At 42.1% G+C, this 115,260-nt stretch overlaps 7 protein-coding genes and 1 long non-coding RNA gene across 12 annotated transcripts; 3 read left to right on the top strand and 5 right to left on the bottom strand.

The window, feature by feature from the left end:
* Nucleotides 1-39,070: 39,070 nt before the first annotated feature.
* On the top strand, nucleotides 39,071-45,018 carry LOC106601376 (uncharacterized). The gene is made up of 3 exons (XM_014193554.2): nucleotides 39,071-39,895; nucleotides 42,301-42,356; nucleotides 42,755-45,018. Exons 1-3 carry the CDS (start codon nucleotides 39,359-39,361, stop codon nucleotides 42,855-42,857), a joined length of 696 nt encoding a protein of 231 aa, XP_014049029.2. The 5' UTR covers nucleotides 39,071-39,358; the 3' UTR covers nucleotides 42,858-45,018.
* A 1,601-nt stretch (nucleotides 45,019-46,619) lies between these two features.
* Nucleotides 46,620-61,685, bottom strand: LOC106601354 (uncharacterized). Of its 4 annotated transcripts, none has more exons than XM_045717158.1 (7): nucleotides 61,412-61,685; nucleotides 60,108-60,183; nucleotides 49,182-49,248; nucleotides 48,858-48,927; nucleotides 48,644-48,751; nucleotides 48,441-48,530; nucleotides 46,620-47,787 (listed from the first exon to the last, which is right to left on the bottom strand). In XM_045717158.1, exons 3-7 carry the CDS (start codon nucleotides 49,188-49,190, stop codon nucleotides 46,895-46,897), a joined length of 1,170 nt encoding a protein of 389 aa, XP_045573114.1. In that variant the 5' UTR covers nucleotides 49,191-49,248; nucleotides 60,108-60,183; nucleotides 61,412-61,685; the 3' UTR covers nucleotides 46,620-46,894. The 4 variants fall into 4 exon arrangements, with proteins under 4 accessions (XP_045573114.1, XP_045573112.1, XP_045573104.1 ...); XM_045717156.1 differs by having other exon boundaries at nucleotides 49,104-49,248; XM_045717148.1 differs by lacking the exon at nucleotides 61,412-61,685 and adding an exon at nucleotides 58,001-58,148 and having other exon boundaries at nucleotides 49,104-49,248.
* LOC123742474 (uncharacterized) lies at nucleotides 53,851-58,263 on the top strand. The gene is made up of 2 exons (XR_006769650.1): nucleotides 53,851-54,244; nucleotides 58,010-58,263. It is a non-coding gene; the product is annotated as an uncharacterized lncRNA (long non-coding RNA).
* A 7,113-nt stretch (nucleotides 61,686-68,798) lies between the features above and the next one.
* Nucleotides 68,799-70,199, bottom strand: LOC106600848 (membrane progestin receptor beta-like). The gene is made up of 4 exons (XM_045694699.1): nucleotides 69,959-70,199; nucleotides 69,523-69,761; nucleotides 69,222-69,437; nucleotides 68,799-69,117 (listed from the first exon to the last, which is right to left on the bottom strand). Exons 1-4 carry the CDS (start codon nucleotides 70,197-70,199, stop codon nucleotides 68,806-68,808), a joined length of 1,008 nt encoding a protein of 335 aa, XP_045550655.1. The 3' UTR covers nucleotides 68,799-68,805.
* Nucleotides 70,200-71,343: 1,144 nt separating this feature from the next.
* On the bottom strand, nucleotides 71,344-72,978 carry LOC106601367 (interleukin-17A). Its single transcript, XM_014193546.2, has 3 exons — nucleotides 72,890-72,978; nucleotides 72,178-72,353; nucleotides 71,344-71,783 (listed from the first exon to the last, which is right to left on the bottom strand). Exons 1-3 carry the CDS (start codon nucleotides 72,920-72,922, stop codon nucleotides 71,561-71,563), a joined length of 432 nt encoding a protein of 143 aa, XP_014049021.1. The 5' UTR covers nucleotides 72,923-72,978; the 3' UTR covers nucleotides 71,344-71,560.
* An 18,695-nt stretch (nucleotides 72,979-91,673) lies between these two features.
* Nucleotides 91,674-93,376, top strand: il17a/f1 (interleukin 17a/f1). Its single transcript, XM_014192555.2, has 3 exons — nucleotides 91,674-91,944; nucleotides 92,240-92,478; nucleotides 92,821-93,376. Exons 1-3 carry the CDS (start codon nucleotides 91,912-91,914, stop codon nucleotides 93,059-93,061), a joined length of 513 nt encoding a protein of 170 aa, XP_014048030.2. The 5' UTR covers nucleotides 91,674-91,911; the 3' UTR covers nucleotides 93,062-93,376.
* LOC100196046 (stathmin-like 4) lies at nucleotides 93,372-98,399 on the bottom strand. 2 transcript variants are annotated; one of them, NM_001141075.1, is given in 7 exon segments: nucleotides 93,372-94,007; nucleotides 94,892-94,909; nucleotides 95,306-95,497; nucleotides 95,752-95,957; nucleotides 96,174-96,263; nucleotides 96,355-96,415; nucleotides 98,283-98,331. In NM_001141075.1, coding segments are annotated over 6 exon segments (528 nt in total). In that variant the 5' UTR covers nucleotides 96,368-96,415; nucleotides 98,283-98,331; the 3' UTR covers nucleotides 93,372-93,998.
* An 11,553-nt stretch (nucleotides 98,400-109,952) lies between these two features.
* gpn1 (GPN-loop GTPase 1) lies at nucleotides 109,953-113,947 on the bottom strand. Its single transcript, XM_014193502.2, has 13 exons — nucleotides 113,683-113,947; nucleotides 113,299-113,392; nucleotides 112,949-113,055; nucleotides 112,783-112,820; nucleotides 112,558-112,636; nucleotides 112,365-112,459; nucleotides 112,167-112,212; nucleotides 111,822-111,968; nucleotides 111,523-111,605; nucleotides 111,401-111,440; nucleotides 111,175-111,265; nucleotides 110,904-111,002; nucleotides 109,953-110,690 (listed from the first exon to the last, which is right to left on the bottom strand). Exons 1-13 carry the CDS (start codon nucleotides 113,860-113,862, stop codon nucleotides 110,599-110,601), a joined length of 1,191 nt encoding a protein of 396 aa, XP_014048977.1. The 5' UTR covers nucleotides 113,863-113,947; the 3' UTR covers nucleotides 109,953-110,598.
* Nucleotides 113,948-115,260: the final 1,313 nt, after the last annotated feature.

The raw sequence follows: 115,260 nt of genomic DNA on the forward strand, positions 1-115,260 counted from the left end.
AAAGACCTTCAAAAATGTGTGTTTACTGAATATTAAGATGCTATGTTTGCCACCTTTAAAAGAGGTTGGAAATAATTAAGCATCATATAAATGTAAATATTATCAAACATGATAAGCATTGCTAGTGATCTTGAAATCACTTAATCACATTTACATTTTATTCATTTAGCAGACGCTCTTATCCAGAGCGACTTACAGTTAATGCATCCATCTTGAAGTATCTAGTTGAAATAACCACGTATCACAGTCATAGTAAGCGCATGTTTCCTCAATAAAAAACGCCATCTATAAGGAAAGTATCTTCTCAAAATAGTCTTCATGGAGGATCTTAGAATAAGTAAAAAGGTTCATTAAAGGAAGCAGAAAACATTTGGGGATTTCCCAACATCACACCAAATAAGACATTATAGATTTTATATTTTCCTCAATTGTCATCATTGACTAAGATATCAGTTTACTGTCATGTATGACTGTGTGCATCCTAACCAAGGAAATAGGTTTTGACATGTTTTGAAAGACACAACAAACCATGACCGCTAAAATGCTACGAACTCATATGAAAGTTCAAATTATTGAAAAATTATTGAAAATTCTTATTGATTATTATTATCGTTATTATTATTGAAAATTATCATTACAAATTATTGAAGTTGAAGCCCCTTATGAACCACATATGTAGATGCATGTAGAGGTCAGTGATGGCCTGGAGGCTTTTTTCTCTCTCTGTACAAAAAGGGGGATTGGGTCAGGGAGGGCGGGTTATGACATGAATAATAAATGAGAGAATAAAAGTGAGGATGTGGGCTTCCTTCCTCTACAGTACTGCAGCCTTTTTCATTTTTTGCTTACTTTGATTTAATACTGTCTTGTAAGCACACCTAAATGTTAATAATTCCAGTGCTTACAGCTGCATTTCTATAGCGTCCACCTTCCTTTTCTTGCAGATGCGGAGGCCTTGGACTGTCAGTGTCTTCCCTTTCAAACGCCAATGTAGCAACTCTCTGATTCAGCAGCTTTGATAATCATCTGACCTCATCGGGTTTGGTCAGCTGGAATATTCAGAAATCCCAAATTTCACAGCAACCTCTAACATGTGAAAGATATCCTCACATATCCAGTCAGGTAGGCCAACACTATGTGTAACGGATTCAAGTACAATTAAACATCTTTTAAGTTCTTTTTCAATAATCTGAAAATTCACACTGGAAAAAAAAGCAGACCACTTGTATATTTTTTATTTTTAAGTTTGAGTGACCAACAAGCGTTGGCCATTTTTTTGTAAGTCAAAAGCTTTGCATGTTATTTTCTCAGTACATCAAGAATTATCTTAACATCTAATGTATTTTCTTATCACACTGTGTCCTTTAGATGAGCCAGCTACATCCTGGATTGAAGCCATCTTCTCCCACTGATCAATACAGGGGCTCCTGCATGGAGCATCGGTCCAAGGCACTGCATCTCAGTGCTAGAGGCATCACTACAGACACCCTGGTTTGTATCCAGGCTGTATCACAACCGGCCGGGATTGGGAGTCCCATAGGGCGGCGCACAATTGGCCCATTGTCGTCGGTTTAGCCGGTGTAGGCCGTCATTGTAAATAAGAATTTGTTCTTAACTGACTTGCCTAGTCAGTTAAAAAAAAGTACAGGCTAACAGAAAGAGTTGACAGTAATAGCAGCATGGCTTGACATGAGATGGCACCCTCCATTCCTTATGCCCTCCGATGAAGACCACCCTGCTCACAACAACATTAGAACAACACAAAAAAACATCACGTTGAAAATGTGTCACAGTGTGCTAACAATGGATATTTTGAGACAATGTATAAGTGTTTAAACATAATCCTCCAGGTCACATTGCCCATTATATTTATTTTGAATTATATGGAATTATCCATTCACCAGAACCTCCAGTTGAACACTACATGCTTTCACTCAGATGTACTTGTACTTGCCTATTCAACAAATTCAATTATGTCAAGAGAAATCTCTGTTGGCCCAACCCATTTCAATGGCCTCTCCTTTAGATACGTAGAAATGATGTAATGATTGTTAAGTCCTGATATATTTCTCTCTCAAAACTTCTTTAGAATTTATTTTGTTCTTTAGAATTTTTAAACAATCTTTACAGCTGGAGAGCCTATATGTTTTCTAATCTTTTACACACGTATTGTACCCTGAAACTCCTTGTCACATCTGTGTTTTATGTAACCCAGCTAAGAGCAGCCTGTAGCTGAAGGTTGTGCCACTTCATCACACCTCTGCTTTGTGTTTCAGCTCTCTTGGCCACCTGAGAGGATGGTTTAACATACAAAGATGTGAATGGGATTATGTAACTCGGTTGAGAGGAATATAACCTACAGGAGTCCAGTCCCAGCTAGCACGTTTTGTTCCTTGTAAGTTGTGGGTACGTTCAGGGAATGTTTATTTTTAGGTTGCAGGGAGGTTCTGAGAACATTTTACTCTGGTTCCTTGAAAGTTTTCCTGAGAGGTTTTATTAACGCTCTGAGAACAAAAAATGATATGTTATTTGGAGGTTTTAGAATAATTTCTTTAAAACATTCACTGAATGTTTAAAAATTACTTTTAATAACACTGCTATCTTATTTTGAGTTAACTTTTATGTAACTCCAAGCACAAGTAGGACACATGGAAATTCATTTTCTTAGGTATTAATCATGCATCGCAAACACATTTATTTTTTATTGTGAACGGGCATCAGTGAGATTCAAACCTATAATATTCTGTTCTTTATCCATGGAATTAGGCCACTGCACCACCCACTTGGAGCTAGCGTGCCAGGTTTTTTTACGCATACAAAATTGTTCATTCTAGTCTATTCAAACAGACCCCATTTCTAAGGAAACAAGCACTCATTAAGAACACACTTAACAAGATAATAGGATAGAGAAAGTTTTGTTGACACTGAGAACGGAATGTATATGTTTTAAAATAACATTCTTGGAACGTTCTCTGGATGTTATTAAAGTTTTCTTGTGGTTTTTATTGAAAGTTTTATTCACGTTCAACTAACAATTTGAGAACATGACATTACATAGAACCATGAGGAATCCTGTAGGAAATGTTATGCTGAAGTACTGAAATTCCCACTGAAGAATGTTGTTTATTAACATTCTCTGAACAATTTAAGAACATAACTTTAATCAGAACTACGAGGAAACCTGTAGGAAATGTTATGATTAAGTACTGAAATTAACCCCAGTCAATATAGCAATGACATTTTACTACTGTTTGTTTGGAGTGAGAATGTGCTGTTCGCATTCTCTTAAAAGCCAATGGTAAATTGTCATTCTATCATATAAGGAATATTTGTCAGATCAGTGGCCAAATTGTGGATATATATTATTTAAGTGATAATGCCAAAGAAACTGGTGTTTGAGACCATTATCATTTTTATACAACGGGTTGCCAACATATTCAAATAATGATTGACATATTTTCATTAAAAACTTTATTTTTATGAATTTATTCATACTATTTGATCCTTCCGCAAGATAAAGTCCCGACACAAATCCAGGGTTGCTACGCAAGCCGGCTGGTTATTCGTTCTATCAGTTCGGTTGCTAGAGACGCGACCCAGTTGTTCAGTCTTTTTGTTCTGTATCTATGGACGCGACCCAGTCGTTCAGTCTTTTTGTTCTGTATCTATGGACGCGACCCAGTTGTTCATTCTAAATGTTGCATTGCCGTACTGGCTGGCAACATTCTTATCCCTTGCTTCCTAGCTAGCTAACTACGGCTAACTTATGGTCACGTCAAATACCAGCAAAGTAGCTGCATTAGATGTAGATGCTACAGTAGATGCTTTTTATAGTGGAGATCAAGTTTAGAAATTGGATGGGCTGATGAGACAGTGGATTGTGCAGTCAGATGGAACAGAGTATAAATCAATTTTAACGTCATAGATTTAGCCTGTGGTAAATTGTGGAATAGACACCGGCAGGAATGCGGTTTTAACCAATCAGCATTCAGGATTAGATGCACATGTTGTATAAATAATGATAGATATATAATACTGTATGAAGAGATACTGCATCACATTTTGGGTTGGAGTATTCTGTATAGGTATGTTTAGTGTTGTTTTGGTACTGTACATCAGGTTGAATAAAGACACAAGGACAGGTGTCAACGTGGGATTGGGCCTGATGTCATTGACAGTTGCGATCACTATGGAAACACTTCCTGTCGCACCCCAGTGGGTGTCATTGCCATGGAGGTCCCTGGCAGGGTTCTGTGTACCTCAGTGCTACAGTATGGCAGCCTGACTGTTCCAGGCCACCACATTGTTTCAGCTATGATTAATTACTGTCCTGATGAAATGTAATGGCTCTGAAAATGTCACGGGATGACACAGGCTCATCAACGCGGGGTGGTAGGGAAGTGCATATCACACACAGACATCTGGAAGAAACCATCCGCTCGCTGCCTCTCAAAGGCACAGAGTCTCAACTGTATTTTTCTTCCGTTTAGAGTTTATTTCTATGACTCTTCTTTTCTATGACTCTTCTTTCAGCTTTATAATTCGTTTTATAAGCAAATGCCAACCTACGTAGTGATTCATTTCTACAGAATGAGCTGAGCTGAGAATCTATAGAAATCAGTATACTGTAGATACCCGGCTGGCCAGAGGTCAATAACTGCCGTAGGTAATTATGTGGCTGATTAATCTATCAGTGGCACATTGGTGTCACAAGTTCACAACTTGTCGGTACATGACATTACTATTATGTAAATATACATACTTCCCTTGGAAATAAGACAATAGAAAGTCAATCTAGTTAGATTGGAGGCCGCCTTAACAATGTGTCTGTTTTTCGTCCATCTGTATTTTTTATTTGGCCATTTCCTCTCTTGTACATAGGATTTATCAATGTCAATTCATCAATTTATCAAGTGTTCCATCCATTTGTGGTCATGAGAAAGCAGGGCAAGGTATCGCTTGATGAAAAACACAGACGACTCACTACATTTCCCTGATGAATTGGTCCATTTACTGAAATAAATTGAATTGATGTGAGAGATCCCAGAGGTACAGAAAATTGTCCAGTTAAAGAACTTACCTTACACTCAGCTTATTTATATTACACATAACACTTTTAAAGATGTGCTGACGACTTCTAGTTTCCGCACCTCTGTGATTCCCTTGGGTTCAAGTAAAACATTATAATTAAAAAACAATTGTCAATTAAAATATCTGATTTCTAAAATATGACCTTACTCATTTTTCTCAGAGTAATGCTTGCTTGGAAAATCAAAGGACAGAAGTGTGTTGTTCAGGAGAAATTCGAATTTAAGGATCCTCATACAGCACCTGTTTATTATTTCATTCCATATGTACAAGGTGAACCCCACACAGGAACACACGGTATCCTTATGCTAAAGCAGATTGGTATTCACTTTATAAGTAAGTAGCGGTGCATTCAATAGTCTTGATGATTGGGCAGCCATATCTTTTAGTTCAGGTAAGCCATATGTTCGTTTCAGCAAAGATGAGTCTGATTAGTGATGTCTTATTAATGTAAATGTAATATCAAGGATGTACAGTACTATTAATATACAGAGGAACTCCAACATCTAGGGAATAGGTCTACTTAGGCAACATATTGGAATGTTTTTGTTTGTATTTAAACAATCCTCCCATTAACAGTAGGCCAGGTTTTGTTTCAGTAGAAAGCATATGGCCCATATCTCCTCCTGATTATTTATATTGTGAGCAGATGTTATTGGTTGATTAAAGTCCAATTGATCTTAACTGATGACTGTCCATCAGAGCATTTCTTTGTTTGGCTTCTTAATTAGATGGGTGCTAATGTGGCACTTTCCCCTCTCCTCTGGCATTGTGGGTAATGTATAACTGGTTCCAGATCAGTGATGTCACCAGCACAGGGTTACACTTTATGGTGTGGGAAAGTTTAAACTACTTTTCATTTTCAATTAGTATGTTCTTAGTTCATGATGCTATGTCCAGTATTTCATCAACATTGTTGTGATTTTTGTAGAATTAAGACATTTGTAAAGTTTTTTTATATATGTTATTTGATATGTATATGTGTAATGTTATTACTCTTGTACAGTTTTTAGCCATGTCATTCAAATGGATTAAAATTTGTTTTCCATTCTGTATTTTTATTGTATTTAAATTTTCTTCCTTTTGATCATAGTCAGACTCTTGTAACCCATGGCCTATTTATGGAAAATTACAGAGAAGAGGTCATTGGAGATCACTTGCTGCTGTGGGTGAATAGATCAAAGACATTAACAAGCAATAGACTAACAAGCTCCCATCACGATCATTTAACTACAGATTTATTTCCTAATTTTCCAGTCTTGGTTACATCAAACGTCTTTGGTGGTATTGATCCAAGCAACTCACTGAGATGTCTTAATCATCTGTGGCTTTGGTCCCGTGTGGCTCAGTTGGTAGAGCGTGGTGTTTGCAACGCCAGGGTTGTGGGTTCGTTTCCCACGGGGGACCAGTACGGGAAAAAAGAAGGAAAAAAAAGTAGTATGAAATGTATGCATTCAGTACTGTAAGTCGCTCTGGATAAGAGCGTCTGCTAAATGACTAAAATGTAAATGTCGCTTGTAAGGACATAATATATGAATCACCATTAAAGCACATTAAGCTGTCTATTTGTCAAACCATTGATTTGCTATGCAGTCATCCAATATCTTCTATCAGACCACTTTATGAAACCACATCATTTATGTGGGAAAGTGTCTTACAAAAACCTTCCTTCAGTTTTGGCAGAATTAAAAGATTCTGCCTTTAATCGTGATCATTTCCAACCTTTTACCAACATCAAAGAGAGTGTAGGGGCAGAAGTCAGATAGTTAGCAGTATTCTCAAATTGAAAAGAGAGAAAATATCTGATTTAAGAAGAAGAATATTCGGGCAGAAGGAACATTTGCTATTTTGGCCTGGGATCGGGTGTGACCCCATGGCCCTCTGTTTTGAAATTCTCTTCTGATCAGTGGAGGTCATACAGTAAGCACAGAAGACTGTAGAAATGTTCCTAACACTCAGAAGACTATGCTGGCTCTCTGTTTGATCTCTTAATGAGGTGATACAGTTACTGTATATTTACATAGGACTGTAGCCTTCCTACTACAGGTGTTACTGGTACACAAGGTAGACCTGATATTGGCAGGTGGAATCAGCATACTCTATATCAATTGATTCCCTTTGTTTGAATAAATTATGGGGAAAATGGCCTTTCATTTTTGAGTCAATACGTGAACATCCTGTCTTTATTTTTTATAATATTTAAAACATGTACGTTACAGAGCATGAGTTCTTTAGTCGGAAATGTTTAAACAATTGGCAACTTGGTATTTGGGCTGCAAGGTGAACAAATCAATTTAGAGTGCATCTATGCTGTTACACTGACTTAATGGCTGCTGTCCCCCATGCGTGCATAGAGACATTCAAAACTAGCTGACACACTTCTGTCCTTGGCCATAGTATATGGTGGTAGAGGGAGGAAGGAGGGGTGGAGAGGAAGGGGGATGGCAAAGATTGTGAACGTGTCTTATGAGCTTTTTCATGTTCGTGACGACCATGAGAAAACAGAGGGTGCTGAACAGAACAGAACAGAACAGAACAGAACAGAACAGAACAGAACAGAACAGAACAGAGGTCTGCTGCCCTGGTGATTTGTGTTGAAGATCAATGATCATCCATCTTGGCTGAAGAGCTGGAGAGCCCCAATGGCAGTTTTTGGAAGGCAGGATTACTGACTAAAGGATAGGACATCTGTGATTTGACCAATAGGGGCTCTGTGTTTGGGCACCACAGCACTTCTTTCCTCTGATTTTGTCTGGAACAGTGCATATTATGGCGTGAGACTGAGTGTTTGGATACCAGGACTCAACACACACTTATAACAACTGCAGACAGACAGAGACCATTGTCCTCAATACCTTTTGTCGCTCATCTCAATACCTCAATACCTCATCTCCTTGCCGGAAACATGACACTCGAGCTGAGATAGGTTCACTATCATACTGTCTTCCGCATTTATTAAAATGTCTGAGAAACATGAATGCAGAAGTGTATAGAGTCTGTAAAAGTGAGTTTGTAGGGTCACACTAATCTTTCCCTCTCTCCAAGAGAGCTTGAATAAGTTATGTAAATGTCAGACAATATGCAGCAGTTATCATCCTCCACGAGGCCTCAGTGCTTTGTTTTCAGACAGAGTGTTTAACTGTTACCCAGAGTGAACCACAAACAGGCTCAGGTCTGCTTGACTGGATACAAGGGCACTTAGCAACATGATACTAATTGGGGGCGGCGTTGGGCTATAAAATATACAAACGCATTTAACACAGGAAGCATCACAGACCTAATAGGGCAAAGCAGTAACTCCTCACTTACCCATTTAAACTCGCTGCTGAAGAGTAGATTCTAGGGCTATGATTCCAGATGACAGTTTCTTTACATTCAGTTGCAGTAAATCTGTGGTTCTCAGTCCTCTCCTCTACCCTTTCATCCAATATGCTGAAAGATAGAAATAAAAGCAGAAGAAGATATACCATTTGGTAACTATTACAGCCACTATATGTCATCCGTTTTTTCGAAATGTATTAAAAGAAAGACAAGCAAGGTAATACATCCCTTTAATTAGCCTTGTCTTTTTTCCTTCCTCCAAAAAATAACAGTTATTGTCACGAGGGTGTGAGGATCCTCTTATGTGTAATTTTTTGGGGTCTCATTCACCATTTTTTACCAATGTCTATAAATACTGAGCAGGTTGTAGTTAAATACCCCTTTTCGTTTTATTTTAATGCTCAGGCAGATGGTGTGCCCTGCTCCAGAACAACGCTGACTTTATTGAAAATTGCTTTATAAAAAGCTGTGTGGAACTCACTAGCTATACATCCCTGTGGCAAACTTGTGAAAGGGAAACAGCTTTGATGTTTAGGGAGAAAAGAGACAGGTGCTTATTATGGAGTCAGCGTTTAATAGCACACCCGCTTCAAGCTAAAATCCTTAATTGAAACAATATCAAAGTGTATACCCCGTCTCTGTTTTGGTAAAAAGCTGAGTGATGGGCCTGGAAAAATGTAACCATTCTCAAATTCATAGACGGAGTTATGGATGCAACGATTGAACATACATGATATCAAAATTATAGTTTTAATAATGTTCTGAGGCTAAACAGTGTTTGTTTACGTTTACATTGTTCACAAACATTGTAGTAAAACAAACTTATATTTTGGGTTCTGATGCGGTACGACAGTTGAACGAAGGCATTTATCAGTCATATTCTTCAAGAATCAATGGGTATTCTGTATATCATTCATTTATAAATCCAACAATGTATATAGCAATTCAGGATTCTAGCTTTAAGTTAAAAAAAAAACAATTTGATTTTCATTGTTGGAAAATGTCAACTCTTGATATGCCAAGATGATATCAGTATTAGTCATGATTTTACTCTGGATCACCATTTCCAGAGTCAAATCAATTAATCCGTGTCATGTGTTTTAGACTAATCTGAGCACTTTTTCTAACAGATTGAGAGGTAATAAAATCACCAGATGGCTCCACCGAGTGTCCTAAAGGTCTGCACTGACCCAATGCCTGCAGTGTAACACTTCAGCTCCACTATACGAGTCGCGCTGTCTTGCCATCAGCATCGACTCAATTTGACTTTCCGCCTGCTACACAGAGCGCGTTGTTTTGAGAGCGGGTAGTAGCAGCAGGGAAGAGCGTCTTTATTCTATTTCCCCCTGCTGTACTGTACCATATTCAGCGATTATTCGTAAGTACAATAGGCTTTGGTCCAGATTTTCAAGAGTACTCATTAAATTGTTGCTAGTGGATGTACTAAATTATCCTCTAATTACACAAGTCGCTTTTGTTTACATTGTGAACATAATCCATAGTACATACTGTAGCTTCTTGACTTCATAAATCACCTTTGGTGCATAGTCGAGACCATATGCAACCAAAATCAAATGTATTTCTCATTCGTTTTATTCACAAGATAGAATGAACGTGCTCGTCAGCCATCGAAAATTGAACCTCGGTCATTCTTGAGCTTGAACGTGATGCAACGCAGGCGCAACATCAGTATAGCTACTCTCATTGATTTCAAAGGAAACATTCCCTCAATGGCTGATGGCTGATGGCAATGCTGGATGCCCAATGGCTGTAGCGTAGCAGGGCCATAACTATACTGAAACAGTTCACCCATAAGTAACTTTTCCTTTCCTTATGTCTTTATTTTAATGTTCAATTGATTCATGCATCTGGTCTCAGCTCAGACTGTGTAGAGAAGTTTCATTATGTATGATGAAACAAACGTCAGTTCCCTGGTGTGTTCCAGAGTGGTCCTCGGGATTCAGGAAGAGAGAGGCGAAATTACACTATTTCAATTCTCAGTGGTCCACTTATTCCAGACCTCTAGGAGCAAAATGAATGACAAAGAAATTAAACTTTTGTCTAAGACTATAGACTGAGAATATGTAAACAAGCTGTTGTTATTGCGTGACGAACATAGACGTTCCCCATGGCAGCGAGCGGCAGTCCTTAAATATGTATTAGTTCTCTGACACTCACAGGCAGACATGGCTGCAAAAGGTCCAGATCTTTTATTTATCAGGAATGATCCTCTTGGTAACTATGATGAATACTAGTTAACTACTACGCTATAAGCTACTTAGAAACAACTCTTGATAGTTTTGTCATGGGTGAAAGAAGGTAACTGTTCTTAGTCATATGGACATCCTCAGCTGGGCTACCCCACACTCCATATTCCATACCATGTGTGTCCATCCATATGTCCCATGTACTGCGGGCCAATGAGAGTGAAAGTTAGACCCAAACTCCAAGGTCAGACCAAGGCCAGCTCAGCCCAGGGAATCACTGTGGACCTCATCTGGTCCATGCTCTGGATGTAAGGAGGAACACAGCTGGACCAGCAGGATGCCAACATCATAATAAGAGTTGCATAAGCTCCATACAACAGGAATGCCCTATACCAACTCCTGTTAAGAAGGAAGTGTTATGGGGAAAGAGACTATGTGTGCGTACTGTGCGCATGTGCATGGACAAAGACCGCCAAGCAGATAAGTACATCTGGTCCCACGGGCACAGTCTTAGTTTTTTAGCGGCTGTTTAAGTTTACAGCATACTGTAAAAGAGAAACTGTTAGCAAATGATTCACGAACGGATCACTTATCTGCATCCTCTCATCCTGGAGGTTGTATGTATGATGACTCAAGCGTTCCCTAAAGAGGTGTGAATCCTATTAAGTTTTTAGGGGACCATTCCTTATGCTAATGCTTGTGTAATACTGCAGGCTTCAGCCCGCTATCTGACAGCCACAATTCCCTGTAATTAAGGCTGACGCTGGCCACCAGTAACGCCTCGCCGCAGGGATTCACTGTGACAGTACACTGAGGAATTTAGGCAGAATGAAACTTATTTAGCCGAATTCTAATGAGGAGCAATGGTCTCTTTTGATAGGTGAAACGTGTGCTTCGTCTTTACCAGGTAGATACAGTATGTGGGCCAATGAGAGTGAAAGTTAGAACTACTATAAAGTTAGGTGAAAGTTGGAAGAACATGTATCTCTATGATGACTTTCATTACAATCTGTCATCTACTTTGATAAACTGTTTAGTGCAATATTACAGCATCTTCTTAGGATCAACAGTTCCAAATTAAAAGATTGTCCTACTTAGTTTCTTCAAAGCAAGCTAAAATGATGGCTATCAGATCACAAGCTTGTGTCTTTTTCTGGGTAGATTGTTAAATATTAGAGAACTTCATAAGAGGGAGGAAAAAGTAAGCAGGTAAAGTAAATCAATCTTTTCTTTCACCAGTTCTGAAGATGAAAGCACCTGTCTTTTTGTTCGATGCAAGGAAGAGATTCTGACAGACAGTATTTTTTTGTATTGATAACTACAGGCAAGATATAAAAGATGAATCAGAGGTCCCTGTCGAGAATGAAATCAGTCAAGTCAGGTTAGAGTAAGGAGTAGATACTTTTGCTCTTTCTCCTCTCTCTCTTTCTCTTTCTCTCTATCATTATTACATGTTTATTTCATCGAGACAGAAAACTAGACATGGTCAATGGTAGACAAAGTGAGTTAAATAAATAATACCAAATTATGCCGAAAATTGGATTATGCAATCTAACATGCAACCAAATCTCTTCATAAAATGTGTGTTGGCCCATGAAGCGGTAGACATCGAAAGGTCAACCACAATAACCTGAGCAGCGTTCCACTAAAGGCTGTCGTGACCTTAAGAGAGCGCCATTCTGGGAAAGGGGGGGCCATTATGACATAACTTAATTGAAACGTAGCCTTTTGACCATTGTGATTACATGTTTTAATTGTTACTTCATGAAAAGGAAAAGGTCAGTGGATGATGACCTGCGGTTCGTTCATAATTATCTGTGATTTATATGGAATACTACCGCTTTTGTTTATGGTGATCCTGTTGTGGACCGAGAATCTCTGTTCCAGCACCATCTACAAAGCACAGCGCAGTGAGATATTATACTCCCGGGACTGACTCCTTTCCCTGCTCCCCTGAGTCTCGGAGTGCTCTCGAGTTCTGGAGCCACCGCAATCTGTACCTCCCATTCCGAACGAGATTCTACGCAAGCCCTGGAAAAGAGGAAGCCGTGGCGGGGTAAAAGCTAGGCTAAGGAGGCGTCCAAACAGACCACCTCTAACCTCAATAATCTTCTCAAATATGTAATCACTGTGGAATAAGATGGATGAACTTTAAGCAAAAGGACTGTATTCAGGGAAGCCTGTGTTATCGCTCTCTGTGAAACCTGGCTGGATGAGCGGTTCTCCAACCAGGCCATACACCTTGATGGCTTCAATGTGTTTCAAGCAGATAGAACTAAGGAGTCAGGAAAAGAGAGAAGAGGTGGTGTATGTATGTACATTAATACCCGGTGGTGTAATAACATTACATTGCATGAGCCCAACATCGAGCTGCTCACTCTATCTGTGCACCCATTCTATCTCCTACGCGAGTTTCCAGCTATCGTGTTCATGTGTAAAAGTCCCACCTAGGGGCAATGACAATACAGCTGCAGAGACCATAGCCAATATAACCCAGTCCATGATTCCCCTGCTCCAATCTTCAGTCAGGAGGAGGTGTATGGGATCAATATCATGCCAAATGTATTGTGAACACACAGCATGCATTTTGTATTTGTGTATCATGATCTGTACAAATAAGTACCAATCCACAAATGTAAATCACATTCCACAAATGTTAATCACTTTCCACAAATGTAAATCGCTTTTCACAAATGTAAATCACTTTCCACACATGTAAATCACTATCTACAAATGCAATTCACTATCCACAAAGAAACACCTTTTGATTTGTATTTGTAAATCGATATATTGCATTAGAATTTTTTTATAACTGCAGATATGCAGGTAAATCCCAAAGGCCTTAAGTAAAATGATTGCCATAAAGATTTGCACATAGGAGAGATATGGGCAAACATGACAGATATTGCAAACCTGCAACTCCATATTTGGAAAAGCTTAGGTCACCTAACTTTTGGGAGGGATTTGACAACAAGAAAAATGCAGCCTTTAAAGGCAGGCATCAACATGGCCGAACGAGAGGCTGCCAGCAATTTATAGAAATCGCTTTCTATGGGTACAAACCTTTTTTCTATGAATACAAATCACTTTCTGCGTGTGAGAACTTTTTGTATTTTTCTTGTCAAAATCCCTGCCAAAAGTCAGGTGACCTAAACGTTCCAAATATGGAGTTGCAGGTTTGCCATATCTGTCATGTTTGCGCATATCTCTCCTTATGTGAGAATATTTATGGCAGTAATTTTACTTAAGGCCCGTGGAAATTACCTGCATATCTGCAGTTATAAAAAAAATTCTAACGCAATATATCGATTTACAGATACAAATCAAAAGGTTTTGCTTGTGGATAGTGATTTACATTTGTGGAAAGTGATTTACATTTGTGACTCACGACCTGGTTTCAGTCTTATGTAGCAAACTTTGAATTTCTGTATTTTTACATTGGATAAAAGTTGAGACTCAGAGCTACAAAATGGTATATCATACACTGCATTTGAGGAAACAATGGGAAAGTAATTCTGCTTTGCAAGTTGATCAACTTGTAAACTCACTTTTGAGAAAACCGTCTTTCAATGTTTTGGTACTACTATTGGAGAGCCCTTCTTTGTCTACACCCATTTAGCATTGTTCATACCTTCTTAAGCCTTAGCCCAACCCATCTCTTTAAGGGTTGATCCAAGCGATCTGTACTAACTTGCCAGCTACTTCCAGATATCTAAGAGAGAGAACAGATCACTGAACATTACTCGCCCTAGCAGAGCTGGTTAGGCTGTTTTCATGTTATCCAGAGCATTGGTGGCTAACTGTGCTGCTGGCAACAATTGAATTATGCTTTGTTGCCAACGTTTACTGACACCGGACATACTCAACGGGTGTTGAGCATTCAAAAATGTATCAGTTATTCTGCGCTCTGGCACACTAAGACGAGAGTCTTTTGTTAAGAAATGTAGCTAGATAGCTAGTTAGGTAAACAATAAATCCCAACGCATGACGTAACATTAGTTAACGAAGTCAGCCAGCTAACGTTAGCTAGCTAGCTAACAGTACACTTTAACTTGAAATGAAAATACTTTGTCAAAATTAGAAATAAGTAATATCTGAAAATGTAGCTAGCTAGACTATCTTACCTGTGGTCTGAAATCGTAGTATATAGCCAGAGCAAATTTACCAGCTAGTACGTCTATCAACAGTTGCAGTGACATTCTATTGAAATGGATAATTGCATAGTGGAGTCTTTTGTTAGACATGTAGCTAGCTAGCTAAACAATGGACCATAATCACAACTCATGACGTTACTACCCTGCATGAATCTGCAGGTAGCTAACCAACCAGGTTCTATGGCTGTAACTAGTCAAGCAAATGTGTCTGAGATACGAAGAATTAGCCAGCTAACGTTAACTAGCTAACAGTATTCTTGAAATGAAAACAACTTTATGTCAAATTAGAAGCATGTAATATCGGAAAATGTAGCTAGCTAGACTATCTTATCCGTATACATCATGGTTGGACGTGTCTACTGTCTGATGCCATGCATGGTTGCCTTTATAAAGATGTAATCCTGACTGGTGTTTTCTCCATCTCCTTAGCTATCATACTCAAATTCCACTGATTTCAAAACTCGGTCCACCAGAAAGTGGAGAGCATACACATAATGTTAGCTAGCGAGCCAACCAGCTAACGTTAGCTAGTTAACAGTACACTTTAACTTGACAATAGGTTTCTGCAGTTTTACTACGCAATACATTTTTTAAAAAGCCGCGTACGACACGATTACCTAAACATACCGACCAGCTCCAATAGACAGACGCGTGCTATATGACAGACCATTCCAAACTCATCTCTTGGCATGTCCAACCCATTCATTATCTCAGCCAATCATGGCCAGTGGGAAGGTTGCACACTTTTTCTGTGGCTAAACCAACTAGGCTCGTAATTTAAAAACGTTATTCGTATTTACAGATGGCATACAAGTTTGATATAAAGGCACACAAGTTCACACAGCATTTCTGGCAAAAAACGCATTTTGATAAAAAAAATATTTTTTACGTTTAAACGGCTCTACGATTAAATCGTGACTTGCGACATACGCCTAATTTCCTGAATCGGGTCACATTTGTGGAATGTGATTTACATTTGTGGATTGGTACTTATTTGTACAGATCATGATACACGTCACCCAAATGCATGCTGTGTGTTCACAATACATTTGGCATGATATTGATCCCATACACCTCCTCCTGACTGAAGATTGGAGCAGGGGAATCCTGTTTGTGGATTTCATCTCTGCCACCATCCAACAGCACACTATGATCCAGAAGCCCAATAACTTGGACGTATCTCCCACCACCATCCGCTGGATCCACAACTGTTTAAGTGGCAGACCTCAGGCCGTGAGGACAGATAACACCCAGTCCTCTGTTCGCATCACCAACTCGGCACGCCACAGGGTTGCATTCTTAGTTCGTTCCTGCACACTCTGCATACAAATGACTGCCAAAATATGGACTACAATACACTCCTTTTCAAGTACTCTGATGACACAGCCATCCTGTCCCTCTTGAACGACGCCCCCCCCATCCCCTCCTTCCAGCAATATCAATCATCCGTTACTCAATTCAGTGAATGGTGTTGCAATAACTACCTGAACTCAACGTCTCCAAAACCAAATAAATGACAATGACGGCAATATCGTCATCTACAGAGAGGCCGTCGAAATGGTTCCTTCATTCAAATATAGACCAAAGACTCACCTTCGAACAACACACCACTGAAATAACTAAGAAATCACAGCAAAGTCTGTCTGTCATCAGGCATATGCGCAACCTGTCCGTCAAACACAATCCCCTTCTTCTACTGTACCGGAGCATAATTGAACCACTACTCCTCTACGGCAACATCTGTTACCACAATGCGCTCAGTCTCACGATGCAACAAACTTAAAGACCACAAAAATGGCATCAAAACTGATTGGCCTCCCCACTCCTCAACTCTCCCTTCTGAATAACCGCAAAGCCTGCCATATCATCTCCAGCCTGATCCATCCACTTCACCTTTGCTTTGATCTCCTCCCATTTGGTCGGAGATACCAGACAATTCTGTGATGCACTATGCGTTTTGGGAGGAGTTTCATTCCGGGGGCTATCACTATACTATTTATGCCCTGACTGTTGTTTGTTTCTTCTGTGTTTTCATATTTGTTTTATGTATTCATGTATGAGCTGTGCCAAGGTTTTCCTCTTGTAGGACAATGATTCTGATTAATCAAATAAAATAAAATGTTATTAGTCACATGCACAGAATACAACAGGTGTACCTTACAGTGAAATACTTACTTACAAGCCCCTAACCAACAATGCAGTTTAAAAAATACAAACAAGAATAAGAAATAAAAGTAACAAGTAGTTAAAGAGTAGCAGTAAAACAGCAATAGCGAGACTATATACAGGTGGTACCGGTACAGAGTCAATGTGCGGGGGCACCGGTTAGTCGAGGTAATTGAGGTAATATGTACATGTAGGTAGAATTATGAAAGTGACTATGCATAGATAATAACAGAGTAACAGTGGTGTAAAAGAGGGGGGCAATGCAAATAGTCTGGTTAGCCATTTGATTAGATGTTCAGGAGTCTTATGGCTTGGGGGTAGAAGCTGTTTAGAAGCCTCTTGGACCTAGACTTGGGGCTCCGGTACCGCTTGCCGTGTGGTAGCAGAGAGAACAGTCTACGGTGGCTGGAGTCTTTGACAATTTGTAGGGCCTTCCTCTGACACCACCTGGTATAGAGGTCCTGGATGGCAGGAAGCTTGGCCCCAGTGATGTACTGGGCCGTACGCACTACCCTCTATAGTGCATTGCGGTCGGAGGCCGAGTAGTTGCTATACCAGGCAGTGATGCAACCAGTCAGAATGCTCTCGATGGTGCACCCTGCTCCACTACAGCCCCATTGATGAGAATGGGGGCATGCTCGGTCTTTCTTTTCCTGTAGTCCACAATCACCTCCTGAGGTCAGGGTCACATACAATTGTTATTGTTCTCTGGCCACTAAACCCTATAGGGGTCACTTACTTGGAACAGACACCGTCATGAGATTGATCTCATTCTTTTTGTGTTGTACACTATTGTAGTAAAAAATATTAGCAGATCACCCTGACAACCTTAACTATTCATATAGTCCTAAATATGGGGCCGGTTTACTGGACCAAGATTAAGCCTCCTGCTGGACTAAAAAGCATGCTCAATTGAGAATCTAGGCATAATCTGGGTCCAGGAAACTGGCCAATGATGTTTATAATGGGATTCAAATGGTATATAAAGGCCCTCATCGTAAACAAAGTGTCTCCATGTAATCCTTGCCACATACAAATCAAAGGCTGTTTTTGTGGGGGAATAAAACGACAGCGAGGGGAGGCCTGCTCTATTGCTGCTGACACCCAGGGTAATTGCATTACTCCACAGCTGAAATGTCACGCATCCTTTTATCCCAGGTGGGTCATCCCATCAGCTAATAAATGTTATTCCCCAGACTCCCCCTCTCTCTCAGCTCCAAACACTGTTATATTATATAACAGCAAAAATAGAACTCTTAACTACTGTGTAAGATAATAAAATGTGAGGGGATTAACTGTAGGCTAAACATGGAAGGCTGTTTATATGTTCATTAGCTCTTGTAGTAAAACCATATTTTATGTTATGTAAGGACTGACAAGACCGTTAACTTCAACCTTTAGGAGCAAATCTATATTATATCACTGTTGCAAAACTGTGGCGGGATCTCCTACAATTTTACGCCGGTCTCCTTCATTTTAGGCTCAAAAGAAGAATGTAATCCTGTTACAAGCCACTGGTCCCTTTATATTCCCCAGTATTTTCATTTTTTTTTCTTCAGGTAATTTTCCCAGTACTTTCCTCAGATTTTTTTTTTTCAAGAGAAAGCAATTGCCATTATCCCACAGAATATATGGCAGTTTTTTGCTCTGGGATTGAGAATGATAGCGGCATATCCAGAGTCCCAAAAGTTAAACAGATACATTTCCTAGGAGGGGGAAATTGCATTGAATCAAATTAGTAATTTGATTATTGACTTGATTTATCGCCCGCAAGGGCGGGGTGCTGCTAGTAACTTTATATTTCCATGATGTACATATATTTCAGTAGGACATTTGTAATAAAGATACTCTACAGTATTATAACAATATGGCAACTAATGTCAGTTTCAAAACACCCCATGTGGCCTGTAGTAGAGGCAAGTTGTTTATTATATGTGTATATTCTATTTCATTAGTAGCTCCTTGTCAAGCTGGGAAGCCGTAACAATCCTCGGGGATCTAAAACCTGGTAAACACAAGGGCACAAAGGAATCTTATCCGAGAAAATTCAAGACACCGGCGTCTCCTTCCTGAGGGACAACTTTCTCCAATGCATGGCTATTTGGCTTTAATTTGCACCAGCAATTACCGAAGCCCTTATCTCATTTATATGGTAATAATGCCACTGATATCAGCTCAACTGGTGCAGATCGCAAGCTAATCAGGTTTGGCCTTTTGTGGCGAGGGCTTGCTCATTCTCTTGCCTGAATGCCCCTGACTATGAGGCAGTCAACCTGTAAGGGTCCTGTGTGTAGCTGGTGTAGAGAGTCAGGCGCAGAACAGCATATATGAGTAATCAACGTACTTTACTCAAAAAGACAAATTTACAAAGTAACATCACGAGCCCACAAAGATGGACCGAATACAATAAACAATCACTCACAAACACAACATGGGGAACAGAGGGTTAAATAATAAACAAGTAATTGGTTGAGTGAAGCCAGGTGTGTAAGACAAAGACAGAACAAATGGAAAATGAAAAGTGGATCGGCGGTGGCTAGAAAGCCGGTGACGTTGACCGCCGAACGCCGCATGAACAAGGAGAGGGACCGACTTCGGCGGAAGTCGTGACACAACCCTTGTTTAGTCTAACAGATGAGGGGATATCACTGTCTGTCAATGGCTTGAGATACAATGAAGAGCTGAGGTAAAGTTAAAAACAAGCCTTAACACAACAAAGGTTAGCTAGCTGACAAACTAATTAGCATGGGTAATATACATTTACATTTTAATAATTTAGCAGACCCTTTTATCCAAAGAGACTTACAGTTAGTACATCCATCTTAAGGTAGCTTGGTAAGAAAACCACATATCACAGTTATGGTATGTACAACTTTTCTACAATAAAGCAGCTATCAGCAAAGTCAGTGCTAGTAAAATTGAAGACAAGTGCAAGTGTAAGTGCAAGAAAGGCAAGAGTTCATTTTAAAAGTATTTTTTATTTTATACAATGTTCCATGACCTCAGTCAGAGTGGGTTATGTGACCATACAGAATTCAACAGATAACAACTAAATTGCTCTGAGAAACAAGCAATTGAAAACACATGGTAAAGGTAAATATGAACAGTCCTCAACACATCAGAGCAAACTGATACTCTGGGTAACAATTGCATACCTTACTGTGATTGTTTTCAATCAAAATGGTCAAAAAGAAACCAAAATAGCTTCTTAGCTAGAGCAATTTCTCAAGCAAGAATTTTGCTAGGACTGTCTGGGAGTGGTCTGAGTGCTTCCCACAATAAGTTGGGTGAATTTTGGCCCATTCCTCCTGACAGAGCTGGTGGAACTGAGTCAGGTTTGTAGGCCTCCTTGTTTACACACACTTTTTCAGTTCAGCCCACACATTTTCTATAGGATTGAGGTCAGGACTTTGTAATGGCCTCTCCAATACCTTGACTTTGTTGTCGTTAAGCCATTTTGCCACAACTTTGGAAGTATGCTTGGGGTCATTGTCCATTTGGAAGACCAATTTGCGACCAAGCTTTAACTTCTTGACTGATGTCTTGAGATGTTGCTTCAATATATCCACATAACTTTCCTACCTCATGATGCCATCTATTTTGTGAAGAGCACCAGTCCCTCCTGCAGCAAGGCACCCCAACAACATGATGCTGACACCCCCGTGCTTCACGGTTGGGATGGTGTTCTTCGGCTTGCAAGCCTCCCCAGTTTTCCTCCAAACAGAACTCCAAACAGAACGTTTTGGTCATATGGCCAAACAGTTCTATTTCTGTTTCATCAGACCAGAGGACATTTCTCCAAAAAGTATGATCTTTGTCCCCATGTGCAGTTGCAAACCATGGTCTGGCTTTTTTATGGCGGTTTTGGAGCAGTGGCTTCTTCCTTGCTGAGCGGCCTTTCAAGTTATGTCGATATAGGACTCATTTTACTGTGGATATAGACACTTTTGTACCCGTTTCCTCCAGCATCTTCACATGGTCCTTTGCTGTTGTTCTGGAATTGATTTGCACTTTTCTCACCAAAGTACGTTCATCTCTAGGAGACCGAATGCTTCTCCTTCCTGAGCTGTATGACAGCTGCATGGTCCCATGGTGTTTATACTTGCGTATTATTGATTGTACACATGAATGTGGTACCTTCAGGCGTTTGGAAATTGCTCTCAAGGATGAACCAGACTTGTGGAGGTCTACAATTTTTTTCTGAGGTCTTTGCTGATTTCTTTTGATTTTCCCATAATGTCAAGCAAAGAGTCACTGAGTTTGAAGGTAGGTCTTGAAATACATCCACAGGTACACCTCCAATTGACTCAAATTATGTCAATTAGCTTATCAAAAGCTTCTAAAGCCATGACATCATTTTCTGGAATTTTCCAAACTGTTTAAAAGCACAGTCAACTTATTTTATGTAAACTTCTGACCCACTGGAATTGTGATACAGTGAATTATAAGTGAAATAATCTGTCTGTAAACAATTGTTGGAAAATGCACAAAGTAGATGTCCTAACCGACTTGCCAAAACTATAGTTTGTTAACAAGAAATTTGTGGAGTGTTTGAAAAACGAGTTTTAATGACTCCAACCTAAGTGTATGTAAGTTTCCAACTTCAACTGTATATAAAACCACAGGAAAATCATGTTTTAGACTGCACTCGTCCAAATATCTTTGTTGCGTAATGTGTTCTTTTCACTGAAATAAATTTTTTGAGAAACTTGCCATGGTATACTTCGCAAAGTTGAGACGTGATCTGAATTTTGACCCAAACTGCAAAGATGTTAAAGCGATGCTACAGATGACTGAAATCGACCGTGTTTTTTTTTTTAAACCTCCCGTTTTGGACTCAATGTATAGTCCCGACATGCATTATATACCATAGTTATCTTCTAACATATAAATCCACAAAACTCCTTACGTTCAATTCTTACAAGATTTAGTGTTCCTTCATTTAGAGGTGTGTGCTCTGCTTGGAAACAGCAACAGTTATAACCAAAAGCAGACACAAGCCTATGCAACAACCAGCTAAATGAGAGTGAGAGTAAATCAAATACAAACAATTTCATGAATGCATCAGAAATTAGAAGCATTGTCACGGGTACTTAGGGCAGGAGGAAGGAGTCAAATGCAGGAGATATCGTCCAGTAGCTTGAAGTTTATTCACACCCAAACACTAGGTGATCAAAAGGCACTGGGAGTGCACAATACCCAAAAGGGAAACAGGTAATCCACAAAGGGAAAATCACGCACGAGGCGCAGCCCGGCGAGAAAATAAATCCTCCAATATAAAAACGATAGAGAAGACACGGCCACAGCGTAAACCCACTGACAAACAAACAATCCCGCACAACACACAACCCCAAAGGAACAAACTAAATACCCCCCCACTAATGACAGAAATGACAACAGGTGCAGACCTAGACAGACAAAACACAATAAACACAGAAACACAGATCGGCGGCAGCTAGTAGACCGGCGACGACAACCGCCGAGCGCCGCCCGGCCGAGGAGGGGCACCATTTTCTGTGGATACTGTGACAAGCATTACAAATTGGCAGATATAATATCTACAAGACCTCATTACTTGGTTAGTTTCATGTCTCTCTTTCAATGCATTTCACTGATAGTAATGAAAATAGTAATGGAAATACTTCTGGTGCTGGCAAAAAATAAATAAAAAAATCAAACAAATAAAATCATGGTCTACAGATGGAATTTCAGCTGAAAATAAATTACTAGATCAACCAGATCAAAACCATCTTGGTCACAATCGTATTTCTTAGATCTCTTAGCTATCTTGTTGAATTTGGGAACTATATTTCACATTACTTTCAACATACTTTCATAGAAACCCTGCTCGCCACACACACAACTTTTTATTATGTGAGTGTATTCTACAGCAGCAAATGGTTTTCACCCACTTATACCTAACTGTAATGTTTTTTTTTGGTCCTTTTTGTCTTGATAAACTCACAACATGTATTCCAATTATGAAATTATTTTTAGGATGTTTGCGGTCAGAAGTTCTCTGGTGGTTGTGCCATCTAGACTAATAAAAGAAGACATTTGAATAAATTATTATTATGTTTAGCCTATACTGTATGTGTCATCCTATGAAATTAAGATTTTATTTTATTTTGCCATAGTCTGATCTGAACATGCAACAAGTGTGGTAGCCCAGACAATCAATAGCCTACAACCGAACATGATGGACAATGTTGATTGGCAGGTGGAATCATGTCCAATGAGATTGCAAGGTTAAAGTGGGAGACGGAATCAAGTCGGCCCAGTATTGTCCAGTGAGGTAACGGGGTGGTCCCAAGCACATGCACACCACATGCACACCAGAGTTTTTTTTACTCTCTTTGTGCACACTCTGGCTCATGAACAACAACATGATACACATATGTGACGTTGTACTGAATTGTGACCATTTTTGGCTCTTGAGTGCTACTTTCAAAACTACTAGTGTAAAAGTATACAAAACGTCTTTAGCATCTCTTTAATGTCAGAGTTGTTACCTGCTAGTTGGGTGTCATGAATAGGTCAAAAGGGTCTGATAGACACAAAAATGTGATAATAATGAGACAAGAGGAAAGCTCTGTGCTCTGGCCTCGACTTGTCAAGTCTGACAACTTTTGGGTGGCAGGATTTCCACCATCTGTAATGGCAATTGCTAGCATAGAAGGGTCAAAGAGCTGGTGGTTGTCCATCTGTCTGTCTGTGAGTGAGTGAGTGAGTGAGTGAGTGAGTGAGTGAGTGAGTGAGTGAGTGAGTGAGTGAGTGAGTGAGTGAGTGAGTGAGTGAGTGAGTGAGTGAGTGAGTGAGTGAGTGAGTGAGTGAGTGAGTGAGTGAGTGAGTGAGTGAGTGAGTGAGTGAGTGAGTGAGTGAGTGAGTGAGTGAGTGGACACAGCCAGTTAACTATGGAGTCCATTCTCCAGCTAATTCCCAAACGGACATTGACCTTTCACAGGAATCATATCATTCTATGTCATCATCATCACGCAAAACAAGAGGATATTATTCTCTCTGATGATTTATGTATGCTGTAATGGCAACCAACCCTTTATGATCAGTTTTCACCCATGTTTTGAATTAGCAAGTTATCTGACAAAATGTATCGCTCTACTATAGTACAACTACACAAAACATGAATATGTTTTTAGTTCCACATTTTTTTAACGATTTCCGTTTGTCTGGCATGTTGAGAAAACCCTTTCTGTATCTTTTCTGTGAGTCGCCTGTCATCAACACAGAAGTACATATGAGTATGAGTACATTAATGAGAGGGACAGTTTTGATTTCCAATGAAAACATTCCATTGCTGTGTTGCATTTCCTTAACCGTGACTCCTTTTTCTTCTCAAGGTTGCCGGTGTAACCGGTTAGAAATGGTTAGATAGTTAGCGGTGTGCACTACAACGTTTCATCTATGATGTCACGCGCTCTGAGACCTTGAAGTAGTTGTCTAGGAGGATCACGGCCAGTTCAGTAGTAAGAGGTAGAGCTCATGGCTGAGATGAACTGGTGTTCTGTTTAACAAGGCGGAACGCCTCTCCTCTCCTCTCGCCATGGAGGCTGTATAAACAAACACACCTTCCAAAGGGGAAGCCAATGAGCCTTGTTTGATATCTGGAGATCTGCCACAATGACAGTAAGTAGTAAGTCTGTTTGTGCTTTTGAAACAGTCAAGTAGCCAAGCAGGTCAAGATTAAGTTTATTACAGCACCGTAAGAATAATAAACATTAAAACTACCATTAAACATGTGCTAAACCTGTAGTTGATTAATGTGATAATGTGATAGATGCATGATCTTACTGTTTTTCAAAGGATATCAATTACATTTTAACCTCTGCTATCGCAGCCAGAGGTCTGAACAAGGCTAGAGTGTTGCAGCAGTAGCCCTGCCTCTCTGGCTGTGAACTGGGCCCATGTAGAGGAGAGATGCTGCTGGCAGCCTGAATAATTCAAACGCTCCACTGAGCTCCGGCTGACAAGTATAACAACAGGGGTGCAGAACCTGCTGTAAGACGGTAAGAGAAGAGTGAAAATCACTCCACAATAGCAGAGAGGATGATCTCATGGATGGATTGAAAGGGTATTTTTTGTTTCTTAAATTCAGTGATAGCATGAAAAAAGAGAGCTATGAGCAGTGGGTAAATGGTGACAGTCAGGATTGTTCATTTTGGGTTTAACTACTGGCTCAGTGTCCAAAATGTTGTTGATCATACACTACTTCTCATACCACAAAGTTTGTAATACAAACACAATCTACAGTATGAGAAACTGTTGTACCCGACCCGCTTTCTATGTTCAGTGTCTTCAGAAAGTATTTACTTTTCCCACATTTTATTGTGTTACAAGGTGGGACTCAAATTGATTTACTTGTCATTTTTTGCCAACGATCTACACAAAATACTCTGTAACGTCAAAGTGGAAGAAATGTTCTATCATTTATAAAAAGAAAATGTGAAAAATTAAACACTAATATATCTTGATTACATAAGAGTTCAACCCCGAGTCAATACATGTTAGAATCCCCTTTGGCAGCGATTTCAGCTGTGAGTCTTTCTGGGTAAGTCTCTGAGAGCTTTGCACACCTGGATTGTACAATATTTGCACATTATTATTTAAAAAAATATATTCAAGCTCTGTCAAATTGGTTGTTGATCATAGCTAGACAGTCATTTTCAAGTCTTGCAATTTTCAAGCCAATTTTAGTCAAAACTGTAACTAGGCCACTCAGAAACAATCAATGTTGTCTTGGTAAGCACCTCCAGTGTATATTTGGCCTTGTGTTTTAGGTTATCGTTATTGTGAATTTGTCTCTCAGTGTCTGTTGGAAAGCAGACTGAACCAGGTTTTCCTCTAGGATTTTGCCTGTGCTTAGCTCTATTCCATTTCTTTTTATCAACAAAATGCTTGCCGATGACAAGCATACCCACAAAATGATGCAGCCACCACCATGCTTGTAAATATGATGGTACTCAGTGATGTGTTGTGTTGGATTTGCCCAAAACGTAACACTTTGTATTCAGGACATAAAGTTAATAGGTCAAATCAAATCAAATTGTATTGGTCACATACACATATTTAGAAGATGTTATTGCGGGTGTAGCAAAATGCTTGTGTTCCTAGATCCAACAGTGCAGTAATATCTAACAATTCACAACAATACACACAAATCTAAAGTAAAAGAATGGAGTTAAGAAAGTTACACTTAGGTTGGAGTCATTAAAAGTCGTCATTAAAACTCGGAGTCATTAAAACTCGTTTTTCAACCACTCCACAAATTTCTTGTTAACAAACTATAGTTTTGGCAAGTCGGTTAGGACATCTACTTTGTGCATTTTCCAACAATTGTTTACAGACAGATTATTTCACTTATAATTCACTGTATCCTAATTCCAGTGAGTCCAAGTCATGTGACTCGAGTCCACACTTCTGGCTTCCAGCGTCATAGCCAAGAAGACTCAAGGCTGGAATCGCTCCCAAAGGTGCTTCAACAAAGTACTGAGTATGGGGTCTGAATGCTTATGTAAATGTGATAATTCCGTTTATAATTTTGATCAAATTTGTATAACTTTCAAAAAAACGTTTTTTCCTTTGTTATTATGGGATATTGTGTGTAGATTGATGAGGGGGGCAAATGATTTAATCAATTTTAGAATAAGGGTGTAACCTAACAAAATGTGGAAAATGTCAAGGAATCTGAATATTTTCCGAATGCACTACACTGAGTATACCAAACATTAGGAACACCTTCCTAATATTGAGTAGCAATTCAATTATAAACAAAAACCTATTGAAAATGCATGCTTGCATTTTGTTTACTGCAAAGAAAATACCACCTTACATACCACCTGAACAATGTCATAAAGTCACATAAAGAAAATGCTGAAGTTATATAACCCGTAACATATGTTAGATTACCATAACACACATATGTTACAGATATGTAGTCACGCACAGGTTATTGACTTTTGCAATCATTCTGAACGACAGGAGAAGTGCACACGTCCTCACAATTTTGGGGGGGAAATCTATTGAGGTTCTTTCTGTCGTGGACTTTCTGCCTTGTCTGCCAGATCCAGCCAAATTAGGTATGGGTGCAGACGTGCACATAAATCTCACAAACACTGTGCTAACGCATTTTCAAGTTGCTTACCTTGTGTAATTTGTAAAAAAAGTCACAGTTACATACGGTTCTCTTTCTTTACACCCATCCTCCAAGGATAAAGCTCAAGTTTATATGCCATTATGTAGTACATACATTGGAAATCTTACTCATAGCTCAACCCATCACAGGGATATTAATGGTTAGTCACAACATTAGGTCCTTGGTGTAAAGTATCTAAGTGAGTTGTATGATTACAGTGGACTGCTTAGGGGCTTTGGGGCTCATCTTGGCTGATGGATGCCCTCAGGATTAGCGTTATGTGCTGCTAATTTTAAATGGCTGCATTTAAACTGTCAGTAAGCACTTCATTATTACAAACAGCAAGTATGAGTGTGAGGTAATGAAATATTATCGCACTTGACACACCTCTGTCCACATGCACATGGCCCATTATCTAGCCATGCATACGGTGGAAAACATTTGATTCGTCCCTGATGACTTTGGTTCAGGGATGAATCAGAATCGGTCATTAGTTCCCCTGTTGGCTGATGGGAAAGCGTAGTACACTTCCTTGTAAAGGGATCAACAAGGTTAAAATGTACAGTACCATTTAGGGCTTTTTCTAAAACAGAGAAACGCACGCACGCACGCACGCACACACGCACACACACACACACACACACACACACACACACACAAACACAGCTGGGTGCCGCTGCCGAGCTCTCATTAGGATGCTGGAACAGTGACAGAAACGTTGACCAGGAAAAGCCTTATGGAAGTGACAAATTTAAACTGAGTTCTAGGAGTAGACTTTAACTGCATGTTAATAAAGGAAAACATTTAGTCAATATTGCTGCTGTAATTATAGTGGAGTTGATTTAGTCTCTGGAGCATCAGCAGTATACTACACCACAGAACAAAACAGCATGTTGATTGCTAACTAATTACCTGAACACAGAGATGATGCAATTACCTATAAGAGTCATTAGAGGATATTGAAGAATGTGGTTTGAAGAAATGTAACATATTGCTTTTCATACCGTGTAGCAAGAAAAGGTGAGACTCGAGTGTAACAAACTTACATAAACCACAAACTTACCAGATATAAAAGACTGGGGAACTAGCATGCATACACCCACAGTCACTTCTCTTGTTTCTCAGAGCAGAGAAACAGCTAGTGATCCAATACCCTGTCCTTTCGTCAGTTACATAAATGCCACATTCTGTCAGAGTTTCAAACTGTATTTTTAGACTGGCAGGAACAGATAAGGATGCTTGCCAATTACTGCTCCATTACATAACAGGGGGCAATGTATGGCATACCCCCTATGCTTCAATGAGGTAAAGTGTCCCTTTAGTGTCCTCCTCTCTCTGCCACACTCTCAGAAACATCACAGAGAGAGAGAGAGGGTTGCCTTATTAGAACACAAATGCTACATTTGATTAGGATTACTTAGGGTGCTCCACAAGGTCCTTGGTAAACTGCTGTGTATACTACTACAGTACTGTGCTCATAGCGTTATCTTAGTAAAATGTTTTTATGACCTCTCTGCCTTTAGCCAACTGATTGAAAAGAAAAGCAATGCTGTTTGGGTTCCTGGTACTCTATCAGACAAAATTCCTCACACAAAGTGAAATATCAAAACGTTTCTAAACCCACTTTATTTAATGGTCCATAATACTGTATGTATTTACAGCCTCAAATGTTTGTTTTTGTCAAATATTTGTGATTCTGCATTACTAATTGGGACAGAAAAAGCAGTTTACACCTTCTGGTACCAGCTTTTGAAAAGAAAGTTAGCTGCACACAATACGGTCAACATCGACACATATAACGTGGACAACAATATCAAACTCTTCTTTCCTCCTTGTTCTTTGAGAGGCTATATTATATCTGCATGCTAGCTCCACCTGGTGGTTGTGAATATCAAAGGCATATCTGTCTAACTGGTTGAGTTGTGTGAAATAAATATATATTTTGAAGTAATGCTTTGTTTTTGCCTCAGAAGGACACTATTTGAATGTTGAGGGGTTTAAGCAGCACAGCAATTTTACAAAATGTAGAGTCTTAAAAAGGTCTGTATGTCTGCAATTAACATTATCCCAGGTCAAGATCAAGACGTATAACATGGACAACAATAACAAACTCTTCTTTCCTCCTTGTTCTTTGAGAGGCTATAGTCTGTCTGCATGCTAGCTCCATCTGGTGGTTGTGAATATCAAATGGGGTTTCAGCAGCACAGCCATTTCACAAAAAGTGGAGTATTAAAAAGGTCTGTGTGTCTGCAATAAACATTATCCCAACATCAAATACACTTTTGTGTTCAGTTTTCCTCACAAGGAATGCAAAGCCAACTTCCTCTTGGGACCCCTGTAGAGCCCATAATGTCCCAATGACATGAGTATCAACATTAGAATTACATCAATCGGGCCTCCCGAGTGGCGCAGCGGTCTAAGACACTGCATCACAGTGCTTGAGGTGTCACAACAGATCCGGGTTCAATCCCAGGCTGTGTCACAGCCAGCCGTGACCGGGAGACCCATGAGACGGTGCACAATTGGCCCAGTGTTGTCTGGGTTAGGGGAGCGTTTGGTAGGCCGGGATGTCCTTGCTCCATCGTGCTCTAGCGACTCCTTGTGGTGGGCTGGGTGCCTGCAAGGTCGCCAGTTGTATGGTGTTTCCTTTGACACATGGTGCGGCTGGCTTCAGGGTTAAGCGAGCAGTGTGTCAAGAAGCAGGGTCATGTTTCGGAGAATGCATTGTTCTTGAGCTTCGCCTCTCCCGAGTTTGTGCAGCGATGGGATAAGACTGTAACTACCAATTGGGATTAAAAGTACCACAAAAAAATGCTATTACATCAATCGCCCTCTAATTCACATAGCTGTAATGTAGGAAACTGGGGGAAAGGTCAGTGTCTCTCTTTCACCAAAGCTGCACTGAGAGGGAGGGGGGTTACCATAACAACCTTATATCATGTCAAGGGGATACAATATGTTTCAGGGCCTTGCGTTGCTCCTCCATTCAGCCAATTATGTGTTAAATGTATTGGAGGACTTTCACTGGGACTAAAACCTTTTTTCCCAACAAACTGTAACGTACATACTGTCCAAGCCAGGCCCATCTGTAAAATTAAGTCTATAGAATGTCACAAAGTTTGGCAGTGATGGTGATGGTCACAAAGTTTGACAGTGAAGTGTCCTACTTCTGTGTGGGCCATGAAGGGATTTCAGATAGAGTGCCTTCAGAGAGTATTCATACCCCTTAACTTACTCCACATTTTGTTATGTTACATTATGAATACAAAATGGATTAAATAGATGCTTTTCCTCACCCATCTACACACAATACCCCATAATGACAAAGTGAAAACATGTTTTAGAAATTATTGCAAATGTATTGAGGTGTGAATACTTTCTGAAGGCACTGTATGTCTGTTATCAAGGGTAGATCAACTGAACACGGAAAACACAGCAAAATTACAACTAAGAATACTGTAATTGATTAACATTGAACAACAGATCACATAGCTAGCAAATCTGATCCCAGTAGCAGATCGTTAACAGGCTGTTAGCCAGTATCAACAGCATGGCAGTTCTGCAGGCTGTTGCAGCTTCGTGTTTATCCTTCCTGTGTAATGAACTGTGAAGGGATGGCATTCACACATAAACATACTAAGGGAGAGACATATGGAGACTAGAGTTCAGGCAGGATGGGATAGAGATAAAGATGTCATGTGTAACATTGAATGGGTTTGTGTACCTGAGGAGCTTATGGTGAGAGAACAGGCCCTGTCATAGTTTTAATGGAATACCTGTCAGTGGGCAGCTGCCTTGTTAAAAATGGCCTCAGCAGTTTTGGTTCCATGTGTGAAACAGAAAGAATAAATAATTTATATTAAGACGATCCATCACAATTCCATTGTAATAACATCCTTGTTTGAGGCTGATATATCACAAAAATGGAAAGTAAACATTTGTTTGAATATTTGAGGACAATAATTCTCATTTTGGGGGGACTCTTATTCATATGAACTTGGAGGAGGAATGGGATATAGCATCAAACAAACCATAGAAGGGGCCTCCCGAGTGGCGCAGCAGTCTAAGCCACTGCATCGCAGTGCTTGAGGCGTCACTACAGAGCCGGGTTCGATCCCAGGCTGTTTAACAGCCGGCCGTGACCGGGAGACCCATGAGGCGGCGCACAACTGGCCCAACGTCGTCCGGGTTAGGGGAGGGTTTAGCCGGACAGAATTTCCTTGTTCCATTGCACTTTAGCGACTCCTTGTGGCAGGCCGGGCGCATGCAAGCTGACAGCGGTCGCCAGCTGGACAGTGTTTCCTACTGGCCTGCTTCCAGGTTAAGCGAGCAATGTGTCAAGAAGCAGTGCGGCTTGGCAGGGTCGTGGTTCGGAGGACGCATGGCTCTCAACCTTCGCCTCTCCCGAGTCCGTAGAGGAGTTGCAGCGATGGGACAAGACTGTAACAACCAATTGGATATCACAAAATTGGGGAGAAAAAGGGGTACAAAAAAATGATAATATAAAACTAAAGGATGAAGAAAACAGGAGTAGTTATTCAGAGTTGATAAAACACTGCTTGTCTGCTCCAAACCCTAAGACCCCTATAGCTAGTGTCTTCATGAAAGGGTTTATTTCTAGCACGGCCAGAGTGGAGTAGAGTAGGGAAAACCACAGTTCTGTAGCTGGTTTGTTTGTTCTGTGGACTCCACAGCTGCAGCAGTGCCTCCCCTCTCTCTCTCTCTTGTCTGGAAGCTGTTGAGCTGAGATTCAGATGTTCTCAACCCTTCTGGGACACATAAATGTAACAGTGAATAGCAGAGAGGGGTCTGCTCAAGAACACAAACACGGCTAGAACAGAACATTTAAGGATATAGGAGGAATGTAAAAAATCCCAATATGTAAAACATTTCCACTCAACATTCAATGGGCTTTTCATCCATATTTGACAACCATATGAATCCTTTCTGAAACTTTTGGGCCAGGTGAAGGTCTGAAAAGGATAACGTTTTGTCTCTCTTGTGATAATGCATCAATGTTCTTTAACATTCTCATGTAAAAAAAAAGTGGGGAAAAGGCCAACACGTTTTCTTTATTTTTATTCCAAGCAGATGAGAAGCCAGCAAAAAGACTCTAGGCCAGGTGTCTTTGACTTGGTAACTCTCCAGCAAGCTGCGGACCAAACAAAGGCTTATTGGGGAATCTCCGGGAAGCCTATGTTGTTGGAATGGAATGCCCCTCTATTGTATAGGTCAGCACTGGACATTTAATCACTCACCATAGGATCTCTGAGTCTGTTATTCACACTACTGTTCTGTGACAGGGTCTCACATCTGTCTTGTCTTGTCCTCACTTGCCTCAATAGAATCTATTAGTGGAACACAGACATGACAATGGCTCGGCCATTGTTGCTGTCTTGACTTGGCCAAGATATATCAAACTAATTGCTTCATTCTTTTTGTCACTAATCATCCTCATGTTCGTGCTCAGAGTCAGGAAAAGAGTCAGGCCAACTGGTGGGTACAGTAGCATGATCTGTTTGCACAGTAAAATAAGTGGTGTACATTTAACTCGGAAAGTATTAAATGTACACTATTTTCAGTGAACATATACATCCCACTGAACTGGTATTAAAATAACACTTTTAAAAGTGTTAGAGATTTAACTCTGTGGCAGTGTTTCCCATTCAATTCTTACAGTGTTCAAATTAACTTGATTGTGGTGTTTGCATAGCTCTACTGTAGAGTAATAGGCAACACCTGCAGTGTAAAACATAAAACTTGATTTAGAGTTAACTGAACAGTGGCTGATGCTGCTACACTTTCTCAGTGTACGGAATTAACACCTGTAGTGTTACTGTAAATCATTTTGGGTTTTGTTTTAACACTGTATGGTGTAAAGCCTAATTAGCATTTTCCCAGGGAGCCTTTTCTTGTTGAGTGAATTGTAGGGTTACCACCAATGACTGTTTGTTAGTGACAGAGACATGGTTATTGAATTATTTCATTTTAAAAGCCGGTGGCTTTCACAAAGTGAGTACCTAGGTGAATGCTATCATAAAAAATGTACTCTATGACAATACAATACTTATATCATTAGGCCTTACTTTGATGGCTTAGTTTTTAAACTCCTGGTTTAAAGGCCACATCAGCCCGCAAGTCACAATATGCTGAAATAACATAACAATAACAAGGCTATACACAGGGGGTACCGGTACCGAGTCAATGTGCGGGGGTACAGCTTAGTTGAGGTAATTTGTAAAGTGACTATGCATAGATAATAAACAGCGAGTAGCAGCAGGGTAAAAACAAATGGGGGGGGGGAGGGGGGGTCAATGTAAACAGTCCAGTTGTCAATTTGAATAATTGTTCTACAGTCTTATGGCTTGGGAGTAGAAGCTGTTAAGGAGCCTTTTGGTCCTAGACTTGGCGCAGCGGTATCACTTGTCGTGCTGTAGCAGAGAGAACAGTCTATGACTTTGGTGACTGGAGTCTTTGATAATTTTTGGGGACTTCCTCTGACACCGCCTGGTATAGATGTCCTGGATGGCAGGAAGATTGGCCACAGTGATGTACTGGACCGTATGCACTATCCTCTGTAGTGCCTTGTGGTCAGAGGCCAAGCAGCTGCCATACCAGGCGATGATGTAACCAGTCAGGATGCTCTCGATGGTGCAGCTGTATTACTTTTTGAGGATCTGAGTACTGCCAAATCATTTCAGTCTCCTGTCTTGGTGTTTTTGGCCCATGATAGTTTGTTGGTGATGTGGACACCAAGGAACTTGAAGCTTTCAATCTGCTCCACTACAGCCCTGTCGATGAGAATGGGGGCGTACTCTCTCCTCATTTTCCTGTAGTCCACAATCATCTCCTTTGTCTTGATCACTTTGAGGAAGAGGTTGTTATCCTGGCACCACATTACCAGGTCTCTGACCTCATCCCTATAGGCTGTCTCATCGTTGTCGGTGATCAGGCCTACCACTGTGTGTCGTCGGCAAACTTAATGATGGTGTTGGAGTCGTGCCTGGCCGTGCAGTCATGAGCGAACAGGGAGTACAGGAGGGTATTGAGCACGCACCCCTGAGGGGCCCCCGTGTTGAGGATCAGCATGGCAGATGTGTTGTTACCTACCCTTACCAGCTGGGGATGGCCCGTCAGGAAGTCCAGGATCCAGTTGCAGAGGGAGATGTTTAGTCCCAGGGTCCTTAGCTTAGTGATGAGCTTTGAGGGCACTATGGTGTTGAAAGCTGAGCTGTAGTCAATAAATAGCATTCTCACGTAGGTGTTCCTATTGTTCAGCTGGGAAAGGGCAGTGTGGAGTGCAATAGAGATTGCATCATCTGTGGATCTGTTGGGGTGGTATGGAAATTGGATTGGGTCTAGGGTTTATGGAATAATGGTGTTGATGTGAGCCATGACCAGCCTTTCAAAGCACTTCATGGCTACAGATGTGAGTGCTGCGGGTCTGTAGTCATTTAGACAGGTTACCTTGATGTTATTGGGCATCGGGACTATGGTGGTCTGCTTGAAACATGTAGGTATTACAGACTCGGTCAGGGACAGGTTGAAAATGTCAGTGAAGACACTTGCCAGTTGGACAGTGCATGCTCAGAGCACACGCCCTGGTTATCTGTCTGGCCCCACGGCCTTGTGAATGATGACCTGTTTAAAGGTCTTATTCACATCTGTTATGGAGAGCGTGATCACACAGTCGTCCGGAATAGCTTACGCTCTCACGCATTCTTTAGTATTGCTTGCCTCGAAGCAAGTGTTGAAGTTATTTAGCTCGTCTGGTATGCTCGTGTCACTGGGTATCTTGCGCCTGTTCTTCTCTTTGTAGTCCGTAATAGTTTGCAAGCCCTGCCACATCTGACGAACGTCGGAGCCAGTGTAGTACGATTCAATCTTAGTCCTATATTGACGCTTTACCTGTTTGATGGTTTGTCGGAGGGAAAAGCGGGATTTCTTATAAGCGTCCAGGTTAGAGTCTCGCTCCTTGAAAGCGGCAACTCTACCCTTTAGCTCAGTGCGGATGTTGACTGTAATCCATGGCTTCTGGTTTGGGTATGTACATATGGTCACTGTGGGGACTATGTCATCGATTCACTTATTGATGAAGCCAGTGACTGATGTGGTGTACTCCTCAAAGCCATCGGAATAATACCGGAACATATTCCAGTCTGTGTGAGCAAAACAGTCCTGTAGTTTATCATCTGCGTCATCTGACCACTTCCTTATTGAGCGAGTCACTGCTACTTCCTGCTTTAGTTTCAGCTTGTAAGCAGAAATCAGGAGGATAGAGTTATGGTCAGATTTGCCAAATGGAGAGCGATGGAGAGCTTTGTATGCTTCTCTGTGTGTGGAGTAAAGGTGGTCCATAGTTATTTTTCCTCTGGTTGCACATTTAACATGCTGATAGAAATGAGGTAAAACGGATTTAAGTTTCCCTGCATTAAAGTCCCCGGCCACTAGGAGCGCCGCCTCTGGATGAGCATTTTCTTGTTTGCTTATGGCCTTATACAGCTCTTTGAGGGCCGTCTTAGTGCCAGCATCAGTTTGTGGTGGTAAATAGACAGCTACAAAAAATATAGATGACATCTCTCTTGATAAATAGTGTGGTCTACAGCTTATCATGAGATACTCATTTACATTTACATTTAAGTCATTTAGCAGACGCTCTTATCCAGAGCGACTTACAAATTGGTGCATTCACCTTATGATATCCAGTGGAACAACCACTTTACAATAGTGCATCTAAATCTTTTAAGGGGGGGGTTTAGAAGGATTACTTTATCCTATCCTAGGTATTCCTTAAAGAGGTGGGGTTTCAGGTGTCTCCGGAAGGTGGTGATTGACTCCGCTGTCCTGGCGTCGTGAGGGAGCTTGTTCCACCATTGGGGTGCCAGAGCAGCGAACAGTTTTGACTGGGCTGAGCGGGAACTGTGCTTCCTCAGAGGTAGGGGGGCCAGCAGGCCAGAGGTGGATGAACGCAGTGCCCTTGTTTGGGTGTAGGGCCTGATCAGAGCCTGAAGGTATGGAGGTGCCGTTCCCTTCACAGCTCCGTAGGCAATCACCATGGTCTTGTAGCGGATGCGAGCTTCAACTGGAAGCCAGTGGAGAGAGCGGAGGAGCGGGGTGACGTGAGAGAACTTGGGAAGGTTGAACACCAGACGGGCTGCGGCGTTCTGGATGAGTTGTAGGGGTTTAATGGCACAGGCAGGGAGCCCAGCCAACAGCGAGTTGCAGTAATCCAGACGGGAGATGACAAGTGCCTGGATTAGGACCTGCGCCGCTTCCTGTGTGAGGCAGGGTCGTACTCTGCGAATGTTGTAGAGCATGAACCTACAGGATCGGGTCACCGCCTTGATGTTAGTGGAGAACGACAGGGTGTTGTCCAGGATCACGCCAAGGTTCTTAGCACTCTGGGAGGAGGACACAAGGGAGTTGTCAACCGTGATGGCGAGATCATGGAACGGGCAGTCCTTCCCCGGGAGGAAAAGCAGCTCCGTCTTGCCGAGATTCAGCTTGAGGTGGTGATCCGTCATCCACACTGATATGTCTGACAGACATGCAGAGATGCGATTCGCCGCCTGGTTATCAGAAGGGGGAAAGGAGAAGATTAATTGTGTGTCGTCTGCATAGCAATGATAGGAGAGACCATGTGAGGATATGACAGAGCCAAGTGACTTGGTGTATAGCGAGAATAGGAGAGGGCCTAGAACAGAGCCCTGGGGGACACCAGTGGTGAGAGCGCATGGTGCGGAGACAGATTCTCGCCACGCCACCTGGTAGGAGCGACCTGTCAGGTAGGACGCAATCCAAGCGTGGGCCGCGCCGGAGATGCCCAACTCGGAGAGGGTGGAGAGGAGGATCTGATGGTTCACAGTATCAAAGGCAGCAGATAGGTCTAGAAGGATGAGAGCAGAGGAGAGAGAGTTAGCTTTAGCAGTGCGGAGAGCCTCCGTGACACAGAGAAGAGCAGTCTCAGTTGAATGCCCAGTCTTGAAACCTGACTGATTAGGATCAAGAAGGTCATTCTGAGAGAGATAGCAGGAGAGCTGGCCAAGGACGGCACGTTCAAGAGTTTTGGAGAGAAAAGAAAGAAGGGATACTGGTCTGTAGTTGTTGACATCGGAGGGATCGAGTGTAGGTTTTTTCAGAAGGGGTGCAACTCTCGCTCTCTTGAAGACGGAAGGGACGTAGCCAGCGGTCAAAGATGAGTTGATGAGCGAGGTGAGGAAGGGGAGAAGGTCTCCGGAAATGGTCTGGAGAAGAGAGGAGGGTATAGGGTCAAGTGGGCAGGTTGTTGGGCGGCCGGCCGTCACAAGACGCGAGATTTCATCTGGAGAGAGAGGGGAGAAAGAGGTCAAAGCACAGGGTAGGGCAGTGTGAGCAGGACCAGCGGTGTCGTTTGACTTAGCAAACGAGGATCGGATATCGTCAACCTTCTTTTCAAAATGGTTGACGAAGTCATCCGCAGAGAGGGAGGGGGGGGAGGAGGATTCAGGAGGGAGGAGAAGGTACTCCACCTCAGGTGAGCAAAACCTTGAGACTTCCTTAATATTAGATTTTGTGCACTAGCTGTTATTTACAAATAGACACATACCACCACCCCGGTTTTCGATAAAAAAAATTGTAGACATTAAATGCACTATGCATTATGTGGGTTGAATGTTGTAACAACACAGAATAAAACAATTATTGAAAGTCCCATGATGGTAGTGACTTCCCATTACTGTGTGTCACTTATTAACCATAATTTATTCATATTACTTTACTTTAGTAAAATATTTAAGTTGTTGTGTATATATCTTACATTTGTTTTAGGCCTACTTTATGACTTTATTGTTTTATTCCAAGTCATAATCTCATCTCTATAGAGCTGCTGCCTATGCTGTCTGACAAAATCACTGTTTTAGTAGTTCTTCAAAGTAAATAAGGCATACTTTTATGACTGCGAATACCAACTATCAATAACTTATTTTCAGGTAGAGATACCTCACAAAGCAGCTGATCTCTATCCCTCTAGATTGGCTTTCTTCTGTCTCTTCTCTCCGGCTATGACTGCACCATAGAGATATATAGAGGACTCATCTTAATATCTGTGCCATTATAGCGTCTGTGACAGCATGGGCAGCGCCATTGAGGCTACAACCCAAAGGAATCCGCACCCAGTTGACTACTTTAAAATGGCAGAAGCATGGAGGAAGCCCTTAATGGGGCTACCAATGCTTAAATGGCCTTTTGGCCACCAGAGGCCTCTATCATTTCTATTGTCTGCACCACACAGACCAGACAAGTAGGCACGCAACGGATTATGGTCATTGTAACTAAGTTAATTACCAGGCTTTGGGCGCTAAACTATGTTGAATATTGGCCTGTTGGAAACTACAACTCTACTACATTGCACAGTTCCAGCTTGATCTGATTTATCTCTACAGAAACTGTGCATTGCGCTCACAATTTTTTTTCATGAAATGGGATTCAAATAATTTCACTTAGTTGCTTAGCACTAGGCCTCTTATGCGATGCAATGTCATCACACTAGATTAATGATCTACTAGTCGCACACATCTCAAAAAAAGTATACCAGACATTTTTACTGTGATTTTTTTGGACATAGGGGTCAATCAAAGTTTAAAATGTTGTGAGTGCTTGAGTGTGTGTGTCTACTGTATTTGTGTGCCGTGACTGTGAACACATTTTGCTTTCGCAATTTAACATTTGGCAAACAGCACCCTGGTAGGCTTCTGCAGCCTTTGCAGCCTCACTCTACCCATAATATCAAAGTCACTTTTGATAAGGCCGAAAATTAATAAAACGAATATTGAATAAATGTGCTTCAAACTGTTTGCTTGGAATAATTTGTACAGTACCTACTGTATCTCTCTACCTGACTGCGCATGAGAGCGCATCCGAATCAGTCAGGAAATACTTGATACCGTAAAGTGTTGTGTACTCGCGCACACAAATTCAGGAGGAGGCTGAAGCGCGGATGGCTTGACTGCGTTTTGCAAGCAACGGGTAGACGTCTAGATTGAATCAAATTATTCCACACTTTTTATTTGCGTTTGTATGATTCCATTGCGCCACAGACAGAAGGACCGCTTTCCCCACAGTGCGTAAGTGAACCAATTTTTTTCGTGATCTATTGAGTGAGGCAAATTAATTTTTGACCTAACTTCTGAGTTATTGGATTACTTGGTGGGGGGGCAACGGGAACTGGCAATGGGAGCGTGCCTTTGCTGTGCCTTGTACATTTTTACAGCCTGGTGCCAAGGGACAACAAAAACATGGGTAGCGGTAGTAGTCGAGGAAAGAAGGTTGCACCTGCGAGTGTCAACGAGATAAAAGCATTCAAAAGAGATGACAACACAGCCCATGTTTCGAAAGAGGAAAGTCACTTGTTCAAACTATTGAAGAAACCCAAATTGACGAACTTAAATCAGTCACGAAACATAACGCAACAACTAGACTGCCACAGTGAAGGACACGACTCGGAATTTTCAGCAGAGGACGATGACATTGATGTGGAACTGTACCGGGTTCTAGAGGAATATGACAATCGGGAATTGCGTTCCAAAAGGAAAACTTTTGCAAAGATGCTTTTAATCGGGTCAGACTCGAATGGATTCTGTCATTCCAGACGGGTCTACAATGAAAGCGATTTCAATTCAACCCCTCACTTGCAAAGTTCCGAGTTGTCGGAAGGGACGGGGGCACATTGTCCATATAACGGTTCTGTAGGAGTCATCAACAAGGACAAGAATGTCTTTCACCACTTTTCCAAAGATACACACATTCAGTTCCCAAGCGGCACTCAGGAAAATGTAAGAATATTATTTTAGTTCATTCTGATCAGTGGTGATGGACGAGCATAATGAAATTGACAGCATTTGATTTATTATTTTCTGTTATATAAAATGTTAAAATTACTTAAACAATGGCATTGGTAACCGATTAAATGTTTTTATTGTAAAGTTTTCTGCAAACCATATACAGTGCTTTCAGAAAGTATTCACACCCCTTGACAAATGTTGTTGTGTTACAAAGTGGGATTAAAATGGATTCAATTGTCATTTTTTGTGTGAATGATCTACAGAAAATTCTCTGTAATGTCAAAGTGGAAGAAATGTTTAAAAAAAAAATGTTATTAATTGAAAATATATATAATCGAATATATTTTGATTAGATAAGTATTCAACCCCCTGAGCCAATACATGTTACAATCATATTTGGCAGCGATTACAGCTGTGAGTCCTTCTGGGTAAATCTCGAAGAACTTTGCACACCTGGATTGAACAATATTGACAAATCTTTCTTTAAAAAATTTGTCAAGCTCTGTCAAGTTGGTTGTTGATCATTGCTAGACAGACATTTTTTGTAATTACTTCGCCACTATGGCCTATTTATTGCCTTACCTCCTTACTTCATTTGCACACACTGTATACAGATTTTCTATTGTGTTATTAACTGTACGTTTGTTTATCCCATGTGTAACTCTGTGTTGTTGTTTTTGTCGCACTGCTTTGCTTTATCTTGGCCAGGTCACAGTTGTAAATGAAAACTTGTTCTCAACTGGCCTACCTGGTTAAATAAAGGTGAAATAAACAAAACAATCGCGATATATATTTTTTTCAACTCTTGCCATAGATTTCCAAGCCGATTTAAGTCAAAACTGTAACTAGGCCATTCAAGAACATTCAATGTCGTCTTGGTAACAACTCCAGTGTATATTTGGCCTTGTATTTTAGGTTATTGTCCTACTGAACGGTGAATTTGTCTCCCAGTGTCTGTTGGAAAGCAGACTGAACCAGGTTTTCCTCTAAGATTTTGCCTGTGCTTAGCTTTATTCCGTTTCTTTTTATCCTAGAAACTCCGTAGTTCTTGCCGATGACAAGCATACTCATAACATGATGCAGGCACCACAATTCTTGAAAATATGAAGAGTGGTACTCAGTGATGTGTTGTGTTGGATTGGATTTGCCCCAAATATAACACTTTGTATTCAGGACAAAAAGTACATTTCTTTGCCAATTTTTTGCCTTATTGCAAACAGGATGCATGTTTCGGAATATTTGTATTATGTACAGGCTTCCTTCTTTTCACTCTGTAATTTATGTTAGTATTGTTGATGAACTACAATGTTGTTGATCCATCCTCAGTTATCTCCTATCACAGCCATTAAACTCTGTAACTGTTTTAAAATCGACATTGGCCTCATGGTGAAATCCCTGAGCGGTTTCCTTTCTCTTTAGGAAAGATTCCTGTATCTTTGCGGTGACTGGGTGTATGGATACACCATCCAAAGTGTAAAATTAATAACTGCATCATGCTGAAAGGGATATTCAAAGTGTGCTTTTTTTTACCCATCTACCAAGAAGGTGTTCTTCTTTGCGAACCATAAGAAAACCTTATTGGTCTTTGTGGTTGAATCTGTGCTTGAAATTCACCAGTCGACTTAGGGACATTACATATAATTGTATGTGTGGGGTACAGAGATGAGGTAGTCATTTAAAAATCATGTTAAACACTATTATTGCACACAGAGTGAGTCAATACAACTTATTATGTGACTTGTTAAAGCTGAAACGTAACTTTTTGGGCGACCTGACCAAATTCACATAGAAAGTGTGTTATAGATCTGTCATTCTCATTGAAAACAAGTTTATGAAGCGGTAGATCTGTTCTGTGTGTGCTATTTCTATTCTTCCCATTCTTAAGTTTCCTTTTTGCGTCTTTTACTTGCAGTTTTGTACACTAGCTGAAAATACAATATTTTTGATTATTGAAAACATATTTCACAGCAGTTTAGATGGCACAATGATTCTCTACACTATACATTGCTTGTTTTGTCACATAGACTGAAATTAGGCAAACTATTAGGATTTTAGCAACCAGGATATGGCAGAGCAATTTCTGCATATTGCACCTTTAAGCACATTTTTACTTCTGAACGTATCTAGCCTTGCCGTAACAAAAGGAGTGAATACTTAAAGACTCAAGACCTTTCAGCGATTCATTTTTTATTAATTTGTAAAAAAATGTAAGAACATAATTCCACTTTGCCATTATGGGGTATTGTGTGTAGATCAGTGAAACAAAATCTAAATGTTATCCATTTTAATTTGAGGCTGTAACACAACAAAATGTGGAAAAAGTCAAGGGGTGTGAATACTTTCTGAAGGAACTGTATGGTGTTCTCTGACAGCTCTATTGTCAAAACTCTCAACAGGACTTCTTGACAAAGGGGACTTGTGTGAAGTCAGTGCCTCGCACAGAATCAGACTCGTAAGTAACCGCCGATCGGGCAAGATCAAATTCATCTTGAGCATAACAAAATACCAAACTTTTGGGCAGATCAGATTAGTTACATGTCATAAACCACTTGCAAACAACTGCTTTATTGTGGCTAATTTATAAAGATACTTTTCAACATGAGAAAATGCTATATAAAAAGATGATGATTAAATATTGAATTACACTTTGAAGTTATTGTGAAATAGGCCTAGGCTGTATTGCCTCTATGGTGCACATTACACACTGACTGTATTCATTACGCATCACAATTTGGTCCAAAGTTTCATCTATAAAACTATTGCTTTAATCTAGGACCATTTCTGAAACCCTCTCTGCAAGTCAATTTCTTGTTCTAACAATTTTGGACATATCTCTCCGTTCCTTCCCAGAGTCCCTGACGATAGCCATGGCCCCTCTCTTTCCATGCCCGTCATCCTGTATGATGGATCAGAAGTGGACCTGATGGAGACCATAGAGAGAGAGTTTAGTTGACCCCACAGGAGAGACTGGTGGCAACCTGCTCACATTTCCTGCATTCACTTTTGGAGAAGCACATTGCTCATTTTAAAGATGTACTATGTTGCTAAAATTCTAATAGTTCGCCTAATTGCAGTTTATGTGTCAAAACAAGCAAGTTTAGTGTAAGGAATCATTGTACCATCTAAATCGCTGTGAAATATATTTTCCTTAACCACAAATATAGTATTTTCAGCTGTTTGAAGCTGTACAAAACCGCAAGTAAAAGACACGAAAACTAAACTAAAGAACGGGAAGCATAGAATTGGCGCAAATAGAACAGATCTACCACTCCTTAGACTTGCTTTCGATGACAATGACAGATCTATGACACAAATTTCTATGTGAATTTGGTCGGGTCGCCCCAAAATGTACATATTGCCGCTTTAAAGTCTAAAATGGCAGGATAACTTTTGAACCAAAGAGTTGTTTTGTTGTTATGAATTGATGATAGGTGCTGTTTCAGTCAGTTGAAAATCAATACTGCATTTGCAGCACCATGCAGGGCACCCACCACCAACTAATTTACTAAACTATGAATTATCTCCATGGTTATGTCTGTCAATGGCTAATAGACAGAACCAGCCATGTCCATGTGGAATTCAACATCAAATCGGACCACAATAATGCTGAAGAAACAATTCTTTCCACGGTCTTATAAATATTTGTCATTGAGCAATGTACTTGTGGTTTTGTATTCTTACTGTTGCATAATGTTAGAGTATAACAGCTGAAGGACGTTGTACTCATTTCCACAAGGCTTATGGGCATGCTATACTAGTAGAAGGAAAGGCATATTTTTTCTCTCCATGCCTACTTTTGAAAGGTATGTGCTAGATTTGTGTATTTATGTTTCATTTCCTGACCACAATTCCTGCGGTCTTTCCACCCTTCCTCAGAAGGAATATACAGCAGCAGTGGTGATTTTAAAATTCAGATATTGACTGGCCAAACTCAATCAACAAAGCTCATATGCATCGAAACCAGTACACTACACTGGCAACACATTGAATGCACTTATAACCAATCCGAGAAATGAGGTTTGAGCCACATACACAAACTTTATAACATTTGGGTTATGATCAGTGTATGGCTACTTCCGATATCTTTAGCTCTTTGCACAGAAGGCCACTGTAGTCGAGTATACTGTTATGGAGTAAACTAGCTAGTCATCGCTCTGCAATATAACAACACTTTGCATGTCTGCCTGCCTGTTACAAAATAACCCGGTTAACAGTATGCAACATTGATAACGCTATTGCTTCGCTTCATCTATTGCACAGTTACAGTTTGGATATGATATATTATATATATTATTGTGACAGGAAATAACAGATTTGCATGCAAATCTCTTGGATATTGGTGGCGCTCCGCTCCACCTGCCTCACGTGATGAATTGGCAGCAGGATTTTAGAGGAGCTCAATGTGGCCCCTTTTTTGGCAACTCACTTTCCACTGAAAGAGAGAAATCCAGTCACAGATCTTCAGTTCTACTACCCCACTGTGGTGAGATACAGGAATTGCATCTGCACACATACCCATTTACACGCAATATATTGAATTGGAACACTGATATATGTGTTGAATTTGTCCCTTCCACAATGTGATATTTCCAAAGTGGCTTAATTTCAGATTGTGACATTCACTCCCTCAATGGTTGAGGGAATTAATGAGGTAGAGATTTGCAATGTAGTATTTCGTAGTAAATGGTGGTCAACAGGATGTACTAAATACTGTTTATTACATCTGTCCTCTTATATTTCAATCTGCTTATATGTTCTAATAATGAAAATAGACATTTTACAACACAGATTTACATAGTCCATAAATCCCAAGTGGGATGAACTCCCGAGTGGTGCAGCTGTCTAAGGCACTGCATCTCAGTGCTAGAAGCATCACTACAGACCTTGGTTTGATTCCAGGCTGTATCACAACCAGCCGTGATTGGGAGTCCCATAGGGCAATGCACAATTGGCCCAGCATCGTTAGGGTTTGGCCGGGGTAGGCCGTCATTGTAAATAACAATTTGTTCTTAACTGACTTGCCTAGTTAAATAAAATAAAAAACATTTAAATGATTTATTATACCTCTCACATGGAAAGCTTTGAATAAATAAATAAACTAGCTATGGCTATTATATTGTGTTGATGTCAATTTAATGTATTAATATACATGCATGATTTATTAAGAATGCACCTGTCACAGCTGTGTGGAGAGACGGACCAAGGCGCAGCGTGCTCTGAGTTCCACATATTTTATTAAGTGAAACTTTGAACAAAACAAATAAAGAAACAACAAACCGTGACTTCAGAGGTGCTACATGCACTAACTCAAAACAAGATCCCACAAAACACAGTAGGGAAATAGCTGCCTAAATATGATCCCCAATCAGAGACAACGATAAACAGCTGCCTCTGATTGGGAACCATACCAGGCCAACATAGACATAAACATACTAGATCACCCACCCTAGTCACACCCCGACCTAACCAAAATAGAGAAAAAAACGGCTCTCTATAGTCAGGGCGTGACAGTACCCCCCCCCAAAGGTGCGGACTCCGGCCTCAAAGCCTGACTCTATAGGGGAGTGTCCGGGTGGGCATCTAGCGTCGGTGGTCCCACAGTTGACAGTGCATGTCAGAGAAAAAACCAAGCCATGAGGTCGAAGAAATTGTCCATAGAGCTTCGAGACAGGATTGTGTCAAGGCAGATCTGGAGAAGTGTACCAAAACATTTCTGCAGAATTGAACGTCCCTAAGAACACAGTGTCCTCCATCTCTTCCTAGAGCTGGCCGCCCAGCCAAACTGAGCAATCGGGGAGAAGGGCCTTCCTTGATCAGGGAGGTGACCAAGAACCCGATGGTCACTGACAGAGTTCCACAGTTCCTCTGTGAAGATGGGAGAACCTTCCAGAAGGACAACCATCTCTGCAGCACACCACCTGCCCAGGGACTGCGGTTGAAAATAACCTAATAACCTGCCCAGGGACTGCGGTCGAAAATTAGCCGGCTGGCTAAAACCGGCACTTTTACTGAAACGTTGATTAATGTGCACTGTCCCTGTAAAAATAAAATAAACTCAATCAATCAACCAATGAAGCCTTTATGGTAGAGTGGCCAGATGGAAGCCACTCCTCAGTAAAAGGCACATGACAGCCCACTTGGAGTTTGCCAAAACGCACCTAAAGGACTCTCAGACTATGAGAAACAAGATTCTCTGATCTGATGAAACCAAGATTGAACTCTTTGGCCTGAATGCCAAGCATCACGTCTGGAGGAAACCCAGCACCATCCCTATGGTGAAGCATGGTGGTGGCAGCATCATATTGTGGGGATGTTTTTCAGCTGCAGGGACTGGGAGACTAGTCAGGATCGGAGACTAGTCAGGACCTCATACTGGCGCAAAGGTTCACCTTCCAACAGGACAACGACCCTAAGCACACAGCCAAGACAACGCAGGAGTGGCTCCGGGACAAGTCTCTGAATGTCCTTGAGTGGCCCAGCCAGAGCCCGGACTTGAACCCGATCGAACATCTCTGGAGAGTCCTGAAAATAGCTGTGCAGCGATACTCCCAATCTAACCTGACAGAGCTTGAGAGGATCTGCAGAAAATAATCGTAGGAACTTCCCAAATACAGGTGTGCCAAGCTTGTAGCTTCATACCCAAGAAGACTTGAGGCTGTAATTGCTGCCAAAGGTACTTCAACAAAGTACTAAGTAAAGGGTCTGAAGACTTATGTAAATGTGATATCTCCGTTTTTTATTTTGAATACATTTACAAGCATTTCTACAAACCTGATTTTGCTTTGTCATTATGGGGTATTGTGTGTAGATTGATGAGGGGAAAAAACTATTTAATCCATTTTAGAATAAAGCTGTAACATAACAAAATGTTGAAAAAGTCAAGGGGTCTGAATACTTTCTGAATGCACTGCATATAAATACAAATAGCATTGAGTACATAACACAAATTTGCAGTGCTTTTTAAAAGTCTGAAGGGATATTCTACGATGATCATTCCTCCATCTCTCCACTTCTTTCCGGTAATGGAGGTAAAGATTCCTCCTCTTCCTCGTCCTCTGGCGGAGGTACAGGGGGTGGGGTAGGGCACTTACTAAGCTTCCTGCTCACCCTGGCGTACATTGGATTCCACCCCCTGTCACTCAAACCATCCTCTACCTCCTCCACCAATGAGAGAGGGCTTGTCAGGTCAAGCCCCTCCCCCGGGTCTGTGCCTGTAGTTTTTATTGGCTCATTGTCAGGCAGTGTGGTTGCGCTCAATTGCTGGACCAGTTCACCTATGATCTCATAGTCTGGGCTTGCCAGGTCCGATGGCATTGTGACCATGGTTGTGTCATTGTCAGGCTGTGTGGTTGATTCGTGGACCAGTTCAGCTATGGTTTGATAGCCTGGGGTTGTCAGGTCCACTTCCACAGAGGGTTCATCAGGAGTGAGCTCCCCAAAAATCTCATAGGTGTGCTTGGGTTGGACCCCCAGGAAAGGCCTCTGGTCCTTACCCTCCACCTGACCCTCTTCTTCAAGCTGAGCGATAAAGTTGGAGCTGAATTCTGCAGGGGCCTCCAGGAGGTCAAGGTCGTTCACGATGGGGATATTGAGGGGGTCAGTGTCATTCACAATGGGGATATCAACAGGTTCAAGGCTGTTCCCAATGGGGACATCCACAGATGCAAGGCTGTGCATGATGGGGGAATCCATGATGGGGGAATCCACGATGGGGGCATCCAGCACCAGGGTGTGAAGAACATTCATGATGGGGGTGTCCAGGGTGTTCCCTGAAGAGACAGGTGGGGGTACGGACACGAGGGGGCTGTCATCTTCCACCACGGATATAGGGGCTGGTATAGAGTGGAGCTCGGGTGTGAAGTTCAGGACGTCCCTCAGGTCACCTACAAGGTGAGAAAATAAGTAAATAATAGAGGAGAGTCACTTAACCTGAAGCTTAGCCAAAGAGAGATTGAGCCCCATTAGTTTCTGCCTGTGGCTATGGAACCCTGACCCATTCACCGGATGTGCTACCTTGTCCCGGACCTGCTGTTTTCGACTCTCTCTCTCTCTACCGCACCTGCTGTCTCTAACTCTGAATGATCAGCTATTAAAAGCCAACTGACATTTACTCCTGAGGTGCTGACCTGTTGCACCCTCTCCAACCCCTGTGATTATTATTATTTGACCCTGCTGGTCATCTATGAACGTTTGAACACCTTGGCCATGTACTGTTATAATATCCACCCGGCACAGCCAGAAGAGGACTGGCCACCCCTCAGAGCCTGGTTCCTCTCTGGGTTTCTTCCTAGGTTCCTGCCTTTTTTTCCTAGCCACCGTGCTTCTACACCTACATTGCTTGCTGTTTGGGGGTTTAGGCTGGGTTCCTGTATAGCACTTTGTGACATCGACTGATGTAAAAAGGGCTTTACATTTTAGTCATTTAGCAGACGCTCTTATCCATTTAGCAGACGCTCTTATCCAATCATATCAAATACATTTGATTTGATTGATTGATAGTTTGAGAAGTGCACATGGGTGATTTGACGTAGCCTACCGATGTCGACAGTGGTGGGAGGGGAAGGAGATATAGTCATCATGGCCACAGGGGTTCCGTTGGCAATCTGCAAGGCACCTAGAGAATCACCTGCAGGACATCAAAACACACCTGTAATACTCACCCACTACCCACCACACTTGTGTGAAAGACACATGGGAGAAATGCGTAGGGAGATACAGAGAGAGTGATGAAGGCAGTACCTTGCTGATCTGTTGCCACCCTGTGGCTCCTCCAGGGATTGAGCCTGATGCCATCCTGCTCAGCAGGAAGCTGCTCTGGGACACTGTCTTCAGGAATGGGACTGAAATCTAACCAGGGAGGAGATGAAAACAGAACACATACGGTAAGACAACCCTTCTGGCAGATCTAGAGGTAGCCTCGCTTACGGCTGAAACACAGAGTTTGGTTTCCCACCTCTCTCGTTTTTTCTGATGTCATTGATCATGGGGTTCTCCCTGGCGGCCAGGGTGTCCTCCAACTTTACCTGTCAATCAAAAACACATCACAGTATACTGGGTTCATAATTTCGCTGTCATTGGTCTCAGGACAAAGTACTCTCAAAAGGATTCCATCCACCGCATCCCTCCCTCCCTTCTCTCTTCAACCCTTTGATCCCTTCTACACCTTCCTTGCTTCCTCCCATCCTCCGTATCTCCCTACCTCCTCTCTTACTGACTTCTGTGTAACCCTGGTCAGGACATAGCTGTCGTCATTGTTGTTGCTTGTCTTGTCTCTCACCACTCTCATCAGCCGTGACTGGGTTCTCTCCACCTCCCCACCACCGTCCTGGAGCTCAAAGGATTGCCTGTGGAACACAACACAAACTAGAGAATCCGAACAAGTACAACAGATATCTACTGATGCTTACAGAATTTCAAAGAATTTGGTGCACTCCCCAATATTCAACAATGCATGAAAAATGATTTACTTTTAGAATAAAGTGCACAAACAATAAATGTGGTTCACCATTAACTAATGCATATCAGCAAAAGTATCTCTAAAGAGTATATAAAGTGATTATTTGCTGATAACAGACCTGTATTTAAGGTGTGTTCATGATATATTAGTCTGTGTTTGAACTTTTGCACTCACACTTTGGTGCTATCAAATCACTGTTTGAAGGTGTTTGATTCTGGCTTGAAATATACTTATTCATGTTACTATACTAGAACCTATTGATTACTTTACACATATAAGAAATGTATATGTCAAAACAAATCACATTTTATTGGTCACATACACGTTATTAACAGATGTTATGGTGGGTATAGCGAAATATTTGCGCTTCTTGCTCTGACAGTGCTGTAATATCTAACAAGTAATATCTAACAAATTACACAACATATACCCAATAGACACAAATCTAAGTAGGATTGAATTAAGACTATATACATGTGGACGAGCGATGTCAGAGCAGAATGGACTAAGATACAGTAGAATAGTATAGAACACAGTATATACATATGAGATGAGCAATGCAAGATATGTAAACATTATTAAGTGACTAAGATACCATAGAAGTATAGAAAACAGTATATACATATGAGATGAGCAATGCCAGATATGTAAACATTACTAAAGTGACTAAAGTTCCATTCCTTAAAGTGGCCAGTGATTTCTAGTTTATGCCTATAGGCAGCAGCCTCTAATGTGCTAGTTATGGCTGTTTAACAGTCTGATGGCCTTGATATAGAAGCTGTTTTTCAGTCTCTCGGTCCCAGCTTTGATGCACCTGTACTGACCTCGCCTTCTGGATGATATCGGGGTGCACAGGCAGTGGCTCGGGTGTACCTTCTGGATGATATCGGGGTGAACAGGCAGTGGCTCGGGTGTAGGTGTCCTGCAGGGCAGGTAGTTTGTCCCTGGTAATGCATTGGGCAGAACGCACCACCCTCTGGAGAGCCTTGTGGTTGCGGGTGGTGCAGTTGCCGTACCAGGTGGTGATACAGCCCGACAGGATGCTTTCAATTGTGCATCTGTAAAAGTTTGTGAGGGTTTTAGGTGACAAGCCAAATTTCTTTAGCCTCCTGAGGTTGAAGAGGCTCTGTTGCACCTTCACCACACTGTCTGTCTGGGTGGTCCATTTCAGTTTGTCAGTGATGTGTACGCCAATGAACTTGAAGCTTTCCACCTTCTTCACTGCGGTCCCGTCGATGTAGATAAGAGGGTGCACCCTCTGCTGTTTCCTGAAGTCCACGATCATCTCCTTTGTTTTTTTGACGTTGAGTGAGAGGTTGTTTTCCAGGCACCACACTCCCAGAGCCCTCACCTCCTCCCTGTAGGCTGTCTTGTCATCATTGGTAATCAAGCCCACTACTGTTGTGTCATCTGCAAACTTGATGATTGAGTTGGAGGCGTGGTTGGCCACACAGTCATGGGTGAACAGGGAGTACAGGAGGGGGCTGAGCACGCACCCTTGTGGGGCCCCAGTGTTGAGGATCAGCAGAGTGGAGGTTATGTTTCCTGCCTTCACCACCTGGGGGCGGCCCGTCAGGAAGTCCAGGACCCAGTTGCACAGGGCGGTGTTCAGACCCAGGGCCTCAAGCTTAATGATGAGCTTGGAGGGCACTATGGTGTTGAATGCTGAGCTATAGTCAATAAACAGCATTTTTACATAGATATTCCTCTCGTCCTGATGGGATAGGGCAGTGTGCAGAGTGATGGCGATTGCATCGTCTGTGGATCAATTGGGGCGGTAAGCAAATTAAAGTAGGTCTAGGGTGGCAGGTAAGGGAGAGGTGATATGATCCTTGTGTAGTCTCTGAAAGCACTTCATGATGACAGAGGTGAGTGCTGCGGGCGATAAGTTCAGTTACTGTTGCCTTCTTGGGTACAGGAACAATGGTGGCCATCTTGAAGCATGTGGGGACAGCAGACTGGGATAGGGAAAGATTGAATATGCCCGTAAACACACCAGCCAGCTCGTCTGCGCATGCTCTGAAGACGCGGCTAGGAATGCCGTCTGGGCCGTTAGCCTTGTGAGGGTTAAAACGTTTAAATGTTTTACTCACGTCGGCCACAGAGAAGGAGAGCCCACAGTCCTTGGTAGCAGGCCGCAACGGTGGCACTGTGTTATCCTCAAAGCGTGCAAAGAATTTGTTTAGCCTGTCCGGAAGCAAGACGCCGGTCTCTGGTTAGGGTAGGTTTTAATAGTCACAGTGGGTACTACATCTCCTATACACTTCCTTATAAACTCAGTCATCGTATCCGTGTATGCGTCTAGATTATTTTTGCAAGCTACCCGGAACATATCCCAGTCCACGTGATCAAAACAATCATGAAGCATGGATTCCGATTGCTCAGACCAACGTTGAATAGTTCTTAGCACGGGTACTTCCTGTTTGAGTTCCTGCCTATAGGAAGGGAGGAGCAAGATGGAGTCATGGTCAGATTTGCCGAAAGGAGGGTGGGGGAGGGCCTTGTAAGCATTCCGGAAGTTTGAATAGCAATGGTCGAGAGTCTTAGCAAGGCAAGTAGTACAGTCGATATGTTGATAGAACTTCGGCAGCCTAGTCCTCAAATTTGCTTTGTTAAAATTCCCAGCTACAATAAATGCAGCCTCGGGATATGTGGTTTCCAGTTTGCATAAAGTCCAGTGAAGTTCTTTGACGGCTGTCATGGTATCAGCTTGAGGAGTGATGTAAACGTCCGTGGTAATGACGGAGGAGAATTATCGTGGGAGATAATATGGTCGGCATTTGATTGTGAGGTATTCAAGGTTGGGTGAACAAAATTACTTGAGATCCTGTATGTTCCTATAATTACACCATGAGTCGTTAATCATGAAACACACCCCTCCGCCCATCTGCTTCCCAGAGAGATATTTATTCCTGTCTGCGCAATGTACTGAGAATCCTGTTGGCTTTACTGCCTCCGACAGAGTATCCCGAGAGAGCCATGTTTCCGTGAAGCAAAGTATGTTACAGGCCCCGATGTCTCTCTGGAAAGAAATCCTTGCATTAGCAAGTAATATACTCGGAAGCGGTGGGTAAATCAAACCAGCAGGCTGCCTTGAGTGCCTCTCCTCCACAGGCGATGTTTTCGGTTGGCCTCTGGAATAAGTTAAATTGCTCTGGGGAGAGTGAACAAAGTATCTGCTCCAGGGAAGTCATATTCCTGGTCGTAATGCTGCTTGTTCTAGTGAGTTACCGTCGCTCAAATATCCAATAGTTCTTCCCAGCTGTATGTAATGACTCAAAACATTTCCTGAGCTAATAATGTCAAAAATAATACATTAAAAACAAAATACTGCAAAGTTTCCTAAGAGCTAGTTGAGATGCTGTCATCTCCGTCGGCGCCATTACGTTTTGTATATGTTGGGGGTCAATGAAGGGTGAATAGGAACTTTGTGTATGGTATGTAAGTTACTGAGTGAGACAAAGTTAATATTCTGTTCAACCATGTTATTGCTGAATATTAATATTTCTAAGGAAGGAGGCAAAGAGTAACAGTCTAGTCTCAGTTCCAACAGGCAGGCCTGTTAGACCAGGACAATGAGGGCAATGAGGACAACCAGGACAATGAGGGATCTGGAACTCAACTCGAGATAAGGACAACAGTTTATTATTATGTTTTATATATGTATTTTTACTCCTTTTTCTCACCAATTTCGTGATATCCAAGTGGTAGTTACAGTCTTGTCCAGTGCTTAATTTGAGCTGGATCCTGCCGGAACATGGCACCTCTCAGATTTGACTTTGTTTGTGCCGGCACCTATTGCCCAGATTTGGTAGCTCTCATGGCATGATTTATTAATTATGTCACTGTTCACACTGTAGACATTCTAATAAAAGCGATCAGTATTAAATCAAGCATGTGCGCGCAAGGAGGCCTACAAATCTGACTCAGTTACACGAGCTCTGTCAGGAGGAATGGGCCAAAATTCACCCAACTTATTGTGGGAAGCTTGTGGAAGGCTACCCAAAACATTTTACCCAAGTTAAACAATTTAAAGGCAATGCTACCAAATACTAATTGAGTGTATGTAAACTTCTGACCCACTGGGAATGTGATGAAAGAAATAAAAGCTGAAATAAATCATTCTCTCTACTATTATTCTGACATTTCACATTCTTAAAATAAAGTGGTGATCCCAACTGACCTAAGACAGGGAATTTGAAGAAGGATTAAATGTCAGGAATTGTGAAAAACTGAGTTTAAATGTATTTGGCTAAAGTGTACGCAAACTTTTGACTTCAACTGTATATATTCTCATATGTGTGTTCTGCTGTAGCCTACATTGATTTATTTTACTTGAACTCGGACTCGGGCGAGACGAAGGTCAAGAGCCATGCGTCCTCCAAAACATTACCCTGCCAAGCAGCACTGCTCGCTTAACCCGGAAGCCAGCCGCACCAATATGTAAGAGGAAACAACATCCAGCTGCCACAAGGAGTCGCTAGAGCATAATGGGACATGGAAATCCAGGCCGGCTAAACCCTCCCCTAACCCTGACGACGCTGGGCCAATTGTGCGCCGCCTCATGGGTCTCCCGGTCACAGCCAGCTGTGACACAGCCTGAGATTGAACCCGGGGCTGTAGTGACGCCTTATGCCGCTGCGCCACTTGGGAAGCCTTTAAGGTCAACAGTTGCAGAGAAGACACTGCTGGGAGGGGGGCCAAAGGGGCCCACCTCAAAGACCATCTGATCAAAGTCCTATCTCATACACAATTCCACGCCCAAGAGGGTCCTAGACTTGGGCAGGGTCATGACAATACCAGTAAGAGTAACCGACCGAGTTTCTGCCAAACAACAGAAAATTTGTGTTTATCTTGGACATACAAGGAGGGGACTCCTAGCTGTAAGTACTGCATATGCTTGTGTGACTTGTATGTTGTGTCTGCAGATGAAGCACCTAGTGGGTGAATAAACTTGGTTTAAGCTTTTTCTAGTCATCCGTTTGAGTTTTTACTCTTTGTTCAGAACCTAACAAAAGTATGTATATTCTCTCTCTTGCTCGGAAAAGAAAGATAAACAGAGTGAAGTATCTGAGTGATTCACTGGTGGAGTCGGACTATACATTATGTACGTTATTTGAAGTGTGTCATTTCGTAATGTAGAGAGAGGGGAAGAGAGAGTCCTATGCCTCATACCACAGGAATTCCCGATGCCACCAAACCTGAACGTTCTGTCTGTCTGGAATGTGTGTGGGTGTGTGTGTGGGGGTGCGTGTGCGCGTGCGTGTGTGTGTGTGCATGCGTGCGTTTGAGATAGACATATTTTGGTTTACGATTATCTACAAGACAAAAGACAATACGACATTCAAAGACAATGTCTCAGGTGTAGAGTATCATGACATTGATCAAGCATACATTGATAATGATCCATAAGTACACTGAAATCAAAATCAAATCAAACTTTATTTGTCACATGCGCCGAATACAGCAAGTGTAGACTTTACGTGAAATGCTTACTTACAAGCCCTTAACCAACAGTGCCGTTCAAGAAGAAGAAAATATTTACCAAGTAGACTAAAATAAAAAGTAACACAATAAGAATAACAATAACGAGGCTATATACATAGGGCACCGGTACCGAGTCAGTGTGCGGGGGTACAGGCCAATTAAGGTAATCATGCAGGTAGGGGCGAAGTGACTATGCATAGGTAACAAACAAACAGCGAGTAGCAGCAGTGTACAAAAGGAAGGGGGGGTCAATGTAAATTGTCCAGTGACAATTTTATGAATTGTTCAGCAGTCTTATGGCTTGGGGGTAGAATCTGTTGAGGAGCCTTTTGGTCCTAGACTTGGTGCTCCGGTACCGCTTGCCGTGCGGCACCAGAAAAAACGGTCTATAACTTTGGTGTCTGGAGTCGCTGACAATTTTATTGGCTTTCCTCTGACACCGCCTATTATATAGGTCCTGAATGGCAGGAAGCTTGGCCCCAGTGATGTACTGTGCCGTTCACACTACCCTCTGTAGCGCCTTACGGTCAGATGCCGAGCAGTTGCCATACCAGGCGGTGATGCAACCAGTCAGGATGCTCTCAATGGTGCAGCTGTAGAACCTTTTGAGGATCTGGGGACCAATTCCTAATCTTTTCAGTCTCCTGAGGGGGAAAAGGTTTTGTCGTGACCTCTTCACGACTGTCTTGGTGTGTTTGAACCTTGATAGTTTGTTGGTGATGTGGACACCAAGGAACTTGAAACTCTCGACCCGCTTCACTACAGCCCTGTCGATGTTAATGGGAGCCTGTTCGGCCCGCCTTTTCCTGTAGTCCACAATCAGCTCCTTAGTCTTGCTTACATTAAGGGAGAGGTTGTTGTCCTGGCACCACATTGCCAGTTCTCTGACCTCCTCCCTAGAGGCCGTCTCATCGTTGTCGGTGATCAGGCCTACCACTGTTGTGTCGTCAGCAAACTTAATGATGGTGTTGGAGTCGTGTTTGGCCACGCAGTCATGGGTGAACAGGGAGTACAGGAGGGGACTAAGTACACACCCCTGAGGGGCCCTGTGTTAAAGGATCAGCATGGCAGACGTGTTGTTGCCTACTCTTACCACCTGGGGGCGGCCCGTCAGGAAGTCCAGGATCCGGTTGCAGAGGGAGGTATTTAGTCCCAGAGTCCTTAGCTTAGAGATGAGCTTTGAAGTGTGTTGTTTCGTAATGTAGAGAGAGGGGAAGAGAGAGTCCTATGCCTCATACCACAGGAATTCCCGAAGCCACCAAACCTGAACGTTCTGTCTGTCTGGAATGTGTGTGGATGTGTGTGTGTGGGTACGTGTGCGTGTGCGTGTGCGTGTGCGTGTGCGTGTGCGTGTGTGTGTGTGCATGCGTGCGTTTGCGATAGACATATTTTGGTTTACGATTATCTACAAGACAAAAGACAATACGACATTCAAAGACAATGTCTCAGGTGTAGAGTATCATGACATTGATCAAGCATACATTGATAATGATCCATAAGTACACTGAAATCAAAATCAAATCAAACTTTATTTGTCACATGCGCCGAATACAGCAAGTGTAGACTTTACGTGAAATGCTTACTTACAAGCCCTTAACCAACAGTGCAGTTCAAGAAGAAGAAAATATTTACCAAGTAGACTAAAATAAAAAGTAACACAATAAGAATAACAATAACGAGGCTATATACATAGGGCACCGGTACCGAGTCAGTGTGCGGGGGTACAGGCCAATTAAGGTAATCATGCAGGTAGGGGCGAAGTGACTATGCATAGGTAACAAACAAACAGCGAGTAGCAGCAGTGTACAAAAGGAAGGGGGGTCAATGTAAATTGTCCGGTGACGATTTTATGAATTGTTCAGCAGTCTTATGGCTTGTGGGCAGAAGCTGTTGAGTGTCCGGGAGGATGCTGTTGATGTGAGCCATGATCAGCCATTCAAAGCACTTCATGGCTACCGACGTGAGTGCCATGGGGCGGTAATCATTTAGGCAGGTTACCTTCACTTCTTTGGGCACAGGGACTATGATGGTCTGCTTGAAACATGTATGTATTACAGACTCGGTCAGGGAGAGGTTGAAAATAGCAGTGAAGACACTTGACAATTGGTCCGCGCATACTTTAAGTACACGTCCTGGTAATCCATCTGGCTCAGCGGCTTTGTGAATGTTGATCTGTTTAGAGGTTTTGTTCACATTGGCTACTGAGAACGTCACACAGTCAGCCAGAACAGCTAGTGCTCTTGTGCATGCTTCAGTGTTGCTTGCCTCGAAGCCAGTATAAAAGGCATTTAGCTCGTCTGGTAGGCTCGCGTCACTGGGCAGCTCAAGTCTGGGTTTCCCATTGTAGTCCGTAATAGTTTTCAAGCCCTGCCACATCTGACGAGCGTCAGAGCCGGTGTAGTAGGATTCAATCTTAATCCTGTATTGACGCTTTGCTTGTTTGATGGTTTGTCTGAGGGCATAGCGGGATTTCTTATAAGCGTCCGGATTAGTCTCACGCTCTTTGAAAGTGGCAGCTCTAGCCTTTAGCTCGATGTGGATGTTGCCTGTAATCCGTGGCCACAACAGGCACAATACTTTTCTCGTCATGGTTTAGATGTAAAACCACTCTCTCCTTAGCCCCAGTTGATGGGACAAAGTCTTCTAGAATCTCAGAAAGAGTTGGAATTTTAACCTAAGGTTGTGGTGTACTGTATGGAGGGATGAACTAGTTGTAGCCTGGAGCACTGAGCACCATGCACATTTCATTCATACATTTACCTACACCTCATTCCTGTAAGCATGCCATATAGGGTCATGTACAGTACTCATACATATGTAGCATCTTCATTTGAGCCAGTTTGCTACAGCAGGAGAAAAATCCTGCTGCTATAGGAATTGTGAATTATTAAGTGGATTATAATGAATTTACATGTTTGTAGGAGTCTATACATATTTCGTAAGGGAAAAACAAGTCTGAAATTTCAAAGTGAAAATTACAAACTTCAGAAGCATTTTTAAAGCTGAAATACACTACACGTTTTACATTTCATGCATTGCAGTAAAGTTATCCTGCTACAGGGTGATTAAATTAAGATCCTCCATCTGTAGGCGTCAAATGCTTTCTCTAATGGAACAAAATAAGAATGTTATAAAGTGAATCTATCACTGACCTTCCACAGATAGTGCAGAGGGCGAGGAGGATGATGGAGAGGAGGAGGAAGAGCAGAGAGAAAACAATGACCTCTGGAGAGAATGATTTCGACACTGACACTGCCCATGACCCCATGACCTCTCCCACCGGCGCCATGGCAACTGTTGCTGTAAGGGGAAACAGCAAGTGAGAGAGGTGGAGAGAAAGAGAGAGAGTTTGTGGGTGCATACATGCTTTCGAGTGTGCTTGGGTGAAATAAAAGCGTTGGCTCATCTACTGAAAGGAGTGTTTAGTTTGTGCATAGTTGTGATTGATGGTGTCAGTTTGTACTTTTATGGTTACGTGATCAAAGAGAAGTTGACAAAACAAAGCATAGCACACATTTGTGCACTGAGAGGATTAATCTACTTACTCATTGAAAGATAATTCAAGAGGGTTCATGTATGCACATATTATTACAGTATAGTATTGAACTCTTTGTATATTCCCAGCCCTGCCTGCACCCATGTCTACTTAAGGAAGTGTAGGCTGCTTGCTTATCCACTTGAGGGTAAGGGGATCTGGTTATACCCTTACAGTAGATGGTAAGTTAGCAAAAACGTTGCTCCTATCTTATGCAAAACAGTGAGGGATTTCTATTGCTGGCCGTATTGATCACCGATATTTATCAAAAAATGTGCCTATAAGAATAATGCACACATGCACAGACAGACAGACAGACAGACAGACAGACAGACAGACAGACAGACAGACAGACAGACAGACAGACAGACAGACAGACAGACAGACAGACAGACAGACAGACAGACAGACAGACAGACAGACAGACAGACAGACAGACAAACTTAAAGCACAAATAAGATAACTCTGACACTGAAGATAGCTGGGATGCAATTTAACAAATAAACCTGTAATTATGAATGCAGAGAGCAGAGACAACAATGCAACTCTGTCACATATGACTCACTCCCTGACCACATCAAATACATCACTTACTGATGATAGGAAAAGTCCTTTTCTCTGAGAGGCTGCTCTTACTTAATTACTGTTAATAAATGAATCACTTACTGCACTTAAATACCGAATTATCAACAAGTGTGCGAAACATTCTAAGAAAAGTAAAACATTGAAATAGAAACAGTGAAACGAAAGAAAACCGACATACATTGTGTGTACAAAACATTAGGAACACCTGCTCTTTCCATGACGTAGATAGACTGACACACCGTGTGTAAAGCTTTTTTGAAATCTGACACAGCGGTTGCATTAAGGAGAAGTTTATCTTTAATTCTATGCATAACACTTGTATATTTTATCAACGTTTATGATGAGTATTTCTGTAAATTGATGTGCTCATTCACCGGTAGTTTTGGAGGCAAAACATTTCTGAACATTACAGCCAATGTAAAATGGAGTTTTTGGATATAAATATGAACTTTATCGAGCAAAACATACATGTATTATGTAACATTGACTCCTGGGAGTGTCATCTGAAGAAGATCGTCAAAGGTTAGTGATTAATTTTAGCTGTATTTCTGGTTTTTGTGACGCCTCTCCTTGCTTGGAAAATGGCTGTGTGGTTTTTCTTGACTAGGTGCTGTCCTAACATAATCTAATGGTATGCTTTCGCCGTAAAGCCTTTTTGAAATCGGACACTGGGTTTGGATTAATGAGAAGTTTATCTTTAAAATGGTGTATAATACTTGTATGTTTGAGAAATTTGAATTATGAGATTTTTGTTGTTTTGAATTTGGGGACCCTGCTATTTCACTGGCTGTTGGCGAGTGGGACGCTAGCGTCCCACATACCCCAGAGAGGTTTTAAGCCTTGAGACAATTGAGACATGGATTGTGTATGTCTGCCATTCAGAGGGTGAATAGGCAAGACAAAAGATTGAAGTGCTTTTGAATGGGGTATGGTAGTAGGGGCAGGCACACCGGTTTGAGTGTGTCAAGAACCGCAACGCAGCTGGGTTTTTTACACTCAACAGTTTCCCGTGTGTATCAAGAATGACCCACCACCCAAAGGACATCATGATATGACATGTTCATTCAGTATATGGCTTCTACAGATAGCTTGTCACATATTGAATATGAAACTGTATTTCATATAATAAAAGGACTTACCTTGTGATTCACAGGGATAACGTCTTGACTGTTATAATCCAATCAAATGCCTAACCCCGGGCCATCTGTCAACATCCTGTAAGTGTCAAATAGCAGAAAGAAAAATACACAGGCTTTTAATTTACATTTAAAACATCTGATAACTGATATCATTAACAATGTTTCGATTCTATTCTACCATTTTAAGTATGACCTCATGTTAGTTCCATTCTCTGTTCTCTGAAACACTTTCACCTGTTTGGAGAGGTCTCACTGCCACTGCCAATCAATGACCCGTTGATTTGAGCCAATCATAATGGGCTGGTGTTGATTGAAAAGCATTTTGATACAAGCCTGTGCTCATAAAAATGCATGTGCTAATTCTACTGCTCACTCTGTACACGTTGTTCAAACAATTCAAATGATATTTTGAAATGTAACTTTTTGTTTCAGGTAACCCATGAGCAAATACTGTAATGCTAATGTACAAACACACATTCACACACACACACACACAGTGTATGCTTGCACGGAGGAACAGGTTGTTTTGACCACACCTGAAAACTCACTCTAAGAACAGTGTCAATGAACAGGTTTCCCCTGCCGCCTAAGACTTAGGCTGTAGCCTACGGCAAATGGGTTGTTAATAAAAGTGGAAATGGAAGTTTCTACATTCTGCAGTTTATTCATTGACAGCCTTGAACACACAGGACAGAGGGCAAGGACAAAGGGCAAGTACGAACAGTGCTGCTATGTTTGTGTTATATGGTCATTAATGACTTTCACTGTACAGGTGTTGAAGGCTTTAATACTGAAGCACACACAATCTTTCTCCCTCTTTCTTTCTCTCTCCTTTGAAAGGCTCTTGTTGTGTTGTTTTTTTTGTGTGTATTGTGGTCTGGGAATTGGGATCAAGCCGTTTTTGTTGTTCTTGTACAATACTGTGACAAGGGATTAGTATACAATGATAACAAACTGGCAGCTATTTTAGCAGTGCACAGCAGACCCCAACTGATGATTAACCCTTGATCGGTGGTGCATAGTGTGTTGTGACCCCAGCTGTGTGTGCCACTGAGATGATAGAGGGAAAGAGAGAAAGGAGAAGAGAAAGACCACTTAATAAATTGAAGGAGAGAAAGGAGAAGATAAACACTTAGCAGATGGTAGATATTGTGTATGACAGCGTGAGGAGTTTAAAAATGCAAACAGGCATATACAGTATTCGTGGAGTATATACAGTATTCGTGCAAAGCCCACAAGCGCACACACACACACACACACACACACACACACACACACACAGGTGAAAATAAATAAGTACTCACAAAGTAAAGTATTTTGCAGGGTCGGACAGCTGACCTTGTCACAGACGGTCAACAGACAGCAACACCTTCTCACACAAATGTACCATGTCAATATGGTACACCACAGCCACCACCTTTCTCTCTCTCTCTTATCTTTTCACTGATCTCTGTTAGCATTAAGCAGCAAGTAACTTTGGAACTTTACTTCCTCATTCTCTCTCTCTACCTCTTTCTTTCTCACTCAATGTGACACACATACATTTTTACATTTACATCATTTAGCAGACACTCTTATCCACAGCGACTTACAGTAATGAATGCATACATTTCATACATTTCATGTATTTTTTTTTTTTGTACTGGCCCCACGTGGGAATCAAACCCACAACCCTGACGTTGCACACACCATGCTCTACCAACTGAGCCACAGGGAAATGGAAACATTCACAGGATATTAGCTAAGATTCCCAGGTCCAGTCACGGTTTTATCTAACATAAGGATGATAACATCCTAAACCATTCAAAGAATGTTTTTGATAGCAAAATGTGTTTTTTTTCTTCAGAAAATGTTTTCAATTAAATATCTTCGTAATGTTCTCCTTACATTCACTTACATTCACTAAAATGTTTTGCACAACATTTGGAGCAACTACCTCAGAACATTCCTCATACTTTCTCAGTGTAACGCCCTGGCCATAGAGAAAGGTTTTTAGTTCTTTATTTTGGTTAGGCCAGGGTGTCACATTGGGTGGGCGTTCTATGTTCTGTTTCTATGTGTTTGTATTTCTTTGTTTTGGGCCGTGTGTGTGGCTCCCAAATCAGGCACAGCTGAAGTTCGTTGTTGTTGATTGGGAGTCACACATAAGTGCATGTTTTTCCATTGGGGTTTTGTGGGTAATTGTTTCTGTTTGTGTTACTGTGTTAAACGTGACAGGACTGTTTTGGTTGTCTGTTTATTGTTTTGTATAGTGTTCTTGCCGTAATTAAATATATGACTAACTCCGCTGCGTTTTGGTCCACTCTCTCTAAAGGCAGTCCTTACACTCAGTAGGTTTTCAGGTAATGTAATAGCACAATGTACTAGTAATGTTTTTAGGTCATACTGCTGCCACAAAATGTCAGAACAATAGAAAACATTACGGGAACGTTCTGCTAATGTTGATTGAAATGTTATTAAAAAGACTGATAACAACAAGCAAGGAATATTCCCACAATGCTCTCAAAGTTATAGTGTGACGTTATGACATGATAGTTCCAATAACATTCTTTTAACATTATTCAGCAATCATGTCTGGATTCAATTACATTTTTTTTCTGAGAAAACATAATTGGAACGTTGCAGTAACATTAATGGAGATGTCATCCGAGACATCTACCCAGGTATAGGATCTTAATATGACCACACAGCAAATAAAAAATGGTTCTGTGAATGTTCCCAAAACATTCATTATGTAGCACCATGTTCTAACACTAGAAACTATCCAGTTGTGCTGATGATCATACAATGTTCATATAAACATTCAGCTGATGTTGTCATAACCGTCGAAGGGGACAGACCAAAGCGCAGCGTGTTGAGTGCTCATCTTCTTTTATTAGAGTAACGTGGACACTTAAACAAAAAATAACAAAACGACACACGACAGTTCCGTAAGGTAACATAGACTATACGAAAAACAACCACCCACAACCCACAGGAAAAAAACAGGCTGCCTAAGTATGGCTTCCAATCAGAGACAACGAAAGACACCTGCCTCTGATTGGAAACCACACTCGGCCACACATAGAAAATGAACATAGAAAATGAAAACTAGAACAAATCCCCATGAAACAAACCATCCCCAAAACACACAAAAACAACACCCCCTGCCACGCCCTGACCATACTACAATGACAAATGACCCCTTTTACTGGTCAGGACGTGACAGATGTTGCAAGAACGTTCCCAGAACACATTTTGTCTGTCCTTTACAGGTTCCCAGAATATTGGGGACGTCACAAGAGATATGTTTCCAAAACATAACAACTGACCAGTTGTGTTGATGATTATACAATGTTGGCATTAGGGTTGAAAAAATATTCCTCTGATGTTGCAAAAATATTAACAGAGCATATTTTGTATGTTATTAGGAAAGTTCACAAAACATCATTAGGTTTGTAAGAACAGTGTGGTGACATTGGAAGAGATAAGTTCCCAAAAAACAAAATATGTCCAGTTGTGATGACATTCTTACAATGTTTAAATCAGGGTGCACAAAACATTCCCTCAATGTTCTCAGAATGTTATTCCTATGTTCCCAGAATGAGAAAATGACATTTTGAACAGTCCATGGTGGTTTATTTTTCCGTGTGTTATCTTACTGTCGAGGAAGTTAGTTGTACAACAATCCATGCAGAAACACATATGGCAGTTATTTGGAATCACATGACAATTTATTTGACATTTATTGTACAAACATACAGTAGTTTCACTGTATTCTGTTGATAGCCGCAAGCGGCGATCAAACCTGGGAGCTTTGGAGTGTTATCCTTGGAATGAATCCACTGGTCCACTGGGATGGAACTAACACACATATTTAGCTGTTTACACTTTTTCTCTGACTTCTAGGATGTGGTTATCCAAAAGAGAGGATAACTAAATCTAGAAAAATAAGTGTCTTTTATTATTTCTTACTCTACCAAGTTTGTAGGTAAAATACAAGTCAATACATCCCAAGTTTACAGTATATAAAGAAGATTGGTAGAGTACAAAATAATAGAGATAACGTATTTTTCTAGATTTAGTTATTCTCTCTTTTGCAAAGACAAAGACTAAATCCTGGAGTCAGAGTAAAGGTGTAAACAGCTTTGTGTTGCGTCCCATCCCCGTGGCACAGTGGACTAACTCAAGGGATATCACTCCAAAGTTCGAAGGCTCTATCCCCGCTTGCAACTATCAACAAAGTAGGTTAAAATTGGGGCCTCCCGAGTGGTGCAGTGGTCTAAGGCACTGCATCGCAGTTGCTAGCTGTGCTGCTAGAGATCCTGGTTTGAGTCCAGGCTCTGTTGCAGCCGGCTGCAACCGGGAGACCCATGGGGCGGTGCACAGTTGTCCGGGTTAGGGGAGGGTTTGGCTGGCAGGGATGTCCTTGTCCCATTGTGCTCTAGTGACTCCTGTGGCGTGGTGGGCCGGGCACATACACGCTGACATGGTCACCAGGTGTACCGTGTGTCCTCTGATACATTGGTGTGGCTTGCTTCTCTGGGTTAAGTGGGCAGTGTGACTTGGTTGGGTTGTGTTTCAGAGGACGCATGGCTCTAGGCCTTTGCCTCTCCTGAGTCTGTACTGGAGTTGCAGCGATGAGCCGACTGTAAAGTTCAATTGGATACCACTAACTTGGGGAGAAAAAGGGGTAAAATAAAAAAAGTAGGTTCAAACTATGTTTGTAAATAATTGCCATATGTGTTTCTACATGGATTATTGTACAACTAACTTCCTTAACAGTAAGATAACACTAACACATGAAAGAAATATAGAATGTCATCACAACTGGACAGATTTTATTTTTTGGGAACTTATCTCTTGTAATGTACCCACAGTGTTCCCACAACCTAATGAAATATTCTGGGATCCTTTAAAGAACTCAGAATGGCTGTTCTGTCAACGTTCGTACAACATCAATGGAGTGTGTTCTTCACCCTGATGGAAACATTATCTGAATGTCAGCACAACTGGACAGTTTTAGTGTTTTGGGAACATATTTTGGGAACTCCACAATGTTCCCACAACCTAAAGAAATGTCTAGGAACTTTTAAAGAACATCAAAAAAATGTGTTCTGGGAACATTCTTGTAACATCAGGTGAATGTTTTTGCCCCCTAAAAGAAACATTATGTAATCATCTGCACAACTGGACTGTTTTTGTGTTTTGTTCACATATTTTTTGTGATGTCCCCACAATGTTCCCACCAGACTGTTCCCACAACCTATTGAAACATTCTGGGAAACTTTAAAGAACAGGCTAAATGTGATCTGAGAACATTCTTGCAACATCAGGCAAATGTTTAATACAAACATTCAATAATCATCAGCACGACTGGACAGTTTTTGTGTTATGAGAACATTTTCCGCAACCTAACAAATGTTCTTGGAACTTTCTGGGAACAGAACCAACTTTGGTTTGCTGGGTTGTCATTTTCTGACATGCTTTATCTCGCTCTCCCACCCTGATAAGTGTTAACATGTCTGCCTAGCTTTCAGAATCACAACTATCACAGCTCAAGTTATTAGGTTAAGTGTATGTTTTATATGTAAAGACCTGCACAGATATTGTAATTTTAGGTAACACTTTACATTCAACCCTTACATTAGTGTGTCCTTATTACTGGGTAATTATTACTCTGAATACAGTGCAACAAGCTCTTTAAGTATTATTGCACTGTACTTACAGCAGTGTAAAGTAAGTACTAGTTTAAAAGCAGTAAAAGTCTAGTGTCATTATGTGAGTGGTTCAGTGTCATTATGTGAGCCAAAAAGATAATCAAGGACCTCAGCCACTCAAGCCACGGCCTGTTCACCCTGCTACCATCCAAAAGGCGAGGTCAGTACGGGTACATCAAAGCTGGGACCGAGAGACTGAAAAACAGCTTCTATCTCAAGACCATCAGGCTGTTAAATAGTTACCACTAGCCGGCTTCCGCCCAGTACCCTGTCCTGAACTTTAGTCGCTGTCACTAGCCGGCTTCCGCCCAGTACCCTGTCCTGAACTTTAGTCACTGTCACTAGCCATTTGCAACCCGGTTACTCAACCCTGCACATTAGAGGCTGCTGTCTATGTACATAAACATCTAACACTGGTCACTTTAATAATGGAACGCTGGTCACTTTAATAATGTTTACATAATGTTTTACTCACTTCATATGTATATACTGCATTTTAGTCGAGGCCATCCTATTTAACTATTGCTGTACATATACTATTCTGTCCTACATATTCTACAGATATACTATATTTTCTATCCACATAGTGTCCATAATGTCTAGACATCCCATCATATATATATATATATATATATATATATATATATATATATATATATATATATATATATATATATATATACTCCGGACCTCGAGATTGCTCGTCCTAATTTTCTATATTTCTTAATTCCATTCATTTACTTTTTTAGATTTGTGTCTATTGTTGTGTATTGTTAGATACTACTGCACTGTTGGAGCTAGGAACACAAGCATTTCACTACACACGCATTAACATCTGCTAAATATGTGTACACGACTAATACAATTTGATTTGATTGGATTTATTTGGTGAATACAGGGCTGGTTGTTTGAGGCGGAGTGAGAATGTCGTAGAGGAGTTTTAGCATGACATCACCCCAGGGTGCTGACTGAAACATACTGTTGCAACAGGGTCTAACCTAAAAATATCCTTATCTTCACCGACACACAGTCACTCATGCACCCATGCATGAATGTCCTTTGTGTTCGCAGTGGCCATGGCTCACTAAACCTGTATATGTGTCTGTATTTGTGTGAGGAGGATCACATTGTTGAAAGATGGATGTGTCATAAAGTTTAGTTTATTGTTTGAAAAATGATGTTTGAAACAGAGTGAACCTAAACAGCGTGAACCTAAACAGTGTGAACCTAAACAGCGTGAACCTAAACAGCGTGAACCTAAACAGTGTGAACCTAAACAGCGTGAACCTAAACAGAGTGAACCTAAACAGCGTGAACCTAAACAGTGTGAACCTAAACAGTGTGAACCTAAACAGTGTGAACCTAAACAGCGTGAACCTAAACAGCGTGAACCTAAACAGAGTGAACCTAAACAGAGTGAACCTAAACAGCGTGAACCTAAACAGCGTGAACCTAAACAGTGTGAACCTAAACAGCGTGAACCTAAACAGAGTGAACCTAAACAGCGTGAACCTAAACAGCGTGAACCTAAACAGTGTGAACCTAAACAGCGTGAACCTAAACAGCGTGAACCTAAACAGCGTGAACCTAAACAGAGTGAACCTAAACAGAGTGAACCTAAAGAGTGTGAACCTAAACAGCGTGAACCTAAACAGCGTGAACCTAAACAGCGTGAACCTAAACAGAGTGAACCTAAACAGCGTGAACCTAAACAGCGTGAACCTAAACAGTGTGAACCTAAACAGCGTGAACCTAAACAGTGTGAACCTAAACAGTGTGAACCTAAACAGAGGGAACCTAAATAGTGTGAACCTAAACAGTGTGAACCTAAACAGTGTGAACCTAAACAGCGTGAACCTAAACAGAGTGAACCTAAACAGTGTGAACCTAAACAGTGTGAACCTAAACAGTGTGAACCTAAACAGTGTGAACCTAAACAGCGTGAACCTAAACAGAGTGAACCTAAACAGCGTGAACCTAAACAGAGTGAACCTAAACAGTGTGAACCTAAACAGCGTGAACCTAAACAGCGTGAACCTAAACAGCGTGAACCTAAACAGCGTGAACCTAAACAGTGTGAACCTAAACAGAGGGAACCTAAAGAGTGTGAACCTAAACAGCGTGAACCTAAACAGTGTGAACCTAAACAGCGTGAACCTAAACAGAGTGAACCTAAAGAGTGTGAACCTAAACAGTGTGAACCTAAACAGCGTGAACCTAAACAGCGTGAACCTAAACAGTGTGAACCTAAACAGAGTGAACCTAAACAGCGTGAACCTAAACAGAGGGAACCTAAATAGTGTGAACCTAAACAGCGTGAACCTAAACAGCGTGAACCTAAACAGCGTGAACCTAAACAGCGTGAACCTAAACAGTGTGAACCTAAACAGAGTGAACCTAAACAGAGTGAACCTAAACAGCGTGAACCTAAACAGAGTGAACCTAAACAGCGTGAACCTAAACAGCGTGAACCTAAACAGCGTGAACCTAAACAGTGTGAACCTAAACAGCGTGAACCTAAACAGCGTGAACCTAAACAGCGTGAACCTAAACAGAGTGAACCTAAAGAGTGTGAACCTAAACAGAGTGAACCTAAATAGTGTGAACCTAAACAGTGTGAAATTGTGAAATGCTTCTCAATAGGAACATAATCACAGCATGAATGTGCTTGGAGTAAAAGTGTTCATGTTTGCTTCACAAATCACAACTCTCCCTGCAGTAGATAGTAATGACAGTAGGCACTGCCTCCCTATGGCCAAAGATGCACACTACAAATGAGACAACAACATACATAAGCGTATGATCACCAGTGAATTATGTTCAAAACAAATAAGTAACCATAAAAGCTAGATATCAAGTCATCGTTATAATGTATAAGAATTCATCTTACAATTCCCAAATCGCTCTCTCCTTCCCCTTTTACCCTCTCTTCCCCTTCTTTCTACCTAACACCAGATATCTCTTTCTCCCACTCTCTATCCTCTCTCTACCTCCTCCCCTCATCTGTCCTCCTTCCTCAGCCTCCTCTCCACCAATCTCCTCATGACCACAGCTGTCAGCACGCTACAGAACACCAGGACAGGAAATGACACGGCTGCCACCAGTAGGCGGCACTCCCCGTACTCCCTCGTCAGGGACGCCCGCCGGGACAGGAAGTCCTCAAACACAGCTTCCTGTTGGGTCAGCGTGCAGAGGGAGAGGAGGAAGTGGAAGAGCTGGTGCCCATGGCCGATGATGTCACAGTGCCCAGGAAAGAAACGCTCAGGCATGGGACAGCAGAAGAAGAACGCTGCCAGGAGGAACAGCAACATCTGTGTGTGACATCAGAGTGTCAGACTGTGCAGAAACCTCTCCCCAACCTCAATCTTTTCTATCTCTTTCTCCCTCATTCCCCCTCTCTCTCCCTCTCGCTCACCTGTATTGTGTGTAGGGTCATAGCAGGGTCGTCTCCCCAGGTCCTGCTGAACAGTCTTTGTGCCACAAGACTGCTGTCTAGCAGGTACGCCAGACCGGTTGGCACGACCTGGCACAGCTTACGATGGAGTGGGTATGGGTGGCGGTAACTGAGTTTGGCAAAGCAGCAGCAGGCACAGGACAACCAAGCCAGGAGAGCTGCTGCAGGGAGGAACACCTAACAGAGGAGAGGTTTGTTCGTAACTTTGTTCCTTTGTCCACATTTATTCACTCATTCACTCCCTCATTCACTCATTCCCCACCTCTCCTACTCGACTGCGTCTCCATGCGGGATCAGAGCTGTAGAAGTATAGAGCCAGGGCACAGCCATACTGGTACACAGCCACTCCCACATAGTCCAGGAAGAACAGGGCATAGTGGGCCAGCTCGGAGTGGGACTGGAGCAGGTGGGCTGTAGCGCTGCAGCACAAGTAGGCCAGAAGAGACAGGACGTAGTAGACCAGTGGTAGACAGGCCAGGTCCAGATAAAGACCCAGCCCGTCTGGTCCATTCAGGGTCAGGCCCACGAGACCCTTAGGAAGGGTGATGAGGTTTAAATACAAGGTTTAAATCTGCAGTAATTGTGTGGCATTATTTTGGACACAAATACGCACATACAAATGCATACATAAAAAATGCATCTAAATCTAATCCTAACACACACTGAATTACACAAAAAGTATTGAAGTACCCCTCCACACATCAAAGCAAACACAGAGAACCTCAGCGCAACGCAGACTCCGGCCAGCAAGTGGCTCCACACGTTGATTGTCTCATTGTGTATCTGGAAGAGGCTGAGGAAGTAGAAGCTCCAGGAATGGCCCACGGGCCGGTAGCCAGACAGGATGTAGGGCTCACGGAAGAGAAGGGGGACCTCAGTGTCTCTGACGGTGTGAGGGAGTAAAGACAGAGAGGAGAAGAAGGAGGAGAGGGAACTCATGGGTTTTAGGGGGAGGGAGACAGATATACTGGGCATGGTGGGATTGGGGCAGAGGGAATGAGGGATTAAGGAGAATGGGGCACCTGTGAGGAGGTTTGAGGTGAGGTGAGGTCTGTCTGTAGAGGAAAGGACAGCAAGTCGGTAACTGTGTTGTCATACTGAGTTTGGTAGAATTTGTTGAGGTGCATGCTTTGCCCCAAAGATTGGTAACACAGTAAGAGGTGTACATGATTTGTACATTTACAGACAGAACTGTCATTGGACAAACATGTTACTAGACTTCTCATGCCTCTGGTGTATCCTCTGCCATATAATGCTCCTCTTTCAAATTACAATCAACATCAACACGCTGCTGTCTAATCTGGTTACATATGCTCACAGTGACCATCATAAAGACAAACCAGGAACTCAACCTTGTGCATAACAGTTAGCAAAAGACATACTTTTAGATGTCTACTATAAACTAAACCAGAAAGCCCTGATGAAACACGTTAAAAGTGGATGTAGGAGAAACAAACCTAATAAAACAGAACTTTGAATGCCCCCTTTTAACACATATATAACAAGTATAGGCTGCTGTTCCACAGAGGTGAGAGAAGGAAAAAGGAACTAACCTGAAAGTCTCCCTTTCTGGAATCTCCCACCTCTGACTACTGACTGCAACTTTATGTGTATCAACATTTCACTCCCACCGATCCCAGACATCATTCCCTCATTACAGGGATCTATTTTTCTTGGCCATCTCTCTCTCTCTCTCTCACACACACACATGCACATGCACACATACACTCACACACACACACACAACACACACACACACACACACACACACACACACACACACACACACACACACACACACAAGGGTAACAGACGGTATGTTCTACCTCATAGCTCTTAGTCAGCTTAATAAAACAATGAGTCTCCTTTTCTTAATGAATGTAAGAATTTGTTTCCAATTATGCTTATTTTCCTCCCAAACACAAACTGCAGACCACGAGGATAATCAGTTATGAGACATTCTTTAAATTGTAGTGAGATTTCCCTAGTAACTTCTACTGCTGATTTTTCAATTCTGATGAATGGACTGGACATTCTATTCTACTTCAAAAAATAATACATTTCAAAAAGTCTAAGACAATTGGGTTTTAAAAATGTTTTTATTGCTCAAATAGAACATATGTCAATGGGGATCTTCTTGAATTCTACTCAACTATTCACAGTCAATTCTTCTGGCTAAGTTGAATTAACAAATGTTGGACCTCCCTAGTTGCTTTAAATTAAAATACATTACATTTTCATTGAATTAAATTAATAACCAAACAAAGTAAGGCCATAGATGTAGTGTACTGCAGGCTACATCAAGAGGTCCTTGCCCAGGCACAGGTGCACCCCACGGCCACAGACAGGAAGGTGGCGCTGTAGCACTTCCTGGTGGCTGAAGTGTAGAGTACCACGACCTGCTGGTAGATAGGTACAGAGTTCTGCTCGTACTGGCTGCTGTTGGTGGGGTAGACACAGTACATAGAGCTGCACTCGGCCTCCCACATGGTCTGAGGAAGACGGTTCTCCACTGTAGTGGTTCTAGAGATTAAACAGAGAGAGAAGAAAAGAAATCAACAACAAATATTTAAACCTACTAATTACTGTTTGAAGGGATAGTTTTCACAGGCTTTACATAGAGCTTGTATTAAGATTGTAAGACAGTTACATAACTCAGATCGAGGTACATTTTTTTGAAAATTATTTCTTTAGATACAGTATCAAATACTTTAGTGTGTGTGTTATTGTAAATTTGTGGCAGGTAGCCTAGCAGTTACGAGCATTGGTCCAGTAACTGAAAAGTTGCTGGTTCAAATCCCTGAGCCGACTAGGTGAAAAATCTACCAATGTGTCCTTGAGCAAGGCAGTTAACCCTAATTGCTCCTGTAAGTCACTCTGGATAAGAGTGTCCGCTATATTATGTAAATGTGCTCACTTCCAGGTCCAGGGTGACAGAGAGCGTGTGTGAATGTTCCCATTTCCCTCTGATTCCTCTGTGGGAATCTTGTAGTAGTCTGAAGGTATGATCAGTGTTTCGTTACACCTCTCCTTTGTCCCCTTCTTTCCTTTTGCCATGGTCAGGCCCAGCAGCATAGACACACAGCACACAACCTGAGGATGGGAAGAGATGGAAATACAAGTAAATATATTAGAAGTTATCTAACAAATGAATAGTGCTGAAACTTAAGCACAAACAGACTAAACAAAAACCATTGGACAGAAACGGTTCTATTTTTTTAATTTAGATCAATTAAATGAATCAAATTGTCCAAATCGGATGTGACTCTGCACTATACTAATGAATACATTTGAGATGATGCAGCCAAAGGGCTTTTCATTTATGAGATAAATTAATTAGTACATCACAAGTACATGGCAAAAAAAGTATGGCAAATAAGTATATGTATGGTCATCCTGATTAGGCAGCTAGTAGCCTAGTGGTTAAGAGTGTTGGGCCAATAACCGAAAGGTTGCAATTTTGAATCCTTGAGCTGAGTAGGTGAAACATCTTTGGATGTGCCTTTGAATTAACCTTAATTTCTCTCGATAAGAGTTTCTGTTACATGTAATCAATTGTTACATCCAAATTTCAGTATAACAAAAAAACATTAGTAGAAGCTTTATCACACGCTGACTGTAATACTCACCAGGTACTTCGACACGTTGCTTTTGAGCTCCATCTCTGATCCCTGTCCGTCTATCCGTCACGTCTTTATGTCGAACTTCTGCCTCCGGGTGTGAAGTATTTATCTGAATGCCTTGAGTGGAAAATCTGCACGTAATATGGAAAACGGATAAAAATGAGATAATATCTCTGACCTGACCTGTTTGTAGACCTATTGAAACAAAGGGGGATTCTGCAGATCTGAAATAGTTGGCCTTATCACTAAATCTACTGCCAGGCGCCTTCGGTGTCAAAACACCACGCAAAAAGGTGTTAAAGTTCACCCAAATTACAAAATTAGATATTGGTTTCCTCACCCTGTAAGCAGTCAATGGACAGGGTATGACAGCAATTCATACTTTGGTTTAGTTTCCCTGCACTATTTCCATATGGTAATTTTTTTGCATTTGTGGCACAAATCCCATTCAAGACCTGGTACAAATATCAGCATTAGTCACTAATACAGTTGAAGTCAGAAGTTTACGTACACTTAGGTTGGAGTCATTAAAACTCGTTTTTCAACCACTCCACAAATGTATTGTTAACAAACTATAGTTTTGGCAAGTCGGTTAGGACATCTACTTTGTGCATGACACAAGTCATTTTTCCAACAATTGTTTACAGACAGATTATTTCACTTATAATTCACTGTATCACAATTCCAGTGGGTCAGAAGTTCACATACACTAAGTTAACTGTGCATTTAAACAGTTTGGAAAATTCCAGAAAATGATGTCATGGCTTTAGAAGCTTCTGATAGGCTAATTTGACATAATTTCAGTCAATTGGAGGTGTACCTGTGGATGTATTTCAAGGCCTACCTTCAAACTCAGTGCCTCTTTGCTTGACATCATGGGAAAATCCCCCCCCAAAAAAAAGAAAAAAAAAAATGGAGACCTCCACAAGTCTGGTTCATCCGTGGGAGCAATTTCCAAACGCCTGAAGGTACCACATTCATCTGTACAAACAATAGTACGCAAGTATAAACACCATAGGACCACGCAGCCATCATACCGCTCAGGAAGGAGATGCGTTCTGTCTCCTAGAGATGAATGTACTTTGGTGCGAAAAGTGCAAATCAATCCCAGATCAACAGCAAAGGACCCTGTGAAGATGCTGGAGGAAACAGGTACAAAAGTATCTATATCCACAGTAAAAAATAGTCCTATAATCGACATAACCTGAAAGGCCGCTCAGCAAGGAAGAAGCCACTGCTCCAAAACCGCCATAAAAAAGCCAAACTACGGTTTGTAACTGCACATGGGGACAAAGATCGTACTTTTTGGAGAAATGTCCTCTGGTCTGATGAAACAAAAATAGAAGTCTTTGGCCATAATGACCATCCTTACATTTGGAGGAAAAAGGGGTAGGCTTGCAAGCCGAAGAACACCATCCCAACCATGAGGCACTAGGGTGGCAGCATCATGTTGTGGGGGTACTTTGCTGCAGGAGGGACTGGTGCACTTCACAAAATAGATATCATAATGAGGGAGGAAAATGATGTGGATATATTGAAGCAACATCACAAGACATCAGTCAGGAAGTTAAAGCTTGGTCGCAAATGGGTCTTCCAAATGGACAATGACCCCAAGCATACTTCCAAAGTTTTGCAAAATGGCTCAAGGACAACCAAGTCAATGCATTGGAGTGGCCATCACAAAGCCCTGACCTCAATCCTATAGCAAGTTTGTGGGCAGAACTGAAAAAGTGTGTGTGTGTGAGCAAGGAGGCCTTTCAAACCTGACTCAATTACTCAAGCTCTGTCAGGAGGAATGAGCCAAAATTCACCCAACCTATTGTGGGAAGCTTGTGGAAGGCTACCCGAAACGTTTGACACAAGATAAACTATTTAAAGGCAATGCTACCAAATACTAATTGAGTGTATGTAAACTTCTGACCCACTGGGAATATGATGAAAGAAACAAAAGCTGAAATAAATCATTCTCTCTACTATTAATCTGACATTTCACATTCTAAAATGAAGTGGTGATCCAAACTGTCCGCTGTCCGTCCTGTCTCCCTGTAGTGCTGTCTTAGGCGTCTCATAAAACAGGGAATTTACTTGGATTAAATGTCAGGAATTATGGAAAACTGAGTTTAAATGTATTTTGCTAAGGTGTATGTAAACTTCCGACTTCAACTGTTGATGATTTGAACAAGATGTGGGATAAATGCTAATATCGGTACGAGGACGTGAATAGGATTTCTGCCACAAATGCTAAAATGTTAGCATATGGAAACAGTGCCAGGGGGAAAAAAACAAAGCATGCATTGCTGTCATACACACTACCCTCTCTAGTGCCTTGCAGTCGGAGGCCGAGCAGATGCCATACCAGGCAGTGATACAATCAGTCATGATGCTCTCGATGGTGCAGCTGTAGAACTTTTTGAGGATCTGAGGACCCATGCCAAATCTTTTTGTCTCCTGAGGGGGAATAGGTGTTGTCGTGCCCTCTTCACGGCGGTCTTGGCCTGATTGGACCATGATAGTTTGTTGGTGATGTGGACACCAACAAACTTGAAGCTCTCAACCTGCTCCACTACAGCCCCGTCGATGAGAATGGGATCGTGCTCGGTCCTCCTTTTCCTGTAGTCCACAATCATCTCCTTTATCTTGATCACATTGAGGGAGAGGTTGTTATCCTGGCACCACACTGCCAGGTCTCTGACTTCCTCCCTAAAGTCTCATCGTTGTCGAGGATCAGGCCTACCACTGTTGTGTTGTCGGCAAACTTAATGATGGTGTTAGAGTTGTGCTTGGCCATGCAGTCATGGGTGAACAGGGAGTACAGGAGGGGACTGAGCACCCACCCCTGAGGGGCCCCCGTGTTGAGGATCAGCGTGGCAGATGCGTACCACCTGGGGGCAGCCCGTCAGGAAGTCCAGGATCCAGTTGCAGAGGGAGGTGTTTAGTCCCAGGGTCCTTAGCTTCGTGATGAGCTTTGAGGGCACTATGGTATTAATCACTGAGCTGTAGTCAATTAATAGCATTCTCACATAAGTGTTCCTTTTGTCCATGTGGGAAAGGGCAGTGTGGAGTGCAATAGAGATTGCATCATCTGTGGATCTGTTGGGGCGGTATGCAAATTGGTTTGGGTCTAGGGTTTTTGGGATAATGGTGTTGATGTGAGCCATGACCAGCCTTTCAAAGCACTTCATGGCTACACACATGAGTGCTACGGGTCTGTAGTCATTTAGGCAGGTTACCTTGGTGTTCTTGGGCACAGGCACTATGGTGGTCTGCTAGAAACTTGTTGGTGTTACAGACTCGGTCAGGGAGAGGTTGAAAATGTCAGTGAAGACACTTGCCAGTTGTTCAGCGCATGCTCGGAAAACACATCCTGGTAATCCGAATGTTGAATGTTGACCTGCTTAAAGGTCTTACCCACATTGGCCATGGAGAGCGTGATCACACAGTTGTCCAGAACAGCTGATGTTCTCACGCATACTTCAGTGTTGCTTGCCTCTAAGCGAGCAGGGAAGTTATTTAGCTCATCTGGTAGGCTCGTGTCACTGGGAAGCTCACAGCTGTGCTTCCCTTTGTAGTCCGTAATAGTTTGCAAGCCCTGCCACATCCGACGAGCGCTGGAGCCGGTGTAGTACGATTCAATCTTCGTCCTGTATTGACACTTTTCCTGTTTGATGGTTCACGAGGGCATAGAGGATCCTTGAGCTCAGTGCAGATGTTACCTGTAACCCATGGCTTCTGGTTGGGGTATGTATGTACGGTCACTGTGGGGACGACGTCATCGATGCACTTATTGATGAAACCAGTGACTGATGTGATGTACTCCTCAATGCCATCAGAAGAATTCCGGAACATATTCCAGTTTGTGCTAGCAGTCCTGTAGCTTAGCATATTGCGTCATCTGACCACATTATTGAGCGAGTCACTGGTACTTCCTGCTTTAGTTTTTGCTTTTAAGCAGGAATCAGGAGGATAGAGTTATGGTCAGATTAGCCAAATGGATGGCGAGGGAGAGCTTTGTACGTGTCTCTGTGTGTGAAGTAAAGGTGGTCTAGAGTTGTTTTTCCTCTGGTTGCACATGTAAAATACTGGTAGAAATTAGGTAAAACGGATTTAAGTTTCCCTGCATTCAAGTCCCCAGCCACTAGGAGTGCCACTTCTGGATGAACATTTTCTTGTTTGCTTATGGCCGTATACAGCTCGTTGAGTGCCGTCTTAGTGCCAGCATCAGTTTGTGGTGATAAATAGGCAGCTATGAAAAATATAGATAAACTCTTTTAGTAAATAGTGTGGTCTACAGCTTATCATGAGATACTCTACCTCAGGTGAGCAAAATCTCGAGTCTTCCTTAATATTAGATTTCGTGCACCAGCTGTTACTTACAAATAGACACATACAGCCACCCAATGTTTTACCGGAGGCATTTGTTCTATCTTGCCGATGCATGGAAAACCCATCCAGCTGTATGTTATCCATGTCATCGTTCAGCCACGACTCGGTGAAACATAAGATATTACAGTTTTTAATGTCCCATTGGTAGGATAGTCTTGATCGGAGCTCATCCATTTTATTATCCAATGATTGCACGTTGGCTAATAGGACTGATGGTAAAGGCAGATTACTCACTCGCCGTCGGATCCTTACAAGGCACCCCGACCTACGTTGCCGATATCTCTGTCTGTTCTTCATGCAAATTACAGGGATTTGGGCCTTGTCGGGTATCTGAAGTAAATACTTTGCATCTTACTCATTGAAGAAAAAATATTTGCCCAGTACGAGGTGAGTAATTGCTGTCCTGATATCCAGAGGCTCTTTTCGGTCATAAGAGATGGTGGCAGAAACATTATGTACAAAATAAATTATTGGTTAGTAGCCCGTAAAACGACAGCCATCACCTCCGCCGCCATATTAGAATTTAACCAGGACACCCGGGTTAACACCCCTACTCTTACAATAAGTGCGATGGGATCTTAAGTGACCACAGAACACCCGTTTAACATCCCATCCAAAAGACGGCACCCTACACAGGGCAATGTCCCCAATCACTTCCCTGGGGCATTGGGATATTTTTTTAGACCAGAGAAAAGAGTGCCTCCTACTGGCGCTCCAGCACCATTTTATAGACCATATACTACTTACAGGGTAACAAAAACAATGCCTCATTTTGTAATTTTGGTGAACTGTCCCTTTAAGACTGGTTTACTGACATTGTGCATCCTCAACAAAAGTGAAGTCTAGATTGTATAATTTCTTGATTATAAGAGCATATCATTTTGTTTATGTGTGGCTCTGTATGTTCTTCATTGCTGGTCCCGGGGACCTACATGGTGTACATGATTGTCGAAAATGAGTTAATGTAATTTTTGCTACATTAAATACATGCTTAGTCATGTGGACAAGTATCCTGCCTCTATTGTGTTGTGTTTTGGAGAAAATTGGGGTCATATTAGTAACTGAACTTACTGGCTTTTAGCTTGGTTTCAACCTGCCCTTGGCTACAGTTACTGCCTTTTAGCTTGGTTTCAACCTGCCCTTGGCTACAGTTACTGCCTTTTACCTTGGTATCATATCATTTTATTCTAACGGTGATGCAATCAAACCTGTATGACACTAACTGACAGCTCTAGGGACACAACAACATGGCACAGCATTCCCGAGGGGAAATGGTGGTTGAACTTTCTCTGAAACGCAGACACCCAGACACTAGCTAAGTAGATCTGAGAACAAAATTAATTAGCTAGCTAGCTAGTGAGCATAGACTAACAATGCTACCGGCTCCCATTAGAGGAGAGCTGCAAATGATACTAACTTCAATCTATTAGCCCTATAATGAATTATATTCTGACATTTCATCTGAAGGTTTCTTTGAATCAGTACACCACACACACGATGTCTAGCCTGTGACAGCCACCACGCTAGAACTGATGCGCCCCTACCACCCTTGTTTTCCAGTTGAGCGCACACACAGCATTGCTACCTCATTAATAATATATCTAGTCACATGTCCAGGGTTTCTGGTTCTCTTTTATATTCCAGTATTGAGTGACTGTCCTGGTCAGGAAAGTTAAAATCCAAAATTGTATCCATCACCTTTGTTGGTGGCGTATGTTATTAACACAACAAGCTTTGGCATGCCAAACGTGTGCTCAATGTGTCTGCTTTGGTGCCATCATTACTTGAATGCGGGAAGAAATTGTTTTGCGAAAATGACTTCCACCAATCCCTGTGGCCTAGATGATTATAGTATCTATGGGGATCAAAGTTGCTATGTGAGGGTGCATTAGGACTGCTTTTCACATGTATTCTTATAACAAGACATGGGCTACTTGTAAAACATAGTATGTCATGTGACTGACCAGAACCTACATCTCCATATAAATGCAACTGGTATCTTAGTGGAAGACACACAAAGGATGCAGTTTCAACTCCGTTACACTGTCAGTAACTCCACTGCTCTTTTATTAATAGCATAAATGAGAAGTATAATAAACTAACAAATGAAAATGGCAGATGCTGCTTTTTGCTTTGGTATTAACCTGCAATTTGTAACATATCATGCCAAGAAAAAAGGCAGTAACTGCCGTTTAAGGGTCAAAGGTAATTTCAGAGGTCAGGGACAATTAAAAACTGAAGCCATTTTTCTCAGTTCCACGCTATGGACAGTTACTGCCTTTTTGCTTGGTAGGACATTATAGCGCAACACATTACACCCCTTTGTTGATCATTGTTGTAGCCTGTTGCATGCATCTCTTATCTCAGCGATCAACCGAACAGATAACAGAGAAGCAGCGGTTGTGAGATACTCCTACCTCCTCCTACCCAGTTGTAGTCTAGTCATTCTGTACACTCTAGACTACACAACTACACAACAGTTTTACTATCTCTCCATCGAGATGAAACTCTGTTCTAAATAGATGCCTCCAATGATAGGCCATCCTCGTGTGCTCTTTACTACCCAACCACTGCACAGATGAGTGAAAGGCTGACTGTATCTAGACACTGTCCCATTTTAAAACAGGTTACATACACCACCCTCTCAACCCTCTCAACCTGGGAAACGTTCACATGCACACAGTCAGATGCTGCCCCATGGAGGGAGAGAGCGAGAGAGAGGGAGATGCTTTAGTGGAGGCTATGCACAGGTATTCTCCCACTCACTTATTTTTCAGTGGGCATTGCGTATACTCACTTCTTAATCCCCATGATGCTTATCAAAGTAGTGTAGTGGAGGTATACGTGTATCACTTAAATAAGAATGATGAAACAGATCATAATGCTTAGCTTAAAATTTTGATAAAGTATTATTTCACATTTTAGGCCCAGCAATGTGCACACGGCGGTAGGCCTATGAGAGAATGTTCTAAAATGCAATTAGCAGGTATTAGGTTCTAATTCTCAGAGTAAAAAACTCTACGGACACTATGAAAGCTTAACCAAGTTTATTCTTCCCAGAGGATCAACACAGCTGCATTAGACAAAACATGTTTCCACCAACACAAGTATATATACTCCAATTTAGATGCACTCCTCCTTCTCTCCAACCCTGACATCTGTTATGGTTCGACAGGAAGACGAAATGATGGGGTAATAAACCGTTCCTCCTCCCTTAAGGTGACCTGACCTGACCTCAACCCCCTTGATGCCTAATCCAAAGCTCTCCACCCATATCACCCATAGCACTCCCTTAACACCCTCCCCTCTACCCAGCACATTCCAAAGCATCTGGCTCCAACAGATAACCATTTAACTTCTGATGTAAAAACCAGTCTCTATCACTCCTCAGATACTATAGTATTACTCCTGGTGTATCATGTCTCTAGTATAACAATGTTGCAAGTTTAACCCAGATTCTAACACAGGAAAACATAGTTCTAAAATGCGTTCCGCACATGCAAGAGGACAGAGATGGGAATATCGGTTAGAAATGTAGAAAGAGGAGAGATAAAGATGCAACAACTATCATGGGTTGCTCATATGATTAGGATCATGCCTTTCACTGCAAGACAATTAAGTACATTTGAAAGAATAGAACAGGAGAACGCATATGAGGATGTCTTCGTAAAAAATTATTGCCTCCACGTTTCTATGGTGGGATTTTGGCTATAGACTACTTTGAGCAAGATAACACATGCTTCGTAATATGAAGTAAAACGTCCAGGTTTCAAACAATTTATTAAGGACATAAAAAATATAGACATGCTAATGATAGTCCTAACCTGGTAAAACCTTCCCAATTAAATGTTAACTGGCTACAAAGTAACCTATGCCTACACTTTTTTCATTCAAATTTTTCACCCCGGAGGTTTTATCTGGACATGGTTCGCCAGGACTTCAAACAGCCGAAGCTAAGTAACATTAACATGATGCCTTCTAATTGCAGTCGTTGTACTTATAATATACAGGAGAACGATCGCCTTACGGCAAGGATAGCTGTGCTGCAAGCCCAGCTTCAGACGCAATCGTTAGGCAAGGGCAATTTCAGTGTAGGAAAGGATGAAACAGCGTCTGTGCCACCAGTAAGTACAGATAGTAACGTTAGTATAAACCCCCTCGCACGGTCCCCGCAGCCGGACAACTTTCTCATGGCTTCTGGAGGGAAACGCTGTAGGAATGCTCAACCGGTGTCGCTTATTCAGCCGACAGAAACTTTCAACCGGTTCTCCCCATTAAGCGAGTCGGAGTCGGAGGCCGAGACTTCTCTGGTCTCTACTCCTCCCATTGTGGGGTCTGAGACGCCGACGGCTCCCACCATTAGCTCTGACAAATTGAAAACCCTAGTCATTGGCGACTCCATTACCCGCAGTATTAGACTTAAAACTAATCATCCAGCGATCATACACTGTTTACCAGGGGACAGGGCTACCGACGTTAAGGCTAATCTAAAGACGGTGCTGGCTAAAGCTAAAACTGGCGAGTGTAGAGAGTATAGAGATATTGTTATCCACGTCGGCACCAACGATGTTAGGATGAAACAGTCAGAGGTCACCAAGCGCAACATAGCTTCAGCGTGTAAATCAGCTAGAAAGATGTGTCGGCATCGATTAATTGTCTCTGGCCCCCTCCCAGTTAGGGGGAGTGATGAGCTCTACAGCAGAGTCTCACAACTCAATCGCTGGTTGAAAACTGTTTTCTGCCCCTCCCAAAAGATAGAATTTGTAGATAATTGGCCCTCTTTCTGGGACTCACACACAAACAGGACCAAGCCTGGCCTGTTGAGGAGTGACGGACTCCATCCTAGCTGGAGGGGTGCTCTCATCTTATCTACGAACATAGACAGGGCTCTAACTCCTCTAGCTCCACAATGAAATAGGGTGCAGGCCAGGCAGCAGGCTGTTAGCCAGCCTGCCAGCTTAGTGGAGTCTGCCACTAGCACAGTCAGCGTAGTCAGCTCAGCTTTCCCCATTGAGACCGTGTCTGTGCCTCGATCTAGGTTGGGCAAAATTAAAAATGGCGGTGTTCGCTTTAGCAATCTCACTAGTATAAAGACCTCCTCCATTCCTGCCATTATTGAAAGAGATTGTGATACCTCACATCTCAAAATTGGGTTACTTAATGTTAGATCCCTCACTTCCAAGGCAGTTATAGTCAATGAACTAATCACTGATCATAATCTTGATGTGATTGGCCTGACTGAAACATGGCTTAAGCCTGATGAATTTACTGTGTTAAATGAGGCCTCACCCCCTGGTTACACTAGTGACCATACCCCCCGTGCATCCGGCAAAGGCGAAGGTGTTGCTAACATTTACGATAGCAAATTTCAATTTACAAAAAAAAAACTTTGACGTTTTCGTCTTTTGAGCTTCTAGTCATGAAATCTATGCAGCCTACTCACTCACTTTTTATAGCTACTGTTTACAGGCCTCCTGGGCCATATGCAGTGTTCCTCACTGAGTTCCCTGAATTCCTATCGGATCTTGTAGTCATAGCAGATAATATTCTAATTTTTGGTGACTTTAACATTCACATGGAAAAGTCCACAGACCCACTCCAAAAGGCTTTCGGAGCCATCATCGACTCAGTGGGTTTAGTCCAACATGTCTCTGGACCTACTCAGTGCCACAGTCATACTCTGGACCTAGTTTTGTCCCATGGAATAAATGTTGTGGATCTTAATGTTTTTCCTCATAATCCTGGATTATCGGACCACCATTTTATTGCGTTTGCAATCGCAACAAATAATCTGCTCAGACCCCAACCAAGGAGCATTAAAAGTCGTGCTATAAATTCTCAGACAACCCAAAGATTCCTTGATGCCCTGCCAGACTCCCTCTGCCTACCCAAGGACGTCAGAGGACAAAAATCAGTTAACCACCTAACCGAGGAACTCAATTTAACCTTGCGCAATACCCTAGATGCAGTTGCACCCCTAAAAATTAAAAACATCTGTCATAAGTTACTAGCTCCCTGGTATACAGAAAATACACGAGCTCTGAAGCAAGCTTCCAGAAAATTGGAACGGAAATGGCGCCACACCAAACTGGAAGTCTTCCGACTAGCTTGGAAAGACAGTACCGTGCAGTATCGAAGAGCCCTCACTGCTGCTCGATCATCCTATTTTTCCAACTTAATTGAGGAAAATAAGAACAGTCCGAAATGTCTTTTTGATACTGTCGCAAAGCTAACTAAAAAGCAGCCTTCGCAAATGGAGGATGGCTTTCACTTCAGCAGTAATAAATTTATGAACTTCTTTGAGGAAAAGATCATGATCATTAGAAAGCAAATTACGGACTCCTTTTTAATCTGGGTATTCCTCCAAAGCTCCATTGTCCTGAGTCTACACAACTCTGCCAGGACCTAGGATCAAGGGAGATACTAAAGTGTTTTAGTACTATATCTCTTGACACAATGATGAAAATAATCATGGCCTCCAAACCCTCAAGCTGCATACTGGACCCTATTCCAACTAAACTACTGAAAGAGCTGCTTCCTGTGCTTGGCCCTCCTATGTTGAACATAATAAACGGCTCTCTATCCACCGGATGTGTACCAAGCTCACTAAAAGTGGCAGTAATAAAGCCTCTCTTGAAAAAGCCGAATCTTGACCCAGAAATTATAAAAAACTATCGGCCTATATCGAATCTTCCATTCCTCTCAAACATTTTTGAAAAAGCTGTTGCACAGCAACTCACTGCCTTCCTGAAGACAAACAATGTATACGAAACGCTTCAGTCTGGTTTTAGACCCCATCATAGCACTGAGACTGCACTTGTGAAGGTGGTAAATTACCTTTTAATGACGTCAGACCGAGGCTCTGCATCTGTCCTCGTGCTCCTAGATCTTAGTGCCGCTTTTGATACCATCGATCACCACATTCTTTTGGAGAGATTGGAAACCCAAATTGGTCTACATGGACAAGTTCTGGCCTGGTTTAGATCTTATCTGTCGGAAAGATATCAGTTTGTCTCTGTGAATGGTTTGTCCTCTGACAAATAAATTGTAAATTTCGGTGTTCCTCCAGGTTCCGTTTTAGGACCACTATTGTTTTCACTATATATTTTACCTCTTGGGGATGTCAATCGAAAACATAATGTTAAATTTCACTGCTATGCAGACGACACACAGCTGTACATTTCAATGAAACATGGTGAAGCCCCAAAATTGCCCTCGCTAGAAGCCTGTGTTTCAGACATAAAGAAGTGGATGGCTGCAAACTTTCTACTTTTAAACTCGGACAAAACAGAGATGCTTGTTCTAGGTCCCAAGAAACAAAGAGATCTTCTGTTGAATCTGACAATTAATCTGGATGGTTGTACAGTCGTCTCAAATAAAACTGTGAAGGACCTCGGCGTTACTCTGGACCCTGATCTCTCTTTTGAAGAACATATCAAGACTGTTTCAAGGACAGCTTTTTTCCATCTACGTAACATTGCAAAAATCAGAAACTTTCTGTCCAAAAATGACGCAGAAAAATTAATCCATGCTTTTGTTACTTCTAGGCTGGACTACTGCAATGCTCTACTTTCCGGCTACCCGGATAAAGCACTAAACAAACTTCAGTTAGTGCTAAATACGGCTGCTAGAATCCTGACTAGAACCAAAAAATTTGATCATATTACTCCAGTGCTAGCCTCCCTACACTGCCTTCCTGTTAAGGCAAGGGCTGATTTCCAGGTTTTACTGCTAACCTACAAAGCATTACATGGGCTTGCTCCTACCTATCTTTCCGATTTGATCCTGCCGTACATACCTACACGTACGCTACGGTCACAAGACGCAGGCCTCCTAATTGTCCCTAGAATTTCTAAGCAAACGGCTGGAGGTAGGGCTTTCTCCTATAGAGCTCCATTTTTATGAAATGGTCTGCCTACCAATGTGAGAGACGCAGACTCAGTCTCAACCTTTAAGTCTTTACTGAAGACTTATCTCTTCAGTAGGTCCTATGATTAAGTATAGTCTGGCCCAGGAGTGTGAAGGTGAACGGAAAGGCTGGAGCAACGAACCGCCCTTGCTGTCTCTGCCTTGCCGGTTCCCCTCTTTCCACTGGGATTCTCTGCCTCTAACCCTTTTACAGGGGCTGAGTCACTGGCTTACTGGTGTTCTTCCATGCCGTCCATGGGAGGGGTGCGTCACTTGAGTGGGTTGAGTTACTGACGTGGTCTTCCTGTCTGGGTTGGCGCCCCCCCTTGGGTTGTGCCATGGCGGAGATCGTTGTGGGCTATACTCGGCCTTGTCTTAGGACGGTAAGTTGGTGGTTGGAGACATCCCTCTAGTGGTGTGGGGGCTGTGCTTTGGCAAAGTGGGTGGGGTTATATCCTGCCTGTTTGGCCCTGTCCGGGGTATCATCGGATGGGGCCACAGTGTCTTCTGATCCCTCCTGTCTCAGCCTCCAGTATTTATGCTGCAGTAGTTTATGTGTCGGGGGCTAGGGTCAGTCTGTTACATCTGGAGTATTTCTCTTGTCTTATCCGGTGTCCTGTGTGAATTTAAATATGCTCTCTCTAATTCTCTCTTTCTCTCTTTCTGTCTTTCTCTCGGAGGACCTGAGCCCTAGGACCATGCCTCAGGACTGCCTGGTATGATGACTCCTTGCTGTCCCCAGTCCACCTGGCCGTGCTGCTGCTCCAGTTTCAACTGTTCTGCCTGCGGCTATGGAACCCTGACCTGTTCACCGGACGTGCTTGTTGCACCCTCGACAACTACTATGATTATTATTATTTGACCATGCTGGTCATTTATGAACATTTTATCATCTTGACCATGTTCTGTTATAATATCCACCCTGCACAGCCAGAAGAGGACTGGCCACCCCTCATAGGTTTCTTCCTAGGTTTTTGGCCTTTCTAGGGAGTTTTTCCTAGGGAGTTTTTCCTAGCCACCGTGCTTCTTTCACATGCATTGCTTGCTGTTTGGGGTTTTAGGCTGGGTTTCTGTACAGCACTTTGAGATATCAGCTGATGTACGAAGGGCTATATAAATAAATTTGATTTGATTTGATTACATGGCAAAATTATATAATCTACCTGGCATTTGCATCAATCCAAGTGGCCATTTGTTTTTCAAACTTAATCTCATGTGCTACAGAAACACGAACCAAACAACAGTGCTACTGTAGGTGCCTGCACACATGAATTAAAGGGTAACTACACAAAAAAAATCTACATTTCTTAGTTTTTTCCCAGACCTCAAAACTGGTCTCCTGATGTGGTTTAAACATTGGACTAATCTAATTGTGTTGTGTTTCTATATAAAGAAGTGTGACTTTGAGAGTAAAAACCTTCCGACTCAGTTGATAACCTCATTTATCTGTTTCAATAGTATTACACTACTTGCACAGTACAGCATGGGTTGGCCTGACTGTGAAAAACCAATATGGGATTCATCATTTTAGATCATTTAGAGTGTATGCCACTGTTTCTCATAGAATGTTTCACACAGGGCGCATTTCCTTCGCCGGGCAGGCCATTTAGGAAATTTTGGGAAAAATCTGAGTATACCCACTTCTCCAGGCACCACTACACCACTGACTACAACCTTTTAAAACAGACAAAGCAGCATATTACTGTTCATTATCCTTGGACTTTTGGACCTGACGGGTATTGTACTGTACATTACATTGCTTTCCTTTTATGGACCTACCAACTTCCTGTGTCTCTCCTGCTGGCCCCGCCTCTAACTGTTATATCACAATCTGTGTGATGTGGTTCCAAGCGTCCTCTTGTGTGGTCTGGTCGGACGGTGTCGAGGTTTCGTTCTTAGTCTGCTGCTGTGACTCAAGAGAGACTTATTTGTGGGAAGTGCATCAGCACTTCTGTGACCCCATTCTATCTAGAGAGAGGAGGTGTGTATGTAGACAAATACAATGCTTCTGATATAACTGCCACCCATGATACAACAAAATACAACATAGAAAAATAATATGATATACACTACCGTTCAAATGTTTGGGGTCACTTAGAAATGTCCTTGTTTTTGAAAGAAAAGCTATTTTTTTGTTCATTAAAATAACATAAAATTGATCAGAAATACAGTGTAGACATTGTTAATGTTGTAAATGACTATTGTAGCTGGAAACGGCTGATTTTTAATGGAATATCTACATAGGCATACAGAGGCCCATTATCAGCAACCATCACTCTGTCACGTCCTGACCAGTAAAAGAGGTTGTTTGTTATTGTAGTTTGGTCAGGGCGTGGCAGGGCGTGTTTGTTTAGAGTGTTTCGGGGTTTGTTGGGCTATGTTCTTGTTAGTCTATTTCTATGTTAGTTCTAGTATGTCTATTTCTATGTGGTGTTTATTGGGTTGACATTCAATTGGAAACAGCTGCTCCTCATTGCTTCTAATTGAAGGTCCTATTTAAGAGGGGTGTTTTTCTATGGGATTTGTGGGTAGTTGTTTCCTGTTTTGTGTACGTGCACCTGATGGGACTGTTTAATGTAATTTGTTGTTTTTGCATACGTGTTTCTTTTGTTTTCCTTCTTTAATAAAATAAGAAGATGAGTTTACACGTTCCCGCTGCATTTTGGTCCAATCCTTATGACACCCGTGACACACTCCTGTGTTCCAATGGCATGTTGTGTTAGCTAATCCAAGTTTATCATTTTAAAAGACTAATTGATCATTAGAAAACCCTTTTGCAATTATGTTAGCACAGCTGAAAACTGTTGTTCTGATTAAAGAAGCAATAAAACGGGCCTTCTTTAGACTAGTTGAGTATCTGGAGCGTCAGCATTTCTGGGTTCGATTACAGGCTCAAAATGGCCATAAACAAAGACTTTCTTCTGAAACTCGTCAGTCTATTCTTGTTCTGAGAAATGAAGGCTATTCCATGCGAGAAATTGCCAAGAAACTGAAGATCTCGTACAACGCTGTGTACTGCTCCCTTAGTACCTGCAAAACACCAGTCTCAACGTCAACAGTGAAGAGGCAACCCTGGGATGCTGGCCTTCTAGGCAGAGTTGCAAACAAAAAGCCATATCTCATGCTGGCTAATAAAAATAAAAGATTACGATGTGCAAAAGAATGCAAACACTGGACAGAGGAACTCTGCCTAGAAGGCCAGCATCCCGGAGTTGCCTCTTCACTGTTGACATTGAGGCTGGTGTTTTGCGGGTACTATTTAATGAAGCTGCCAGTTGAGGACTTGTGAGGCGTCTGTTTCTCAAACTAGACACTCTAATGTACTTGTCCTCTTGCTCAGTTGTGCACCGGGGCCTCCCACTCCTCTTTCTATTCTGGTTAGAGACTGTTTGCGCTGTTCTGTGAAGGGAGTAGTACACAGCGTTGTACGAGATCTTCAGTTTCTAACCAAAAGTCAGCAAAGTGCAAATATATTTGTGCCCTGTTCTAAGCTCTTGATTGACCAGTGTCTGCCACAGATACACACGTGTAGCCTTTTCCTGCAGTCAAATGACCTAGTAGCCTTATGGGTGGAATGTTCTTAATATTTTTCATAATTTCACAATTAACTGTGTTTTTATGTCAAACGGTTTAGTTAAATTTCAGTCTTCTGTGATGTATATAAAGTGTAAAATTGGGATGTAAACTCAAAATTATGGTATAGGTGTCTTCTTTTTTTAAGCCCATAACCATGTGTGTGAGGTGTATACTTTTGTTTCAAAGTAGATTTGTTTATGACTACCAATAAACACTCTGTGTGACGCTGATTTAGCCCAGTGCAGTAAAAAGTTAATCGATAAAATGTTTTTGGGTCTCCCCCCGTGGTTCCTGGATATTACTTAGCCCACACTGGTTGGCTGTTAGCGGAAGAGGAGGAAACAACTTCAGAGATTCCTGGATGTTTAAAAAACCCCATGTAGGTTAACCCTGTGCCTGACATCCACATTTTGACTGACAGTGGTGTCCTAGATTGTGTTGACAGAACAAAGGGGGGAAACTAAGTCCTAGAAGATCTGAGCCACATCAAAGCCAGTCAAGCCTTACTGAAGTACCTGAACTCGCGCCGAGATCCCTCGCTTTCCATTGCTTCAGCTCTGAGATAGCGTAGCATAGCTTTTTATGTATCACGAACTGGATATCAAATTGTTTTGCAACTAAGAGAATATAACCCTTTATTTCAGAAAGGGCTGTAAATGACCCACCTAAAGATTTTTCTTGTCTCTTAAAATGAATCAAACCAATGTGACTGGCCTGAACTCAGTTCTTTGCTGTGACCCTAGTGGAACTAGTCATGTCCAGGCCCGCTATTTGGGACGTACTGTGTCAGTGTTCAACCTTGTACGGTGAAATTAATCATTCAAGACACATCTACCGATGTAGGATCTAAATTTGAGCCAATTCTTCTACAGCAGGAAAATAATTCTGCAGCAACAGGAAATGTGAATTATAATGTGGATTATAATTAATGGACATATTTTGCAGGGGTTTTCGTTAAGGAAAATCAAGTCTGACATTTTAAAACGGGAATTACAAACTTTAGAAGCCATTTTAAACCTCAAATATATTACAAGTGTGCATTTCCTGCTGTCCAGGAAAATTATCAGCAGCAAAAGAGTGATCAAACTAGGATCCTACGCCTGTAGTAGATATGATATACCATGAATAGTTGGGAATCTACCCTTGCTGCCATTGTGTAAATGCAAATAATACAAAATGTAACCGCATTGTCTCGATATCATGGTCATCATCTCATCATGTTCATCATCTCAAGAGGAAAAAAACAAAACCATGACAAGGCAAGAAATGTGAGGCTGAAAACTCACAGTGCTGTCTATCTGAACCCATGGTTACATAATGATCGGCATGACAATCCAGGCCAGTTGCTGGTTCTATTGGGTTCTGAGTGTTGAAGCGTGGGAGTATCAAGTGCGAGGAAGTATGCAGTGTCTATATACATATAGTTGTATTATTACTGTGATACGATTTTAACTTTGGGTGTGCTATTTTCCCAGGACAGTGAAAATCTCACAAAGATTTTGATGTCAAATTTCAGAAAAACATTATCTACACACATCATCATTTTAATCACATTGTTTTAAGCACACAGTTTGCCACACACATCATTTTAAGCACATTACCAAATTAATTGAGTTGATCTAATATAATATAATCAACAACATAAAGTCAGTAGACTCCTATGGCCATGACAATCACATGGCTTGACAATGGCTGTTTAAACTGACATACTGTTGCTGTGACATAGACATCTTCCTACCTATCAGAACTATTGACACGATCTGGCCCATAACCATACAGCTTCCCACGGCTGGCTGGTTGGCTAATGTCAGTATCAAATGACTTGGCAAACGCATTGTTGAGCCCTACATAACACTAATGATAATAATGATAATACTTGTCATTAACAGTCTTTTGCAACTGACTTTGTCATGGAACAAAGTTATCTGGCCTATTATGGACCCCAAAATAGACTTGAAATTCCCAGAATATGACAATAAGATTTCAGTAACACTTTACTTGACACTCAGTATTCTAACACATTATGACACAGTCATAACCATGTCATAATATGTCATAACAGCTGACATAACTTGTCATAAAGTATCATAATATGGTCATAACACTGTCATGACCCATATATTCACAACTGTTATTTTATGTCTGGTTATGACACCTATATAAGGGTGTCAAAACCCACATTTATTTTAAATAATATGTTTCCCTACCAAGAAGTTCCCTTTTGTTTGCAAGTTTGTTTCTTAAATCCTTTCTTGTTGTTGTAATGAATTATTTACAGTCAGGTTTTCTTTCATCCTATTTTAAATAACTTGTAGGAAATACACTTTATGACACTGTCATGAAGCATTATGACCATCCTGTGTCACTTTACTTGGACTAAGTATTATGACCATCATATAATCATATAAGCCAGATAGGTCTATCATGTACATGCCCTTATGTCAATCATCAGTCAAAAAGAGGGTGTCTTGTCCTGCTCCTGATTCCTGCTCCTGCAATCATCCCAGTCATCAGCCACAGAGCATTGGGGTGTGTGCAATAATTTAATATGGTCAATTAATAAATTTTTTATATGACATAAATATATTTTTGACATGTAGGCTATGGTGTAAAGCCATGTTTTGCCTTGTGTGGTAGCTTTTGTGGGTTTTGACACTCTTATGTAGGTGTGTGTCCTAACCAATCATAAAATAACACAATATACAGTATCTCACAACAGGTCTAAAGATCTGTGTCATGACAGTATTATGAACATATTAAAACAGGATATGACAAGTTATGTCACTGTTATGACATATTATGACATGGTTACGACAGTGCCATAACGTTTTATGACGCTGGGTGTCAAGTAAACTGTTACCAAGATTTCCATAGATGACAGCAGTAACTACGTGTACCACTTTTCACGCTGTGTGGTTGGCGAGTAAGCATTAAGCAGAGGATGAAAGGCAATCGCAGCATTACAGGAAGTGAAACTCCTGAGTAGACACACAGCCATTACAGTATAAAACCTACAGCATCACCTCAGACAACCTTAACAGAACCAGAACACAGCAGCAGAAAAAGACGAGCAGAACACTGTGAGACAACCAGACAACCAGACCAAGGCTACAACACAGCAACGACCTTCCACTGAGGACGACAAGACTAACAAACAAATCATGGGTTCTACTTCAAACGTACACTTTTTGATGGTAAGTGATTACTTGAGTATCTTCAAGATATCAGCAGAGTTTGCCACTGGTGTCTGTATCTGCTGAGCAAGAAGTTGAAATTGTTTTGAAGTTCAGTTCTTTCATTTTGATTATCCATTTTACCTTATTGGGTTCATAATTGAGTAAAGATTATGTTTTATGTTTTGCTGTTGAATTTGCCTGGCTCATAGTGTAAATCAGCAAACATATTTAGCAACAAATTTAGCAAAACTGTCCTATATATGCCTTCATTCAGAGGTGATACCAGGCCACCAACAGTCCCTCTGTTCCTCAGGTGCTGTGTTTAATGGGGTTATTGGAGATGATGATGATGGGTGCAGAGGCAGCCCCCCACGTCCATCCAGCGATGACAGGGAGATGCTCACAGAGAAACCTTCAGGGACACAATAAGCCTGTAGAGCCTTCAGCTCCAAACACAATAACTGTCCCCCTGCACCTGGACCCGAGCGACTTGATTCCTTCCCGTCTCGTCAGATCCATTGGGAACCACTCGATCTCCCCATGGACTACCAAGTGAGGACCTGCAACGAGCTTACATAGACACAATAGAAATACCACAATACACACAGACAATTTTTGGGGGGATATATATATATTTTTATATGCCTTTCAAAATAATAATAATAATACATTTTATTTTAGCCTTTCAAAATACCTAAGAACACTTACAGAGTAAGGAATAAAATAAAATAGGAACATGCTATATGCTTATATGAAATATTCCTTTCATACTTTAGGAAGCTTGCTTAAAAAAAGGCTGAATTCCCAGCTGTGCTCTGTTGAATACATTGTGATCTCTAATATCATCCTCTCCCCCTCTCTTTCTATCTCCTCTCTCTCTCTCTGTCTCTCCAGCACCACCTATGATGAGTCCCGCTTTCCCCAAACCATCTCGGAGGTCAGGTGCTCTCTGGAGGGCTGTCTGAACGTCGCGGGTAAGGAGGACAGAAGCCTGGAGTCCAAACCCATTTACCACCAGATCCTGGTCCTGAGGAAGGTGATGGGGAGCGTGGACAGATACTACTACCGGCTGGAGTCAAAGATCATCGTGGTGGGCTGCACATGTGTCAGGCCTAGCATTGAGCACCAACAGTAATGATATCAGTGTGGTGAGGTCAAACCTGGTGGTGCAGCTTGTTGGGCCATGAGTGTTGGCAATACCAAGGTTGTAGGTTTGATCCCCACATTCATTGAAAGTATTTGTGTGTTCGTTTTATGGAGCTTTGGCTCTATGTCAATGAAATATCGATTTGAATAATCAAGTATGGATATATTTTCTATTGAGCTTTAAATCACAAAATTAATTATGTATTTATTCAGTATGTGGTTCTATTTATTTTTGGGTTATTTAATGTATTGGATGATATTTTGGTATTTATTGAATAAAGAAATGCACATGATCAATTCAAAACAGAACTCCTTTAATTCTCTTTTGGCATCTAAAATAGAGCACAATTTCTGTACATCAACAAGCAGCCACATCATTCCCTGACCTCCATTTGCTTCAGTAGATTTACAATGATGTTGGCTCTGACAGACTCAAGTTTACAAACCAAACTCATAAGGACATTTAAGTTAAAACCTTGCCTGCAGGTGTGAGCTCAAAGCAAAATGTGTGATATCAAAGTGTTTTTACTGAAGCATACACGCTCATGCTCACGCTCATCCTTACGGAAACGCTCACACTCACACTCACACCCACCGTTGGCACTGTTGGCACGTCAGCAAAGCACAGAGAGAATCCTGAGCAGAACACTGAAGAAGGGAGCAATGACGTCATCCTTTGTCATATGTTTCAGCTCGATCTTTTAATATCTTTTTGGTTGTACTGATCAGTTCCTAAAGCAGGGCACACTGACCAATCCGCTTCAGTCGTTGACTTAACCACCTCTCTCATGTGTCATCATTAGAATCTCATAGTCTCAGTCTTTTCTCCAAACGACTGAACCCAGAGGGCTACAGTCTGAACAGGCTGGCGAACGCCCTTCAAAATGGCTTCCAAAATAAGTTCAGCTCGTGTTGTGATCAGGCCGTCATGACACCTACAACACAGAGTTCAGAGATAGGACAGTTAGATAAGACACAAGCGCACACACGTGACTAGTGCACATGTAAGTAAACATACAAACAACAAGGGTCTCATATACAGATGTTGTACTTTTTTAAATTGATATTGAGTGATACATCACATACATCTGTAACTGATACATATTAGTGCAAACAGTCTATTCCTCTAATATTCAAATCTACTATGTCTGAAAAAACACCAAAGAAACTAGCCGTGCACAATCAACACTACACTACACACCGCAGTGAAACACAACAGCCATTGACTACAGAATAAAGACGGAGATAATTAACACTTCAGATCAAGGAGCTTTCTTATTTGAAATAGATATAAATTGCGAAGCCGGTAGCATCAGTATCCCATTCAATGACTATTTATGTACTGTACATAAGCTAACATGCCAAAAAGTGGCGGAAAGTGTGACAAACACGATGTGTAGAATGCTTTAAATTGAAGTGTATGTGTCAGTGATTTTATTGACCAGAACTTTAAAAGGGTAAGCTATGTTTTGATTTCTTGCAAATAAGGATGTGTTCAAGGTCTATCATAAATACCAAGCCTACAGAAGGTGTAATTAGCTACTAAATGATGCATAGCGCTCTTATACTCCGCTACACTCAAGAGCAATACAAAACTACAACTTGATTTTCTGTCTCTCCAGGAAACCGCCTTCTGTGCACTTCTCCTACTTCAACTCCCATGTCCATTTTGAGAACCTGTCATGCTAGTCTCTTTATTTTGTCTCTTCTCTTCCCTCCTATTCTCACGCAACAAAACAAAGGCACCACGGGCTCTCTTTCTTTGTCTCCATCTCTCTCTCTACTCGCTCTCCTCCTTGTGCTCTCTGTTTTTCCTCACCTCCACAGCGTGCTTGTCCTGAAAGAGAGAAACACAGACACCTCTCTTTAGACTTCCCGTCCGTTTCATATCAACAAAATAATGGTCAGAGGTAATGATATTCTATGGATGACTAGTCAGTAGAGTGTATCTCAAATATGTCTTGATTGTTTTTCAAACCACCTCCATTACATAGAGGTAATACACAGCACTCTGAACTTTAACATCACAAAAAAGAAAATATCTTAACCAAATAGAACTATTCTGACAGAATATTGATGATATTATCCATGACAGATGAAAAACAAACAAAAAACAAAGGAGATAGAGTTAGGGTTGGGGTTAATTCCATTTCAATGTTCATCAATGCATTTCCTGTATTGAAATGGAATAGACCCCAATCCTGCCTTGGGTATCAGCTGAGTGTAACTCTACCTTCTCCTGCAGGCGTTCCAGCATGGCGGCCAGGTGTGCCTCCCGTTTCTCCTTGTTGTGCTCCATGCGCAGCTCCATGCGCTCCTTGGCCAGCCGAATGAAGTTGTTGTGTTCCTCCAGGGCCTTCTGGGCCACCTCACGCTCGTGTTCCCGCTTCTCAGCCAGGTGTTTCAGCAACTCAGCCTCCTGGCACTAGGGTGCGATAGAGAAGGGTAGAGGGAGGGGTGAGTGGATGATCAGAGACCAGAGTCCCTATCTCTTCAATGATGCAAAGCAGTCTTGCTCAACTCTGTACACCTGACTCTAAGGATTCCATCTCCCCACCAAACTGGAAAAATTCAATTCTGACCAACATTCTGTGAACATTCCCATCTCCACCATACAAATCTAGAAACAGTCAATGTTGGCCTTCTTTCCCTCTTGACCCCTGACCTCTGACCCCTCACCTTTCTCCTCTCCTCAGCGGCATCCAGCTTTCTCTGGATCTCTTCCAGGGAGGGCTCCCTGCGTGGAGGTGTGGTGGCGAGAGGGTTCGGACCCCCGTCAAACGAGGGGGGCTTCAGGATGACCTCGAAGGCCTGGCCGGACCTCCTCTTGTTCAGCTCAATCACCTCCATGTCCCTGATGATGCACAGATTCAGGTCCACCACATCTGCAGAGGGTAGAGATTAAGAAAAGTGTGACATTGTATAAAGGAAGGACCCAAAGGAAATAGAATACCAATGAGGGGGCGGGGTTCCATTTGTGTAGCTGCATCAAAAACAATAATTTTAGTAAGCTGATTGCTGGCTCATTGAATGAAATGGCGTCTATGGTGTGTTGTGGGACTTGCAGGTGGATTGTGGGAAAATTGTGTAAAGATATTTGCCTTTCTTGGAGGGCTTTTCTTTGGCTTCAGGTAGGATGCAGGAACAGAAGATGGACACTAGAGGGAGCTCCCGTATCTTGTCTCTGTAGGCTGCAGGGGAGAGAAGACTATTAGCATGAATCTATGTCTCCCTCTCCCTCTCCCTCTCCCTCTCACACACATGCAAACACACATACATTACCTGCGAGAGTCATTCTGCCTCTTGTTTATCTTCTAAAGACACTGTGGTGAATCAGATAGTCCTAAAAGGGAGACAAAAAAAGTTGATTAACATCAGACCTTGCCATCTGCAAACACATGTTAAATCCCTGTACAGCAACAGAATTCCATTACCATTACAATAAAACGGGCCATTGTGAACTACTGTAAAGCCTTTATTCAAACCCACTTATAGAGAGCATTTGAGCCCTTTATGCTTGTCACAAAAAGAGAGAGGGAGGGGTGAGGAAGAGATAGAGAGGAGGATGGGGATTGGGTGAGAGCACCATCTGCATTCTGCTGCAGAAGTGACCTAACCACTAAGCTCTCTCTCTCCTCGTGATAATCAGGTGGACAGATCACACATTACCAGAGCATGATGGTACGCTTTTGTTATATAATTAAACAAGGCAGGGCCTATCTATCCTGCTCACATAAGATACAGGCCTTATTGTCTACAGCAAAAAGGAGAAAGTGATGGATGGAGAGAAAAAGAGATACTTGATAATAGCATCATAATAATCTTTCCATTTGTGTTAGCTCCTGCTCTTCAAGCAATTGCTGTGACTCAATTGTGGTCTATTCACTTCACCACAAAGACAACAAAAGAATCCACCCACAGGGAATATGAATATTCTCTCTCGCACTTTCTTTGCTTTTCTCTCCTCTCTCTTTCTCTCCATCCACTCCTTTCTCACTGGCCCCTAATCTCACACACTTACACAAAGCTACCTCACAACAGTAGCTAGGCCACTAGACCACACAATACATTCCCCTTACATACTCAAAACCTTCAGTCATGACTAACTGCAGGACTACTGTTCCACATTGAACATTGCTGTTGTTGAACCTGCCTACTGTGAGGCTTGACTGTAGAAAGAGTCTGCAATATATTCAATCCTTCACCTACTTGAATTCAACATGCTTTTATGACTTACAGTGGCTTAATTTTTCTATGAAGTGTGTTGCCTGTTATTTTGTTTCCTCAATATTTCTGAGTGAGTATTCATGCCGTGTTGAAAGAACAGGAAGGCACCACACAGGGAGAGAGTAGGAGGAGTAGGAGGGAACCAAAGGCCCACACACACACACACACACACACACACACACACACACACACACACACACACACACACACACACACACACACACACACAGCACGCACGCACGCACGCACGCACGCACGCACGCACGCACCATGAACGCATGCACAAACACATTTCTTCCCACAGTGTAGATGAATACACACATCGTACAGATTTCATTATCACCAGTCAATCCCAATAAAAAAGGAATCCCATAGTTAGCACTGATATCTCGATCCTAATCTTAGACTCACAATCTCCTCATTGCATAACCAAAGTCATCTCATAGTCATCTTGTACTGATCATCAGCATCTTCTTTCTCACTTTAAGCTATTTCTTCAACAAGTAAAGCATTTTGTAATAAATGCATAGTTAGTAACGCACACTGTATGAATTGCATAAACTGCACGTCGGTGAACCGAAGCCACTTTACAAAATCATCTGGGACAGACTGTTTCTTGTTGTTTCACTACGTTTCAATCTATCTGTGGATAATCTGTGCAGCCAGACACGGTGCACGTGCACACACTTGAACAACTGAGGTGAGGTAAACTCCCTGTGCAACTCTGGTGATGTCATAGTCAATGCTGCACAGAGAATGTCCATCATCTGTGGCAGAGAGGCATCCCATGCATACACTCTGTTTTCTGTGGCTAAAGTCTTTTCAGATATGAAACAGAACAATCTTTAGAGAATGCACAACATACACACTTAAATTAGCAAAATATACAAGAAAACAGCTTTGAAATGAATATAATAGGACTATATCCTGGATGCAACATCTCATATTTTTGTTTGTTATTTCAGTAGCTTAGATGGACTCACCCTGTGCTGAGCAATGTTGGTGGTACTCTCCTTTTGTTTCTTTATCTCTCTTTCTTTCTTTCCCTCTTTCTCTGTTGTTCTGCTGCTGTTTGGGCTGCTCTCTCAGCAGCATCAGCACCACAACCAGCTATTACTGCATGACATCACCTCCCAGCCATCCCATTGGCCCAGAGGAATCAAGGCTCCTGATTGGCTGGAGAGATGGTGGAGGGAAGGGGACGGGGGTAATGTGGAGGAGGAATGAGCTGGGGGTGAGGTTGTGTTCTTTAGCGTTTACTGAGTGGAGGCAAGCTGCAAGGATGGATACATCCTAAATGGTGACAGAAACAAGATAATAGCAATACAGTAAATAGGTGGATAATAGCACAGTCACCAGTCACAAAGGATATGTAAGGACAGATGTTTGTCACAGCAGTTCAATGCATATAAAGATGGGAAACATGAAAAGACAGAAATTAGGGGGGTTGCAGGAAATTAGGTTTAATACTGCAACATTTTCTCTCAGCCTCATGGCGAAATGTGTAGAAAATCAGGAAATTTGCTTTAAAACTCCAATATTTTCTCTCAGCTACATGGCAAAATGTGAACAAAAGCATGTGATGAGCTATAAAACAGCTAAAGAAAATGTCTCTGTCTCTGTCCCATAACAAAAAGTGTAATATTGCAGGGAATTAGCATTTATCTCTCTGCACCTTGGCAAAATGTGTTGAAATGTAGTAAGTTCGCTTATTTTCCCAAAACAAGCAAAAACCTTGGAGGTCGGTCCCCCAAAAGCACTCGTTCCGGCCCTGATTCATGAGTTCATAATTTCTTGATAATTGAGTGAATGAAAACACTGGTCATGTCTACTCATGTTGTATGACACTGAGCTGAAGTACTGAAAACAGAAACTATGAATGGAGCACAAAGTGTAAGTCGCTCTTTCTGATGAAACAAACGTGTGGTTGAATTTATTCAGCTACTGTGACTGCTGTCTTTTTGTCGTCTCGGGCTTATTATATATCACGGTGGCGTGTGAACTAACGGGTTATAGAGCAAACAACTCAATTATCTCAACACAGGATGTAATATGGCTTTTTTCCTGGCTTGGCTTCCCCAGTGATTTTACTCACGCACCGCTACTGGTCAGAGAGGACTTTTGTAGTGCTTTGGGAGTCTGATGGCGGTCACTGACTGAAACGTTTCAGTGATTTTGCATGAGCGTTGCATGGAGTTTTTCCTTTACTACGCATACATAGCAATCTGAACGAAAAGTTAGTTGCAAAATCAGATGTGAATAATGTTGAATTAAGGGGCTGGTTGTGACTGGTTTGAGTCAGTCAGATTTTAGCAGTAAATGTCAGATCTATTACTGTCAGAACCGAGGGATCTGTCTCATCATTTTCAGTTCCAGAGCTCTGGATGACTAAACAACACTCACCTCGCAAACAGCCTTGTGTGGATCTGCTACTACCCACCCACGCACACACACGCACACGCACGCACGCACACACGCACGCACGCATGCACACATGCATACACACACACACACACACACACACACACACACACACACACACACACACACACACACACACACACACACACACACACACACACACACAGCCTGTTGACGGCTCTTTAAAACGGTCCACCTGTTCTTCTGGTTCTCCTACAAGTGTCTCAGTTTTAATGTTATTTCAATAACAGGACCTGAAATGAAGTTGAGATGTAAAGGGTCTTTTTAAATAGCGATCAATAATTAATTCCGTAATATAATGGAAACAATTACTTAACATGCAGAGTGTGCAGGTTTTATTCCACCCCAGCACCATTACTATTAATCAGATGTGTTAGTAAGTGCTGGGATGGAGCAAAGACCTGCAGACCCTGCAGCACTGTGGGACCAGGACTGTCCAACCCCGTACTGACAATCTTTAGGCTAGTGTGAGACTCCACAGAGCTAGATCCCCTTAATAAACTACATGTCCCATGATGCCATGCATGGAAGTGATATCTGGAACAGAACACTGAGTGCTCTAAGAACATCAGGAACACAGACTCCCAGCACGGCCATGGCATCCATCAGTGTTCGCAGAATAAACAGGGAGAGACTAGTAGCTGGAGAAAAAAGGGATAAAGGCAAATGTGATACAATAGGATGAAAGGAACCTGAGCCATCCACCAATTTACGTCAAATAAATTCTCTAGACATAAAAATCTGTATTTCTGTGTGAAGACTCACAAGCATTAATAGCGGGAAACATTCATATTAATGATCGTGCCCTCAAGGCGAGAAGTCAGGTGCATTCGAATTGATGTCATAATACATTAGCGTTGCAAGGCAGGGGGATAAGGGCAGGGACTGTGGAGTGCAGCAGCTCAGGGAGGCAAATAAAACAAACACATTAACAATACAGCATGCAGTAGAGAGAGGTGGTTTTATTAGCTCAAGGTGCATTGTTATTAGACACAGAGGGGGGAGGGATCGCACCAGCCCAAATGATGTCATGCAGCTGCATGCCAGCAGCAGAGTCGTGTGCAAGAGAGAGAAAGTGAGAGAGGAGGAGAAGGGGGTGAGAGTGGGTGCTGATGAGAGAAATGTGTGGGCTATGAGTTGAGGAGAATGGTACAGTACAGGATGCAGAGAGAAAGAAGAGAAGGAAAGAGAGAAGGAAGGAAAAAGAGGGGGTGGAGGAGAGTGGTAGAGGTTATGAGTGGAGGAACAGAGCCACAGCATTGGAGGCATTAAAGAGATTGAGGGAGAGAAGAGGGAGGACGTTGCTTGTATAACACTTCTCCATTGTCTATCACTGCATTGGACTGTGCAGTCTTACCCCTGCAAAAGCTGAAGAGCAACCCCATATACCTTGAGTCAGTGTAAAACAATGACATAAACATTCCTAGGAGAGGATGGAGAGGGGGATGGGAGGACGAGCAGAGGAGAGGAGGGTAGACGACGATGTGTTTGCAAGGAAAGCCTCATCACCAGTAACCCTTCAGTGATGTCATTTCCAGCCAATCACAGGAGCTCCCTTTTCTCTCTCTGCAGATGCAGTACATGCATCAGTCTAATCGTCCGCATAGATCACATAACGAGACACAACAAACAATAAGAGGACAATGTCACGAGGAAAGCAAGGCGTTACGTCACTAAAATGTAATAATCATAAATAACAGACGATGCAGCAACAGTCATGTTTGCACGAGGTGGGGTGGGGACGCACATGGTTTTACAGTATATCTATAGGTGTTGTGAGGGGGAGGGGGACACACATGGTTTTACAGTATATCTATAGGTATTGTGAGGGGGAAAGGAGACACATGGTTTTACAGTATATCTATAGGTGTTGTGGGGGGATGGGAGACACATGGTTTTACAGTATATCTATAGGTGTTGTGAGGGGGAGGGGGGACACATGGTTTTACAGTATATCTATAGGTGTTGTGAGGGGGTGGGGACACACATGGTTTTACAGTATATCTATAGGTGTTGTGAGGGGGAGGGGACACACATGGTTTTACAGTATATCTATAGGTGTTGTGGGGGGGATGGGAGACACATGGTTTTACAGTATATCTATAGGTGTTGTGAGGGGGAGGGGGACACATGGTTTTACAGTATATCTATAGGTGTTGTGGGGGGATGGGAGACACATGGTTTTACAGTATATCTATAGGTGTTGTGGGGGGTGGGGACACACATGGTTTTACAGTATATCTATAGGTGTTGTGAGGGGGAGGGGAGACATGGTTTTACAGTATATCTATAGGTGTTGTGAGGGGGAGGGGAGACATGGTTTTACAGTATATCTATAGGTGTTGTGAGGGGGAGGGGAGACATGGTTTTACAGTATATCTATAGGTGTTGTGAGGGGGAGGGGGACACATGGTTTTACAGTATATCTATAGGTATTGTGAGGGGGAGGGGACACACATGGTTTTACAGTATATCTATAGGTGTTGTGAGGGGGAGGGGATGCACATGGTTTTACAGTATATCTATAGATGTTGTGAGGGGGAGGGGACACACACATGGTTTTACAGCATATCTATAGGTGTTGTGAGGGGGAGGGGGACACATGGTTTTACAGTATATCTATAGGTGTTGTGAGGGGGAGGGGGACACACATGGTTTTACAGTATATCTATAGGTGTTGTGGGGGGGATGGGAGACACATGGTTTTACAGTATATCTATAGGTGTTGTGAGGGGGAGGGGGGACACATGGTTTTACAGTATATCTATAGGTGTTGTGAGGGGGATGGGACACACATGGTTTTACAGTATATCTATAGGTGTTGTGAGGGGGAGGGGAGACACATGGTTTTACAGTATATCTATAGGTGTTGTGAGGGGGAGGGGGGACACATGGTTTTACAGTATATCTATAGGTGTTGTGAGGGGAGGGGAGACACATGGTTTTACAGTATATCTATAGGTATTGTGAGGGGGAGGGGACACACATGGTTTTACAGTATATCTATAGGTGTTGTGAGGGGAAGGGGAGACATGGTTTTACAGTATATCTATAGGTGTTGTGAGGGGGTGGGGACACACATGGTTTTACAGTATATCTATAGGTGTTGTGAGGGGGAGGGGAGACATGGTTTTACAGTATATCTATAGGTGTTGTGAGGGGGAAAGGAGACACATGGTTTTACAGTATATCTATAGGTATTGTGAGGGGAAGGAGACACATGGTTTTACAGTATATCTATAGGTGTTGTGAGGGGGAAAGGAGACACATGGTTTTACAGTATATCTATAGGTGTTGTGGGGGGATGGGAGACACACATGGTTTTACAGCATATCTATAGGTGTTGTGAGGGGGAGGGGGGACACATGGTTTTACAGTATATCTATAGGTGTTGTGAGGGGGTGGGGACACACATGGTTTTACAGTATATCTATAGGTGTTGTGGGGGGGATGGGAGACACATGGTTTTACAGTATATCTATAGGTGTTGTGAGGGGGGAGGGGAGACATGGTTTTACAGTATATCTATAGGTGTTGTGAGGGGGAGGGGACACATGGTTTTACAGTATATCTATAGGTGTTGTGAGGGGGAGGGGAGACATGGTTTTACAGTATATCTATAGGTGTTGTGAGGGGGAGGGGGACACATGGTTTTACAGTATATCTATAGGTATTGTGAGGGGGAGGGGACACACATGGTTTTACAGTATATCTATAGGTGTTGTGAGGGGGAGGGGATGCACATGGTTTTACAGTATATCTATAGATGTTGTGAGGGGGGGGGGACACACATGGTTTTACAGCATATCTATAGGTGTTGTGAGGGGGAGGGGGACACATGGTTTTACAGTATATCTATAGGTGTTGTGAGGGGGAGGGGGACACACATGGTTTTACAGTATATCTATAGGTGTTGTGGGGGGAGGGGGAGACACATGGTTTTACAGTATATCTATAGGTGTTGTGAGGGGGAGGGGGACACATGGTTTTACAGTATATCTATAGGTGTTGTGAGGGGGAGGGGACACACATGGTTTTACAGTATATCTATAGGTGTTGTGAGGGGGAGGGGAGACACATGGTTTTACAGTATATCTATAGGTGTTGTGAGGGGGAGGGGGACACATGGTTTTACAGTATATCTATAGGTGTTGTGAGGGGGAGGGGACACACATGGTTTTACAGCATATCTATAGGTATTGTGAGGGGAGGGGGACACACATGGTTTTACAGTATATCTATAGGTGTTGTGAGGGGGAAAGGGACAGACATGGTTTTACAGTATATCTATAGGTGTTGTGGGGGGGTGGGGACACACATGGTTTTACAGTATATCTATAGGTGTTGTGAGGGGGAGGGGATGCACATGGTTTTACAGTATATCTATAGATGTTGTGAGGGGGAGGGACACACATGGTTTTACAGTATATCTATAGGTGTTGTGAGGGGGAGGGGACACACATGGTTTTACAGTATATCTATAGGTGTTGTGAGGGGGGAGGGGACACACATGGTTTTACAGTATATCTATAGGTGTTGTGAGGGGGGGGGACACACATGGTTTTACAGTATATCTATAGGTGTTGTGAGGGGAGGGACACACACATGGTTTTACAGTATATCTATAGGTGTTGTGAGGGGGTGGGGACACACATGGTTTTACAGTATATCTATAGATGTTGTGAGGGGGAGGGGACACACATGGTTTTACAGTATATCTATAGGTGTTGTGAGGGGGAGGGGGACACATGGTTTTACAGTATATCTATAGGTGTTGTGAGGGGGAGGGGACACACATGGTTTTACAGTATATCTATAGGTGTTGTGGGGGGATGGGAGACACATGGTTTTACAGTATATCTATAGGTGTTGTGAGGGGGAGGGGACACACACATGGTTTTACAGTATATCTATAGGTGTTGTGAGGGGGAGGGGACACACATGGTTTTACAGTATATCTATAGGTGTTGTGAGGGGGAGGGGGACACATGGTTTTACAGTATATCTATAGGTGTTGTGAGGGGGAGGGGACACACATGGTTTTACAGTATATCTATAGGTGTTGTGAGGGGTGGGGACACACATGGTTTTACAGCATATCTATAGGTGTTGTGAGGGGGAGGGGACACACATGGTTTTACAGTATATCTATAGATGTTGTGAGGGGGAGGGGGGACACATGGTTTTACAGTATATCTATAGGTGTTGTGAGGGGGAGGGGGGACACATGGTTTTACAGTATATCTATAGGTGTTGTGAGGGGGAGGGGACACACACATGGTTTTACAGCATATCTATAGGTGTTGTGAGGGGGAGGGGAGACATGGTTTTACAGTATATCTATAGGTGTTGTGAGGGGAGGGGACACACATGGTTTTACAGTATATCTATAGGTGTTGTGAGGGGGAGGGGGGACACATGGTTTTACAGTATATCTATAGGTGTTGTGAGGGGGAGGGGGGACACACATGGTTTTACAGTATATCTATAGGTGTTGTGAGGGGGAGGGGACACGCACATGGTTTTGCAGTATATCTATAGGTGTTGTGAGGGGGGAGGGGACACACACATGGTTTTACAGTATATCTATAGGTGTTGTGAGGGGGAGGGGACACACACACATGGTTTTACAGTGTACAGTGAGGGAAAAAAGTATTTGATCACCTGCTGATTTTGTACGTTTGCCCACTGACAAAGAAATTATCAGTCAATCATTTTAATGGTAGGTTTATTTGAACAGTGAGGGACAGAAGAACAACAAAAAAATCCAGAAAAACGCATGTCAAAAATGTTATAAATGGATTTGCATTTTAATGAGGGAAATAAGTATTTGACCCCCTCTCAATCAGAAAGATTTCTGGCTCCCAGGTGTCTTTTATACAGGTAATGAGCTGAGATTAGGAGCACACTCTTAAAGGGAGTGCTCCTAATCTCAGCTTGTTACCTGTATAAAAGACACCTGTCCACAGAAGCAATCAATCAATCAGATTCCAAACTCTCCACCATGGCCAAGACCAAAGAGCTCTCCAAGGATGTCAGGGACAAGATTGTAGACATACACAAGGCTGGAATGGGCTAGAAGACCATCGCCAAGCAGCTTGGTGAGAAGGTGACAACAGTTGGTGCGATTATTTGCAAATGGAAGAAACACAAAAGAACTGTCAATCTCCCTTGGTCTGGGGCTCCATGCAAGATCTCACCTCGTGGAGTTGCAATGATCATGAGAATGGTGAGGAATCAGCCCAGTACTACACGGGAGGATCTTGTCAATGATCTCAAGGCAGCTGGGACCACAGTCACCAAGAAAACAATTGGTAACCCACTACGCCGTGAAGGACTGAAATCTTGCAGCGCCCGCAAGGTCCCCCTGCTCAAGAAAGCACATATACATGCCCGTCTGAAGTTTGCCAATGAACATCTGAATGATTCAGAGGACAACTGGGTGAAAGTGCTGCGGTCAAATGAGACCAAAATGGAGCTCTTTGGCATCAACTCAACTCGCCGTGTTTGGAGGCTGCCTATGACCCCAAGAACACCATCCCCACCGTCAAACATGGAGGTGGAAACATTATGCTTTGGGGGTGTTTTTCTGCTAAGGGGACAGGACAACTTCACCGCATCAAAGGGACGATGGACGGGGTCATGTACCGTCAAATCTTGGGTGAGAACCTCCTTCTCTCAGCCAGGGCATTGAAAATGGGTCGTGGATGGGTATTCCTGCATTACAATGACCCAAAACAAACGGCCAAGGCAACAAAGGAGTGGCTCAAGATGAAGCACATTAAGGTCCTGGAGTGGCCTAGCCAGTCTCCAGACCTTAATCCCATAGAAAATCTGTGGAGGGAGCTGAAGGTTCGAGTTGCCAAACGTCAGCCTCAAAACCTTAATGACTTGGAGAAGATCTGCAAAGAGGAGTGGGACAAAATCCCTCCTGAGATGTGCGCAAACCTGGTGGCCAACTACAAGAAACGTCTGACCTCTGTGATTGCCAACAAGGGTTTTGCCACCAAGTACTAAGTCATGTTTTGCAAAGGGGTCAAAAACGTATTTCCCTCATTAAAATGCAAATGACTTTTTATAACATTTTTTACATGCGTTTTTCTGGATTTTTTTGTTGTTATTCTGTCTCTCACTGTTCAAATAAACCTACCATTAAAATTATAGACTGATCATTTCTTTGTCAGTGGGTAAATGTACAAAATCAGCAGGGGATCAAATACTTTTTTCCCTCACTGTATCTATAGGTGTTGTGAGGGGGAGGGGGGATACAGGTTTGCAGTACTACAATCTGTTTGTAAGGGGTTGGCACATAGTGACATTGGTTTACGGTAAAGCTATTAATTTACCTTAGTATGGTGGGACATAGACTCTTGTGACAGACTTAATAATAAAAATGTTAAATTGTGTGTGTGTGTGTGTGCAGGTGGGGGCTTGTAGGGCTGCAGCAAATCTCTAGGTGCTGTTTGGGGAGTTGGGGTGGGGGCTTGTAGGGCTGCAGCAAATCTCTAGGTGCTGTTTGGGGAGTTGAGGTGGGGGCTTGTAGGGCTGCAGCAAATCTCTAGGTGCTGTTTGGGGAGTTGGTGTGAGGGCTTGTAGGGCTGCAGCAAATCTCTAGGTGCTATTTGGGGAGTTGGGGTGGGGGCTTGCAGATCTGCAGCAAATCTCTAGGTGCTGTTTGGGGAGTTGGGGTGGGGGCTTGTAGGGCTGCAGCAAATGTCTAGGTGCTGTTTGGGGAGTTGGGGTGGTGGGCTTGAAGGTCTGCATTGAGCCTCTGTGCAGTGGGATGAGCTCACTGCGTCTGTCCTGTGCTGTTGACCACTCACCCATACCAAACAGCACCATCCATTATTCATTACACCCTGTCGTCATTCCTCTCTCTTGCTCATTATACAGCCTCTGTAGTGATATTAGAATTCAGGGTTTCAATCAATCAATCAAATTACCATTTGAAAGACCTTAGGGCAGGAAGGAGTTGAAGAGAATGGAACACAATGAGACCAAGCAGAATGTATGCAAATGTTTATGCCATTGCCAGTAATCCCTAGCATTTATTTTATGTCCATCAGATACAGTAAGAATGACATCATGCTGTATTCCAGAGGGGCAGCACACATCCTGAATCCACTTACCCTCCTCACATCAAGCCCAGAGGATGACGTCATAAGAACAAGACTCAATGTTGTAATGGCGGCATGAGTCATCCTGCTAAGCGAGACTGCTGGACCAAAGTTACCCTAACAATAAATCAGATGAAATCAGTTTCTTATTTAATCTTTTCTAATATGCCTGCACGCCCATATAATGATGTCATCTTGAAGAATGCATGTCGTCATTGGACTTGGACACCACAGATCCTCTTGAATGAAAACAACGTTTCATTAAGGTTAGGTCTTTGTTATGATGTGAGAAAGGAAACATGAAGGTCGGTAAATGTATCAAGTCACAGCTAATGAAAAGCAGCAGGTAGCCTAGTGGTTAAGAGCATTGGACCAGTAACTGAAAGGTCGCTGGTTTGAATCCTCAAGCCGACTAGGTGAAAAATCTGTCGACGAGCCATGGAGCAAAACACTTAACCCTAATTGCTCCGGTAAGTCGCTCTGGATAAGAGCGTCTACTAAAACGTCAGATATGATATTGCATGAAAAAGATAAATCAGCCATGATTTGCACAAAAGATCATGACATTTGACCTTATTCACTACCTCCCAGAGTTCAGTTGCATGAAAATGTGATTTCTCAATTGTAGTTATAACATTCTTCTCATACTTGTGTTCAACTTTGACACATTATTCTGCTTTTTACTGTAGATATGTAATTGACACTTTCCCACTGAGCTGTGAATTCCTCTCCCGCTCAAGAGATCCTATTTGTTCCTTGTGTGTCTGGCGACATTTCTAGCCCACGGGCTGAGAGGAGGGGCGCAGAGGGTGTGTGAATGTTCTTGTAAATGCCATCGCGGAAGTGAGTCACCATCACTGAAGAACACAGCGACACAGGAGGCGTCTGGCTGCTGCCATTGTTTGTGTTGCCGCGACAACACTTTCATCTCATCAGAGACACGGTTTGTGTTTATGTGAATCTGTGTGGTAAGACCCACTCATCTTGAACAAATGGAGGGAAACGTTGGCCATTAAGACTGAGATCGGTAATAAAATACTCCTCTGTATCTGTTGGGATTTCTGTGCTGCTGCAAACACGACTCAGCAGGCATGACTCATGCATTTGCATTACACATATAGCAGGAACATACAATAAGCAGCCACAGCAGCAGCTATCAGAGCAGATGAAATCTGCATCTACCGTACAGATCTGTAAACATTGAGTGGTTAGGGCCGAATGAAGGGTAAGTGACTTGGGACAAGAGGACTCAGCGATGCAAAGCATTGAAGGGAAAGCTCACCCATTTTTACATGTGGCCTTATTTTCATTCTTTCTGTGCTTGGAATTGATCCCCCCCCCCCCCCCCAAACTGTTATACGATATTTTGTTTAGACAAGAGAAAATTGATTGCGACATTTTGCTGAGTGATCACTTGCCATGTACTACAATGCATTATACAAATGTGTGTAAAGCATGTTATAAAACAACTCATAATACATCAGAATCTCATTCTGCATAATGTCTCAGGACATCCTTGTTTGAATGATGTCATTTAAAACTACTAAAATATGCATTTATGGGACAGTGGAACATTAAAAAAAAAATCTAAATAAATGTAGCACAGAAACAAAACCCAGAATGCCATTCTGATGTAATAACATATGGTTTGGCGTGTTTCAGCATTTTATATAACATGCCTAGACACATTTTCATAATGCATTGTAGTCTATGGCAAGTGATGACTCTGTAACGAGACAAAATATGGAGATGTTTTTTTGGGTGCTATCACCTTCAAGCACAGAAAGAGTAAAAATAAGACCACGTAAAAATGAGTGAATTTCCCCTCTAACAAATGTTTTTATCTGTAAACTCATATGCAGTCATTCTGTAGGCGAATGATGCCATACCCATCTGCAGCAAGGTAAAATAAATACTGTATTTTCAGTCTTCACAGAATACCATTCTGCTGTATTTGTGAATGCCAGTTTGATTCTTAGGCCAGATGGTGAGAAGGCGTAGAATCCAGAATATTCTGGCTATCCACCCCCTCATCCCATAGTTTCATTCACATATGGCAGTGTGCATCACGAAGCCACACACGACTAGGCTGAACACATTCATAACCAATTTATTTAGCTTTAAAAATGATCGAGAGAAACACTACAGGACTTTAACAAACATGAGCACATTTGCACTAAAACAGAAAACAAAACTGTTACATTGTGATACAAAAATATACACTTCCAGGACTATGTGACTGTTAAAGAGCATTCCCAGATAGGAATGACTTACAGATGTGATTTTCCACTGAAGGAAAAGCTTCATAGAATGAACTTACAAACAATATGCAATAAAACAACTTAGGATAAAAAAAATTTATCGGATACAAGTACATTATTCCATCAGCCATTACCTCAATAACCCTCCCTTATAAACAAAATGAGTCTCGAGCTTCTGACAAAGAAATAGGAAAAAAAGTGGTTCACTTTTTCCAACCCGTATGCAAAAATAGTCCTTAACTTGATAAGTTGCCATTAGTAAGATCAAACAAAAAACCTACATAACACTTGCATTCACAAGGAAGAATATTAATTGTCAAGTCAGAGTTGAACTGCAACACTGCATCAGTCCAATGAAGTTCAGCACTTCTGAACAGGGGACCAGTAGGCATGCAGGTAGGGATAGAAGTCCCAGTAGCCAACACACCTAGGTGTATCTTCATAATCTAAAGTGGCATCCTTACAGGGTCCTCCAGACGTCATTGAGACTTTCTATTTCGTACCTGCACCACTTCTTTCCTCTCCTTCAGGAAGTTCCCGAAGGCTGTACCCTCCTTGCTCTCCTCAGTCACTGAAAGGGATGATATGTTAAGTCAACAAGGGAACTTATATTGCCAGTATTTTTGTGTGTTTGATCATATTTTTGTAACAAATCTTCGCTTTCCACGCTAGAATCATTCACGAATCATGATTAGGCTTGTTGTTAGGAATGCAAGGTGATTTGATGTTATGGGTTAAATCAATGATAGCACATTGAGGCCACTCAAAAAGTTTCTCCCCTTACCGTTGTGATCTATGTCATCCGTGTCGCTGTCCTCCCCCTCTTCCTCATCCTCATCAGGGTTACCACGGTTGAAGATGAGATCACTTCGGCCCGCCACATCTTCCTCAGGAGGACAGGAAGTGACATTTCATTATTTATTTCACAGAACACCTGTCTCATGTACCTGATCCAAGCATATAATACACAACATGGGATCTCTCTTACACTCACACAATCAAGCACGTAATGCATCGGGGGTCACTCTCACAGGCACACAAACATGGACACACACCTGTCCGTGAGGTCGTCTCCATGGCAACAGCTCCCATGTCCTTCCGTAAATGCTCCATCTGCTCCTGCTGCTTCCTGCTCTGAGCATCGGCCTGGAGGGCATACCAGGAACATCAGAGAATGACAGACAGATGTCCCGTGCACACACACACACTGGCAAACATACAGTACATACAGATGTTCTCAGTATTGTGCACAGACGTAGCATTGGTATTTAAAACACTCACCAGTTCTTTATGAAGTCTTTCATATTCAGGACGATAATCCCTGAATAACACAAAACAATTCATTTTCATACAAATATTACAGACAGTGGTGTGCGTGTTTGCAGAGCAGCACCCTCACTCACGTCTCGTACTCCTTTGCGGCCTCTGCCACCTGAACAAAGAACTCGTCCAATCCGCTGCCTGTGACTGCAGACACACCCACAACCTGCACATGAAACACAGACGTGACCGATCAGAGGGAACACTGGATAAACCGTCTCTCAAATTCACAGAAACACTTCCCCATAGGTTGATGTAAAAGTCCAACAAAACTCATGGAATGTTGTCTCACATACACACACGCAGATCACACACAAATAATACTACATACAGTTCTCAGAAGTGTGCACTGAAATAGCATAAGGTATTGAAAGTCACATACCCGTAAGTTGGTGTAGAACTCGTCCAGCACAAGGCTCATGGAGCGCGTCAGGTTGCTGACGTAGGACGTCTCCTGGTTCAGAGCATCCTGGAACACCTCAAAGTCCTGCATCCACTCCACCGCAAAGCTGTGGTCGATTATGTCTGTCTGAAACCACACAACACAGACATCTACCAAAATCTGTGGTTTGTTATCTCTGTATTATTATCCCCTCCCAAAAAACATATTTCCTTTGAGCATGTCAACACTTACGACTACAGACCTATAGTTTTCCCCCCCCCCATTCAGTAATTCACTGTTACCAAGTTAAAGTGGTTTGATGAAAGTGTTCCAATCATTTCCTACCTTGTTCATGATGACAATGAAGGGCAGCTTTGTCTTGTACAGAATGCTGGGGGGTAGGGGACACACAGTCAAAGTGAACAAGCAAAAGCACCACACTAGTTCTTTATTGCCTATATGTAAAATATTCAATTTGTTCGAACCAATTTGTAGTTTTATTTGACCATCGGAAAGTAGCTAGTGCTCCCTTCAGTGTCAGACCTGCAGGCGTAGAGCATGTTGGACATGAAGGTGACTGGGTTGACGCTGCGAGACGTGTCCATCACGTAGACCACCACACAGGGGAAGGAAGAGGCCTGGAAACACATTCACACAGACACCAAATAGATCACAATTATGTTGCATCTAGTCATATCTTTAGGCCTAAATGTTATAACACATTACTACTACACACCAGAGTTTCAGTGATGATGGTTCCAGACGCTGACCAGGTGAACACTTCTATCTGTCCAGGAGTGTCAATCAACACATATCTGTAGACATAGGTCAAAGGTTAGGCCAGGTAGGTATGCACCAGAAGAGGGGATGGCAAAACAATACAATGCTGTACTAACTATGCTTCTTCTATGCTTACCAGGAGTACATCCACTAACTTTCAGATTAAAAAATATATACTTACTGGTGATTGTACTGTTTCTTCTCAATGAATTTCATGACCTGAGAAGGCAAAACGGGAGATTTTGATTCATAATATCCAAATTGTGCAAGCAATAATAGTGACATCTAATGGACAGTCGAGGTGTCAAATACACGTCCTGTTATAAAGGAAAAAGAGTTGGGCCTACCTGATCAAACCTCGTAGCAAAGAGATTCAACGAGGTGACGATTCCTCCATTAGGACCTAGGCCATATTGCTTCATCACTTCTTTATAATTCACTGTGTCACGGATATCTACAAGGGGACAATAAGCAGCTTTCAGTTACTTATTAGCCATGATAGCTAGCTAATACAATAATAGTGTCGTGGGATATCAACATATTTACAATTCTTGAATTCTATCAATAGAATACCAAGGGGAAAAAAACATACCTTTGTGAACATTCAACAAATTAATGATTGGCAAGAAGTATTACAGTATCAGCATGATGCCAGACACATGCATGGTTATGCATGGTGGTCTGAATGATTTCTTACCGATGTTGGCTGGGAAAGGAACTTCGTGCACTGCAGGGTCTAGGTTGATAACATATGGAGGAGACTTCTTGGTGTGAAGATGAGCATTGAGTCGCTGAGAAGAAACATCAACAACGTCAGCTCTAGCTAGGTAACGTTAGCATAGGTAGCTAAGTTAGAACCCAGATGGCCGTGACTTAGCTAATATATAACGTTACCGCTTCCAAACTGCTTGACTAAATGGCAAAGAAGAAAAATACTAAATTCCAGAATACAAGTAGCTTAGTTTGGTTGAGCTAGCATAACTATGTCTCATACACCGAACTGGTAACGTTAGCTAGCTAACTTACCTAGCTACTATAGTGCGAACAGTTAGTTAGCCAACATTAGCTCGTTTTAGCTTACCTGCACAAAAGTTGTTTTTCCAGACCCTGCCATGCCAAGCACTATGAGACAAACGGGTTTCTTCTGCGAAGCATTTCCCGAAGTAGTCTCTTGTGCTGAGTCGCGAGTGTCGTCGCCTCCTCCATCGTCGCATTCACTCCTTTCTCCTTCTTGACAAGTGCTCCCAGACGCAGTAGCCATGCTGGTTGTTGGTCGAGACTGTTGCTGTGAAGTAGTCGAGTCTGTTGCAAAGGGCCAGCCTGTCTTTCTTATTTCCACCACTAAGTGATGCTCTTACCCGATCTTTTTGTTTCCGTTTTTCTCCTTCAGCGTAAAAAAAGGGGAAAGGGTATTCAACGGCGTAAAGTACTTAAGTAAAAATACTTTAAAGTACTGCTTAAGTTTTTTTGGGTGGGTATCTGTACAATTTATATTTTGACAACTTTTACTTCACTACATTCTTAAGGAAATTAATGTATTTTTTACTCCATACATTTCCCCTGACACGCAAAAGTATTTGTCACATTTTGAATGCTTAACAGGACAGGAAAATGGTCTAATTCACACACTTATCAAGACAACATCCCTGGTCACCCCTACTGCCTCTGATCTGGCGGACTCTCTAAACACATACTTCGTTTGTAAATAAATGTGTTGGAGTGTGCCCCTGGCTAGCCATACATAAAAAAAATAATAAAAAAAATGGTGCCATCTGGTTTGCTCAATATAAGGAATGTGAAATGATTCATACTTTTCCTTTTGATAGTTAAGTATATTTTAGCAATTCCATTTACTTTTGATACTTAAGTATATTTAAAACCAAATACTTTTAGACTTTTACCCAAGTAGGATGTTACTGGGTGACTTTCACTTTTACTTGAATAATTTCTATTAAGGTATCGTTACTTTTACTCAAGTACGACGACAATTGGGTTCTTTTTCCACCACTGTTACTATGGGACATCTGGGAATATAATTTGAATATTGAAACAATGTTGCAAATGTCAGAGACAGACAACAAAGTTTATTCAAATCTCTGCAGTTGAAAACTAAATGTTAGTCTAAAAGAAATGTGAGATAATGTCAAGATGCTTTTTATAGTGGAGATCAAGTTTATAAAGTTGTCAAGCCCTGATCTGTTTCACCTGTTCCTGTGATTGTCTCCACCCCCTCCAGGTGTCGCTTATTTTCCCAAGTGTATTTATCCCTGTGTTTCCTGTCGCTCTGTGCCAGTTTGTCTTGTATGTTTAGTCAAGTCAACCAGTGTGGTTTTCCCGTACTCCTTTTGCTATTCTTTTTTCTAGTCCTCCCGGTTTTGACCCTTGCCTGTTTCTGGACTCTGTATCTGCCTGCCTGACCATGAGCCTCACTGCCACTCTGTACCTCCTGGACTCTGATCTGGTTTTGACCTTTTTGCCTATCCACGGCCATTCTCTTGCCTACCCCGATGGATTATTAAACATTGTAAGACTCCAACCATCTGCCTCCTGTGTCAGCATCTGGGTCTCGCCTTGTGCATTGATAAAAGTGCTTGGATGGGCTGATGAGACAGTGAATTGCACAATCAGATGGAACAGAGTAAATAGGAATTTTAAAATC

This window comes from Salmo salar, chromosome ssa01, assembly GCF_905237065.1.
Source record: "Salmo salar chromosome ssa01, Ssal_v3.1, whole genome shotgun sequence".
NCBI lineage: Eukaryota > Metazoa > Chordata > Actinopteri > Salmoniformes > Salmonidae > Salmo > Salmo salar.

Coding starts and splice junctions, on each gene's coding strand:
- LOC106601376 (XM_014193554.2), top strand. CDS start 39,359: ATGGGTAGCGGTAGTAGTCGAGGAAAGAAGGTTGCACCTGCGAGTGTC. Junction 39,896..42,300: donor CAAGCGGCACTCAGGAAAAT/GTAAGAATATTA, acceptor AACTCTCAACAG/GACTTCTTGACAAAGGGGAC. Junction 42,357..42,754: donor CCTCGCACAGAATCAGACTC/GTAAGTAACCGC, acceptor GTTCCTTCCCAG/AGTCCCTGACGATAGCCATG.
- LOC106601354 (XM_045717148.1), bottom strand. CDS start 58,137: ATGGCGCCGGTGGGAGAGGTCATGGGGTCATGGGCAGTGTCAGTGTCG. Junction 48,752..48,857: donor CATCAGAAAAAACGAGAGAG/GTGGGAAACCAA, acceptor CTCCCTGGTTAG/ATTTCAGTCCCATTCCTGAA. Junction 48,531..48,643: donor GGTGGCAACAGATCAGCAAG/GTACTGCCTTCA, acceptor GATGTCCTGCAG/GTGATTCTCTAGGTGCCTTG.
- LOC106600848 (XM_045694699.1), bottom strand. CDS start 70,199: ATGAGTTCCCTCTCCTCCTTCTTCTCCTCTCTGTCTTTACTCCCTCAC. Junction 69,438..69,522: donor GACGCAGTCGAGTAGGAGAG/GTGGGGAATGAG, acceptor CTCCTCTGTTAG/GTGTTCCTCCCTGCAGCAGC. Junction 69,118..69,221: donor TGACCCTACACACAATACAG/GTGAGCGAGAGG, acceptor TGTCACACACAG/ATGTTGCTGTTCCTCCTGGC.
- LOC106601367 (XM_014193546.2), bottom strand. CDS start 72,922: ATGGAGCTCAAAAGCAACGTGTCGAAGTACCTG. Junction 72,354..72,889: donor GCAACGTGTCGAAGTACCTG/GTGAGTATTACA, acceptor TCCCATCCTCAG/GTTGTGTGCTGTGTGTCTAT. Junction 71,784..72,177: donor CTGTCACCCTGGACCTGGAA/GTGAGCACATTT, acceptor TTTAATCTCTAG/AACCACTACAGTGGAGAACC.
- il17a/f1 (XM_014192555.2), top strand. CDS start 91,912: ATGGGTTCTACTTCAAACGTACACTTTTTGATG. Junction 91,945..92,239: donor CAAACGTACACTTTTTGATG/GTAAGTGATTAC, acceptor TCTGTTCCTCAG/GTGCTGTGTTTAATGGGGTT. Junction 92,479..92,820: donor ATCTCCCCATGGACTACCAA/GTGAGGACCTGC, acceptor CTGTCTCTCCAG/CACCACCTATGATGAGTCCC.
- LOC100196046 (XM_014192519.2), bottom strand. Junction 95,958..96,173: donor AGAAAAGCCCTCCAAGAAAG/GCAAATATCTTT, acceptor TACCCTCTGCAG/ATGTGGTGGACCTGAATCTG. Junction 95,498..95,751: donor CCGCTGAGGAGAGGAGAAAG/GTGAGGGGTCAG, acceptor ATCGCACCCTAG/TGCCAGGAGGCTGAGTTGCT.
- gpn1 (XM_014193502.2), bottom strand. CDS start 113,862: ATGGCTACTGCGTCTGGGAGCACTTGTCAAGAAGGAGAAAGGAGTGAA. Junction 113,056..113,298: donor TCCTTTCCCAGCCAACATCG/GTAAGAAATCAT, acceptor GTCCCCTTGTAG/ATATCCGTGACACAGTGAAT. Junction 111,266..111,400: donor AAAGACTTCATAAAGAACTG/GTGAGTGTTTTA, acceptor TATGCCCTCCAG/GCCGATGCTCAGAGCAGGAA.